At 42.8% G+C, this 144,179-nt stretch overlaps 4 protein-coding genes and 1 long non-coding RNA gene across 8 annotated transcripts; 2 read left to right on the top strand and 3 right to left on the bottom strand.

Annotated features, from left to right (window-relative positions):
* The first annotated feature begins 40,725 nt into the window (after positions 1-40,725).
* Positions 40,726-77,032, top strand: NLRP3 (NLR family pyrin domain containing 3). 3 transcript variants are annotated; one of them, XM_054560798.2, is made up of 11 exons: positions 40,726-40,765; positions 42,562-42,799; positions 43,271-43,591; positions 47,739-47,858; positions 48,356-50,108; positions 54,365-54,535; positions 59,821-59,991; positions 61,704-61,874; positions 70,359-70,529; positions 71,018-71,188; positions 74,894-77,032. In XM_054560798.2, the coding sequence occupies exons 3-11, from the start codon at positions 43,309-43,311 to the stop codon at positions 74,991-74,993; spliced, it is 3,111 nt and encodes a 1,036-aa protein (XP_054416773.1). In that variant the 5' UTR covers positions 40,726-40,765; positions 42,562-42,799; positions 43,271-43,308; the 3' UTR covers positions 74,994-77,032. The 3 variants fall into 3 exon arrangements, with proteins under 3 accessions (XP_054416773.1, XP_024110122.1, XP_054416772.1); XM_024254354.3 differs by having other exon boundaries at positions 40,728-40,765; positions 42,738-42,799; XM_054560797.2 differs by having other exon boundaries at positions 40,745-40,765; positions 42,738-43,591.
* On the bottom strand, positions 74,311-74,742 carry LOC103889157 (NADH dehydrogenase [ubiquinone] 1 alpha subcomplex subunit 3-like). Its single transcript, XM_054560799.1, has one exon. The coding sequence runs from the start codon at positions 74,687-74,689 to the stop codon at positions 74,450-74,452; it is 240 nt and encodes a 79-aa protein (XP_054416774.1). The 5' UTR covers positions 74,690-74,742; the 3' UTR covers positions 74,311-74,449.
* Positions 77,033-77,089: 57 nt separating the features above from the next.
* On the bottom strand, positions 77,090-79,524 carry LOC112132564 (olfactory receptor 2B11). The gene has a single exon (XM_063724240.1). It carries the CDS (start codon positions 78,469-78,471, stop codon positions 77,509-77,511), a length of 963 nt encoding a protein of 320 aa, XP_063580310.1. The 5' UTR covers positions 78,472-79,524; the 3' UTR covers positions 77,090-77,508.
* An 8,276-nt stretch (positions 79,525-87,800) lies between these two features.
* On the bottom strand, positions 87,801-134,502 carry LOC129060750 (uncharacterized). 2 transcript variants are annotated; one of them, XR_008527634.2, is made up of 5 exons: positions 134,156-134,502; positions 132,836-133,091; positions 93,409-93,635; positions 91,890-91,945; positions 87,801-89,114 (listed from the first exon to the last, which is right to left on the bottom strand). It is a non-coding gene; the product is annotated as an uncharacterized LOC129060750 (long non-coding RNA). The 2 variants fall into 2 exon arrangements; XR_008527636.2 differs by lacking the exon at positions 87,801-89,114 and adding an exon at positions 90,603-90,822 and having other exon boundaries at positions 134,156-134,500.
* Positions 115,130-120,705, top strand: LOC100450958 (putative olfactory receptor 2W6). Its single transcript, XM_009235547.3, has 2 exons — positions 115,130-115,426; positions 119,419-120,705. Exon 2 carries the CDS (start codon positions 119,429-119,431, stop codon positions 120,329-120,331), a length of 903 nt encoding a protein of 300 aa, XP_009233822.3. The 5' UTR covers positions 115,130-115,426; positions 119,419-119,428; the 3' UTR covers positions 120,332-120,705.
* Positions 134,503-144,179: the final 9,677 nt, after the last annotated feature.

Genomic DNA, 144,179 nt, shown 5'->3' with positions numbered 1-144,179 from the left:
TTCTGAGGCTTCCCCAGAAGCTAAGCAGATGCCAGCGGTATGCCTCCTGTACAGCCTGCAGGACCATGAGCCAATTATACCTCTTTTCTTTATAAATTAGCCAGTCTCAGGTATTTCTTTAGAGCAAGGCAAGAACAGTCTAATACATGAGTCTTGTTAGCCAAGGGCATGGTTTATCTCGGCCTTTGTTCAAGCTTTCTTTGGTGACTCTCAATACTTAAAACATTTCTTCATATAGATCTTGCACATTTCTTGTTAAGTAAATGTCTAGGTGGCATTTCATATTTTTGTTCAATTTCATAAAAGCAGTTTTCCTCCTTTTAACCTTTAACTTTTTTTAGTTTTAAAATTTTATTTTTATTTTTTGACAAATTTTAACTATATACACATATAATTATGGGGTACACAGTGATGTTACTATATATATACAGTGTGGAATTATTGAATCAAGCTAATTACTATATTCATCACCTTAAATACTTATCATTTATCCTTCTTGTCTAACTGCAACTTTTTTTGAGTTAGAGGGTGGGGTCTTGCTTTGTTGCCATGCCTAGAGTGCAATGGTGGGTGCAATCATAGCTAGCGAACTGCAGCCCCAAACCCTGGGCTCAAGCAATCTTCCCACCTCAGTCTCTCAAGTAGCTAGGACTACAGGCATATGACACCACACCAGGTCCATTTTTAAAATTTTTTGTAGAGTGAAGTTCTCAATTGTTGCCCAGGCTCAAGTGATCCTCCTGCCTCCGTCCCCCACAGTGCTGGGATTACAGGAGTGAGCCACTGCACCTGGCCCAGCCACAATTTTTACTTCTCCTAATTTATTTATTTATTTATGTTTTATTTCTTTGAGATGGAGTTTCTCTCTTGTTGTCCAGGCTGGAGTGCAATGGCATGATCTTGGCTCACTGCAACCTCCATCTCTTGGGTTCAAGCGATTCTCCTGCCTCAGCCTCCTGAGTAGCTGGGATTACAGACGTGTGTCACCACACCTGGCTAATTTTTGTATTTTTAGTAGAGACGGGGTTTCACTATATTGGCTAGGGTAGTTTCGAACTCCTGACCTCGTGATCCTCCTGCCTCAGCCTCCCAAAGTGCTGGAATTACAGGCGTGAGCCACCACGCCTGGCCCTGGACAGAAGATTTAACACTTGTAAAATTTTCATTTGCCAGTTTCTTAATTGGATTACTGGCTTCAGGGGGAAGCCCTTGGAGGAACAGGGCCAGGAAAGCTTGCATATCTAGGGCCAAATAAGCAGCAAATAAGCAGCTGAAGGCAAAGACAGATCCCCAGAATTAAGGGTGCCATTTTATACTGGGTTCTCCATCCCCAAAAGGAGGGAAATACTACAGGAGAAGACAGTGCAGTGCTGCTACCCTGCGTTTCATTGCAAGGCAAACCAAAGCCAATCAGCCCATTTTGTAATTAGACCATTCCCTATAAGAGTCTTATCTCTCAGTGGGGCTGGGGGTGTTTCCACATTCTTCAGGTGGCCAAGAGCATGCTTCTCTAATCCAAGTGTGCGAACAATCAAGTATTCTTCCGTAACTACTATTAGCCATCCACTAAAGTATATTTCCTACCTAGTTATTAGACACCAAGCGTTTTTAAATAAAGGGAAGTAATTTCTGATACGCCTAAAACTCAAAACCATTAGATAACGCAATGCAAAACAGAACAGAGCCTTTGATTTTGAGAGGGATTTATCTGCTTTTAATTGCTAGGGTTCTACGTGGAAAACAGAGCTTTTTTTTTTTTTTTTTTTTTTCCAAAATGGGGTTTGTGGTGCTTCCTGTTTTTCCCAAGAAGTCCCAGGCTACCAGATGTCATCTCAGGGCCTCTCATGTGTGCATTAAGATTGGCAAGACAAAAAAAATGGAGGAAAATAATTCAGTCAGCTGAGAAGAAAAAAAAACTTTTTCCAGGAAAAACAAGATCCAAGAAGAGAAAAACATAAAGGGCTTTTAAATATATTTATAGCACCAGGCACGGGGCTCACACCTGTAATCCCAGCACTTTGGGAGGCCAAGGCGGGCGAATCACGAGGCCAGGAGTTCGAGACCAGCCTCCTCAACATGTTGAAATCCTGTCTCTACTAAAAATACAAAAATTAGCCAGGAGTGGTGGCGCACGCCTGTAATCGCAGCTACTCAGGAGGCTGACGCAGGGTAATCTGCTTGAGCCTGGGAGGCAGAGGTTGCAGTGAGCTTAAATCTCGCCGTTGCACTCCAGCCTGGGTGACAGAGTGAGACTCCATCTCAACAATAAAATAAATAAATAAATAAACTTCTAGCTTGTTTATCCACTTTTAATTAAGCTGACTTTTAACTATGGTGCTTTTTTAAAAAAAATTCTTTAAAATTTTTTATTACGCAACTTTAGCCATGCCAAGTGGCCAATATTTTTGGCTTTTGAATTCCATAGGTAACTTTCCATATGAAATTAATAAGTTTCAATTAAGGATATAACTTAACCATGGAAACGTAAGTGTCTGAAAGAGACGGTAAGCAGTTTCTTTTTTTTTTTTTTTTTTTTTTTTTTTTTTTACAAGATTTAGAATTTCCCCTAGGGTATTTTAGAGAAATAAAAATTTAAGACAGGAAATCAGAAGCTATCCATGGTGGGGGGAAACCTCAATAAATGGCAAAGTTACATAAGTAAAAAACCAGAAGGGACTCATTCCAGAAGCCGAGAATAGAACCCAGGCTCAGGCCGGGCACGGTGGCTCACGCCTGTAATCCCAGCACCTTGGGAGGCCGAGGTGGGTGAATCACCTGAGGTTGGGAGTTCGAGACCAGCCTGACCAACATGGAGAAACCCCCGTCTCTACTAAAAATATAAAAAAATTAGCCGGGCGTGGTGACGCATGCCTGTAATCTCAGCTACTCAGGTGGCTGAGGCAGGAGAGTTGCTTGAACCCAGGAGGCGGAGGTTGCGGTAAGCTGACATGATGCCATTGCACTCCAGCCTGGGCAACAAGAGTGAAACTCCGTCTCAAAAAAAAAAAAAAAAAAATTAGAACCCAGGCTGCCATTGTCAAAAGACAAAGCCCTAGCCACTGAGTTACAGCATTGAGCAGTTTCTATTGCTCTTCCCAGAAGGAGCTGAGAGAAGCCAGTTTAAAAGTTGCAAAGGCTTTTAGCTGCTCAAGAAAATGTTTAGGGCTGACTATGACATGAATCCCCAAGTTCCTGTCCTCTAGATGGCAGAAACCAGGAGAAAGTATCCCCACATGGTCACAAGGTTAAGCTCTTAAGGACACAAAACAAGACAGAGAAATTTCATCTGCTATTGGTTTCAAGGACCCGTAGCAGTTTGTAGCTGAACAGCCTGCCAGGCTGGCTTGAAACGTGAGCTTGAAAGTGGGTCCTAAACCCACATTCTATCCTGTGATACTCCTTTCTCCATTACAGAACACAGAAAGACAAATTCTTAGCACAAAGTACACCAGATTTGCTACCATCTAAGACTAATTTCACAAGTCCTTTTTCTATTAATCAAACCCTTGCAGAGAGACATATAGTGACGTTTACTGTTTACCCAGACAGAGAAAGAGAGAGAGAGAGGGAGACCAGAAACTTGGCTGGTAAGAATTTCTTACCCTTTTTGCCAGCAAGTATACTAGGCTTCCTGGCTCCCTTTCTCTGCAGCTTCCAGAACAGAGTGGTTTCTAATGACCCTGCTCACTGCAGCATGGCTGTGGGAATCAAGCCACTTTACAAGAGAAAATCACCCTTTCCTGAGCTTTATGGAACCATAGACAAGATTCTTAATTTGCAAGATGCTGCCCAGCTGGCTGCATGGGGAATCAAATTAACAGTTTCCATCCCAGCAAAACACACATAACAAAACACACATTAGTCACCTCGTTCATCACCCAATATCAGCCTGGCGAAGCTCAAAAACTTTTTCTCGTTGGTCCCTGTTGTCTTTGATCCACTCCAGGTGGGGAGGGATGACCTTAGAATGGTAATTCACAATAGGGTCTCTCGGCAAGGCGAAGAGCAGATAGTCACCCCAAGATAAGCCTGTTGAGCCTTCTCTAGGGCTCATCAAATGTGACCAGACAAATAAGGAGGGTTCTCAGTTAGGCCTGCTGGACTTCCATCAGCAACCTCTTCTGAGATCCCCTCCACATATACAAACACACACAAAGATGAGAGGACACAGGCCTTCCCAATTAGATCCCTAACCAAGACCTCCAGGGGTATCCCTTCCAAACTATCCTTCTATTCTCCTTCTGAGAAACCTCCTCGAAATCTTCCTAATTGAGGAGAAGTCTCCCAAACCAGAAGTCTTCCTACTAGTTAGAAGGAGCCAACCAAGACTCCCCAGGAGCTGAAAAGACACCCTGCAATGGGGCTACAGACACAGACATCCCATGGTGGAGCTACAAATAGACATCCCACCATAGGGCTACAGAACCAGTCAGGAGAAGGAAGGAGGCATTGGCAGTGCATAGGATACCAACCAATCTGGATTAGACAACCTGCAATGGGGTTACAGACAGACACCCCACCATGGGGCTACAGACAGACACCCCGTGATAGGGCTACAGTTAAGGGATGTCTCCCCATGACTATTTCTCCACTGCAATTAAATCCATGCACATTGGGTCAGCAGTGCCCCGCCAGCGGTGAGAGTATCAGGGTCAGTCTCCAGTCCAAAAGAACTAGGCAGCTGCTTGGGCAGGCTTCTGGATCTATTGCTGGAGGGGGGCCACTGAACCATGGGCAGGTAGCCACAAGGGCAATCCCGGACGAGCCACCAAATTTGTAACTGTCCAAGGGGTTCACCTTGCCCACTGCCTAGATAGAGTAGATTTATTAAAACGGGGATTGCAGTAGAGAAAGAGTAATTCACGTAGAGCCAGCTGTGTGGGAGACCAGAGTTTTATTATTACTCAAATAAGTCTCCCTGAGCATTCAGGGAGCAGAGTTTTTAAGGATAACTTGGTCGGTGGGGGGAAGCCAGTGAGCCAGGAGTGCTGATTGGTCAGAGGTAAAATCTTAGGGAGTCAGAGTTGTTTTCTTGAATTCAGTCAGTTCCTGAGTGGGGGCCACAAGATCAGATGAGCCAGTTTTTTTATCTGGGTGGTGCCATCAAGTGCAGGGTCTGCAAAATATCTCAAGCATTGATTTTGGAAGCAGTTTAGGGAGTGTCAGGATTCTGTAGCCTCCAGCTGCATGACTCCTAAACCATAATTTCTGATATTCTGGCTAATGTTAGTCCTACAATGTCAATTTATTCCCCAGGCAAGAAGGAAAAGGGCTGTTTGGAAAAGGGTTGTTACCATCTTTGTTTAAACTATAAACTATACACTAAGTTTTCCCCAAAGTTAGTTCAGCCTACATCCAGGAATGAACAAGGACCCCTTGGAGATTAGAAGCAAGATAAAGTCAATTAAGTTAAATCTCGTTCACTGTCTCAGTCATAATTTTGCAAATGTGATTTCATGTGTCCACTTGGGGCTTTGACTGGAAATTACTGTTGTTATTTTTTTTGCTGCTCATGACAACATTTGAATGAGTCTTTTATAATTCTAGTTCAATTTCTCTGAAGAGAAAAGTAACCATTGTTTTGAAGTGACTCATGCACTTCTCTTTTTAGTCTGACAGTCCTGACAGAATATGTTAGCTATTCTCCAGATTTTTTTTTAAAGTCCTAAAAAAAATTTGATTTTTGGGGGGTTACCTTTTACATATTGGTTTTCAAAATTAATATAATTTTTAATTGACAAATTGTAATTGTATACATGTATGGGATACATGATTTCAATACAGGTAAGAGACAGCATAATGTAGAATACTGCCATAAGATAGGAAGGCAGCAGACGGAGCCAAGTGTGTTGGCATGTACCTGTAATTGAAGCTACTCAGGAGGCTGAGGCAGCAGGATTTCTTGAGCCCAGGTATTTGAGTCTAGCCTGCACAATGTAGCAAGACCCATCTAAAAAAAAATTAAAAAAGAAAGATGGAAAAAAAAAACCAAACCCAGGGATTCTCCACAATTAGTATATAAAAATAAAAAGTAGGCCAGGCGTGATGGCCCACACCTGTAATCCCAGCACTTTGGGAGGCTGAGGCGGGTGGATCATTTGAGGTCAGGAGTTCGAGACCAGCCTAGCTAACATGGTGAAACCCTGTCTCTACTAAAAATACAAAAATTAGCCAGGTGTGGTGGTGCACACCTGTAATCCCAGCTACTCGGGAGGCTGAGGCACGAGAATTGCTTGAACCTGGGAGGTGGAGGTTGCAGTGAGCCGAGATGGCACCACTGTACTCCAGCCTGGTGACAGAGCAAGACTCCATCTCAAGACAAATAAACAAGTAAATAAAAATAAGTAAGAAATAAAATAAGAAATAAAGGTAGCAGATGGAGATTTAGGAGACAAGGACTCCAGACATGCTCTTGCTTATTCTATACCTATAGTTCTCAGTGTGTGGTCGGGGGATCCCCATGGAACTCCTGAGATCTTTCAGGGGATCTGCAAGGTCGAAACTATTCATAATCATACTGTGACACTGTTTTCACTCTCACAAGTGTAGACTAGAATTTTCTTTTTCCCTTCTTCCCTTCTTCTCTTTTTTTTTGACAGGGTCTCACTTCACTCCCCAGACTGAAGTTCCATGGCATGATCATGGCTCTCTGCAGCCTCAACTTCCAGCCTCAAGCAACCCTCCCATCTCAGCCTCGTGAGTTGCTGGAACCACAGGTGTGCATCAGCACGCCCAACTAATTTTTAAGTTTTTGTAGAAACAGGGTCTCTTTATGTTGCTGAGGCTGGTTTCGAACTCCTGAGCTCAAGTGATCTTCCCACTGCAGCCCTCCAAAGTGCTGGGACTACAGGCGTGAGCCACTGTGCCCGGCTTAGACTGGAATTTTCAACAGGCTAATGCTCTGTGATATTGCAATAGACTAAAGATGCAGAAGTATTAGAGACTCCAGCTGCTTTCTGCTGAGTCAGATGTGCAAACTGTAAGTCAGTGCTACTCTTCTCAGACTTTTAACAGTTTTTCTGTTTTGGCTTCTGATACAGTAAATATCAACAGATATAATCCCCACACAAAAGCCCCCTGGAGTCCTCATTTTCAAGAGTGTAATGGGGCCTTGAACCAAATCATTTGAGAACTCCTGCCCTAGAAGTAAGAGTGTTTTAAACCCACAGCAAGCCGGCCTCTCTGGGTCTCAGTGTATCCTTTCCTAAAGGAAGGATATGAGATAAGATGATTTCTAGTATCTCCAGATCTGGACAGGTGAAGATGGCCTAACTTGGCTGGTGGGTTTATAAGCGAGTCTGACTTGTGAGGGTGAAGGGAGGGGAGGGCCCCCCATACAGCTAATTGCTCCACAGCGTTGCGCTCTGGGTCTCAAGGAGAGGGATTCCTGCTTCCTTGTTTTGCTCAGTTTGGTGCTTCTGTGTTCTGCTATAAGCAACAGAGAACTTGGCCAAATTAAAATGTTGCTGGGGAGTGAGTGGTAGGTAGGAAAAATTAGGATTGTGTGCTATATTTTGCGGGGTTCTTCAGAGAAACAGAATCCATAGGATACATATAGTATATGAGATTGATTATGGGAATCAGCTCACATGATTCTGGAAACTGAGAAACTCCACCACCTGCTCTCCGCAGGCTAGAGAGCCAGGAAAGCCAGTCGGGGAATTGAGTCTGAGCTTGTAGGCTGGAGAAGTGTAACTGCCCAATGGGCTCACCTTGCCCAGTGCCTAGACAGCCGATTTAGCAAGATAGAGGAATTGTGATGGAGAAAGTGTAATTCACGCAGAGCCAGCTGTGCAGGGGAATGGAGTTTCGTTGTTACTCAAATCAGTCTCCCCGAACATTTGGGCAGCAGAGTTTTTAAGGACAGCTTGGTGGGTGTGAGGAAGCCAGTGAGCCAGGAGTGCTGATTGGTCAGAGATTAAATCAAAGGGAATTGAAGCTGTCCTCTTGCACTGAGTCAGTTCCTGGGTGGGGGCCACAAGATCAGGTGAGCCAGTTAATCAATCTGCATGATGCCAGCTGATCCATTAAGTGTAGGGTCTACAAAATATCTCAAGCCACTGATCTTAGGAGCAGTTTAGGGAGGGTCAGACTCTTGTAGCCTCCAGCTGCATGTCTCTTAAACTATAATTTCTAATCTTGTGGCTAATGTTAATCCTACAAAGACAACCTAGTCCCCAGGCAAGAAGGAGGTCTGCTTTGGGAACGGGCTTTGTTTTAAACTATGGTCTTTGTTTTAAACTATAGGCCGGGCACAGTGGCTCACGCCTGTAATCCCAGCACTTTGGGAGGTCGAGGTGGGTGGATCACGACGTCAGGAGATCAAGAACATCCTGGCTAACACGGTGAAACCCCATCTCTACTAAAAATACAAAAAATTAGCTGGGTGTGCTGGTGGGCACCTGTAGTCCCAGCTACTTGGAAGGCTGAGGCAGGAGAATGGTGTGAACCCGCGAGGTGGAGCTTGCAGGGAGCCGAGATCGCGCCACTGCACTCCAGCCTGGGCAACAGAGTTAGACTCTGTCTCAAAAAAAAAAAAAAGGTAAACTATAAACTAAGTTTCTCCCAGTTAGTTCAGCTTATGCCCAGGAATGAACAAGGGCAGCTTGGAGGTTAGAAGCAAGAAGGAGTCAGTGAAGTTAGATCTCTTTCACTGTTTCAGTCATTAATTTTGCTAAGGTGGTTTCAGAAGCAGGAGCACTGATGTCCGAGGACAGGAGAAGGTGAATGTCCCAGCTCCAAGAGAATTTGCCTTTCCTCCACTTTTCTGTTCGGCTCCTCAACAGATGGAAAGATGCCTGCCCGCGTGGGTGAGGGCGGATCTTCCTTACTTAGTCTGATACAAACGCTAACCTTTTCCAGACTCACCCTTACAGACACACCTAATAATAATGTTTTACCACTTCTCTTGACATCTCTTCCCAGTCAAGTTGACACATAAGATTAACTGTCACAGTTGCTCTATCCAAGTAAAGGGTTTTGCCAGGGCCCTTGACCTCAAGAGACAGAAGAACCTGAGAGCACACTGGGAGGCCATGTCACAACCCTGTGAAAGGGTGGGGAAGAACTCCCTGGATTTCTAGAAGTTCAGAGCTGGATGGGCCCATGAGGAGTCTTTGGTCCAACTTCCCAACAAAACAGTCTCGTTCTCCTAGCCTCCCAGGCAGGATTGCTGGGCCTTAATGTCAGGGAAGCTGATGAGCAGGAGTGTGGGAGCAAAGCCTTTCCTTCTTCCCTTCCTGGTCACAATGAGGAAAGGGAGTTCCTCCTGCTGACCTATAGAATCTCGATTTCAAGACTGACTGATTCTATAACCAAACGAGAAAACGAGAATTCTTATGTAAGTTCAGAGTAACAACTGTATGCAAGACTCACTCTCACCTGTGTCCGCCTCGACCCATTCTTCCCCACCTCCTGTGTTTCAGTGCGTAACAAACTGCCATGGACTGGGTGGCTTATAAACAACAGGATTTTTTTTTGTTTTTTGAGACAGGGTCTGATTCTGACACCCAGGTTGGACTGTAATATGATTGATCATAGCTCACCACAACCTCAAACTCCTGGGCTCAAGTAGTCCTCCTGCCTCAGCCTCCCAAGGAGCTGGGACTCCAAGCACATGCCACCATACCCAGCTAACTTTTAATTTTTTGTAGAGATGAGGTCTCTCTATTTTGCCAGGCTGGTCTCAAACTTCTGGCCTCAAGTGATCCTCCTGCCTTGGCCTCCCAAAGAGTTGGGATTACGGGAGTGAGGTACTACACCTGGCCCAACAGAAATCTATTTCTCACAGCTCTGAAGGCTGGGAACTCCAAGATCAAGACACTGGCAGGTCTGGTGTCTGGGCTGGTCTGGTGTCTGGGCTGGTCTGGTGTCTGGTGAGGACCCGTTTTCTGTGCTACTGATGGCCATATATGTTCCTTAGCTATAATCTCACATGGTGGAAGGGACAAGGGATTGCTCTGTGGCCCCTTTTATAAGGGCACTAATTCTCCCTTCAGGGAGCTCCACTCACATGACCTAATCACCTCTCCAAAGCCTCATCTCTTAATACCCTCATGTGGGGGGTTAAGATTTCAACATATGAATTTGGCAGAGACACGGACATTCCATTTATACCAGCACCTCTTTATATTAGGTTTCATGCAAGCAAGCCCCGTCTTTCCCCAATATCCCACCTTTCGCTTCTGTCCTGGAAACTTCGGTGACGCCAATCATGCACTCTTCTTTACAGCAATTAGCTTTCTCCATTCACTGGTGCTCCTCCGCAGTCCTCCGCTCTTCCTCCTTCCTCTTCTCAACCTGGGGAGGGCGGAGGGATGATTGTCACTAACACCCAGGACCAGCAGAGGGCAGAAGAGAGTAGCAGGAGCCTCCAGTGGAGCAAAATGAGGGACTCCCCTCTCAGTTAAGCAGGTGAGCCAAGGCCAGGCCTCTGGGCTACATATACAGTCTCAGAGGGGAGAGACAGAGGTCAGGTCTAAGGTGCGGGGATGCCCCAGCTCAAGATGTGCTGTAGCAGCAGCTGGAGTCGGGCTCTTGAAAAGAGTCGTGCTCAGAGTGTGGTTAGGAAAAACATTGCAACAGCAGTTTCAGGCTACTTCCGTTTTCTTTCTTTTTTCTTTTTTATTTTTAGAAGCTCAGCATGTTAAAAAAAAAAAAAAAAGAAATGACAAAGCAGAGTTATGAAACTCTGGTGTGTTTTAAATGTTTACATCGAATACACTTCCTTTTACAGAAAACTCAAGATTCCAGTACACTGAGCAATGATATGCTTATTTCTGTGAGCACAAAAAAGACAGTGATGAAAATATTTGACTAATAAAAAATTTGGAAGTTTGGGTTTTTTTTTTTTGCAAAATGATTTCACTCTGGGACTTTTGATGTTATACCATCAGAAGCTTGAGTGACAGCCATTGTTTTATTATTGTTATTATTTGAATTGTGGGTCTCGTTCTGTTACCCAGCCTGGAGGGTAGTGGCACAATTATAGCTTACTGCAGCCTCGAACTCCTGGGCTCAAGAGATCCTTCTGTCTCAGCCTCCTGAGTAGCTGGGACTACAGGTGCACACTACCATGCTTGGCTAAGTTTTTAAACATGTTTTTGTAGAGATACGGTCTTGCTATGTGTGGTGTGGCCAGCCTAATCTCAAACTCCTGGCCTCAAACAATCCTCCCTTCTCAGCCTCCCACAAGCACTAGAATTACAAGCATTAGCCACCACACCCAGCCACAGTCATCATTAAAGGAAAAAATACTCTGTCCAGGTGCATTGGTTCACACCTGTAATTCTAGCACTTTGGGAGGCCAAGGCGGGTATATCACTTGAGCCAAGGAGTTCAAGACCAGCCTGAGGCAACATGGCAAAACCCTGTCTCTACAAAAAGTACAAATATTAGCCAGGTGGGTTGTGATGTGCACCTGTAGTCCCAGCAGCCTGGGAGGTTGAGGTTGGAAGATCGCTTGAACCTGGAGAGGTCGAGGCTGTGAACCATAATCAATCACCACTGCATTCCAGCCTGGGTGGCAGAGTGAGACCCTTTTCAAAAAAATATTCCGATGCTTTTTGAAATGGTAACAGAGGCTTTATTTAGCACGATTCCAGCAGGGGTATTGTAATAGAGGAGAGAGAATGGACTCAACCCTGAATGCAACAAGGGCACGTTGGGATTTATGGCTAGGGAGCAGGGTGGGAGTCAGTGGACAGAGATTACTAAGAGGAGATAGTAAAGGTGAAAAAGATTGTTAGACTTTAATCAGACTCCTGAACCTGGCCTAACAGAACTTTAGTCAGACTCCTGAACCTTCTCCTAGACCCATCTGTGCTTTCCTTATAAAATCCGGCTTTAACAAGAATCCTGCTAAGTCAGTTTAACAAGAATATCCTCATCCTTAGTATCTGACCATCCTCAATGGCGGATCGGGTTCCTTATTTTTCATTATTCCCCAGGCAATGTTCAATCACCCTGGACTGCCTTCAGCAGGAGTATGTTAGGCCAATTCAGCCAGAACCACCTTACCCCTGATATTTCCTCTTCGTAATTTTTAATCTACTGACCCTCACCCTTCTTTTTGGTTATAAATACCCCCTCTTCCTTGTTGTATTTGGAGTCCGACCCAACCTCTCTCCCACTGCTAGATCCCACTGCCATGTTACCTACACCTATCACAAGGGTCCAGAACAAAGTCAGCCCTCCCATCCTTTAATAAGTACCATTGAATAATTTTTCCTTAACAAGGGTAGGGATATTCTTGCTAAAGTGATCTAACAAGATTCTTGCTGAAGACAGGCCAGGGTGATCAGATATCACCTGGGGGATTGTGAGGGATGAGCAACCCAATCAGATATGAGAATAGTCAGATATCAATGTGGGGAATGACTTAGCAGGATTCTTGCTAAAACTGGGCTAGGCAGGTTGATGAGAGGATGGGGGCCAAGGACAAGGCTTGGTTGAGGAGAAGATTCCGAGGAGTCTGACTGAAGTTTGGTAGAGGAGGGAATCTTTATCACAGTTCACTGTAACATTAAAGTCTGGACTTTTTTTTTTCTTTTTAACATTCTATCACACTTGGAAATATCTTGCAATAATATTGTACTTTGAACAAAATAGTTACAGGACTATGAAAGAGAATCTTAGACATGCTACACTGTAGGCAGCATGGCCTGGACATGGACCTGTGCTTACAGCTGTATGGTAGAAAGAACCTGTGTGAAGGTGAGTTTAAGTATCGGAGTGTGAGAGGCCTTCTGAGGACACAAAGCTTCTCTGTGCCTCACCCACAAGGGTGTCTTGGTGAATGACTTTGAGACTGAGTGAGCATTCATCTAGTCTGAGACTTCTTATCTACTGCATTTTTTTTTTTTTTTTTTGGAGAAACAGAGGTCCCACTATGTCGCCCTGGCTGGTCTTGAACTCTTGGCTTCAAGTTATCCTCCTGCCTCAGCCTCTCAAAGTGCTGGGATTACAGGCATGAGTCACCACGGCCTGGTCTGTCTACTACATGTTAAAGGAGCAGATGCTTCCTTTTTTTTTTTGAGACAGGGTCTCACACTGTTACCCAGGCTGGAGTACAGTGGCACAATCATGGCTCACTGTAACCTTGAACTCCTGGGCTCAAGAGATCCTTCTGCCTCAGCCTCCTGTGTATCTTGGGACTACAAATCCATGCCACCATGCCCAGCTAATTTGTTTTTTAAATATATATATATATTTTTGTAGAGACAGACTCTTCTTATGTTGCCCAGACTGGTCTCAAACTCCTGGCCTCAAGTGATCTTCCTGCCTCAGCCTCCCAGGGTGTTGGGATTACAGGTACGAGCCACCATGCCTGGCCTACATGTCTACTTTTGATCCTGGGAATAGGCGAGCATCTTCCCTTCCCTCCCTCTCTTTTATGATTGTTCCCTGTACATCCACCTCCAGCTCCAGGACTCTCTCTACCTCTCATCAAGGCTAACCAGAAGCAAGATGATGGAAGCCAAGAGAGCTCCTCTGCATGCTCCACTGTCTAAGCTCTGCTCTGCATCTGCCATGATTCTTCTTCCAAACACAAAACACCATCCTTCTTTTTGACTACATCTGTCCTCAGAGATGGTGCTGATGGATCCATTTATAATTTATGTGAGTTTAAACCTTTGCAATTTTTACATGGAATAAAAGGACTCATTTTTCTGGAAAGAAAATGCTGAACAAGAGCTGAGAACTTGGGGCAATCTAAGGCAGGGGTTCCTCCCTAATACCCCTACTGTCAGAAGCCAGCTGGTTGGCCATAGATCACTTCACCTAACACCCAGTGCCCAGTCACATTTGCCCCCAAACTGTACAACTCAAGCTTAACTTTCACATATTTTAAGATAGTGTCAGCCCCCTTTGCAATATGTAGATGATAACTTTTTTGTTTGTCATTTACCATTTCAAAAAAATTAAAGCACATTGAATATCACATTGAATATCTTACTTAAAGCATATTGAATATCTAGCTTGCTTTCTTCTCAGGTTACTAATAAGAATTGCATTTATTAATGCTTAATCACATATTAAGCTTTCCATTTGGGAGTTTTGCTCTTTTGCTCTTTAAATGGTGTCTCAGTCCATTTGGGCTGCCATAACAAGGTCCATAGACTGGGTAGCTTATCAACAATGGAAATTTATTTGTCACAGTTCTGGAGGCTGGAAAGCCAAGATCAGAGCACCAGCATGGTCAGGCTCTGGTGAGGGCTGTCTTCCAAGTTGCAGACTGCCAACTTTTTGTTGTATCCTCGTATGGCAGAAAGAGGCAAGAGAGCTCTCTGGCCTCTTCCTATAAGGACACTAATACCATTCAAGAAGGCTCCATTCTTGTGAGCTAATTACTTCCCAAAGTTCTCACCTCCTAATACCATCACGCTGGGGATTTCAACACATGGATTTTAGTGGGGCACAGTCAGTCCACTATAAATGGATATTACCAATATTTCCATTTGCCTTCTTGCATGGCCTGCATGAGGTCAGTGTTTTTTCTCCTCTAATGATACTAAGCTGCAGTTGGGCCCATAATGGTGAAAAGACTCGATGAAGGCCATCTCGTCCGTTCAGGCTACTGTAATGAAATACCATGAACTGAGGGGGCCAATAAACAATAGAAATGGATTTCCCACAGTTGTGGAGGCTGGAAGTTCAAGATCAAGGCACCAATAGACTCAGTGCCTGGTGAGAACCCATTTCCTGATTCATAGATGGTGTTTTCTTGCTGTGTTTCTATCCCCTAATGGAAGGGGCAAGGCAGCTCTTGGAGGTCTCTTTTATAGGCACTAATGCCATTTATGAGGGCTGCACACTTATGACCCAATCACCTTCCAAAGTTCCCACCTCCAAATATCATCACCTTGGTGACTAGATTTTTAACATGAATTTAGAGGAGACACAAATATTTAGACCACAGCAGGGGTCTGTCAGCTTCACAATAGTCATGGTTCTGGCTTTCAATTCACACATATTATGGGGTCATAAAATATGTATCACCACATAAATAAATTCCCTAATCTTAAATGATTATCATATGTAATATTATATGATGTGTTATTTGAAATAATGAAGCAAAAAGAAGACGCAATAACTTAAATGCGAAAATACAGAAATTTAGGAAAAAGAAAAGTCTGATCTATTGTTTTACTACACAACTAGAATTGTCCCCACTTCGGGGAACTTGCTTCTAGCTTTTTGAAAGCTTATATGTCAGCCAGGTGCTGTGGCTCATGCCTGTAATTCCAGCACTTTGGCAGGCCGAGGCCTGAAGATTGTTGAGCCCAGGAGTTCAAGACCAGCCCGGGCAACGTATGGAGACCTCATCTCCATTTTATTTCATTTTATTTATTTATTTATTTTTTTGAGATGGAGTCTTGCTCTGTCGCCAGGCTGGAGTGCAGTGGCGCGATCTCAGCTCACTGCAACCTCTGCCTCCTGGGTTCAAGCCATTCTCCTGCCTCAGCCTCCTGAGTGCTGGGACTACGTGTGTGTGCTACCACGCCCGGCTAATTTTTGTATTTTTTAGTAGAGGCGGGGTTTCACCATGTTGGCCAGGCTGGTCTCGAACTCCTGACCTGTGATCCGCCTGCCTCGGCCTCCCAAAGCGCTGGGATCACAGGCGTGAGCCACCACACCCAGCCAATAATTCTTTCTTTTAAGTGTTCCTACTATTTATTGTTTTTAATTATTAAAAATCTTATTTTTATTTGTACATGCACAGGGCCTACAAATTAAAATGCTATAAATGGAACACAATGAAAAACAATTTTTTTAAAAAAATTCAGATCTCTAGTTTCCCAATTTCTCAGTTCCTCTCTCCAGAGGCAAACACTGTTACCCAAATTCTTATAAATCTTTCCAGAAAGATGACTATGTTACTAAATACCCCTTTCCTTGTATTTGCACAAATAAAAGCACCTAAAAACTGAATTTTGGACACACAGACATATGCTCAATTTTTTTTAATATGTAAAACGAGATAACTTTTTCTCATGCTTTTTCAAAACCAAGTATTTTTTGGTTCTATCAAAATTGATTTATACACTCTCCTAAAAACCCATGTGACGGAAAGTACCAGCGCATGAAATAAGGAGGCTAATCAAGATATAAATGAACATATTGCTCTGTACTTTGAGACAGTCTAGAGCCTGGCGCAGTGGCTCATGCCTATAATCCCAGCACTTTGAGGGGCCCAGGCGAGATGATTGCTAGATCCCAGGAGTTTGAGACCAGGGCAACATAGTGAAACCTCATCTCTACAAAAAAATTAGCTGGGTGTGGTGGTGTGTGCCTGTAGTACCAGCTACTCAGGAGGCTGAGATGGGAGAATTGCTTGAGCCCGGGAGGTCGAGGTTGCAGCGAGCTGTGATCATGCCGCTACGCTCCAGCTTGGGCGACTGAGTGAGACCCTGCCTCAAAAAAAAGAAAGAAAGAAAGAGAGAGAGGGAGGGAGAGAGGCAGGGAGGGAGGGAAGCAGGGAAGGAAGGGAGGAAAGAAAGAAAGAAAGAAAAAGAAAGAAAGAAAAAAAGAAAGAAAAAAAGAAAGAAAGAAGGAAAGAAGGAAAGAAGGAAGGAAGGAAGGAGAAAGAAAGAAAGAAAGAAAGAAAGAAAGAGTCTTGTAATGTCCTTAGTAATGTAGTTGATAGAGATGCTGGCACGAGTTCTCATCTTGTCACAAATAGGTTAAAAAGCAGTTCCCAGACTGGCCCTTGCCTGGGAAACACACCAGATAGCAGATTGTCCCAGTTTTGAGATATCACAAACAGTATTTCAGTGAACATCTTTGTATACATACATATTTTCTGTATTTATTACAAATATATCTGTAGTATAAATTCTTAGACATAGAAATACTAGTTCAGTGGATATATTTATTAACAATACTGATGGCTCTTGGTCAAATGCAGAAAATAGTCATGGCAGCATACATTACATTCTAAATGTACAATGCTGCAAAATTTCCTCATCTTGCCAACATTGTGTTTTACCAAATCTCTCTTATTTATTTATTTATTTATTTTGAGATGGAGTCTCGCTCTGTCGCCCAGGCTGGAGTGCAGTGGCGCGATCTCGGCTCACTGCAAGCTCTGCCTCTTGGGTTCACGCCATTCTCCTGCCTCAGCCTCCCGAGTAGCTGGGACTACAGGTGCCCGCCACCACGCCCAGCTAATTTTTTTTTGTATTTTTAGTAGAGACGGGGTTTCACCGTGTTAGCCAGGATGGTCTTGATCTCCTGACCTCACGATCCGCCTGCCTCGGGCTCCCAAAGTGCTGGGATTACAGGCGTGAACCACTGCACCTGGCCCCAAATCTCTTAATCTTTATTTTTTGAAATGGTAATAGATGATTATTATTTTTTGGAGATGGGGCCTCACTGTGTTGCCCGGGCTGGCCTTGAACTGCCGGGTTCCAGTGATCCTCCTGCTTTAACCTCCTGAGTAGCTGAGATGACAGGCAGTCCCCACCATGCCTGGCTGATTTCTTGTTTTAATTTCTATGTATTTAATTATCAGTATATTAAGCATATTTTAAAGACATTTTATAAGTCCTTTGTGTATTTTTCTTTTCTGTGAACTGCAGGTTTACACTTTTTTTTTCTTTTTTGTGGAGAAAGGGGTCTCACTATATTGCCCAGGCAGGTCTCGAATTCCTGGGCTTAAGCTATTCCTTTGCCTCTGCCTCCCTAAGAGCTGGAATTCCAGGCTTAAGCCACCGCAGTCGGCGAACTGCGTGTTTTAGTCATTTGCCCATTTTGCTTTCTAACAGAATATTAATCTTTATTGAGTTGATCTGTAAAAATCCTTTTAGACATATATAACTGGCCATTGAGTTGATCTGTACGAACCTTTTAGGTATATAAAATTGGCCATTGAACTGATCTGTAAAAACCTTTTAGATATATAAAACTGGTCATTGAACCGATCTGTAAAAACCTTTTAGATATATAAAACTGTCCTGTTGCTGCTAATACCATGCTTCCAATTGGACTTTTTATTGCCTTGAAAAATGCCTAATTTTACGTAGGTACCAGTATCTTATGGATTCTGCATTTCATATCTTAATTTAATAGGCATTTACCAATCTGATATTATGAATATAATCCTCCATTGCTTACTTCCACTATCAGTATACAGTTTATTCTTAACAGTGTAGAGGTTAAGGGCATCGACAGCCCCAAACACACACACAGAGGTGAAAATCTACATATAAATTCTGACTCCCCCAAAACTTTACTAATACCCTATGGTTGACAGGAAGACTTACCAATGACACAAGCAGCTGATTAACACATATTTTGAATGTCGTACATATTATATACTATACTCTTACAATAAAGTAAGCTAGAGACTAGAAAATGTTATTAAGAAAATCATAAGGAAGATAAAATACATTTATTATGCATTAAATGGAAGTAGGTTGATCATCATAAAGGTCTTTATTCTCATCATCTTCACATTGAGTAAGCTGAGCAAGAGGAGGAGAGGTTGGTCTTGCTGTCTCAGGAATGGCAGAGGCAGAAGAAAATCCACATATAAGTGCACCTGCACAGTTCAAATCCGTGTTGTTCAAGGGTCCACCGTAGGTACTAAAATGTTCACTCTATATGACAACGAATTTTATGGAGTGGAAGAAATTACTCTACCTGTAATGTGTGCAGAGGGAGATGAGATTAAGATACTACCTGTAGTGTGTGCAGAGGGAGATGAGATTAAGATACCACCTGTAGTGTGTGCAGAGGGAGATGAGATTAAGATACCACCTGTAGTGTGTGCAGAGGGAGATGAGATTAAGATACTACCTGTAGTATGTGCAGAGGGAGATGAGATTAAGATACTACCTATAGAGTGTGCAGAGGGAGATGAGATTAAGATACTACCTGTTGTATGTGCAGAGGGAGATGAGATTAAGATACTACCTGTAGTGTGTGCAGAAGGAGATGAAATTAAGAAGCCAGCGTAGGTACAAAAGGGATTAGAAGTCAACCTGCCTGGCTTTGCCTGGTGGCTCACACCTGTAAGCCCAGCACTTTGGGATGCCAAAATGGGTGAATCTCTTGAGTCCAGGAGTTTAAGACCAGATTGGGCAACATGGTGAAACCGTCTCTACAAAACAAACAAAGAAACAAACAAAGAAACAACAACAAAAAAAAAACCACACAAAAAATTAGCCAGGTGTGGTGGTGCACGCTTGTAGTCTCAGCTACTCTGGAGGCTGGGGTGGGAGGATCACTTAAGTCTGGGAGGTCAAGGCTCCAGTGAGCTGTGATTACACCACTGCACTCCAACCTGGGTAACAGCAAGACTCAAAAAAAAAAAAAAAAAAGTCGACCTGCCTGACCATAGGACATCAGCAGCCAGAAGCCAATTGCTGAAGAAGGTTAGTAGCTTCCTCTCCAGAGAACCTGGGTGTATCCAGAGAAAATACCTCCTTATCCTGACATTTGGAGCATCCCCAATAAAATGGATAGTTTCATGCCCAGCTCTGAAAGAGAAGCTCCCCACTTCGGGTTGTAAGCTTCATCTATGTTCTCAGAGCTTTAATCTGTTATTTTAGTGCCTCACTGTTAAATTAATAGGTAAGGATCTAGAGATATTTAAGGAAAACGTGCAAGAGACGAGAAAATAAAGGTGAGAAAACATAATGCAATGCACAAATGAATCCAAAAGAAAAAAGCTAACAATATACTTAAAGAGACAGATAAGCAACAGCAGGATTCTATAAAGTAAGAGTAGTCTGAAAACTAGAACTCTTGGAAGTTGAAATTATGAACCAAAATTAATAAGAAAATAGTGCAGCTGGAAATTAAAGTAAATAGAATCTATCAGAAGATAGATCCAAATGATGAACAGACAAAAAAGCCTGGGTGGATCAAGGCAGGGAGATTTTTTATTTTATTTTATTATTATTTTTTGAGACGGAGTCTCGCTCTGTTGCCCAGGCTGGAGTGCAGTGGCGCGATCTCGACTCACTGCAACCTCCACCTCCCAGGTTCACGCCATTCTCCTGCCTCAGCCTCCTGAGTAGCTGGGACTACAGGCGCCCGCCACCACACCCAGCTAATTTTTTTTGTATTTTTAGTAGAGACGGGGTTTCACCGTGTTGGCCAGGATGGTCTTGATCTCCTGACCTCGTGATCCGCCCGCCTCAGCCTCCCAAAGTGCTGGGATTACAGGTGTCTCCGGCCAAGGCAGGGAGATTTTTAAAAGTCAGTTATTAGGATTTAAAAAAAGAGAGGGAGGAGAAAACAGAGGAGAGGAAATTATCAAAGAAATCATGCGAAAGACTTTCTTAGAACTGGTGATATTTGATCTCAGATTGAAATGCCTCCTTAAGTGTCAGTACATAAAAGACACACATGGCTCTGAAATTCTAGAACCAAGGAAGAAATGACCATGTAAGCATCCAGAGAAGAGAAGAAAACTAACACAGAAAAAAAATCACCAAAAACAACAAGAATAGGAATGGCATTGTGTTTCTCAAAAGTGACATTAGATGAAAGAAGAAAAAGGAGCAACGCTTTCAAAATTTTAAGAAAAAAGTATTGTTGTCAGGCATGGTGGCTCACACCTGTAATCCCAGCACTTTGGGAGGCCGAGGCGGGAGGATCTCTTGAGCCCAGGCATTTGAGGCCAGCCTGGGAAATATAGGGAGACCTCATCTCTACAAAAAAAAAAGAAAAAAAGAAAAAAAAGAAGTATGTCGACCTAAATTTTTCAACCTAGATAAACTATTATCAAGTGTGAGAACAAAGCATCAACACTGTCCAGCCTGAAGGGCTCAGAACATTTGCCTGATGATGCCTTTTTCAGGAAGCTCGTGGAAGATGTGCTCCAGCAAGACAAGAGAGCAAATGAAGGAGAAAGGTACAGAGTCCAGGAAATCTTGGCTCCAACTAAGGCGAGGGGCAAGGAGAAGCTTCAGAAGAGTGACCTCTAGAGGAACCAGTGCAGAATGTGTGGGGGGATTGAGTGCCCTGAGGGTGGTCTGGCACTCAATCCCCCCACACATTCTATGAGACCCTCATAGAATTGATGGCTTGATAGACTGTGTCATGGTGTATCCAGACATAACAAGAAAATGCGGCCGGGAGCGGTGGCTCACGCCTGTAATCCCAGCACTTTGGGAGGCCGAGGCAGGCGGATCACGAGGTCAGGAGATCAAGACCATCCTGGCTAACATGGTGAAACCCCGTCTCTACTAAAAATACAAAAAATAGCCGGGCGTGGTGGCGGGCGCCTGTAGTCCCAGCTACTCAGGAGGCTGAGGCAGGAGAATGGCGTGAACCTGGGAGGTGGAGGTTGCAGTGAGCCGAGATTGCGCCACTGCACTCCAGCCTGGGCGATAAGCGAGACTCCGTCTCAAAAAAAAAAAAAAAAAAAAAAAAAGAAAAGAAAAGAAAATGCAGACAATTATGACAAAGAAGGATTTATTAACTCATGAAAAAAGACAGTGGAAGAAAAAAATCTTAGTTCAATACTTGGCTTTGCAGTGAAGAACATTAACAATGATAAATTTGTAAACATTGAATGATTTAATGTAAAATAGTAATTACGTTGGGGAAATGGGTGGAAGGGAGTTGAAGGGTAGGTGTAAAATAACTGCATTTGCAATGGTCTTATCAGTCAGTAAATGATGTCTAAAATGGAAAAATCAAGAAATAGCAGTATAAGCCAATTTAAGTGTAAAGGGATAAGCAGCAACCCCTCCCACTGCTGCCAAAAGTGCTAAAAGCAGGTGCTTCTGAGCGTGGGATGGGGTGGAGAGGGCAAGTGTTCGTTTAGGATTTTCAGTTGGCTGCATATGACAAAAAAGCACACAGTACAGTGACTTATGCAAGACTATTGTTGTGCGCTATCAAGAGAAAGGGCATCAGCTCATGAGGTCACCGCAGTTCCAGACTCTTGCTGTTCTTGCGCAGTCGTTGATAGTGTGTGGCTTTTGTCCTCATAGGTTCAAGATGGCTTTTGTACCCCCAGGTTCTGCAGTAGATGAGGAAGGACAAAGTCTAAAAGGTACATTCCAAGGAAGTCTTCCTCTTTTATAGGACCTTTTAAAATTAATAGTTTTATTGATATGAGTCACTCTTCATTTCCTCCCAAATCCCCAGTCCTAGGTAAGCATTAACGTCCTTTCTTCTCTATAGATTTGTCTTTCATGGACATTTAATATAAATGGGACCATACAGTATGTGGTCTTTTGCAAGCACCTTCTTTCATGTCATATGTGTTTAAGGCTCATCCATGTAATTGGATATATCAGTAATTGTTTATTTTTTATTGCCAAGTAATATGCCACTGTATGGATATGCCACACAATGAATATGCCACATTTTATGTATCCCTTTGGATGTTTGGATTGTTTCCACTTTTTTGCTTTTATGAATAATGCTGATATTAGCATCCATGCGGAAGTTCCTGGCATGGAAGCTCCACCCAGGGGCTGGGGCAAAAGGCCCTTGGGGTTTGAATATCCTCAGCTTGCCATGCTTAGGGCAAAGCCAGGAATTTACCCTCTGTAACTCAGAGTTGGAGGGGATGAGGAATACTGGCAGCTTCTGATGAGATTGAGAGGTGAAGGTAGAGGGGCCCCAACTTCTTGGCCACACTCACCCAGAGTGGAGCTTCTGTCATGCTGAGAAGAGTGGGCGGGGTCAGGTTCAAGGGTAAGATTCTCACAGTTCTTACAGAGGAATTTCGTAGACTTTACGGAATAATGATTTCTTCATTTGTTGCCTGCCCTTTCGACAATTTTCAGGTAAATTGAATTGTTGTTATTTTTACAATTATCATGAGTTAGGATTTTTTTTGGTCTTGGAATGGATACACTGAGCTCCTCACACTGCCATTCTGGAAGTGGAACTCTGTCAGAGGTTCCTTAAAAAAGCGACTCAATGGCTTCTGCCAGTATCTCTCTGGCCAGCTTTTTGACAGATGGCCACTCCTGTCTGCAAAGAAGGCTTGGATATGAGCAGTTTAATTAGCCACATAAGCACCCCAAGTAGGGAGAGTGGAAAATGGAGTTTAACTAGCATATTGCCCACAGAAAGGCTGAGTGCTTAGTGGTTTTTAAAAATCATGTGCATCCATTAGTTTGATAAAAGTTAATTGTAAAATGTGAAAAAAAATCAGTGCCCACCAACATCATTTTTCAATATCTTCTCCTTTGATTACATAATTGGCTTAAGGTTATACTCTAATGGGGTTGTTTTTTATTTTTCTTTTCCAAAAAGTAGTCATGTGAATGGTATTTTAAAAGTTCTTATCTGTTTTAAAAATAGCTTTATCACGACCTTTGGCTTGAATGAATGTTGACTGCATGTTTAAGTCAAACTTTGCTTTAAGATTTCAAGCAGGCCTGGTGCAGTGGCTCACACTTGTAATCCCAGCGCTTTGGGAGATCAAGGCAGGTGGATCACTTGAGCCCAGGAGTTCAAAACCAGCCTGGCCACCATGGGGAAACCCCATCTCTACTAAAAATACAGAAAATAGCCAGGCATGGTGGTGCACACCTGTAGTCTCAGCTACTTGGGAGGCTGAGGCAGGAGAATTGCTTGAGCCAGGGTGGAGGTTGCAGTGAACCGAGATCATGCCATTGTACTCCAGCCTGGGCAACAGAGTGAGACTCTGTCTCAAAAAACAAACCAAAAAAAACATTTCTATCAAATGATGTTAAGTAGAAATCCGTAGGTGGCTTGATTGTTCTCATTTATAGATGCCTTGATTTGCCGATTTTTGCCCACGGAATTATTTCTCAGTCTTTGAAATATATTCCCAAATGTTGCACATCCTGAATCAGTTCTTGAAACACATTGTGACTTTTAATTTATTTTTAATTTTATTTAAATTAAAAAAATCTATTTAGTGGGTACAAGTGCAGGTTTCTGAAAAGCATGTGTTGTGTAGTGGGGAAGTCAGTGTTCTTAGTGCACCTGTCACCCAATAGTGAACCTCGTACCCAACAGGTAATTCTTCAACCTCCACCTCCCCACCCTTCCACCTTTTGTGTCTCAATATCTATTCCTCCACTCTGTGTGTCCTTGTGTACACATGGTTTAGCCTCCACTTATACGTGGGAACACGCAGTATTTGACTGTCTAAGTTATTTCAGTCAGGATAATACCCATCAGTGCCATCCATGTTGCTGCAAAAGACATGATTTCATTCTTTTTTATGACATTATGCCATTTTATTTGGTAGATTGAAGCATACCTTAATTTAAGGAAGGGTTTTTGTCTTCTGCTTTGTTTGTTTGCTTGTTTTTTGAGACAGGGTCTCACTCTTGTTGCCCAGGGTGCAGTGGAGGTTGCTCACTGCAGCCTTGAGCTCCTGAACTCAAAGATCCTCCTGCCTCAAGCTCCCGAGTAGCTGGGACTATAGGCATGTGCCACCACACTTGGCTAAATGTAATTTTTTGTAGAGATGGGGTCTCACTATGTTACCCAGGCTAGTGTTGAACTCCTGGGCTCAAGTGATCCATCTGCCTTGGCTTCTCGAAATGTTGGGATTACAGGTGTGAGCCACTGTGTCTGGCTGGAGAGTTTTTTTCAAGTTCTTGACATTTATTCTCTTGCATTTATTCTTGTCTTTTTTGTTTGTTTGTTTTTTGAGACTGAGTCTCGCTCTGTCACCCAGGCTGGAGTCCAATGGCGCGATTTTGGCTCACTGCAAGCTCCGCCTCCTGTGTTCAAGTGCTTCTCCTGCCTCAAGCCTCCTGAGTAGCTGGGACCACATGCACATTCCACCATGCCTTGCTAACTTTTGTATTTTCAGTAGAGATGGGGGTTTTGCCATGTTGGCCAGGCCATGTTTGCCATGATTCCACTCCTGGCCTGAACTGTTCTGCCCGCCTTGGCCTCCTAAAGTGCTAGGATTACAGGCATCAGCCACCGCGCCCGGCCTATTCTTGTCTTTGACTTATACATCTTTCATTTGGCTTTAAAATGCTCTTAAACATTTTGTCCTTTGCTGTCTCTTTTGCTCTGTTTCTCAATCATGTTCTCCACCACACTGAATGATGACGGAGTGGAGTCTGTTTTTCCTTTGTGCTGCTTTTATTGTGATCTTCATTTCTGGAGACTCTCTCCCTTTCTTTTTATCTGAGTTTGTCGGTCCATCATTTCACCTCCTTTGCATCATGTTGCCCTTGTTGTCCAATGCTTATGTTTCTTTTTCAGACCCTTACATGTGATAGACAAGACATTCTGTAAATTCTTTCATCTCACAGAGAACTAGTTCTTCCCAATTGTATTAGTTTTCTATGTCTGCCATAAGAAATTTCTACAAACTTACTGTCTGAAAAACCACAAAAATTATGATCTTACAGTTCTGCAGTTCTCAAGTAAAATATGGGCCTCACTGGGCTAAAATCATGGCACTGCCAAGGCTGTGTTACTCTCTGGGTTTCAGGGGAGATTCTGTTCCCTTGTGTTTCTTGCTTCCAGAGGCTTCCCTTATTCCTTAGCTTGTGGCCCTTTTCATCTGAGTCCTTCACACGTCACATCCCTCTGATCCTCCTTTTACCTTCCTCTTTCCCTTGTAAAGACCCTTATATTCGGGTCCATAGATAAGGCTCAACTGGATGGTCCGGGATACTCTCCCTACCTTCAGGTCAGCTGATTAACAAACTTAATTTCATCTGCTGCCTTAACTCTCCTTAGCTGTGTGTCTTCATCTGTTTTATGTGGCTATCACAGAATGGCACAGCCAGGGTTATTTATAATGAACAGAAATGTATTTGGCTCATCACTCTGGAGGCCTGGGAGACTGAGTGCACAGTGATCACAGTGCAGGCATCTGGTGAGTGGCTTCATGCTGTGTCATCCCATGACAGAAGGCAGAAGGGGCAGAGAGGGCAAGAGTAAGAGCAAGAGAGGCTGAACTTGCTTGTTTTTGTTTTGGTTGTTGTTGTTTTAAGAGACAGGGTCTCTCTCTGTCATCCAGGCTGGAGTGCCGTGGCACAATCACAGATCACTGTAGCCTGGAACTCCCAGGCTCAAGTGATCCTCCCACTTCAGTCTCCCACATAGCTGGGATGATAGGTGTGCACCAGGCTGGTCTCGAACTCCTGGCCTTAAATGACCAGCTAATTTTCAAATTTTTTGTAGAGAGGAAGGCTCACTACATTGCCCAGGCTGGTCATGAACTCCTGGCCTCAAGTGATCCTCCTGCCTCAGCCTCCCAAAGTGGTAGGATTAGAGGCATGAGCCACTGCTTTTATAACAAAACTATTCTTGTAATAACGAACCGATTCCCTGGATAATGACATTAATTCATTAAGAAGTGCAGTGTCCTCGTGAACTAATCACCTCTTATGAGGCCCTTACCTTCCAACACCATTGCCTTGGTGATGAGGCTTCCAGCACATGACTTTGTGGGGGGCGCATTCAAACCAGAGCACCATGTCACATCATGAGAATGCCACGTCACATCATGAGAGTGGCACGTCACTTCATGGAGTGCCACACCACGTCATGAGAGCACCACGCCACGTCATGAGAGCGCCACACCACGTCATGAGAATGCCATGCCACGTCATGAGAGCACCACGCCACGTCATGAGAACACCACACCATGTCATGAGGGCACCACGCCACGTCATGAGAGCGCCGCATCACATCAAGTACTTACGGTTTACAGGGGTTAGGCTATGGGCATCTTTGGGAGCCGTTATTGTGCCTGCTTTGTGGTATACCGTCGTCTCTCAGTGTTCTCCATTATCTTTCTGTCTGCCATATGCCTCTCCTCTTTTTGTTTTCTCCTCTGACATTATCTTTAATAGTTTTCGTGATGGTTCTTTTAAAAAAATTGGTCACTGTTCTTGAAATAATGGAATTTTTCCTGGAGTAGCGCTGTTTTGGACAGTAGTTGGGAGAAGGCCTAGCAAATATCCCCAAGGAGTCTGTGGATATCATTCAGGGGAGATCTGTGAGTTTGGATAGGAAGAATATTCTGTTCTTTATTTTCTCTAATGAATGTGAGTGACACAGCCCATTAGCATCAGTAGGTCCTATACATTTTTCACATTAGAAATTAGATACTTTCATATTGTTATAGATTTGCTGAAATGTCAGTTACTGTCACCACTACTTTCAAATTATGCCAGTTATTAGGCCCACTGCTAGATATGATTAATTGGTGCATAAATATTACCAGCTGTAAAAATGTTTTACTATTCCGTTTGTCATCTCTGTGTTTTATTTCATGCACTTGAAGTCCTTGTTCTGATAAAGGATGTATCCACGTCATCAGTCATCAGACTGACAGCGAGTTTCGGGCACTGGAACAGTGCGAAGCCCAGGCCTGGGGACATGCTGGCAGGGCAGGCAGCGTGAGTCCTGCCTTCCTGCTCTCATCCTGTGCTCTCTGCTCCTCTTTGTGGGGTGTAGTCCTCTTCACACTAACAGGAAGTCTCCTTGACTCACACCAAAACCTACATGTCACAGATTTGGGGTGATTTAACTTGCACTTTTCAGCGACTGGTGTCAGCATGGCTGAGGCTGGTCTCGACCTGCAGTTTCTGTCACAGTGGGAATAGACAACCACTTGCTCTGGCAGATGCTTGTCCGTGTTTCTTCCCCACTTCCTGCTGTCACTCACAGTGTCCAAAGAGGTTTCAGGGTTTGCCCATGGACTTGACCTTGTGGTTCCAAAGAGAGCGGGGGTCAGGGTTGACGATTCCACTAGTTTGTGCTTCAGCCCTGGAAAAACCTTGATTCTCTTTGCCACCCCCAAGGTCTACAGAGGGTCTCCCTCATCCTGTCCCTCCTCTTCCCAGTCCCAGGTGCCAAGCACCTGGGGGTCAGTCCCCGACTAAGTGGTGGCTTCATAGAAGTGGAGATTCCTTTTCTGTTTCTCTTTCTTGTTGTTCTTAGTTGATTTTAGAAATGACACGGGGGCTAGAGCTTTCCCCCGCCCTCCTTATCAGGAACTCATTTTAGCTTTCTCTGTAACTTTCTAACAAATTGCTGATGTTATTTGCAACAAACAGATGATGCATAATTGTGTGAAGCAGAAACTTCTCCCAACTCAGTCACCTCTTTTCGGGATGACCTTGGAGGCAAAAGTGGTATGTATTTTCCATTCTTTTCTCTGTGCTTATAAATATATTTCAAGAATTCAGTCCATTTATTATTTATATTGGTATATCTGGTAAAGCAAAATACAGTTTCTTACTTTTAATAATCATATTGTTGCACAACCAATCTCCAGAATTCTTTCATCTTGCAAAAGTGAAACTCTGTACTCATGAAACACTCATTCCCCATTCCTCTCTCCCCAATACCTCCCCTCTGTTTTTTTTGTCCCTGGTTCTATTTTTTGTTTCTGTGAATTTGGTTACTGTAGAAACCTCCTATACGTGGAATCGTACAGTGTGTGTCCCTTGGTGACTGGCCTGTTGCACTCAGCAAATAAACCTCCTATACATAGAATCATACAGTATGTGTCCCTTGGTGACTGGCCTGTTGCACTCAGCAAATGTCCTCAAGGTTTGTCCATGTTGCAGTGTGTGTCAGAATTTCCTTTCTCTTTAAACTAGACTATTCCGTGGTGTGTGTATAGCCCTTGTTGTTTTTCCGTTCATCTGTTGAGGGAGGCTGGGGTTGTCTCTACCTTTTGGCTCTTGGGCATAGCCATCTGTTATGGTCAAGGGGCACTAAAATAACGGTTTTTTTTTGTTTTTTTTCCTGCAGATAACTGACTGCTCTCAAATGTCCCTTATCTCTGATGAAGGAACATGATTGTTTATTTTTTGATTATTTATTTATTTTTTCATTTTTTAATTGTATTTATTGATCATTCTTGGGTGTTTCTCAGAGAGGGGGATGTGGCAGGGTCATTGGATAATAGTGGAGAGAAGGTCAGCAGATAAACACGTGAACAAAGGTCTCTGGTTTTCCTAGGCAGAGGTCCCTGCAGCCTTCCGCAGTGTTTGTATCCCTGGGTACTTGAGATTAGGGAGTGGTGATGACTCTTAAAGAGCATGCTGCCTTCAAGCATCTGTTTAACAAAGCACATCTTGCACTGCCCTTAATCGGTTTAACCCTGAGTTGACACAGCACATGTTTCAGAGAGCACGGGGTTGGGGGTAAGGTTATAGATTAACAGCATCCCAAGGCAGAAGAATTTTTTGTTAGTACAGAACAAAATGGAGTCTCCTATGTCTACTTCTTTCTACGCAGACACAGTAACAATCTGATCTCTCTTTCTTTTCCCCACACTTCCCCCTTTTCTTTTTGACAAAACCGCCATCGTCATCATGGCCCGTTCTCAATGGTCGCTGTCTCTTCGGAGCTGTTGGGTACACCTCCCAGACGGGGTGGCCAGGCAGAGGCGCTCCCCACCTCCCAGACAATGGGCGGCCGGGCAGAGACGCTCCTCACCTCCCAGACGGGTTGGCGGCCGGGCAAAGGCTGTAATCTTAGCACTTTGGGAGGCCAAGGCAGGCGGCTGGGAGGTGGAGGTCGTAGCGAGCCGAGATCACGCCACTGCACTCCAGCCTGCAATCCCAGGCACTCGGCTGAGGCAGGAGAATAACAGGAGCCCAAGGCAGGGAGCAGAGATCACGGCAGTACAGTCCAGCCTCGGCAACAGAGGGAGAAGAAAAAGAAAGAAAGGAAGGAAGGAAGGTGATTATTTATTTGTTTAAAGATTGTTTATATTTTGATTATTTATTTGTTTAAAGATAAGGTTGACCCATCAAAAAGTGGGCAAAGGATATGAACAGACACTTCTCAAAAGAAGACATTTATGCAGCCAAAAGACACATGAAAAAATGCTCACCATCACTGGCCATCAGAGAAATGCAAATCAAAACCACAATGAGATACCATCTCACACCAGTTAGAATGGCAATCATTAAAAAGTCAGGAAACAACAGGTGCTGGAGAGGATGTGGAGAAATAGGAACACTTTTACACTGTTGGCAGGACTGTAAACTAGTTCAACCATTGTGGAAGTCAGTGTGGCGATTCCTTAGGGACCTAGAACTAGACATACCATTTGACCCAGGAATCCCATTACTGGGTATATACCCAAAGGACTATAAATCATGCTGCTATAAAGACACATGCACACGTATGTTTATTGCGGCACTATTCATGATAGCAAAGACTTGGAACCAACCCAAATGTCCAAGAATGATAGACTGGATTAAGAAAATGTGGCACATATACACCATGGAATACTATGCAGCCATAAAAAATGATGAGTTCATGTCCTTTGTAGGGACATGGATGAAATTGGAAATCATCATTCTCAGGAAACTATCGCAAGGACGAAAAACCAAACACCGCATGGTCTCACTCATAGATGGGAACTGAACAATGAGAACACATGGACACAGGAAGGGGAACATCACACTCTGGGGACTGTTGTGGGGTAGGGGGAGCGGGGAGGGATAGCATTAGGAGATATATCTAATGCTAAATGACGAGTTAATGGGTGCAGCACACCAGCATGGCACATGTATACATATGTAACTAACCTGCACATTGTGCACATGTACCCTAAAACTTCAAGTATAATAAAAAAAAATAAAAAAAAATAAAGATAAGGTTGAAAGTCAGGTGCTGTGAATTCCAATTCCTAGAGTTTCCAGTGGGCAATATAAATGAGAAGTGTGGACGGAAAGTAGGAGGTAGTAGAGAGTGGTGGGGACTGTGGAAAACTTGAGTCCATGCTCAGTGCGGCAGCCTGCACAAGTTGCTGGTGCCACGTTTGTTGAAGGGATGGTGGTTGACTTAGTTCTAGAATTCTAAGTTTTAAACAGAAACCTGAAATCTGACTACTTTATGTAAAAGCCCTGATTTTACATGTTGGCAACAAACTTAGAAATGTAAGTATACTGTGAGACTGAGATTTTGTGTCTACATCTCACAATAAAGATGAATCAACTAAAAATGTATTCAAAAGAAGACAATATTTTTTAAAAGCACCCAAAATTGTGAAAAAGAAAAAAAAATGTAGGTGGGATTGAATTTATTCCCTCATATATGAAACTGTTTATATTTCAGCAATAAAATAAAATATAAGTGACTCAGTCACTGGTTTTTAGTCAAGCCATGTACGGCTCACAAAAATCATAGTATTGGCTGGGTGAGGTAGCTCATGCCTGTAATCCCAGCACTTTGGGAGGCCAAGGTGGGTGGATCACCTGAGGTCAGGAGTTGGAGATCAGCCTGACCAATATGGTGAAACCCCATCTCTACTAAAAATACAAAAATTAGCCGGGCATGGTGGCGGGTGCCTGTAGTCCCAGCTACTCAGGAGGCTGAGGCAGGAGAATTGCTTGAACACGGGAGGCGGAGATTACAGTGAGCCGAGATTGCGCCACTGCACTCCGGCATGGGCAATAGAGTGGACTCCGTCTCAAGTAAACAAACAAACAAACAAATGAACAAAAAACAAAATCATACTATCTATTACTTTTGTAATGCAGAATACTTATCTGTTTTCCTTCTCTTTGTGAGTTTGCAATAAAGTCTTCTCAATTTGCTTTAACTTGGCATGTGTCTTTCAGAAATATTGGAGAGCATTGCGGGGCATTCCTTAAAGGTAGATGAGGCAAAGAACCAAGACAAGGGGCTCTGACTCTAACACTGTTGGTGGGTTCTAGAGATCAGATTATGAACACAGGAAAAGGAGAAGATAAATGGGATGAAGAAGCCAATTCCAAGCATATTACATAGCATGCTTATATGAAGGACTTGGCTTTCATAAAGTAAGAACTGAGAGCTTTTTTCTTGATGGCCATCCACTTTTTAGTCTGTGTCTCAGAAAGTGTAGAGGTCCAGGAATTGGGGGCCCCTGGGACTCTTGGGTCATAGACACATTAGGAAAACCCATCTCAGCTGGGGAAGCTGACTCAGTGCCGGCACTCCAGGCCCCAGAGAAGCAGTCACCCCTGGAAAGAGGGAAGAGCAGCAGTAGCAACAGAAGGTCGCTTCTCCTCCCAAGAACTCACAAAGTCTCAGTAATATTATGACTGTACTTTCTGAAACCCAGTTTGTCTTTGTTCATAAGTTTTCCCTTCCTGCTAGTCACATTTTTTCTGGTGAGAGAAAGTGAAATTGCCATTTTTAACATCAGCCAGTCACTTTCAGTTTGAAATGCAGTCTCTTTCTTGGTAACCTCAGATAATTTGGCACTCCCTACCTCCTATCTCTTCTGTTCTCTCTGGTAGGGGAGGATGTCTGGCTTCTGGGCTGATCTCTGCCTTTGCTGAGCACCCCTGAGATCAACCCACTTGGGCTTGTGTCTTAGTCCGTTTGCACTAACAAAACACCTGAGACTGGGTAATTTCTAAGGAACAGAAATTTATTTCTTAGAGCTCTGGAGGCCGTGAGGTCCAGGATCAAGGCGCTGGCCTTGGTGCCCGGTGAGAAGTGCTCTCTGCTTCCAAGATGGTGCCTTGTTGCCAAGTCCTCACATGGCCCATGGCAGATAGGCAAGAGAGAGCACCCCCTTGAACCTGGAGCCCTTTTACAAGGGTGTGAATCCCATTCATGAAGGCAAAGCCCTCATGACTCAATTACCCCACAAACACCGCACCCCTGAATACTGTTGTTTTGGGGGATTAAGTTCTTTTTAAATTTTTATTTATTTATGTATTTTTATTTATTTATTTATTTGGAGACAGAATTTGGCTCTGTCACCCAGGCTGGAGTGCAGTAACACAGTCTCAGTTCACTGCAAGACTTGACTTCCGGGGTTCAGAAGATCCTCCCACCTCAGCCTCCCCAGTAGCTGGGGACCACAGGTGCCCACCACCACACCTGGCTAATTGTTGTATTTTTTGTAGAGACAGGGTTTCACCATATTGCCCAGGCTGGTCTTGAACTCCTGGGCTCAAGAGATCCTCCTGCCTCGGCCTCCCAAAGTCATGGGATTACAGGTGCCCAGCTTGGGATTAATTTCTAACATGAATTTTGGAGGGACGCCATTATTCAAGCCATAGCAGCTTGGGTACTAGCCTCCTTCTCCGCTGCGTCTGGCACCACATCCTCACCCCAGCGTCAGGCCTCCTCGGATTCCCAGTCATCCCAAAAACTTCTGTTTCTTTCTTGGGTCTGAGCCATACAGCGTTTTGTGAGTATGTCCTGGCCTGCTCACCTGGCACCTGGGTGCCAGTTCCTTGTTTTAGAAGCGAGGTTTCTTTCTCGGGGAGGCATACACTTTCTCTGGGCCACATCGGGACCGCAAGGTGTGTTGTCCTCTGCTAGACCTAGTAGCTTCTGTGCCTAATGGTTGCTGGTCTGAGCACCTGTGGGATCTGCTGTACTCCTGTTAAAATACTATGCTGCCTCACAGGGCAGAGCACATGCCTAGCCTTAGGCAATTTATGCCCTGACTTTAGGAAGAATTGGCACCTATTGGGGAAGGAGGACATTTTAAAAAGAGAGCATTGCTACATGGAGAACTGGTGTGATGACAGCGGTTGAAGAGGCCAGAGAGACCCACTGTCAGTAGCATCTTATTCTGAGGCCACTAAAATCATACCAACTTGATATCTGCTCTAGGAAACACCTCCTTTTCTCTTTGTTTATTTATTTATTTATTTAATTTTATTTTTTTTGAGATGGAGTCTCGCTCTGTCGCCCAGGCTGGAGTGCAGTGGCATGATCTTGGCTCACTGCAAGCTGCGCCCCCCCAAGTTCAAGCAATTCTCCTGCCTCAGCCTCCCAAGTAGCTGGGACTATAGGCATGCGCCACCACGCCTGGCTAATTGTTGTATTTTTAGTAGAGACGGGGTTTCACCATCTTGGCCAGGCTGGTCTCTAACTCCTGACCTCAGGTGATCCACCCGCCTCTGCTTCCCAAAGTGCTGGGCTTACAGGCGTCAGCCACCACGCCCGGCCTCCTTTTCTCTTTTTTTAATCACAAAGTTATGTATGCTTGTTGGAAAAAAAGGCAATCAATACAGAAACGAATAAGGTCTAGAAAATATAAGTCCTCTCTGTTTTCCTATTTCCTGTGTCGAGTTTCAAATATAGATCTTCCTGATTTGTCTACACATGTACTAGTCAGTGCAAATATGTGTTTTATCTTTTCTCTTTTTATTATATTTATTTAAGGTGCACAACATGATGTTTTGGTACCCATATACATAGTGAAATGATTACTGCAGTCAGGCAAATTAACATATTCATCGCCTCACTGTTTTGTGTTTTTTTTTTGAGCATAGTAAGAACACCTAAAATCTCTCTTAGCAAATTTGTAATATACAATCCTATGAACTATGGTCCTCATGCTGCACATTGCATCTCTAGTCTTATTCATCCCTCCCATTTCCTCCTTCTGGTCGCTACCATTCTACTTTGTTTCTATGTATTTGACCTTTTAAAGATTGCACATGTAAGACTGATCATGCAGTATTTGTTTTTCTGTGCCTGGCTTATTTCACTTAGTATAGTGTCCTGCAGGTTCATCATGTGATATATTTAAAAAATCTCTCCCTCTCTATGTATAGACTTAGCCCAACTTGCCTGATATCTGATAGAATACTATTGTGCCCTTGCAGGTGACAGAGCTGTCAGACCAGGGCTGACAAGCAGAATCCCCTTTGCAGTAGCAACTCCTCACATGTGCTTACTAAGCCCTTATAAAATGCTACTGTGTGGGGCAGTGTGGTTTTGAGCAAATGAAAAGCAGCTCCCGCCTCTGCAGCCTAAGAGAATGTCTCCTTCAGGCAAGCAATGTGTCTTCTTGTTGCTCACTGAGAAGGATAACCACCTCCTCCCCCAGGCTGACAGTGGAGTGATCAGCACATCATTGGACAGAGAAAGGAGTGGTGAGCAGTGGGAGCTGAGCTGACGGTTATATGCAGGGTTAGCGCTGCACTGCAGTATTATTACTGCTCTGTTTTTTTCTCACTATGTTGCCTGGCCTGGACTCAAACTCCTGGGTTCAAACAATCCTCCTGCCTCAGCTTACTGCTCTGTTCTGGACTTTCCAGTGGAATCTTGACTTTCAGTGTTTTAGGTTTTGTTCCCTCACCTATACTTTCTTCTTCTTCTTCTTCTTCTTCTTTTTTTTTTTTTTTTTTGAGACAGGGTCTCGCTCTGTCACCGAGGCTGTAGTACAGTGGTGCATTCATAGCTCACTACAGCCTTGAACTCCTGGGCTTAAGCGATTCTCCTGTCTCAGCCTCCCAAGTAGCTGAGACTATAGACACACAACACCACACCTGGCTAATTTTGTTTGTATTTTCTCTTTTGTAGAGATGGAGGTCTCACTGTCTTTCCCAGGCTGGTCTTGAACTTCAGGGCTCAAGCAACACTCCCACCTTGGCCTCCCAAAATGATGGGATTACACGCATGAGCCACTGTGCCCAGCCCCACACGTATACTTCCATGTCTTGTGTCTGGATTTTGGGGTTCAGAAAGCTCATATGATATTTCCTCAACCTACTTCTACCCATGAAAACAGGGCTTTTCCCAGTCTCCCTACAGCTGACCCAGCCCTGTTTCTTTTCCCCTTACCCTCTGGATCTTACACAAGCTATTAATTGCTCAGTGTGTGTTTACATTTTTGCTTGTTTGTTTCCTCTGCTGTATTCAACTTGAAATCATTCATGCAATTTTAGTTTGGAATTCAGGGCTGTGAGTTCCAGTCCACTTAAGTGAGCTTTGGGTATTTAATGGAAGCAATTATTTTTCTTAAATGTACAAGAGTAAATTATTATTATTTATGTTTTTTTTGCATGAATGATGTATGGAAAATCACCGCGTTTTACTTTTGTGAGCTGACTTATTTATTTGTGTTGATTTTGATATTCCCAAATCTGAAACAAAATTTTTTCAGAATGCATAATAACACAGAGTATGGTGGTCTTTCACTGACAAGTTTTTATATATGATTAGAGTATCTTTTCAAGATTCTTAATCTGCATTTTTTTAGTGTAGAGTCTCACTCTGTCAGCCAGGCTGGAGTGCAGTGGCACAATCCTAGCTCACTGCAGCCTCAGTTTCCTGGGCTCAAGAGATCCTCCCACCTCGGCATCCTGAGTAGCTGGTACTACAGGCATGCACCACGACATCCATCTATTTTTTTATTTTTTGTGGAAATGGGGTCTCACTGTGTTGCCCAGGCTGCTCTTGGCCTCCTGGCTTCAAGTGATCCTCCTGCCTCAGGCCTCCCGACGCATTGGGATTACAGGTGTGAGCCACTGAAACTGGCCTGACCTACAATTTGAATCCTACTGTACACTTTACATTTTGCTGTCAGGATTATTTTATTGATTTTTTCCTCTCTACAGTAATGTATTGTAGATCAGGTATTATTTTATTTGAGCCTCACAGGAAAGCTGAAGTGAGGGTCGCAGGCAAGGAGTCGGAACACCGGAGCGGTCGCAGCATTCAGTGGAGAGTAAAGCAGCGAAGGCTGGAAACCTCATCTGCTTCCCATGAGCTTCCCACTGCCCCAAGTGACTGATGTCCTTACATAACTGCAGCCAGTTCACCAGCTGCATGACTGACAGTGGCATAATTGACAATTGCCAAAAACTGGAAACAGCCCAAATGTCCTTTGCCTAGGGAATAGAAAACCAAATTGTGGCCTATCCATCCCATGAAATACTTAACCGCAGTAAAAAGGAATGAGCTACTGATCTGAATCGCACATGCATCATATGAAGTGAGCGGACTCGCTCACCAAAGGCTGCACACTGTTTATGTGATGCTCTGGAAAAGGCAATGCTTTAGCAGGTGGAAGAAGCAGGGCTGCGGGTGGGGACAGAGGCTGACTATGTGGCAGCCCAGTGGGTGGGGACAGAGGCTGCACAGGGAACGTGTGCAGCTGATGCAGGTGCTCTGTGTCTTGGTTGTGGTGGTGGGTAGGTAGCTACACGCTTGTGAGCACTCACAGGCCTGTGCATGAAAAAGGTGCGAATATTTATTTTATTGTACATATTTAATGTGTATAACATGGCAGTTTGATATACATAGTGAAATGATTGCTGCAGTCAAGCAAATTAACATGAGTTAACATAGCCACCATCTCACATAATAATCTTTATTGTGTGTGGTAAAAACATCTAAAATCTCTCTTAGCAAATTTCAGGTTTATAATATTTTTAACTATCGTTCCCACACTGTTTGTTAGATCTCTCGGCTTATTTATCCTGCATAACCGAAATTTTGTACCCTTTGACCATCATTTTATTTCCTTTACCCCTGGTAACTCTCTGTTTCTATATATTCAACTATTTTTTTTTGAGACAGGGTCTCAGTCTGTCACTTAGGCTGGAGTGCAGTGGTGTGATCTCAGCTCACTGCAGCCTCAACCTCCCAGACTCAAGCAATCCTCCCACTTCAGCCTCCCAGCCTCCCAAGTACCTGGGGCGACAGGTGCACACCACTGCACCCGGCTTCCTTCCCTCCCTCCCTCCCTCTGTCCCTCCCTCCTTTCTTTTCTTTTCTTTTCTTTCATTTTTTTTGGTAGAGATGAAGCCTCACTATGTTGCCCAGGCTGGTCTCAAGCTCTTGGGCTCAAGTGATCCACTCACCTCAGCCTCCCAAAGTGCTGGGATTACAGGGGTGAGGCACCACTCCTGGCCTAACTTTTTTTTTTTTTTTTTAAGATTCCACATATAAGTGAGATCATGCAGTGTTTGTCTTCTGCGTCTGGCTTATTATGCTTTGTGTAATGTCCACCGGGTTCATCTATGTTGTGGCAAATGGCAGAGTCTCAATTTTTAATACTAACTAATATTGTATTGTGTATATATGCCCCAAACTCTTTATTTATTCATCTGTCAATAGACACTTGGGTTGTTTGCCTACCTGGACCATGGTGAATAATGCTGATATGAACATGAGTACACAGATGGCTTTGTGAGGTGGTGATTTTATTTCCTTTGGATATACATTCAGAAGAAGGATTGCTGGGTCATATGGTAGTTCTATTTTTAATTTCTTTAGGAACCTCCATATTGTTTTCTGCAGTGGCTGCACCAATCTGCATTCCCAGCAGCAATGTGCAAGGGTTCCCTGTTCTTCACGCCCTAGCCAATGTTTGTCTCTTGTTGTTTTGCTAATAGCCATCCTAACAGGTTTGAGGTGGTACCTCATTGTGGGTTTGGTTTGCATATCCCTGATGATTAGTGATGTTGAGCACTTTTTCGTATACATGTTGACCATTTTTGTTTTCTTTTTTAGAGAAATGTCTATTCAGTTCCTTTCTTCATTTTTAAAATCAGATTATTTGTTTTATGCTTTGACTTGTGTGAATTCCTTACATATTTTGGATATTAACTACTTATCTGATATATGGCTTAAAAATATTTTCTTCCAATTTTTTGGCTGCCTTTTCACTCTGTTGATTGTTTCTTTTGCTATACGGGAGCTTTTTAGTTTGATGTAGTCCCACTTATTTATCTTCACTTTTGTTCCTTTGCTTTTGTTGAGGCATTAAAAATATCCATGCCAAGGCTAATATCAAGAAGTTTTCTCCTCTGTTTTCTATTTTTTATATTTAGTTTTTTATTTGTTTAGAGATTGGGTCTCATTCTGTTACCCAGGCTGGAATGCAGTAGTGTCATTACAGCTCACTATAACCTCAAATTCCTGGGCTCAAGTGATCTTCTTGCCTCGGCCTCCTGAGTAGCTGGGCTACAGGTGCACACCACCATGCCTGGCTAATTTTTTTTTTTTTCATTTTGTAGAGACAAAGTCTCACTATGTTGCCCAGGCTGATTGTGAACTTCTGGCCTCAAGTGATCCTCCTGCCTCTGCCTCCCAGAGGGCTGGGATTACAGGCATGAGCCACCATGCCTGGCTTCTTCTCTATTTTCTTCTAGGAGTTTTACAGTTTTAGATCTTATGTTTAGATCTTTAATCCATTTTGAGTTGGTTTTTGTGTGTGTCAAGTTTTATTCTTTTGCGTGTAGAAATCCAGTTTTACCAAAAGCTTAATTTTTCAAAATCTTATGTTTTTCTTGATTTTTTTCTTGTTTTTTTTTTTTTCACACTTCTATAGCCAATATCTTTATTGAAGAGATTGTCCTTTCCCCATTGTGTCTTCCTGGTGACCTTGTCAAAGAATTAGTTGAGTTTATTTCTGCATATACTTGAGTTTATTTAGTTCCATTGGTCTATGGGTCTGTTTTTATAAAGGCATGAATTTTTACTGCATATGAATTATACCTAAATTAACTTGACTAAACAAACAAAAACAAAAAGATCCCAGGTTCAGCCGATGAGCTCCTTTTTTTTTTTTTTGAAATGGAGTCTTGCTCTTGTCACCCAGGCTGGAGTGCAGTGGCACAATCTCAGCTCACTGCAGCCTCCACCTCCCAGGTTCAAGTGATTCTCCTGCCTCAGCTTCCTGAGTAGCTGGGATTACAGGTGCCCGCCACCATGCCCAGCTATTTTTTTTGTATTTTTAGTAGAGACGGGGTTTCGTCATGTTGGCCATGCTGGTCTCAAACTCCTGACCTCGTGATCTGCCTGCCCTGGCCTCTCAAAGTGCTGGGATTACAAGCATGAGCCACTGCACCCAGCCTGAGCTCCTTTCTTTTGGAGCATATTTGGTCTGCTTTCTCTCTAGCTTCAGCACCTGAAGTTTTTGCTGCTCCTGCCTCGGTCCCAGCCCCGAAGGACACATTTCACCTGGTTCATGGAACTCAGGTCTGCTGCCATGCCCCTAAGCAGGACTAGATGCCTCTCTCATCTTGTAGAGCATTCCCTCTGCAATTCTGTAGAAAGGTGGTGGTCATCGGAACCAACTGCTTATTTTAGCTTCTCTGTGCCAGGCTCTATTTTAAAGGCCTCACGTTTAGCCATTCACTCAGTGTTTTCTGACAGCCTTCTAGGATAGGTACCATTATTTGGGTTGATGTAGTGCTTGGTCAAATGCGATATAATGAAGGGATCAAGGAGGGAGCAATTCCAAGCAAAGCCACTTGTTCATCCATCCTGAGTCTAGGAGATTTGGAAGATCTAAAGAAGTAGCAGGCAATTATTGTCACCATTTTATAGATATGAGGCACAGAGAGACCCAGTCATTTGCTGACATCCCTCCACTGAACTGGGTGCTCGTCCTTTTCACTCACCCAGAGGCTGAGCGAATGCCTCTCACCCACCAAGCTCTGTTGAACTTGTGGCTTTGCCAGGCTGTGGTCCTGTGGCTGTCTCATGAGCAGCAGAGTAGATCTGTGTGTGTCTCTCCTCAAGCTACTCAAGGTGAGGCTTTGTGTGCATGCCTGGCACATACCAGCCGTTCCATAAGTGTTAGTGGAACAGGTGAGTCAATAAGTCAGGGAGTAAAATTTGTGCTTTAAAAGTAGAACATGTCGGAGAGAACCTGTACTGCCTTCCAGCCATCTTGCTATGAGAGGACAGGGCATGGGCTCTGGAGTTTGAAGGCTGGGTCAGGTCATGCTCTGGATTCTGTACTCACTCGCATGGCATGTCCTTAGTTTCACTTCCCTCGCTGTCAGTGGAGTCGTTGCAGCGGGCAGTGTCAGAGGCAACATCCATTTAGCACTGCCAATTTGACCCCCAGCCCCGTCTTATACTGGCCTCCCACCCTGCTTCTGTGGGGTGCCTCAGAGGAGAGCAAGGTGAACCCCAGTATGGAACCCAGACACGGTTTTGACAACACTGTTGATCCCATTTGGAAAATCCAGCTGTGTGATTAACCATTAGTCTCTCTGCCTCTGCTCTGATGTAAGTGGAGACCACATCCTTCCTGCCCCTTCTGGGGCCGTGACTGCTATAAATTCATTGCATTTCCTCTCTAGCTGTTCCTGAGGCTGGCATCTGGGTAAGTCCAGCTCCACAGGGCAGGGTGGGCAACAGGACCAGGAGAGCAGTGGGGAAGGTTGTGTTCAGAGGGCAGAACTTGTCCTGGTTAATGCCCTAGGAATTTCTTCTGCTAGTCTCCAAGTTTGTGCTTCAACCACATTTCTGGAATGTTCTTTTATCATTATTTGGGCTCTATGTGTGCAAGTGCATGTGTGTGTATGTGGTGGGGGGAAGAGGGGAGGACAGGGGCAGCAACCATAGTTTACACCCACGACTTTAGCAGATTTGCCCAGTATCCCTCCCAGGGGAGAAGATGGATGGGATACATAGAAGGAAACGAACCTCCTTAAAAACCAAAGGGCAGAAGATTATTGTGCTGGTGTTAGGGTGGAAGGAGCACAGAAGAAAGGCAGAATCCTGATGCAGATGGAAGGACTGATGGGGCAGGAGCTGGGAGGGTATGCGGAGCTAATAGGACTGTCTGGAGAGCAGTCACCTCAGGATGCACAGGGCTGGGTTTGCGGGGCTCAGGAGGTGAGGAGTAGATAGGCAGGAATGGAGATGGGATGGGAAAGATGAGTGAGTCTGAGGCATCTTGACATTGAACTGCAGTCACAGAAATTCCAATTTGGAGAGCTCCACTGTTTTCCAGGCTCTCTCCTTCCCTTGAGTGTTATTTATGGCTTTAGGTTGAGGTGCTTTGCCAAATACAGTATAATCAAGGGATCAAGGAGGGAACAATTCCAAACAAAGCCAACTTGTTCGTCCATCCAGACTCTAGGAGATATGGAAGATCTAAAGATGCAGCAGGTGATTGCTAGTTTTTGTGGAACTCAAAGTCTAGTTGGGAAGACTATGTTGGTGAATGCTGCAGTGATATACCTGTGATAAATGCTGGGGAAGTGTGTCTTTTAGTCATCTATTTTGTTGTCTTTGTCTTTGTCTGACTGAAACAAGTGATGGAAGACATGGTCTCATATCTCTGGTCAAAATCCTGGCTCTGTTCTTTCCTGGTTCTAAACCCCTCGGCAGGCTTCTTAGTCCCCTAAGACTCAGTTTATGCATCTATAAAATGGGGCTAGGAATAGGTGCACCTCATAGAGCTCTGTGCATGTTAGATGGGGAAAAACATCAGTGAGTGCCTAGCCTGTGGAAAGCTCTAAATTAATGTGAATTATAATGATAACAATTGCAAATTTTGCAAGGAGACATTAAAGGATGTATGTTTTTATTTATTTTATTTTATTCTATTTTATTTTTTGAGATGGAGTTTTGCTCTTATTGCCCAGGCTGGTGTGCAGTGGCGTGATCTTGGCTTATCGCAACTTCTGCCTCCCGGGTTCAAGCGATTCTCCTGCCTCAGCCTCCCGAGTAACTGGGATTACAGGTGCCTGGTACTACACCCGGCTAATTTTTGTATTTTTAGTAGAGACGGGGTTTCTCCATGTTGTTTGGTCAGGCTGGTCTCCAACTCCTGACCTCAGGTGATCCGCCCACCTCGGCCTCCTGGAGTGCTGGGATTACAGGGATGTATGTTTTTCTTATTCTCCATTACGCACTCCCAGCTTCATTTCCCTTCAGTCCACTGGTTGATAGAAGTGCAGTCAAAGACTGTCCCCTCCTCCGCAAGCTTTTGTATTCTCTCTCCTCTCTCCCTAGCCACGTCCTGCTCTGTTATCAACACACTTACTCACCTCCTGGCCTTCTCCTTCTATTGTCTGTCATCCCTCTTCCCTCACGAACACAGAAGCAAAGAGCCAGAGCCTTCAGTCTGGAGGAACTGAAAACATTCTCTTCTGCTTTCTCATTTTGTAGATGAGGAAACTGAAGTTGAGGAATAGTGAAGAGTTTGTCCAACGTCATAGCCCCGTAATCAACGGGACAAAAATTTTCTTGCTGATGTGTCAAGATGGCATCATGAAGTGGTTGTTCACTGTAGACTGTAATACAATCCTGTTTATGGACTTGTTTACATATTTTTCCCTCCATAGGGAAACCTTTCTTCCATGGTTCAGGACACACTCCTGGATCGAGCCAACAGGAGAACTTTCTGGTAAGCATTTGGCAAACTTTTTTTTTTTTTTTTTGAGGTGGAGTCTCGCTGTGTCGCCTAGGCTGGAGTGCAGTGGCGTGATTTTGGCCCACTGCAACCTCCACCTCCCGGGTTCAATCAATTCTCCTACCTCAACTTCCTGAGTAGCTGGGATTACAGGCGCCCACCACCACACCCAGCTCATTTTTGTATTTTTAGTAGAGACACAGTTTTGCCATGTTGGCCAGGCTGGTTTTGAATTCCTCAGCTCAGGTGATCTGCCTGCCTTGGCCTCTCAAAGTGCAGGGATTACAGGTGTGAGCCACCGTGCCCGGCCTTGGCTAACTTTTCAGAATTAAAGATTATGACTGGTTACAGTCATGTGACATTTTTTTCTTTCTGTTTGCCGAGTTTTTGATAATTTATATCTCTCAAAGTGGAGACTTTAAAAAAGACTCATCCGTATGCTGTGTTCGCTGCCTGGTATCTTAGTGTGGACCGAAGCCTACGGACCCTGAAAACAGCTGCAGATGAAGATGGCAAGCACCCGCTGCAAGCTGGCCAGGTACCTGGAGGACCTGGAGGATGTGGACTTGAAGAAATTTAAGATGCACTTAGAGGACTATCCTCCTCAGAAGGGCTGCATCCCCCTCCCAAGGGGTCAGACAGAGAAGGCAGACCATGTGGATCTAGCCACGCTAATGATTGACTTCAATGGGGAGGAGAAGGCGTGGGCCATGGCCGTGTGGATCTTCGCTGCGATCAATAGGAGAGACCTTTATGAGAAAGCAAAAAGAGATGAGCCGAAGTGGGGTGAGTGGAAGGAAGACTTTTAAAAAAAATTGTGGCGAAATGCACATAATATACAATTTTCCATCTTAATATATATATATATTTTTTTGAGACGGAGTTGCTCTTGTTGCCCAGGCTGGAGTGCAATGGTGAGATCTCGGCTCACTGCAACCTCCACCTCCCGGGTTCAAGCGTTTCTCCTGCCTCAGCCTCCCAAGTAGCTGGGATTACAGGCATTGTGCCTCCACGCCCGGCTAATTTTGTATTTTTAGTAGAGATGGGGTTTCTCCATGTTGGTCAGGTTGGTCTCAAACTCCCGACCTCAGGTGATCCACCCGTCTCGGCCTCGCAAAGTGCTGGGATTCCAGGTGTGAGTCACCGCGCCCGGCCATAATCATTTTTAAATGTACAGTTCAGTACTGTTAGGTACACTCACATTGTGCAACCAATCTCCACAACTGTTTTCATCTTGCAAAACTGAAACTCCTCACCTGTTGAACAATAACTCCCCATTGCCTCATTCTCCCAGCCCCGGTAACCACCATTCTATTTGCGATCTCTGTGAATCTTACTACTCTGGGCACCTCATATAAGTGGAAACATACAGCATTTTTTCCTTTATGAGTAGTTTATTTCACTCAGCATAATGTCCTCAGGGTTCAGCTATGTTGTAGCATGTGTCAGAATTCCCTTCCTTTAAAAAAGACTGTATAAATACTCCATGGTACCGTATACCAAATTTTGTTTAGTTATCTGTTGGTGAACACCTGGATTACTTCTACCTTTTTGTTATGGTTAATGCTGTTATGAGTGTTGGTGCACAAATATCTCTTCAAGACCCTGCTTTAATTCTTTGGGGTATATACTCACAAGTGAAATTTCTGAATCATATTGTAATTCTGTTAAATATTTTGAAGAACTGCTCTACTGTTCCAGATACCATCTGTACCATTTCCCACCAACAGCACACAAGGGTTCCAATTTCTCCATATCCTCAGAACACGTTATTTTTATTTATTTTTTCTTTTTTATAGTAACCATTCTAATGAGTATGAGGTGGTATCTCACCATAGTTTTGATTTCCGTTTCCCTAATGATAAGTGATGCTGAGCACCTTTTCACGTGCTTGTTGGCCATTTATAGAGCCTCTTCAGAGAAAGTTCTGTTCAAATTCTTTTCTCATTTTCAGACCAGGTTTGGCTTTTGTTGTTGCCTTGTAGGAGTTCTTTATATATTCTAGATATTAACCCCATATCAGATATATGATTTACAAATATTTTCTCCCATTCTGTGGGTTGTCTTTTCATTCGGTTAACTGTGTCCTTTGATGCACAGAAGTTAGTATGATTTTTTTTTTTTTAAATCATTTCTTGGCCGGGCATGGTGGCTCATGCCTGTAATTCCAGCACTTTGTGAGGCTGAGGTGGGTGGATCACCCGAGGTCAGGAGTTCAACACCAGCCTGGCCAACATGGCAAAACCCCATCTCTACTGAAAATACAAAAAAAATTAACCGGGTGTGGTGGTGGGCGCCTGTAATCCCAGCTACTCAGGAGGCTGAGGTAGGAGAATCGCTTGAACCCAGGGAGTGGAGGTTGCAGTGAGCTGAGATTGCACCACTGCACTCCAGCCTGGGCTAAAGAGCAAGACTCTGTTTAAAAAAAAAAAAAAATTTCTTGTATTGTCTTGGTTTCTTCCTCTTTTCCCCTCTCACGGTAGTGCTATGAGAAGGTGGAGGCAAACTGTTTATTTTCTCTAACTCCTTTAAAAAGCTGAGGCAGATTGTACCGACCCCCTGGGCACCTGCAATGATTAGTCCCTCTTTATCTGAATCTCAGCAGTGCCTGCACCCACCTCCAGTTCTCCATCCAGCTTCTCAGATGTTTTGTCCAGTGTCTGCTGTGTGGTCAGCAGGCTCGGGCCTCTGCTTCCTATGGCCCAGAGGGCAGCCTCTCTCCTTGAAGAACCATGGAGTTTGTGGCAGAAGCCTTTCCTTTCACCACCACTTTGGGAATTGGAATGTAAAAGAAATTCTCTTAATCCCCATGCACACATTGGGGATAAGGTTCTTTCTTTTGTCTTGTGTTCTAGGCAAAGGTAGGGCTCAGAGAAGGGCAGAGTATTGCAGGATGATGATGTAGAGCTGGTGGTGATGGGAAGGAGGAGTACAAATGAGTCAGTGGATAGGGAAACACATGTTAAGGCAGGGCAGCAGTGTGCATGTAATGACACTGGGGAAACAGACAGCAGTGTGCAGCCAGGGGAGGTCAGAAACCAATTGCTGCAATGGCTCTCACCCGTAGTCCCAGCTACTCAGGAGGCTAAGGCAGGAGGATCCCTTGAGCCCAGGAATTCAAAACCAGCCTGAGCAACATGGTGAGACCTCATCTCTAAATAAATAAATAAAGCAATTATCATTGCGTCAGTACTTACATACTCACATACCCAAATTAAAGTGTCATAATCACGACTGTAGAAGTACTTTGCTAAGCAGTTTTTATGGCACATTCAAGAACCCCATGAAGTAGCTTCTGGTATTATCCCTCCTGCAAGTGAATGAAGTGAGCCTGGAAGAGATTCTAACTGGCCCATGGCTTATTTCCAGCCATAACCAGAGCTGGGGTAAAAAGCAGGGCATGTCTCTGAGTCTCTGGTCAAAGCCTGGCTCTTAACCACTCTACCATCTTTGCTTCCATATCTGGATTTTGAGGCAGAAAAGTTATAACTAGGGTTAGAAGTTTGTTTGTTTGTTTCCTGGGGTGGGGTGAGGTTTTAGGTAATAGACTTTGGCTAATTTACTGTGATAGCTCCTACCTGAGCCTCAGTTACTCAGGTGGCTGAAGTGGGTGCATCACTTGAGCTCAGGAGTTCCAGGCTGGAGTGAGCTATGACCATGCCATTGCCCTCCAGCTTTGGGAACAAAGCAAGACTCTGTCTCTTAAAAAAAAAGATTTAAGATTTTGGTTTTGGCTTAGATTTTTTGGATTTTGTTTTGTGGTATGGTTACCAAGTAGACAGCTGTCAGAGCTCTTTTATGGGCTGGGCGCAGTGGCTTATGCCTGTAATCCCAGCACTTCAGGAGGCCAAGATGGGAGGATTGCTTGAGCCCAGGAGTTTGAGACCAGCCTGGGTAACATAGTGAGAACCTGTCTCTACAAAAAATGCAAAAATTAGTTGGGTGTGGTGGCACGTGTCAATAGTCCCAGCTGTTCTGGAGGCTGTGGTGGGAGGATCACTTGAGCCCAGGAGGTTGAGGCTGCAGGGAGCCGTGATTGTGTCACTGCACTCCAGCCTGGGCAATAGAGTGAGGCCCTGTCTCAAAAAAAAAAAAAATCATTTATGTTACTCGTAGATTCCTGCCCACCTGAAGTTATCTGTCTTATATATTTCCCCTAGTGACTAACTCTTGTTTTACCTAACCTGAATTTCTCCTACAGAACGCCTTCTTAAGATATGTTATCTAGTGACTGTTTGGATTTGTGATTCTCAACACAGATGCATGTTGGAATCACCTGGGAGCTTTTAGTATGTGATGGTTCTTGGGTCTCACCTCAGAGGGACTGAAAAAGAACCTCTGGACGTGGAGTCCTGAAGTCCATATTTTTAAAGCTTCCTGGGTGATTTTAAAGTCAGCCAGGATTCCCAACCACCAGATTAGGCATGAAACAGACTGGTCATTCTCACTCTTGAAGAACCGGACATCTAGACTCGACAATAGAAGATGTGTGTGAAATGGATTGCAGGGAACTGCAGTCAGGGAAGGGTGACCTTTCTTAGCCCACAGCCGTGTTGGGGATATAGGAGAGCTTGGAGATGTCCTCACAATCAGGCTGCCAGGGGCAGGCAAAAGCAAATGAGGGTAAAAGAAACTTAGCCTGCTTCGCATGTTTGCTGATTGATTTCCAGACCTAAGGAAGAGATTCTGAGACTGGGGACAGTGGGAACACATGCTTGGCAGGTGGACAGCAGAAGTTGTTTTGAAACTAGGAGTGCAGAAATGCTCCCAACTAGACTTTTGACTGGATACCTGTCCTCCGCAACTCAGAGCCATGTTTTGATTTGGGGGATGTTTGGGGTCTCTTCTCTCATGCCAAATATTAGGCCAGGTTTCAATTGCATCCTCTGTGATAATAGTTCTGGGTTTTGACGCCTTTTTTTTCCCCTTTTAGGTTCAGATAATGCACGTGTCTCTAATCCCACTGTGATATGCCGGGAAGACAGCACTGAAGAGGAGTGGATGGGTTTACTGGAGTACCTTTCGAGAATCTCTATTTGTAAAATGAAGAAGGGTAAGCAACTGGGGTGGTGCTTCTAGTTGAGTTTTAAGACCTGGTTCAGGAGGCTCTGTGAAGCTGAGCAGCTGGGTAACTTGGCCATACTATAGGTTCCTGCTCTTTGGGATGCAAAGGCCTGTCTCAGGAAATCCATTGTCAGTTGAAGAAACAGATTCATGTTTGTGTGGCTTTTGCAGTCCCAGAGCCAGCGGGGGTGATTAAGCATTTCAAGTTTGATAAGGCATGGGATGCAGATTACTTAAAGGAATAAGATTGATTCAAAGGATCTTTGGGCTGGTGGCTACACATACAGACAGGCCTTCTGCTCAACTGTGTATCTTAAAAACTTGACACCAGAGATTCTCGGCACCTTTCCTACCCAGTGGAGAGGAGCTGCACCTTCCATTTCTCCATTTCGGTTACCACTCACTTCCGACGACAGGCCCCTGTTGAGAGCGCATCTCAGGTGGATGTGTGTGGGCTTTCCCCCTAACTTCCTGTCTTTGCCGTAGATTACCGTAAGAAGTACAGAAAGTACGTGAGAAGCAGATTCCAGTGCATCGAAGACAGGAATGCCCGTCTGGGTGAGAGTGTGAGCCTCAACAAACGCTACACAAGACTGCGCCTCATCAAGGAGCACCGGAGCCAGCAGGAGAGGGAGCAGGAGCTTCTGGCCATTGGCAAGACCAAGATGTGTGAGAGCCCCGTGAGTCCCATTAAGATGGAGTTGCTGTTTGACCCCGATGATGAGCACTCTGAGCCTGTGCACACCGTGGTGTTCCAGGGAGCGGCAGGGATTGGGAAAACAATCCTGGCCAGGAAGATTATGTTGGACTGGGCGTCGGGGACACTCTACCAAGACAGGTTTGACTATCTGTTCTATATCCACTGTCGGGAGGTGAGCCTTGTGACACAGAGGAGCCTGGGGGACCTGATCATGAGCTGCTGCCCCGACCCAAACCCACCCATCCACAAGATCGTGAGAAAACCCTCCAGAATCCTCTTCCTCATGGACGGCTTCGATGAGCTGCAAGGTGCCTTTGATGAGCACATAGGACCGCTCTGCACTGACTGGCAGAAGGCCGAGCGGGGAGACATTCTCCTGAGCAGCCTCATCAGAAAGAAGCTGCTTCCCGAGGCCTCTCTGCTCATCACCACAAGACCTGTGGCCCTGGAGAAACTGCAGCACTTGCTGGACCATCCTCGGCATGTGGAGATCCTGGGTTTCTCTGAGGCCAAAAGGAAAGAGTACTTCTTCAAGTACTTCTCTGATGAGGCCCAAGCCAAGGCAGCCTTCAGTCTGATTCAGGAGAATGAGGTCCTCTTCACCATGTGCTTCATCCCCCTGGTCTGCTGGATCGTGTGCACTGGACTGAAACAGCAGATGGAGAGTGGCAAGAGCCTTGCCCAGACATCCAAGACCACCACCGCGGTGTACGTCTTCTTCCTTTCCAGTTTGTTGCAGCCCCGGGGAGGGAGCCAGGAGCACCGCCTCTGCGCCCACCTGTGGGGGCTCTGCTCTTTGGCTGCAGATGGAATCTGGAACCAGAAAATCCTGTTTGAGGAGTCTGACCTCAGGAATCATGGGCTGCAGAAGGCGGATGTGTCTGCTTTCCTGAGGATGAACCTGTTCCAAAAGGAAGTGGACTGCGAGAAGTTCTACAGCTTCATCCACATGACTTTCCAGGAGTTCTTTGCCGCCATGTACTACCTGCTGGAAGAGGAAAAGGAAGGAAGGACGAACGTTCCAGGGAGTCTTTTGAAGCTTCCCAGCCGAGATGTGACAGTCCTTTTGGAAAACTATGGCAAATTCGAAAAGGGGTATTTGATTTTTGTTGTACGTTTCCTCTTTGGCCTGGTAAATCAGGAGAGGACCTCCTACTTGGAGAAGAAATTAAGTTGCAAGATCTCTCAGCAAATCAGGCTGGAGCTGCTGAAATGGATTGAAGTGAAAGCTAAAGCTAAGAAGCTGCAGATACAGCCCAGCCAGCTGGAATTGTTCTACTGTTTGTATGAGATGCAGGAGGAGGACTTCGTGCAAAGGGCCATGGACTATTTCCCCAAGATTGAGATCAATCTCTCCACCAGAATGGACCACGTAGTTTCTTCCTTTTGCATTGAGAACTGTCATCGGGTGGAGTCACTGTCCCTGGGGTTTCTCCATAACATGCCCAAGGAGGAAGAGGAGGAGGAAAAGGAAGGCCGACACCTTGATATGGTGCAGTGTGTCCTCCCAGGCTCCTCTCATGCTGCCTGTTCTCATGGGTAAGGAAACTCGGCTTCCAGGTGCTTCCTCCTGCTTCCTCGCCAGCTTCTTCTTGGCGCTTGCCTTCTCTCATCTCTTTTCAACTATCTTCCGAATACAGTTGCCACAGCTACATCATAATGCCACCACCATCTGTTTTAGACCCCTCCATGAACAAAGATTGACGTGTGGTAGGTGGATAAATGGGATGAGGAAAAAAAACAATAAAACAAGGAACAAATGTTTGGGGAATGCCAGTTTAGCACAAGGTATTAAGTAGGATGTAGGATTGCCTACAAATATTTGTCAACTGAAATTGCTTGTAAGCTACTTGGAGCACTAGTGCCTAAGAGTCAGTCAATGTCTGTGGGGCAGAACAATGCAAGAGAGTCTGTGTCCCAGGAGCGAGGGGACAGAGGACCTCAGAGCTGGAGGGATGTTTCTTAGAAACGTGCAATCTAAGCCTCCTTTAAGGAATAGCGGAAGCTGGGTGCATAGAGAAGAAATTAAAGGAATTCTGGCACTGAAGACTGGTATGAGCCAGTCATGAAAGCAGTCTGAGAAAAAGTGTGTGCAGGTGACAGTGGAGAGAAACACAGTTTCCTTGGAAAAAAACATGACAAAGGTAAATCAAGGGAAATAGAGCAGAAACGTGGAGACCCTCCTTCTAGGCTCTCATGTTGCTCTGCACTGGGCATTGCCAAAACCCCCTGTTTTCGGGTCTGTTCACACACTTGCTGGGTGGTTGGAAGCTAGTGGCCAAGTCTGTGCAATGACATGGTTGAGTCACCTGACTTTTGAGTCCCTTCTGGGTTTATCGTTCAGTGCCTCCTACAGAAGGACCACCCACAGTGGTTGTAGGAAGATGGCCACCCTGTGATGTGTGAGTTTAATCTGGATAGAAGACACTTGACATGGGGCAAAATTAAGGGAAACAGGAGGCTCGGCCCTTCCACGGGCAACAATGAGTTTCAGCTTTCTCGATCCCTTGACATTACCACGACCAGGACCACCTTACTAGTCATGGTTTGGCCATGAAGGACTGACTGCCCACAGGGCCGCAGTGATGGTGAAGACCCAGGTCCTGGTCACAGGGACTTGAGGTCTGGCTGTGGGACAGTCCGGAAACAAGTGCAGATGTCGGGAAGCGGGTTCACGGGCTCTGACAAGGAGACTTGCAGAGTATCCAAAGCACAAGGGGACGAACCTGTTGACCAGCGGGGTGCAGATGTCCCCGCTCAGCGAGCTTCCGGAGGATGGACAGTGAGAGAGTGAGAGAAGGCAAGGGGCAGCCCGGCTGGGGGTTTACAGTGTTGAGAGAGAGGGCAGGCGTGGGAAAGCAGGGTACGGTTTCTACAGCAGCAAACAGTTCCAAGTGACTGGGAAAAAGACAGTTGTCTTCATTCAACAGGCTGCCATAACAAAACACTACGGGGTGGCTTATAAGCCAAAGGAAAGTTCACCTTACAGTTCTGGAGGCTGGGAAGTCCATGATCCAGGCTCTGGCAGATCTGCTGTTTGGTGAGGGCCTGTTCCCTGGTCGATGGTGCCTTCTCACTGTGTCCTCACATGGTGAAGGGGCAAGGCAGCTCTCTGAGGTCCCTTTCCTAAGGGCAGCAGTCCCACTCCTGAGGGCTCCAGCCTCATAACTTAATCACACCTCAAAGGCCCCATCTCCTGATACGTCATGTTGAGGGTTAGGATTTCAGCATATGGATTTTGGGGCACACAAACATTCAGACCATAGAAATGGGAGAAGCAGCGTAAGACAGAGAGAAAAGTAGGCGGAGCTACTCATTAAGAGTGAGGTGGAAGGTGGAGAGGGTAGGGAGACCCTTGTGAAGATCACACACCTGTGAGGAAGGCTTGCACACTCTCACTGAAGCCCCGGTACGGGGCTCAGCACCCATCCCTCTAGATGGCACCTGCCTTCCTCTGAGGACAGACTCTCACTGAAGCCCCGGTACGGGGCTCAGCACCCATCCCTCTAGATGGCACCTGCCTTCCTCTGAGGACAGACTCTCACTGAAGCCCCGGTACGGGGCTCAGCACCCATCCCTCTAGATGGCACCTGCCTTCCTCTGAGGACAGACTCTCACTGAAGCCCCGGTATGGGGCTCAGCACCCATCCCTCTAGATGGCACCTGCCTTCCTCTGAGGACAGACTCTCACTGAAGCCCCGGTACGGGGCTTAGCACCCATCCCTCTAGATGGCACCTGCCTTCCTCTGAGGACAGACTCTCACTGAAGCCCCGGTACGGGGCTTAGCACCCATCCCTCTAGATGGCACCTGCCTTCCTCTGAGGACAGACTCTCACTGGAGCCCCGGTACGGGGCTCAGCACCCATCCCTCTAGATGGCACCTGCCTTCCTCTGAGGACAGACTCTCACTGGAGCCCCGGTACGGGGCTCAGCACCCATCCCTCTAGATGGCACCTGCCTTCCTCTGAGGACAGACTCTCACTGAAGCCCCGGTACGGGGCTCAGCACCCATCCTTCTAGATGGCACCTGCCTTCCTCTGAGGACAGACTCTGACTGGAGCCCTGGTAGGAGGCTCAGTACCTGTCTTTCTAGATGGCACCTGCCTTCCTCTGAGGACAGACTCTCACTGAAGCCCTGGTACGGGGCTCAGCACCCATCCCTCTAGATGGCACCTGCCTTCCTCTGAGGACAGACTCTCACTGAAGCCCCGGTAGGGGGCTCAGCACCCATCCCTCTAGATGGCACCTGCCTTCCTCTGAGGACAGACTCTGACTGGAGCCCTGGTAGGAGGCTCAGCACCCATCCCTCTAGATGGCAGCTGCCTTCCTCTGAGGACAGACTCTGACTGGAGCCCTGGTAGGGGGCTCAGCACCCATCCCTCTAGATGGCACCTGCCTTCCTCTGAAGACAGACTCTGACTGGACCCCTGGTAGGGGGCTCAGCACCCATTTCTCTAGATGGCACCTGCCTTCCTCTGAGGACAGACTCTGACTGGAGCCCCAGTAGGGGGCTCAGCACCCATCTTTCTAGATGGCAGCTGCTTTCCTCTGATGGCAGGAGCTTGCTTCGTATGTTCCAGTCCTTTCTGAGAACCAGAAGCCTGAGCATCTGTTAGAAATGCAGGATTGTGGACCCAATCTTAGACCTAGGGAGCTAGACTTTGCATTTGAATGAGAGCTACAGGTGATTCAAAGGTGACTGCATGTGTGGGTGCAGTGGCTCTTGCCTGTAATCCTAGGTTTTTGGGAGGCCAAGATGGGGGTATTGCTTGAAGCCAGGAATTCAAGTCCTTCCTGAGCAGCAAAGTGAGAGCACCTCTCTACAGAAAAACAAAAGCAAAAACGTGACTGCATGTTGGAGTCATCTGAACATTTAAAAAAGATCCATATAGCTGGACACAGTGACTCGTGTCTGTAACCTCAGCTACTTGGGAGGCTCAGGCAAGAGGATTGCTTGAGCCCAGGAGTTTGAGGCTGCAGTGAGCTATGATCATGGCACTGCATTCCAACTTGGGTTACACCTAAAAAAAGTTTCAAAAATTCATCTGGTTCTACCTCAGAGATTCTGATTTTATTTCTATGGATGTGGCCTGGGCTTGCGATTTTTTTTTTTTTTTTTTTGAGATGAAGTCTCGCTCTGTTGCCCAGGCTGGAGTGCAGTGGCACGGTCTTGGCTCACTGCAACTTCCACCTCCCAGGTTCAAGTGATTCTCCTGCCTCAACCTCCCTAATAGCTGGGATTATAGGCACCTGCCACCACACCCAATTGATTTTTGTATTTTTAGTAGAGACAGGGTTTCACCATGTTGGCCAGGCTGGTCTTGAACTCCTGACCTCAGGTGATCAACCTGCCTCGGCCTCCCAAAGTGCTAGGATTACAGGTGTGAGCCACCGTGCCCAGCCTGGCCTGAGGATTTTTGTGAGCACTCCTGATGCTATTGTGTAGCCAGGAGTGAGGACTGCCCTCTGATCACCCAGCACAGAATGTTCAGGGCCATGTTGGGACAGTGAACTGGTAAGGGCTAGAGGAGGACACTGGGGAGCGGGCTCTAGGGTGCCACAGTCAGCCACAGTCACAGGCTCATGCTTTCCGTCTGAGAGGAGGCAGAACTGGTTTTACCAAGGCTCATCCAGCCCTCTTCATTTCTCTGGGAACAATTTTTGTTTTGTGACCCATCTCTTAATCCCCGGAAGGCATTTCTCTGAACTGGTGCCAGGCACCCCGGCTCCCAGCTCCAGTTAGTTATTATTCGAGGCTGATTTCTTTTCTCTCTGTCTTCCTTCTAATTCCTAGATTGGTGAACAGCCATCTCACTTCCAGTTTTTGCCGGGGCCTCTTTTCAGTTCTCAGCACCAGCCAGAGTCTAACTGAATTGGACCTCAGTGACAATTCTCTGGGGGACCCAGGGATGAGAGTGTTGTGTGAAACGCTCCAGCATCCTGGCTGTAACATTCGGAGATTGTGGTGAGTCCCCGTTCATGCGATCTGTGTGAGTGAAAGTTCATATGAGAGAGAGAGAGAGAGAGAGGGAGAGAGAGAAACAGACTGGAGAAAGATCTTCAGGACCAGATTGCTGGTGTGGTTTCTTTCTTTTCTTTTTCTTTTTTTCTTTTTTTGAGGCAGAGTTTTGCTCTTATTGCCCAGGCTGGAGTGCAATGCCGTGACCTCGGCTCACTGCAATCTCCGTCTCCTGGGTTCAAGTGATTCTCCTGCCTCAGCCTCCTGAGTAGCTGGGATTACAGGCACCCACCACCATACCCAGCTAATTTTTTGTATTTTTAGTAGAGATGGGGTTTCATCATGTTGTCCAGGCTAGTCTTGAAGTCCTGACTTCAGGTGATCCGCCCGCCTCGGCCTCCCAAAATGCTGGGATTATAGGTGTGAGCCACCGCACCTGGCCGGTGGTGTGGTTTCTGCTGTAACAAAGTGCCACAGACTGAATGGCTTCAACAACAAAAATTTATTTTCTTGCAGTTCTGAGGCTGAAAGTCTAAGATCAAGGTGTCAGCAGGGTTGGTTTCTTCTGAGGCCGCCCTCCTTGGTTTGTAGATGCCCCCTTCTCCCTGTGTACTGACGTCATATTCCCTTGGGGGGAAGAGTGGCCTAGTCTCTTCTTCTTACAGAGACAGCAGTCTTGATGGATTAGGCACAGTCACGCATGACTACACAAGACCTAATGTTAACCTAGTCACTCCTTTAAAGACCCCATTTCCCAAAACAGCCACATTATGAGATCTTGAGGATTAGGGCTTCAACATGTAAATTTTTGGGGGGCACAGTTCAGCCCAGAACAAGTGAGAAGGTAGAATGGATTGGAGGCCAGCTGGGGAAGTTTTGTGTGGGGAAGAATGAACGAGGAACTGAAAAAAATGTCATTTCTTGAAAAGACCATGATGCTCCATATATTCCATTTCCTCATGGGCCATGTTCATAGATGAGAATTGGAGAATTTGCCATTTACAACAATGGCAACCTCAGCTAAAAACTATGAAAATACTTTTTTTTTTTTCTTTGAGACAGGACCTCTCTCTGTCACCCAGGCTGGAGTGGGGTGGTGTGATCACAGCTTACTGCAGCCTCGACCTCCCAGGCTCAAGCAATCCTCTCACCTCAGCTCCCCTGAGTAGCTGGGACTACAGGCATGCGCCACCATGCTGGCTAATTTTTGTATTTTTTTTGTAGAGATGTGGTCTCATCACGTTGCCCAGCCTGGTCAGAATGCTTTGTATGGGTTGAAATGTCGCAGGGAATCTCCTGTGACTTTATTAATAATGTGCTTGCTCACACCTGTAGTCCCAGCTACTCGGGAGGCTGAGGCAGGAGAATCGTGTGTACCCGGGAGGCGGAGATGGCAGTGAGCCGAGATAGTGCCATTGCACTCCAGCCTGGGTGACAGAGTGAGATTCCATTTCAAAATAATAATAATAATAATATGCTTGCTTTCTCCCACACCATGAATCAGATTCACACGTCCCACCGCGCTGGTGCCTGGGCCATCTCACTAGCTCTGTTTCATTCCCTGCTCTGTGGACGCATGCAGGCGTCTGCATTTTTGAGGAGCCGCACAGCAAGTGTTAAAGTTCGCAACTCTAGGACATTTTGCTACCTCCCTCTCCGGCTCAACACACCCACCTTGTCACCAGTCTTATCAATTTTTCCTCCTACCTGAGCTGTTTTCCACTTTTCCTCGTCCTCACCCCACCAGCCCAGGTCCAGCAACCATCACCACTTGCCTGGACACGCAGTGACCTCCTAGACCATCAGCTCCCCGGGGATAGGGTTTGCGTTTGTTTGTCTTGCCGTCATCTTTGCCACGCCTGGATAGACATCTTAGTACCTATCGGTGGTCAAAAGCACGCACTGAATGAATGTTGGCTCTTTGGTCTCCCTGTGTCTGCCTTTCTCCCTCACCCGACCATTCTCCGCACAAAAGTAAGATGGTCTTCAGAAAATTCTGATTTGATTGTGCTGTTCCGTGGCTTAAATGCTTTCTCTCTGCTCTGCTCTTTATTTTTTACTTTACGTATTTATTTTTGTAGATGTAGGGGGCGCAAGTGCAGCTTTGTTCCGTGGATATATTACTGCACAGTGGTAGTGTCTGGGCTTTTACTGTAACTACCCTTTTTTTTTTTGAGATGGAGTCTTGCCCTGTTGCCCAGGCTGGAGTACAGTGGAGCGATCTCGGCTCACTGCAACATCCACCTCCTGGGTTCAAGCGATTCTTCAAGTAGTTGGGATTACAGGCATGGGCCACCACGCCCAGCTAATTTTTGTATTTTTAGTAGGGACAAGGATTCACCGTATTGGCTAGGCTCGTCTCAAACTCCTGACCTCGTGATCCACCCGCCTTGGCCTCCCAAAGTGCTGGGATTACAGGCGTGAGCCACTGCGCCCGGCCTTAGTGTAACTGTTACCCAAATAGTGAACATTGTACCCAATAAATAATTTTCCAGCCCTCACCTGGCTCCCACCCTCCACCCTTCTGAGGCTCCAGTGTCTATCATTCCATGCTCTACGGATGTTACCCTTTAGCTCCCACTTGTAAGTGAGAACATGTGGTATTTGACTCTGTTTCTGAGTTGTTTCACTGAAGATAATGGCCTCCGGTTCCATCCATGTGGCTTCAAAGATGTGACTTCATCCTTTCCTGTGGCTGAGCAGTGTTCCCTTATGTATATGGATCACACTCTCTTTATCTTTGCTCTTTTGATAAATTTCAAATCGTAGTACCATGGAGACTGGTTGTTTGGGACACTTAACCTTATTTCTCCAACTTCATGCCCAAATTCTCTCTCCACTGCTATTGCCCCTGTATGATTCTGGAGAGGCAGACACAAACAGGGAAGGGTAGGGGACAATGAGATGTTTCGCAGATAAGTAGAGATCCATTTGTCCATTTGCTTGAAGTTGGTGTAAGGATAGGGACAGAAAGGAAGGTGGTCTAACAGGCTCCAGGACCTATGAACTATTGCCCTGGAAAGAAGCTAGAATGTTGTTCTTGCCCCCATGACAGGGATAAGTTATAGTTTTTGTTGCTGGTGTTGGTGGTGATGGTGGTAGTGATGTGTGTGTGTTTGTGTGCATGTGTGTGACGGCGAAACAAATCAAGAATCAGAGCTGCAGCAGGATGTGGAATCCCAGCACTTTGAGAGGCTGAGGTGGGCAGATCACTTGAGCCCAGGAGTTCAAAACCAGCCTGAGCAAGCTGGTGAGACCTTGTCTTTACAAAATAATAATAATAATAAAATATAAATAAAATAAAATAGCTAAGCATGGTAGCACATGCCTGTATTTGCAGCCACTTGGGAGGCTGAGGCAGGTGGATCCCTTGAGCCCGGGAGTTCGAGGTGGCAGTGAGCTATGATCTCATCATTGCACTCCAGCCTATGCAACAAAGTGAGACCCTGTCTCTAAAAAAAAAAAAAAAAAAAAGAGAAAAAGAATCAGAGTTGCTTTTCCTTTCAATATACATGGAGAGCTGGGATGAAATCATCGAACACAATGGGGTGACAATGTTGGTAAAGACAAGAAATAGCTGAGTGCAGCACTGGTGAGGGCAGTGCCAACTGCGGGCATATCAATGGCTAGGAACACGAGGGAAGGAGGTGGGGTGTACAGGCCCACACTGCCCACTTCACTTACAAACCAGGAGCGCACCATTCACATGGCTGGGGGGTGATCTCAATGCACCCGGCACTGTTTACGGCCAGAAGTTCACTGACGGGTGCTCCCTCTGCTGTGACTGGGGAGCCTTGGGGCTGACCTCCCAATGTGCCTTGTGCTGTACTCTGAAGCTCTCTGGTCAGGTGTGTCCTGATGCTTTCTCTATTCCGGAGCTCTCTGGTCAGGTGTGTCCTGATGCTTTCTCTATTCCGGAGCTCTCTGGTCAGATGTGTCCTGATGCTTTCTCTATTCCGGAGCTCTCTGGTCAGATGTGTTCTGATGCCTTCTGTATTCTGGAGCTCTCTGGTCAGATGTGTTCTGATGCTTCCTGTATTCTGGAGCTCTCTGGTCAGATGTGTTCTGATGCTTTCTCTATTCTGGAGCTCTCTGATCAGGTGTGTTCTGATGCTTTCTCTATTCCGGAGCTCTCTGGTCAGGTGTGTTCTGATGCCTTCTCTATTCCGGAGCTCTCTTGTCAGGTGTGTTCTGATGCTTTCTCTATTCCGGAGCTCTCTGGTCAGGTGTGTGCTGATGCTTCCTGTATTCTGGAGCTGTCTGGTCAGGTGTGTTCTGATGCTTTCTCTATTCTGGAGCTCTCTGATCAGGTGTGTTCTGATGCCTTCTGTATTCTGGAGCTCTCTGGTCAGATGTGTTCTGATGCTTCCTGTATTCTGGAGCTCTCTGGTCAGATGTGTTCTGATGCTTTCTCTATTCTGGAGCTCTCTGATCAGGTATGTTCTGATGCTTTCTCTATTCCGGAGCTCTCTGGTCAGATGTGTTCTGATGCTTCCTGTATTCCGGAGCTCTCTGGTCAGGTGTGTTCTGATGCCTTCTCTATTCCGGACCTCTCTGGTCAGATGTGTTCTGATGCCTTCTGTATTCTGGAGCTCTCTGGTCAGATGTGTTCTGATGCTTCCTGTATTCCAGAGCTCTCTGGTCAGGTGTGTTCTGATGCTTTCTCTATTCCGGAGCTCTCTGGTCAGATGTGTTCTGATGCTTTCTGTATTCCGGAGCTCTCTGGTCAGATGTGTTCTGATGCTTTCTGTATTCCGGAGCTCTCTGGTCAGGTGTGTTCTGATGCTTTCTCTATTCTGGAGCTCTCTGATCAGATGTGTTCTGATGCTTTCTGTATTCCGGAGCTCTCTGGTCAGATGTGTTCTGATGCTTTCTGTATTCCGGAGCTCTCTGGTCAGATGTGTTCTGATGCTTTCTCTATTCCGGAGCTCTCTGGTCAGGTGTGTTCTGATGCTTTCTGTATTCCGGAGCTCTCTGATCAAATGAGCTCTCTGGTCAGGTGTGTTCTGATGCTTTCTGTATTCCGGAGCTCTCTGATCAAATGTGTTCTGGTGCTTTCTGTATTCCGGAGCTCTCTGGTCAGGTGTGTTCTGATCCTTTCTGTATTCCAGAGCTCTCTGATCAGATGTGTTCTGACGCTTTCTGTATTCCGGAGCTCTCCGATCAGATGTGTTCTGATGCTTTCTGTATTCCTGAGCTCTCTGGTCATGTGTGTTCTGATGCTTTCTGTATTCCGGAGCTCTCTGATCAAATGTGTTTTGATGCTTTCTGCCTCTGTTCTTGGCATGAAGGTTGGGGCGCTGCGGCCTCTCGCATGAGTGCTGCTTCGACATCTCCTTGGTCCTCAGCAGCAACCAGAAGCTGGTGGAGCTGGACCTGAGCGACAATGCCCTTGGGGACTTCGGGATCAGACTTCTGTGTGTGGGACTGAAGCACCTGTTGTGCAATCTGAAGAAGCTCTGGTGAGTTGAGCCCGTTCCCCTGAGGAAGCTCTGCCAGTGAGGCATGCTGTGAACTCTGGCTTCAGTGAGGCCCGGTGGGCTGGGGTTTCAGTGAGAATGGCCTTGGCGGCTCAGGTGACTGCGTGTGCTTGTCTCTGGGTGTCTAGCATTTCGGTCAGTTAGTGTTTGTTGTGGGGAAAGCCACACACTCAACCCTGACAAGGAGCATAAATAATAACAAAAAGAAGATGTCTGCCTTTAGGGTGCCTACTGCCTAGCTGAGAAAAAGAAAAAACAAAGCAGTGTAATGCATTGCTTTAGAGGAGTTTTAGAACTTCATGACAAGCCCTGGGTCCTCATATTGTATAAGAAAAATGGTGCTAAAGCAATGCAGACCCTCGAAGTTGTATGCAGCCCTTCCCTGAATGCTTCTGGGAGACTTGCATTTTGAAGGAGAGAAAAAAACACTTAAGAATGGAAGGGCCAATTCTCATCCATTAGGATGGCTATTATCAAACAAAAGCAAGAAAACTAGAAAACAACAAGTATTGGCATGGATGCGGAGAAATGGAAGCCATTGTGTGTTGCTGGTGGGAATGTAAATGACGCAGCCACTATGGAAAACAGCATGGCAATTCCTAAAAAATAAATATAGAATTACTATTGGAGCCAGCGTTTCCACTCCTGGGTATATCCACAAAAGAGTTCAAAGCAGGAACTCAGCTGGGAGCGGTGGCTCACACCTGTAATCCCAGCATTTTGGGAGGCTGAGGCAGGTGGATCACTTGAGGTCAGGAGTTCAAGACTAGCCTGGCCATCACAGTAAAACCTTGTCTCTACCCAAAATACAAAAATTAGCCAGGCATGGTGGCGCATGCTGTAATCCCAGTTACTCAGGGTGGAGGCAAGAGAATCGTTTGAACCTGGGAGGCGGAGGTTGCAGTGAGTCAAGATCCCGTCACTGCACTCCCACCTGGGTGACAGAGGAAGAGTTAAAAAAAAAAAAAAAAAAAAGAAGGCACGAACTCAAACATATTATTTGTACACCCATGTCCATAGCAACACTATTAGCAATAGACAAAATGTGGAAATAACCAAACGTCCTTCAACGGATGAAGGGTGTTGAAAAGTGCTATATATGTGCATTTAGCTTTAAAAGGAATTCTAGTACACACTACAACATGGGTGAGCCTTGGGGACGTTATGCTAAGTAAGATAAGCTAGACTCGAAAGGGCAAATACTCTGTGATTGTCCTTATAGGAGGTGCCTAGAATAGTCAGATTCATAGACACAGAAAGAAAGGTGGTTGCAGGCAATGGGAGAGCGGGGAATGGGAAGACGTTGTTTAATGGTTATGGAGTTTCAGTTCTGCAAGATGAAAGGAGTTCTGGAGACAGTGGTAGTGATGGTTGCACAACAATGTGAATGTGCTTAAGGCCATTAATTGTGCACTTAAACATGGTTAAAATGGTAAATTTTATTTTACATGTATTTTACCACAATAAAGCTGAATGTAGGGAGCTGGGAAGATGTAGTATTGGTGCGAGCTTGGAGAATGCTTACTTGTTATTCCACCAAATGGAAAAGGAAATCAGAAGTGTACTTAGAGCTTGTGTCCACTCCCTTTCCATGTGTAAACTGGAGTAGAGGCAGTGACAGGTACGGGTGCCTCCTTGTCCATGGTGGAGCGTGGGTGAGAGACATGACTGACACTCTGCCATCTTTATGGAAGGTTGGTCAGCTGCTGCCTCACATCAGCATGTTGTCAGGATCTTGCATCAGTATTGAGCACCAGCCATTCCCTGACCAGACTCTACATGGGGGAAAATGCCCTGGGAGACTCAGGAGTCACAATTTTATGTGAAAAAGCCAAGAATCCACGATGTAACCTGCAGAAACTGGGGTAAGTCTTCATGGGTGTCTTAGCAGAAAAGTAACTTCTTTTCAGAGGTGAATTATTTGGAAAATGTGGATGGGGGTTACTTTGGTCAGGCGAGCTGAAGGTAGAATAAGGAGGTAAAAACATCAGAAATGGTTTGAAGGACTGGATGCATATAATGTATACTACTGCTAATAAGATAATTTGTGCTAATTTATGATTATAGAACTAGAGTTTCTTAGTGTTGGAAGAAACCTTAGAGATGGTGCAGCCCAATTGCCTGTTGAGGGAAAAACTTGCTTCCAAGACACTCACATGAATAGTCACCCATTTTATGCGTGCATGCTTGCAAGCATGCAAGTTATCGCACAGCGTGTGCAGCCTCTACACTAGGAAAGAGCTCTTACCCTGCAGCCTCTACACTAGGAGAGAGCTCTTACACTGCTGCCTCTACACTAGGAGAGGGCTCTTACCCTGCAGCCTCTACACTAGGAGAGGGCTCTTACCCTGCAGCTTCTACACTAGGAGAGAGCTCTTACCTTGCAGCCTCTATACTAGGAGAGAGCTCTTACCCTGCCGCATCTACACTAGGAGAGAGCTCTTACACTGCCACCTCTACACTAGGAGAGGGCTCTTACCCTGCAGCCTCTACACTAGGAGAGAGCTCTTACCCTGCAGCCTCTACACTAGGAGAGAGCTCTTACCCTGCAGCCTCTACACCAGGAGAGAGCTCTTACACTGCCGCCTCTACACCAGGAGAGGGCTCTTACCCTGCAGCCTCTACACCAGGAGAGGGCTCTTACCCTGCAGCCTCTACACCAGGAGAGGGCTCTTACCCTGCAGCCTCTACACCAGGAGAGGGCTCTTACCCTGCAGCCTCTACACCAGGAGAGGGCTCTTACCCTGCAGCCTCTACACCAGGAGAGGGCTCTTACCCTGCAGCCTCTACACCAGGAGAGGGCTCTTACCCTGCAGCCTCTACACCAGGAGAGGGCTCTTACCCTGCAGCCTCTACACCAGGAGAGGGCTCTTACCCTGCAGCCTCTACACCAGGAGAGGGCTCTTACCCTGCAGCCTCTACACCAGGAGAGGGCTCTTACCCTGCAGCCTCTACACCAGGAGAGGGCTCTTACCCTGCAGCCTCTACGCTAGGAGGGGGCTCTTACCCTGCAGCCTCTACACTAGGAGAGGGCTCTTACACTGCAGCCTCTACGCTAGGAGGGGCTCTTACACTGTAGCCTCTATATCCTCAACAGTGTCATGGCTCAGCACCTTCACCTATGTAGCCATGCTCTCCCAGGTACACAGGCTGGTTTGTTAGTGTCTGTCTTTGAAATGTGGTGTACAGACCTGATGATGCATGGTGGATGTTTTACCTCCTGTTGCAGAGAACTATGGTTTCACTGGTGGAACCTCTGATTTCCTTGTTTTTTGGCAGTCATATAAGCCTTTTGGTTCATGTTGGAATTCTGCAGTAAACAGTAGTAGAGAATACCCACTAATAATCATGCACTTTCCCTGTACCACTTTCCTGTATCGCTTTCCCTGTATCACCTGCTCTTTCATATTCTTACATGGATTTTCTCAGTTGGCTCCAGAAAGATGCTATAGGGTGCGGTATCTGTGTCTCCAATTTAAAGAGGAGAAAATAAAATTCAGGGAGCCTCGTACCCTTGTCCAAGGACACTCAGAGAGAAGGTAGTGGAACTCAGTGTAGACAAACATCTGTGACCCCCCAAGCCACTGCCTTAATTCCCAGTGCATTACCTTAAGAGATGTTGCTAATGGGCTCTCTACAGGGCTTCTTCATCTGGCTCTCAGCCTAAGGGTGGGACCTCCAATTTAGCTTTGCTAAACCTCATCTTACCTATCTTTTGACCCATTGACTAGGCAGTTTTGGATCTTCATTCTGTCAATAATATCTACAAATACAATAAGCAATTGTATAGGTCTTCATTCATTCACATTATTAATATATATACCAGCCAGATCAGCATTCAAGACAAAATATAGCAGGAAAGGTCTTCCAAGAGGAGTAATCCATTAATACATAATTAACAACCAATATCTGTTCACAAAGCTCTGTTACTTCCTTGGACCTCTCCCATCAGCCAGTCCTCAGATGTGACCATATCTCTTTCTGTGAAGTCTTCCTGCAGTGCCTTCATTTCCTTGCCATAGGGTATTACCCTTCCTTAGCAAATTGCCTTAGAATATTACTCTTCCTTGGCAATTTGACTTCTGCTTGTCTAGGTTTGTTCAACAGACATGATTTGGTCCCTTTATTTTGCAGGCCCTCTGGGGGCTTTGTGGTGGGCACTGACAGTAGCAGTGAGTAAAACAGACCAAAATCCTGTTTTCACAACCATTCTTTTAGGGAAATGATAACAGATAATAGACAAGCTAAACAATATTATACCATGTGTATAAGAGCTATAAGAAAAACTGGAGTGACAGCGAGGGGTGCTTCTCTGCTCAGATTTGGCGAGTGCCTCTCTGAGCGGGTGACATTGGAGCAGGTGCTAAGTGAAGTGTGGGATGGGCTGTGAAGGAGCCAGAAGAGCCCTCCAGGCAAAGCAGATGGAACCAAAGAGGCCCAGGCACAGGTGCTCAGGTGACTCTCAGTGATCCTGGTTCCAAATTCCAAATGACAAGCCAATTACAAATGTGCCTGATGCATCTGTAATACACTCTATGTAGTTACTATTGTCAATACCTAACCTGGTAGAACTGCTGTAATAAAGTGTCACAAACAGAGCGGCCTAAACAGCAAGAGTTTATTGCCTCTCAGTTCCAGAGGCCAGAGTCTGAGACTGAGGCATCAGCAGGCTGGGTCCTTACAGGTCATACAGGTCCTTCCCAGTCCTTACTTTAGTTGACATCTGCTGCCTTTAATTCATTTCTCTCTTCCTCTTTGGAAGCCTTCTTCTCTCTTATTTTTAGGTCATTGCTTAGTCTTTCCTGCTAATGTTATAGCTTCCCCCTCCCTGGATCCTGCATTGGCTTCTCTTCCTGTGGTCTGGGGATTTCACAACTGATTTAGTTGTTGTTTTTTTTTTTGAGATGGACTCTTACTCTGTCACCCAGGCTAAAATGCAGTGGTGCAATCTTGGCTCACTGCAACCTCCGCCTCCCGGGTTCCAACAATTCTCCCGCCTCAGCCTTCTGAGTAGCTGGGACTACAGGTGTGCACTGCCATGCCTGGCTAATTTTTGTAGTTTTAGTAGATAAGGGGTTTCACCATGTTTGCCAGGCTGGTCTCGAATTTCTGACCTCAGGTGATCTGCCTGCCTTGGCCTCCCAAAGTGCTGGGATTACATGCGTGAGCCACACACCCTGCCTAGTTTACCTTTTTTTTTGTTGTTGTTACTAAATGTTTCTAAACTCCCTGAGAATTCTCATATACCTCTCAATTTCAACAACAGTAGGTCTCAAGCCCAGATATCATTCACAAACTTTTTATTAGAAAAGTAACACATGCTTGGTGTAAACATATCATAGTACAGACAAAGTGGTAAGTGAAAGCTCCTTCTCAGCCCTCTTCTGAGAGAGCCATTTACAATAGTCTGATGAACAACCATCCAGACTTTTTTTTAATACAATAGATTGTTATATAATCCATTCATCTGTCCATCCATCCATCCATCCATCCATCCATCCATCCATCATCCATCCCTCTATTGTCCATCCGTCAATCCATCCATCCATCCAAGGGAGTATCAGAGCTTCGTGAACATATATTGGTTGCTAATTTTGGACAAATGGATTTCCTGTATATGCTGATCTGGGTGGTATTTATATCAGTAATGTGAATGAAGACCTATGTGATTTTCATGTTGCATTTGTAATACATTGTTACGTAGTGTTTTAAATGCCTAGTCTGTTAGAGCTGCTGTAATAAAGTATCACAAACAGAGCAGCTTAAACAACAGAAATTTATTGTCCCTCAGTTCTGGAGGCCAGAAGTGTGAGATTAAGATGCTAGCAGGCTGGGTCCTTCTGAGGGCTGTGGGGAATCTGTTCATGCTTCTCTTTGGCTTCTGGTGGAATGTCATCTTGCTGAACATATTTTGCCATTCCTTGGCCTGTAGATGCCTTTCCCACACCATTGCCTTTATCTCTATGTGGTGTCTTCCCTGTGTCTGTGTGCGTCTTTCTCCATGTCCCAAGTTTCCCTGTGAAAGAACACAACTCATGTTAGATTCATAACGACCTGATCTTAACTAATTACATTTTCAGTAACCGTATCACCAAATAAGGTCACAATCTGAAGTACTTGGGCCTAGGACTTCCACATATAAAGTCTTAGAGGAAACAATTCAATCCATAACACCCTATCTATTGAAACTAGAACCATAATATAAATATTTTTCTGTGATATCCTTTTTTCATTTATCATGGATAAATTTCCATGCTGATTTGTGTAGATCTATCGATTGGGGCATAATATCCCATAGTGTGCTTTACCATAATTTATTTCATCAAATCATGCATTTTGGGATAACTGTTCTTTTCCACTATTACAAACAACTCTGCAAAAAGCACATTTGTATATATAGTTTTATGCATGTGTATTTGCTTTGAGATAGATATCTATAAGTGGCATTAATCGGTCAAAACTTTTATGCATTTTATATGTTAGGTATAGCCACACATGTGGCTGTGTGTTAGGTATAGCCTATGTGTTAGGTATAGCCACATTTTTTTCTCTTGAACTTTAGGTCCTCATCTCTGGCTGCATATTGTGTACTGCCTGTCTCAATACTGCTCAAGGGTCACACATGCTGAGCATTTGCAACATTGGTTTAATTATCATACCCCACCTTCCACCCCCGTTCTCTGACCTGCTCCTGCCCTCTTCTTCCTGCCTCATTGAATAGTGGGGCTTTCCAGGAGGCTGCCGAGTGAGTAAACAGGGGACGGTCCTAAATGCTCTGCTTTCGGTTCCCTCTACCACTCATCACTACACCAGAGGGAACTTTTTAAAATGCAAATTTGAAAATATTGACCCTTTGTTCAAAAACCTTCAAAAGTTCTTCTCTGTAGTCAGAGTGACATCTTAGCTTGGCACACAAGGCTGTCCCTGATACTGCCCTCTCTCCTGCCATACCTTGCACCACATTTTGAGTCATATTGGATGAGTTTTATTTTGCTGTTTTAGAGATGGGGACTTGCTATGTTGCTCAGGCTGAATTTGAATTCCTGGGTTCATCTACAGCCATACTACCCACAGTGCCTGATCTCATCTGAACTCCTGGGGTCAAGCAATCCTCCTGTCTCAGCCGCCCAAGTAGCTGGGACTATAGGTGGACATCACTGTGCCCAGCTATGAATTAGTTTTGAAACATCTTGGTGGTTCTTTTAATCTTCCTTATTCTTGCTACTCTTTTCCTTTTGCCTGGAAGGTTACCCCCACTTTCCCACTTTCTACTATCCATCTAAGAAGCTCCTACTTATTTTTTAATTACTGTGATCCTCATTTTGTCCATTTAAAAGCAGGGATAAAAATAACATTCCCATCTTGAGGTTGTGATCATTCAATGAGATAATGCTATTTAAAGTCATCATCCATGTCAAGCACACAATAAATACTCAAAAAATGTTTGATCTTCTTCTTCAGATTCCTTCCTTCCTTCCTTCTTCCTCCTCCTCTTTGTTTCTTTTCCCTTTCTTTCTTTCTTTCTTTTCTTTCTCTCTCTTTCTTTCTCCCTTCCCTTCTTCTCCCCTCCCCTCCTTTCCCTTTCCCCTTTCCCATTTCCTTTCCTTTCCTTTATTTTCCTTTCTTTTCTTTTCTTTTTTTAAGACAGGGTTTTGTTCTGTGGCTCAGCCTGGAGTGCAGTGGTAGGATCATAGCTCACTGTAGCCTTGAACTCTCCTGGGCTCAAGCAATCTTCCTGCCTCAGCCTTCTGACTAGCTAGGACTACAGGTGTGTACCACCATGCCTGGGTAATGTTTAAAATTTTTTTGTAGAGACAGGGTCTTGCTATGTTGCCCAGGCTGGTCTCAAACTCCTGGCCTCAAGTGGTCCTCCCACCTTGGCCTCCCAAAGCACTGGGATTCAGTTTTCATTATGAGACATTTCTGTGACATAGGCAGGTAGTTAATAAATAAAAATCCCCAACCAATTAACTTAATACAGTACATGGCAAGATATCTGTGCTTGGTAAATGTAGAGCTCAGTTAGGTGGATTGGTTGAAATCAAGATGTTATGTCAATCACATTCCTCTAATCCAAGGATTGGTTCGTGGGACATGGTTGTTTGATTCTTTAAACATTTTATTATGTGTTCAGTGTAACTATTGCTTAATAGTTACCGCATTTTCACAATTTGGATATGATGTTTTCTTAACAAAACTACACCGTCTGTTGCAACTTCTGCTACTACTACTACTGTGTAGTGCTCCCCAAACATCTGTTGAATAATCCATTCTACTCCTTTTTGGAAATAGTGGTAAAGCCTGCATAACTTTAATTACATAATTTTAAAAATATTTTCTCTTTTCCTCTTTGAAGACCATCCCCATTCTACTAGAATGTCCCTGGCCTTTGCCAGGAATCCTACTAATCGCTTCTGCACGTTCATTAACAACAACCCTCTGATAGAATTCTTACCGGGGACAAGAGCTTAGTAGAAGCCACTCAAAACTTGCTTTGTTTTTGTCTGTCTCTCTTGGGCTTCATTTCCCTATTAGTCTTACTTACTGTGTCTTTTCAATTTGACTCTTCCTTAATTGGGAAGATAGAAACCAGTGGGTAGATAATCACTTTTTCCTGCTCGTCATTTGTTCATGCTTTACTGTCTGAATAAACTTTTTCTGTATTTCTATTTTTCCTGCCTCATAGACACCAAAGAGCTTAAAAAATATGCCATTACCAAGGACTCTGGCAGGAAGGAGGCAGTCACCTGAGCTATTCCTGGCTTCATGGAATAGAAGCATCTGTGCTCCTAGGAATTACACCACCAGTGATTTTAGAGCTCTTATGCTCTTCCTGGGTGATAGAATGGGCTTGATTTGACTCAAGAATAGTACATCAAAACTCTTAATTCCATTGAGATTGATGCATTTTTTGGGTTTTATGCTCTAAGAGGCCTTTTGCTGTGCAGAAGGAAGAGAGAGGTGGACAGAAAGGGCCGTGGGGAGAAGATGAGACTAAAAGGTGGAAAGTCCAGGTCTGGATCCCTCCCCACCACACACCTGCTCTGTGGCCTTGAGAGAAACATGTAATTTTTATAAGCCTTAGATTTCTAATTTGTAAAATGTATGTAATAGTTTTAGCTGCACTCCTTCCTTGCCAGGTTGATATACTAATCAAATAAGACTGGTCTCTGGGTCAGGCACAGTGGCTCATGCCTGTAATCCCAGCACTTTGGGAGGCCAAGGTGGGTGGATTGTCTGAGCCCAGGAGTTTTAAGACTGCAGTGAGCTGTGCACTCGGCCTGGGTGACAGAGCAAGAGCCTGGCTTTTTCTATTTATTTATTTGTTTTTGAGACAGAGTCTCACTTTGTTGCCCAGGCTGAAGGGCAGTGGCGTGATCTCGGCTCACTGCAACCTCTGCCTCCCGGGTTCAAGCAATTCTCCTGCCTCAGCCTCCCGAGTAGCTGGGATTACAGGTGCCCACCATCGCCCTGACTAATTTTTATATTTTTAGTAGGGATGGGTTTTCACCATGTTGGCCAGGCTGGTCTTGAACGCCTGACCTCGTGATCTACCCTCCCAAAGTGCTGGGATTACAGGCATAAGCCACTGCACCTGGCCTTATTTATTTATTTATTTAGGCAGGGTCTCACTCTGTCACCCAGGCTAGAGTGTGGCAGCGCAATCATGGCTCACTGCAGCCTCGACTTCCTGGACTCAAGTGATCCTCCCACCTCTCCAATGTGGGTGAGGGCTGCAGCGAGAAAGATGTGAAAGGGGCATTTGGGGGCGCAGGAAGGTGGGAGGCGGCAATTGCTAAGGGCCCTGCGGTATTCCTGTCACAGCCCTAGCTACAGCTTAGAAGGTCACAATGGACTTTCACCTGTTGTCTTTGATATTTAAATCAGCACCGACTTCCCATGAGGAGGATTTTTTTTTCCTGTCTCTCTTAAAAAAAAAGACCCCTGCAGTGTAGGTGTCTGCAGTGTTATGGGGATTATTAGTTGAGGATAACCACTGGGATGTCTTTCTGGAAGAAGTGGTGCTGAGGAGCACTCCTGGCCAGAGGAAAGCTGTGTGAGGAGGAGGAGGAGTATGGGGTAACTGGCTCAGTTTGCCTTGGCTCTTTCTGTCAGACTGATACAGCAAAGCATCTGCTGAGACATCATTTGTGTCTCCTGTGACAGCCAGAGACAGCAGGTCTTGCTCTCCCCAGATCATATCCCAGATGCTGGCTCCTGCTCTCTGAGCTGAAGGCTGCAGCTGAAGGCTACAGCTGCTGAGAGAGGACAAGGCACTGAGTCGAAGCAGCTGCACAGTGTTGGGGAAGAGCTGGGTACTGAGGACTCTTCTCCCTGTTCTTCTACAGGTTGGTGAATTCTGGCCTTACGTCAGTCTGTTGTTCAGCTTTGTCCTCGGTACTCAGCACTAATCAGAATCTCACGCACCTTTACCTGCGAGGCAACACTCTCGGAGACAAGGGGATCAAGCTACTCTGTGAGGGACTCTTGCACCCTGACTGCAAGCTTCAGGTGTTGGAGTAAGTCCTTTGGCTTATTACAGCGATGAGAACACATGGTGGCCAAGGGTGGAGGGACGTTTAGGCAGAGTGGCCACAAGATAATCTGTATCTTAGAAGTGAGGTGTCTTCTTAGTGTTTGCCTTGTTACAGGATCATGGGACTGGGAGGAGTCCTTCTAGATGATATAAAGGTAGGAATTTGAGTCCTTACCATCACAGTTTTCTGTACCACAAAACAAGGAGGGCAGTATGACACTTACATTTTATGGAAATGTAGGGAAAGGCACAGAATTTGGTAAATCAATGAACAAATCACTGTTACTAATTTGAAAAAGAGAGAGAAGAATAATTACTGGCATACAAGGCTACTTCAAGCTAGTTAGTCCTGTGCTCCTGGGCTTTTTTTTTTTTTTTCACCTGAAACAAGACAGGCTAAGATGCTAAGATCTTGGGGAGCTGGGGGGATGGTTAAGGGGACATTTTCTTTAAATCACCCCCCTTTTGCAGATTAGACAACTGCAACCTCACGTCACACTGCTGCTGGGATCTTTCCACGCTTCTGACCTCCAGCCAAAGCCTGCGAAAGCTGAGCCTGGGCAACAATGACCTGGGTGACCTGGGGGTCATGATGTTCTGTGAAGTGCTGAAACAGCAGAGCTGCCTCCTGCAGAACCTGGGGTGAGTGTGCTCTGCAGAGATGCCCGTGGTGGGACTCTGAGTTCTCAGGAAACGTTGACTGTTATCAAAATCCAGGATGGCTCTGGCTTCATTTGCAGCCACTCAAGATTAGGTTGGGCCTGGGTCAGTTGTGGTGGATTTTTAAAAATAGAGAATATGGGGTTAAACTACACATTCCACTTCATTGAGATGATTAGAATCACCAAGGCTAAGCTGGATTTCACCCATATTCCCCAAAGAAACACAAGCCCTCATGCGATCATGGCCAAGGAGGATTCTGTTCTACACAAGGAACCGAACTTCGTAGAACTCGTCTATGGGTCATCCAAATTGGAAGGGTCTTTACATAGTGGGGATCTTGTTGTTTTGTTTCTGAGGATTTCTTTTTTTTTTTTTTCTTGAGACAGAGTCTCGCTTTGTCGCCCAGGCTGGAGTGCAGTGGCGCATCTTGGCTCACTGTAAGCTCTGCCTCCCGGGTTCACCCCATTCTCCTGCCTCAGCCTCCCGAGTAGCTGGGACCACAGGCGCCTGCCACCACACCCGGCTAATTTTTTGTATTTCTAGTAGAGACGGGGTTTCACTGTGTTAGCCAGGATGGTCTCCATCTCATGACCTCGTGATCTGCCCGCCTCGGACTTCCCAAGTGATGGGATTACAGGTGTGAGCCTCCATGCCCGGCGGTTTCTGAGGATTTCTAAATGGGAAAAGAGTGCTCCAGGAACAGCAAGATGGGAAATTACATGAAATTCAACAGTGTGTCAGGACATTGCTGGCCCACCTCTGTGATACCACTGAGGTAGTCGTCTCCTCTTTAGCAAGAGCTTCCTGGCGAGTCCCACGGTTCTGTCAGCCGTGATGATCGCACTTTTCCCTGAAGACGTTTTCACTGCTTGGCTTTAAGGCCAACATGCTCTCCTGGGTTTTCTCCTATTTCATTAGCTCCTTCTACTCAGTCTCCTTTCTGGCCTTTTCTTCATCATCCTGACCCTTATGTGTTGAATCCTCAGAGCTTAGTCGCTGGGCTAATTTTTCTTCCCTACACTTTCTCCCTCATTTAAATTATCTGGTCTTCTGGCTTCATGATATGTGTGCTGTGGCCTCCAGATTATATGTCCATAAATTCTGTGTCTCCGTGCTTGGCTGATCTTTCTTCTTGAAGGTTTAATAAACCTCTCAAACATCACATCTAGATCCACACCCATGCTATTCTCTTCTACCAGAAACCTGATTCTTCCCCATTTCAGTCAATGGTCACTTCCTCCAAGTTGCTTGGGCCAAAACATGTCTGGTTCTGTCTGTCTGTGGTTTTTCCTTATAACCACGTCCAATGTGTCAGCACACCCTGTGAGCTCTGCCTTGCCAGCTTGGCCACTCCCTGACCACTTCAGCTCCACGGCGTCTTCCGTGGCTCAAGCCACCATCACCTGGTGTCTGGATTGTCATGGTGGCATTCTGACAGGTCACCCTGCATCTGTTATTCTGATTTTAGCAGACAAGGGATTCAGCTAAAACGTAACTCGCATCATATCACTCTTGCCAACATCGTCTTCTTATCACTTTCATAATCAGAGCAAGAAACTCATGATGGCTTCCATGCCCTGCATAATCCAGCCTCTCCTGCTTCTGAAGATTCTGCTTCTCCCAACCCTTGCTTATTCTGCCCCAGTACAGTGACCTCCTTGCTGTTTTGCAAGAACACTGTCATCTCTGGATTTTTGCACTTGCTTTTCTTCTGGCCTAGAACTCTCTCCCCTTCAATATCCCAGGCATTATTCTCTGTACCTTCCTAAATTCTCTGCTTAAAGGTCTTCTCTGTGAGGCTATCTTTGACTATTCTACTGAAAATAGAAGCGCTTTTTTCTTCTCTTCTCATTCTCCTCTGCAGTGTAGACATCTTATGTGCTATGTCATTTTCTTGTTTATTTATTATCTATCTCTGTTCCCAAAATACAAATTCCTTTAGTCCAGGGACTTCTGTCCATATTAATGATCTCAAGGCTGAGAACCTGTTGGAATGCAGGTTTGAATAAATACAAGTTTGAATCAGCCTTGCATCCTTGTGCCAACATAATGGAGCACGTTTGCTGCAGGACAAGCCAACGTTCCCAGAGCTAAGAGAGATGGGGGAACAAACGAAGGATTGGTCAGGTCAAAGCTGGGGACACTGCTACATGTAGCATCACTGACCTAGCCTTGAGGGACATTCCAGACCCAGGCTGAGGGACAGGCTCAAAATAGATTGAAGAATCCATGAATGCAATCAACCCATTTTCTCAGGCTGCGATAACAAGCTGCTCTAGACTGTGTGACTCAAACACAGATTTATTATCTCACAATACTGGAGGCTAGAAAGTCCAAAATCAAGTCTCTGATGAATTTGGTTTCTGGTGAGAGTCCTCTTCCTGACTTGCAGATGGCTACCTTCTTGCTATGTGATTGCATGGAGGGAGGGGAGGCAAGGGAGAGAAGACAAGGGAGAAAGAACAAACTCTCTGATATCTCTCCTGTAAGGGCACTCACCCCATCCTGAGGGCCCCACCCTCACAACTTCATCTAACTCTAACTACCTCTCAAGGGCCTCACCTTTAAGTACCGTCACGTTAGGGGTTCGGGCTTCATCATGGGAATTGTTAAGGAAGACAAACATTCAGTATATAACACCACCAAATTGAGATGGTTAGAAATGGTGCAGGACAAATGGGTGGATTTATTAGTTAAGTTGCAAGGGAAACTTTATTAAAGAGGAGGAAGAACTTACATCGAAGATGTGAGAGGCATCCTGGGCAAATGCAACGTGTAGAATTCATCAGGTTAGTGACTAAATGAACATAAGGTAAAAAAATTTACAAGACAGTTGAGGAAGTGTAAATGCTGACTGGACATACAGTGATACTAAGAAATTATTGTTAAACAATTTTGGTGTGATAGTGATATTGTAATTATATTTTAGTGTCACAAAGTGAATTATTGATAGATGCATTAAATGCAGTATTTAAAGTAATCCATGGGTGGGAGGAGTGGGTGGGCAAAAGAAGAAACAAGTTGACATGACCTGTTTAATTGTCGAACTTGGGTAATGGACACGGGGGTTCATTATACTATTTTCTATACTTTTATGTATGCTTACAATTTTCTCAACTAGATAGTTAAAAATATAACAGGAACCACATTGGGAACTTAGAGCTTTTTTTCTTTTTTTTCACATTTTATTGGGAGCCGTGGGAGGGGCCTCCTCTGTCATTGGAGGTGCTCACAGTTTCTTCAGCCACTCCAGGCTGGGGCCCTGGGGGTCTGGGGGTGGCTGGGCACGTCAGGCGTGTTCCCATCATCGCGGACGGGCACTGGATAGTTGTAGGGCGTGGCCTCGTTGATCGTGGAGTAGTTGGTGTAGGGGCTGAACGGGGGCAGAATTACAGCGAGGCTCCCGATGACTAAGGACACGACGAGCACTGGCTCCTTGGCCCAGACATTCTTGAAGAAGGCGCCGAGTCTCGCGGCCATCTTGGTCTCGGCGGCGGCGGCGACAGCGGCGAGGACGCGGAGCACTCTGGGAGTTGTGGTCCCTCTTTTTTTTTTTTTTTTTTTTTTTTTACATTTTAGAAGTGTGTGGAGTTTAGGGAAATGAAGAGATGAGACTTTTAAGGTTAACGATTCTGAAAGAGTTATCTGAAGAGTGCAACCCAGGCTTTCTATTTGCTTTTACAGGTTGTCTGAAATGTATTTCAATTATGAGACAAAAAGTGCGTTAGAAACACTTCAAGAAGAAAAGCCTGAGCTGACCATCATCTTTGAGCCTTCTTGGTAGGGGTGGAAACAGGGCTGCCAGACGCCAGTGTTCTCCGGTCCCTCCAGCTGGGGGCCCTCAGGTGGAGTGAGCTGCGATCCATCCAGGCCAGGATGATCCTTCCGGTGGAGTGTCGGAGAAGAGAGCTTGCCGACGATGCCTTCGTGTACAGAGCTTGGGCATCTCCTTTACGCCCGGGTGAGGAAGACACCAGGACAATGACAGCATCAGATGTTGTTCTCATCACAGCGCCTCATTAGAGGATGTTCCTCTTGGTGATCTCACGTAATTAGCTCATTCAATAAAGCACTTTCTTTGTCTTTATTTTTCTCTTCTCACTGTCTTTCTTTTTCCTATCTTTTTTCTTCTTTGTTCTGTTTACTTTTGCTCATATCATCATTCCTGCTATCTTTCTATTAACTGACCATAACACAGAACTAGTTGACTATATATTGTTGAAATTTTATGGCAGCTATTTATTTATTTAAAATTTTTGTAATAGTTTTGTTTTCTAATAAGAATAACCCATGCTTTTTGTAGCTAGTTGAAAAATCGGGAATATGTAAAACTTTTTTGTATTTATTTAATTAAATTGTTTCCTTTTCTTAATTTTAAAAAAGAGTACCTAGAAATTTTTCAAATTATTTCTCTAAACCAGTAAAGATAAATTAAATTGTTTGGTGCATTTTAAAAGTCACTTTGGCAAATGATTTCATTGTAGATAATTTTAAAAAAATTACCTCACTCTAACTGTAATGAGTGGAATTTCATCTTTGATAGGATAGGAGATTGAAAATCGTGGAGGGAAAGGTTTGAGAGTATCAGATCCTGCACTCCTAACTAGAAGTATTATGTAGAAGATGCATCTTGCTTTCAGTTGATAACAGCTTATTTTGGATTTATCCCATCCGAGGAACAGTTCATCTATTATACTTCACAGAGCATTAAGTTATAAGGAAATATTTACTAATTGCTTCTCTACACATGGACAACTCTTAAACCGCATGGAATTGCTCAGGATAGAAATACTATTTCTTCTATACAATTAGCCATCAAAGTAGCCACACTTTGCTACTCAAAGTGTAGTCTATGAACTGTCGATATAAGGAGCTTGCATAAGAATGTAAAACAATCACATTATTAAACATGCCTTTTAGATGAGCTGACACTTAAAAAACCCTTAAGACTATGTGTATAAGGGAAACAGTATGAGATTTACATTCTGTTGCAAACTCTGTCTTGTTAGCACTTCTGAGAAGCACCAACTGGAGATTGGGTTTCTGCATCTTGGTGAACTATCACCAACTGCCTTCCTGCTACAAACACTTTGATACCCTGTATAAATAATGTAATCAGAAACACATAGCTGGGCTTGAAAGAGAGAAAGAGAACCTTTGGGCATTAGGACGTTAAAACTGGCCAGGTTGCTGAGAATGCCATTATTTCATTCCTTTTTATGGCTGAATAGTATTTTTCCATGGTATATATCTCACATTTTCTTTTTCTTTTTTTTTGAGATGGAGTCTTGCTCTGTTGCCCAGTCTGGAGTGCAGTGGCGCCATCTCAGCTCACTGCAACCTCCGCCTCCCAGGTTCAAGCAATTCTCTGCCTCAGCCTCCTGAGTAGCTGGGATTACAGGCATGTGCCACCATGCCCAGCTAATTTTTGTATTTTTAGTAGAGACGGGGTTTCACCATCTTGGCCAGGCTAGTCTTGAACTCCTGACCTCGTGATTCACCCGCCTTGGCCTCCCAAAGTGCTGGGATTACAGGCATGAGCCACTGTGCCTGGCTGGTTCCATATTTTTCCAGTTGCAAATTGTGCGGCTATAAACACGCATGAGCAAGTATCTTTTTCGTATAATGACTTATTTTCCTCTGGGTAGATGACCCGTAGTGGGATTGCTGGATCAAATGGTAGATCTACTTTTAGTTGTTTAAGGAATCTCCACACTGTTTTCCGTAGTGGTTGTACTAGTGTTTGTACTAGTTTACATTTCATGGAAAAACTTTCTGTAGAAGAAAATGTGAACTACAGACAAAAAAAAAAAAAAATCAAAATCACAGGAAAGAGATAGCAATCTACTTCATTCCTGGAATTGAAAAAGTCGTGTAAAATTTGTGGAGATTTAAGTATATGGAGAAAAACATATTCATTATAAGTAAAATAAGATTGTATTTCAGCTTCATCTTGTGTATACTTAGGAGTAATAGAAAAGAGACAAATGGGGAGAGAATAAAAGAAATATAGGAAGAGGAAAAGAGAAAAGAATCAGGAAATTGGAAGTTAAGTAATTCCACACATACTTATTGAAGTCTATTTAAACAATGCTTAAAAACATATGGCCTCTTAGAATTACACTTTTAAAATGAACTTTGTCGCTGTGGGATTTGGGGCATCATGACAGGAAGTGAGATGTTTGAAGACAGGGTTTTTGAGCTCTCTGGGTATTAACTCCTTAAGTGAAAGATGCTCTGAGTGCACAATAGACTTGTGCAGTGTTCTTTGATTGATGGAGATGCTACATCTCATGTCCTCATCGACCACAGAGCCTCCAGATCCTGGCCAGGAGTCTCCTCAGAGCCCCCTTCATATCTTTATTTCTCAGGGTGTAGATGAAGGGATTGAGAGTGGGGGTGATTATGGAATAGAAGAGAGAAATAAATTTGCCCTGCTCTTGGGAGTAGCTGGAAGGGGGCTGCAGGTACATGTAAATGGCAGGCAGGTAGAAGAGGCAGAGGGAGACAATCATCAGGTGGGAGGAACACATCCCAAAGGACTTGTGTCGTCCCTTGGAGGACTGGATCCTGAGCACTGCTTGGGCAATAAAGCCATAGGAGAGAAGGATGAGAGCCAGGGGCACCAACATGAAGAAGGCCACCAGCACAGCCAGCGTGGCGTCATTCACAGCGGTGTCAGCACACGACAGCTTGATCATGGCTGGCACCTCACAGAAAAAGTTGTTCAGCACCTGCTGCCCGCAGAATGGCAATTGCACTGTCAGGACCACCTGCACGAAGGAGTTGCCGAAGTCACTGAGCCAGGCCAGAGCCACAAGCTGCTGACAGAGAGCATGGTGCATGAGAACGGTGTAGTGCAGGGGCTTGCAGATGGCCACGTAGTGGTCCAGGGCCGTGGCGGCCAGGATGATGCACTCCGTGCAACCCAGCCAGTGGAAGACTGCATACTGCACAGTGCAGCCTCCATAGCTGATGGTCTTCTGGGAACTGCCCATGTTGACCAGCATCTGAGGGACCGTCATAGAAGTGTAGCAGAGGTCTAGGAAGGACAGGTGACTGAGGAAGACGTACATGGGGCTGTGGAGTTGGGGATCCAGCCGGGATGCCAGGATGATGGCCACGTTCCCCAACATGGCCAGCACATAGGACAGCAGGAGGACCACAAAGAGAGGGAGTGCCAGCCATGGCCTGTCAGACACACCCAGAAGGATGAAGGCTTTAGGGGGGTCCCCTGAGAAGCTCTGGTTGTCACTTTTCATGTGGCAGCATTTTCTGGCACCTGTGGCAAATTGAGAAAACTGGAATGAATAATACCTGAGAAGAGGAATTGCTCACTTTCCTTCCTCTTGCATCCACTCTTCCTTCCCCAGGTGATAGCCTGTTTGATTCTCCTTACTGAGATGCTGGGATGTGGAAGGGTCAGAACCAGGAGCCCCAGCAGCAGCGTCTGTGTCTTTGCTTTCCTTTCTGCTCAGTGGCCTCAACTAAGCCATTTAATATTCTTGAACTTCTGCATCTGTAAAATGGGGAGAAATACCTGCTTCAATTGCCAAGACTTGGGGATGATAGAGACATTAAGTATGTGAGAAGAATACCTCACAAATGACAATTGTGTTCCAGGTAGAGCGAAGCCTGCCACAGCTCCCATCACAGTCAGAATGTTTGATTTCTCTCTACATCCACATTGACAGGGAATCGTCCACCTCTTTAGGCTTTCCCATTTTGGGAGGTAGTGGTAGGAGGGAAGTGGGCGGTGACATGAAGTAAGCAGAAGGGCTTTGTGAGCAGCTGGGGGCTGTATTGATAGGACCACCCTCTGTCACCGGCTCACGCTTGCATCTGGCTCCCCAGTTTATGCTGATCTCTGCTGTCATGACCGCACACGCACAGGCAGCCCTGTCACTCACACTGGAGGTAAAAGCAGCACGATTCTAGGTCCTGTGAGTCTCTGGAGTGGAAAAGCCAAGTCATATGTTACTTCAGCCCCTGAATAGGTCATGGCAGTTAATGAGACTCCAGAGCATGGAATTTTTAGCACAGGGAGAAAGCTCTTGATTGGCATGAGAAACGTAGCCCCTGGAATTGTCTACGGAAAGATCAGACTGCCGTCTAGGGCTAGGTTTTATCTGATGGCTTGAGTGACATTCCAATTTCCTGCACAATTTCTTTGCCGAGCAGCTGTCACCTCTCAGTGATAGAAAACAGCCAATTTGATTTCTGAAACCATTGCTGTTAGGAAGCAACTGGGTTGCCACCTGCTGATTCGTGGGTCCTTTCGACTGCACCATTGGCTTCTCACCTCCTACACTCGCTCAAGCATTGCACACCTTCTAGTTCCTGATGGGGATGATATGCTCCATGATAGGACTGAAAAATATTATTAATAAACAATAATTAATTAATCATTCATAATAAATCCTGTAAGCAGATAATTTATGAAGGATTTTTATTCTTGATTTGGTATCTTATGCATAGACTGTAAAACTAACAGAGATCTGTTCAGCTTAGATATTGCAACAGGTGTTCCCCGCTGCCCCAGTTGATATTCTGAAGAACTCTACTGTTACTGGAAAACAACTCAAACTCCAGGGTTTCGATGGAGGAATAAGTTCAAATTTTCCCTCCTGCTTCTCTAGTTTCAAAACTACACACGGTTTGTTAGAAGGTTCCCAATATTCTTGTGAAACACTCAATTATCATACCTCCTCCCAGGTTCTATCAACAATACTTATGGAATAAACTTCACAGAATGTGATCTTATCTCTAACGAGCTCAAGATGCCAGTCAAAACAGTGAGCTGTGGCCGAGCAAAGTCAAGCTAGCACATTTTCAAGTCTAATTATTAAGAAGTAAAGGAATTATGACATTTCTTTTTCTGAGATTTCTGATTCCAGAGTTTCTTTTCAGAGCCTAAACTGGGAGAAAAGGGAGAAGTTGTAGGGATAGTGAAGAAAGAAATGAGAGAATGAAGGAAGCAAGAAAGATAGAGGGGTAAATGTATGCGGCAATTTATAATAAAGACAAATTATTTACCACTCACTACGAGCCAGGTATGGTAATAATAACTTGGTGTTGCTTTAATATCTCAGCAAAGTCTGTGTTTTCACCCCTAATTCACTGAGCAACTCGGGAGAATAGCTGGTCTACCTTAGTTACACGGCAGCAAATGGTAAAGCCAGGACTGAAAGCCAAACTCCTGCTCTTCACTGCTATTCTCTCCAGAACTTTGCTTTAAAAAAAGAGCAGCTGGTGACATGGGGAGCAGCAAGGGCAGTTGCATAAACGACTGAGACAAAAGAAGTTCCTGGGAAGGGGAGGTGAGGGAGAGGAAGGTCACAGGACAGAAAGGAGCAGGGATTAGAGAGGAGAGGTTTTCTTGTAATTATAGTCCACTGTACATGTGCACACTTACATAGACACGTGCACACACATGCATGCGCGTGCACACACACACACACTCACACGCACACACACACACACACGGTTTCTCAACGGCAAAGCTGGATACTGCCCAGGCCTGCCCCTCATGCCCTGGATCTGATGTCCTTCTGTTCAGGTGTTTCCACACGGAGCTTTCGTAGGTGTCTGGCCTCTGCACTCCCTGACCTTCTTTCATCTTCCCACTACCGAAGTACAGGTGCCCCCCCAAGGCACAGCCTTGCTTCCCTGGATGGACACAGTCATTCCCACAAACGTCACCGTCGCATTCAAATGGAATCCCTCCAGGCTGTATCTACAGTTGTCAGTTCCTCACTCACCTCTAACCCCCTTTTTGACATTGTGAACTGAGGCATCCCAAATTTCACCTGGCAGCCATCCCCCCAGACTCAAACCAGCTCCTTCATCTTAATTCTGGCTGACTTCCCTTCAGTCACCGTGATGCCAAGTACTGAGGTTCTTTCTATTCATGTTCTACTCCTCATTCACTCTAGTTCAACACCGAAGTTAAATAATTCAACACCCACACAATGCTGTGATCCCACCACAATGTTGCATCGTTGCAGGCACGCACTGTCTGTATCCTCACCACTGCCATCCTGGGCAGAAACACCCACCAGGACCCCTCTTGGAACTTGCTACCTGCCTCTCTGCAGAAACGCCCACCAGGACCCCTCTTGGAACTTGCTACCTGCCTCTCTGCAGGCAGCTTCAACCCCTCACTCACCCTCACACAAAGTCATCTTTCTGAGACTCAGGCCTTAAGGCAAAAGATATCTTTAGGTGTTTCAATTACCAAAAATGTAAGAACCCATCACTCAAGAGTTACCTGCTGATTGTATCATGTTCACAGTGAACTCCTGCAGTTTCTTCTGGGACCCCTCACATCCCTCTGCTGTGGCAGCCACCACACGGTATTTTAACAGCAGCACTTAGGCCATGGCTGTTGACAGGCTAGGGTGTGAACATGCAGGCTGTGAGACACCCTTAGATATATATCATTCCCTGTAGGATATATAATCCTTATGGTTAATATTTATATCTCTATATCTATATCATCTACCTCTTATCCCTGACATTTGCTGCTGAAATCTCTGCTGAAGCTTGACGGAACACATTGTTACCTACTCCACCACACAAGATGGAAAATCAAATTTACAGCAGTGTGTGGAATTCCTAGAAAGCAGCTTATGAGATGGGCAAACAGAAACTGGGTCATAAGATTTTATTGGTTATTAGTCCAAAGGGTCTCTTTCTTCAGTCTAGAATGCAGCCTCCCATCACACAACCGGGATAGCCTGGTCCAGGCCCTGTTCAGCCGCGGAGGCCATCATTGGGATTACACTCAAGAGAGTCTTGGGGACAAGGCTTAATGATAGCAATATTTTCCTGAACTGATAGTAACAGCGACTGTTTCATCACAAAAAGAGAAAGAGCCCCTTTCTCCTTATTTAAGAGCCCCTTTCTCCTTATTTGTTTGCATTTGCAGTCCTGGTTCAATGGCATGCTTTTTCTTAGACAGGAGTCTGACAAGTACAGTTGAGACGTTAGCTGGCACAGGGGCTTGAGAGCACACAAGCCCAGCCTCATCTCCACCTCTTCATCTTTCTCAGTGTCACTCAGCAGCCTCTGCAATGTAGTTAGCGTCCCTGTGCATGCATGGTCCTTTCTTGTCCTGTGCCGGGACTGGGGAAGTGCACATCCTCCTGCTGGGAATAGCAGGAATGTCTTGGGGATCTTACCTCCTTCCCTTTCCTTCATGTCCCGCCTCTGGTTTCAGGACAGCCCGGTTTCTTTCCTTTAACTGCCCTCACTAATTTAACACTACTCATCATCTTCTGTAGCTCCCACAGTACAAGGGGGTTTGAGGACCATGAATATGTCTATTGCCACAGTGGACCTGAGGTCTAATTTTTCATAACACTTTAATTTGAAAGATTAAACAAATTCCTAGCATTGAGAGGAGAAGGGAAGTAAGTCCGCACTGAATGAGCACCCACCAGCTCCCTGTTTGTGCACCAGGCACCGCATATGTGCCGTCCCATATCCCATTTCAATAACTCTGGAAAACTGAGAGGTTCAGAAAGATTAAGAAATTCATCTCGTTGAGGGACTGGGGTACGAGTCCACGGGGTAAGCTATTTAAACACCCAATGCTGGTTCACACAGAGGGGAAGTTACTTCCTCATAAGCCTCTGGATGTCATAATCTGTCACTCTCAAAAGTAACAAACAGTTCCCCTTTAAAAAACTTTATTTTATATTTACTTAAAATAAATAGAGATGGGGTCTTGCTATTGCCCAGACTAGTCTCAAACTCCTAGGCTCAAGTGATCCTCCCACCTTGGCCTCCCAAAGTGCTAGGATTACGGGCGTGAGCACCTCACTCAGCCCAGTTTCCCTTTTACATGCACGACCTTGTTAAACACCCTGTAAACCTCAAAAATATTAAAGACCTCACCTAATGGAAAAATTGTAAATTTGCTGTATCGTTTGGTAATCATTTCCAATATGTTAATTTTTTACTTTTTAGGGAGATTGTAATTTCTTTTTTTCTTCTTAATTATACTTTAAGTTCTGGGATACATGTGCAGAACATGGAGGTTTGTTACACAGGTATACACGTGCCATGGTTGTTTGCTGCATCCATCAACTCGTCATCTACCTTAGGTATTTCTCATAATGCTCTCCCTCCCCTAGCCCCCACTCCCCTATGGGCCCGGGTGTGTGATGTTCCCTTCCCTGTGTCCATGTGTTCTCATTGTTCAACTCCCACTTATGAGTGAGAACATGAACATGTCTTACACATTATGTCATTCACAGCATGAGGAATGCAATTAATTCACAAAAATGATTATTGATTTTATTAGCAAATCTAAAAGCCTCATCCCTCAAAGGGCTCCTTATTCCGGAGGTAGGTAGAGTTCTCAGCCTCGTCAGTTATTCCTTCTAGTGCTGGGGAGGAAGGGAAGAGGAGGAGAAGGAGCTGGCACTCAGCAGTGATGGGCCTATGGGAGGGAGGATACGGCCCTCAGTGCGTGGCTCAGGCAGGGTCAGCCCCTCTGCACATGCCTCCCCTACCACCACCACCCTTCATTGCCTTTTTATGTGGTCTGACTTTTTCAGATTTTTCAACCCGAAGCTTGCTTTCTCGGGGACTGATACTATTCAGCTTTGCATTCTTTTTTTCTCTCTTTCCATGGCCCTGCTCAGCTCAATACTGCTCTTGTGACTGTGATTCAGCAGCCTCAAAAATAGGGGGAAGCGGAGGAAAGGGACTCAGGGTCCCCACACACTGTGTGCAACGTCCCCTGTGCAGATGAGTGTCAGACAGCATGCCTACCTACAGGCAGAGCATCCTGTTCTGCTCCTGGCTCTCTTTTCTAGATAAAACTACACAACACAATTTTACACTTGCTGCTTAATGCGTGGCCATTGTTCATTGACCCATCCATCCGCCACCTCATGTGCCCTTAGCCTCCAGCATAGGCCAGTGTTAATACTGCCGCATCCTGCACCTCCACTGCACTGTACAGATTTTAGTTTGACTAGAGTTGAGGATGAATCACTTACCTCCAGGGTTCCTGGCTCCTACAGAAGACTTGGTTTAGGACTGAAGGCTATATTGCAGCCTGTGTTGGCCTTAGTCGCGGAGGGACATTTAAGGATGGACTTACTAGAAATGCTCTTCGTATTCCAGGAAGACACAGCACATTTCCTCTGATGGGCTGCTGGGACCTTGCCGTTTACTGGAACCCAACCCTCTGAGCAAGTCTGAGAGATTATTCTCAGTCTAGAAGGAGTCTGCTGTCCGTTGCAACAGGCTTGCCGGGGAGACTCAGGGTTTTCTGGACTCTCCTTTGGCAGTGCGTGAGGTCCGTGGATCTGCCCTAACCTTGGTCCCCCAGAGTGCCTATAGACGCCTTGACATGGTGGAGGTTACTTCCTAGGATAAAGCTTTCAGGCAACACACCGTCCCCGTGTCACACTCCCTGTTCATTTCAAAATTATCCCTCAGATTTAACTAACCTCATCCTCTCCACTGTTTTCTGTAAGGGCCCTGCTCATTCTCCCCAGACGCTGAGAGTAAAAACTTGCTCGCCTCTGGCTGTGAAATTATCCCTGATGTTTTATTTAATTAGTGTCTAAGGGGTGAGCTGATAATTGAGGTGGTGTGACAGCTTGGAGTTCTTGCAATTAATGGCAAATCCCAGAAGACCAGAAGACCAGAGAAAATGGATCAATAATGGGGAATGAGAACTCTGTGTGTGTGTGTGTGTGTGTGTGTGTGTGTTGAACTCTTCAGGGCTGGTGCGTGGTGAGGTGATTACTGTAACATCAGAGTGGGGTAGTAACTAGAGTGTGTGATTCAAGTAAAGCATGAGACCTGAACTGGCTTCAACACCAGGCTCGGTCACTCATGCCATGTGTCTTTGAGCAGGTTACTTAACCTATCTGTGCCTCACTTGTGTTTTCTTAAAAATACAAGAAACGTTAGTATTGTTTTGCATAGTCTGTTACAAGGGTGGAATGACTTGGTTCTTGTAAAGCACTGAGAACAATGAGTGGCACAGAGGAATACATGTTGAGGGTTTTTTGTTGTTGCTGTTGTTGTTGATATATTGTCTCAGCACCCTATTATATTTTTCACGTGGAGGGGATAAAAAAGTCTTTCGTAAGAGAGCCCACAAGAAGTAGTGCACATTTTATTTTATTTATTCTTTTATTTTCTTGTTTGTATAAATTTAAGGGCTACTGGTGCAATTTTGTTACACGGATATATTGTGCAGTGGTGAAATCTGGGCATTTAGCGTAACTATCACCCGAGTAACATACATTTTACCCCACGTAATTTCTCCTCCCTCACCCCCTGACACGCTCCTACCCTCCCTCGTCTCCAGGATCTCTTACTCCATCCTCTGCATCCCTCTGGACACATCATTTAGCTCCCACTTGTAACTGAGAACATGTGGTATTTGACTTTCTGTTCCTCAGTTGTTTGGCTTAAGATAGTGGCCTCCAGTTCCATCCACATTGCAACAAAGATATGACTTCATTTTTTTATGGCCAAATAGAATTCTTGTAGTGCAAATTTTAATTCATGAGCTATAATTCATGTGATTAAATGCTGCTACGGGAACCACTGTGAATAGCAGCACCTTGGTGCAGTTACTCTCCCTCTTTAGGTTTTGACTCGATCATCTTTTTTCTCTAGCTTCAGATGTCTAAGTGGACACAGGGTGAGTCATGGCCGTGAGTTAGGGCTCTATTTTTACCTTCTGGGGATGGAGAGAGGAGAGAGAATGTGTCCCAGAGGAAGATGGGGCGACTGTGCTTTGGTGATGAAGTGGGAGCTCTCCCTGATTCTAAGCATGTTCTGTTGTACTCTCTCCCATGGAGAGCCAGATGAGGCACTAGGGACATCTTAGACACTTCTTTTTGTTTTTTTGAGACGGAGTTTCACTCTTGTCTCCCAGGCTGGAGTGCAGTGGTGCGATCTCGGTTCACTGCAACCTCTGCCTCCTGGGTTCAAGCGATTCTCCTGCCTCAGCCTCCCGAGTCTATGGGATTACAGGTGCCCACCACCACACCTGGCTAATTTCTTGTGTTTTTAGTAGAGATGGGGTTTCACTATGTTGGCCAGGCTGGTCTCGAACTCTTGGCCTCAGGTGATCCGCCTGCCTTGGCCTCCCAAAGTGCTGGGATTACAGGCGTGAGCCACCATGCCCAGCCTTAGACACTGTTTTGTTATCCAGCTGGGATAACTGTCTTGTTATCCAGCTGGGATAATTTCCAGAGGTGGAGAAGCTTCCATATCTGTGCTGTTGGAGGAAGAAAGGTGGAATAAACAGTTTTGTGCTGAGAAAACCCAGATGCAATTGTAGTTGGAAACTCTCACGACTGAGACTGACACTGGGTCCCACTGGAATTGTGCTAATTCTCATCTTGATCATCTTTCTTCAAATATCTGTTCTCCCACTCTTATTGTTGGCACCCCGTTTTACTCCATGCAGCAAGGTACTCTGTGATGTGATGATATTTTCCAGGCTTTCTAACAGATAGGGGAAGCTAATGAGATAAAATTACTGGGAAAGCTTGGAAAAATATTAGCCAATCCTCCATTCTCTATTTTTGTGCATGGAACATAGTCCTGATGGCTAGTGCCCTAGCAGTCATATTTGATCTTAAAGCAATCTTAAAGAAGAAAGTCACATATTAAGAATGGTGGAACAGCCTAGGCATGGTGGCTCACACCTGTAATCCCAGCACTTTGGGAGGCTGAGGTGGGCAGATCACCTAAGGTTGGGAGTTTGAGACCAGGCTGACCAACATGGAGAAACCATGTGTCTACTAAAAATACAAAAAATTAGCCAGGCGTGGTGGCGCATGCCTGTAACCCCAGCTACTTGGGAGGCTGAGGCAGGAGAATCACTTGAATCCAGGAGGTGGAGGTTGCAGTGAGCCGAAATTACGCCATTGCACTCCAGGCTGGGCAACAAGAGTGAAACGCCATCAAAAAAAAAAAAAAAAAAAGAAAAGAACAGTGGAACATTGAGAAGGAGCCAGGCTACTTGAATTTGATTGTCAAAGAGGTGCCGTGAACTGTTGACCTCCAGTTTCTTTGACATAAAATAATAAGCTTCCATCTTATTCACAGCACTGATCTGAGTTTTATGTCTTAGGAAACTGAACTCAATTCTGGCAGTGATTTCAGGAAGATTTTCTGAGATTTCTTTTGTAATATTATTGTGTTATAAGATATAATAAAGCATAGATATTAGTAATTCCAACCTCTAGAAGAATGTGACCTAAAGCAGTCTGTATTGACATCAATGTCACAGATTAACAATTGAAAAACAAACAAATGGATAAATTTAATGATCAAATAGATGATGATAAATACTTAATGCAGCTATAGTCAGTGGACATTGAAGATGAAGGCAGTCAGGAGTCAAAAAATGTTTTATATTTCCAGGCATTCTAGAATGAGAAAAGAGAAGACTTGTTCTGCTTGGTATGAACTGGGGGGTCCCCTGTGGAGAAGGCGGGAGTGATATGAATTGCCGGTATTTCTAGAATTACATGTTATTTCAGCTGTGGTTAGGATTTGAGTAAAGAAAAGAAAGAATTACACCGATATCCACAAGGAATATATTTAGGCTGATATTTATTTAACATGAGTCCAATAGATGGAAGTGGTGAAAAATGGGCGTTTGCAGCCAAATGAACTGGATTCAAATCCCAGGCCTCACGTATTAAGCTTGGGACCTTAAATGAGTTACATAAGTCTTCTGAGGCCCGGTTTCCTTACCAGTACAATAGAAATCATAATTTCTGACCACTGGATTGATATAAGAATAATTGAAATAATATATGCAAATATATTGGTACAGTTACTGGTGCAAAACTCAGTAAGTGGCAGTCCACACTTTCCTTCTTGCTTTCTTTCCTTCCATTCACCCATCGACAAATATTTAAGAATTTCTTTTTTTTTTTTGAAATGGAGTCTTGCTCTGTTTCCCAGGCTGGAGTGCAGTGGTATGATCTTGGCTCACTGTAACTTCCGCCTCCCAGGTTCAAGCGATTCTCCTGCCTCAGCCTCCTGAGTAGCTAGGATTACAGGCGCCTGCCACCACGCCCAGCTAATTTCTGTACTTTTAGTAGAGATGGGGTTTCACCATGTTGGTCAGGCTGGACTTGAACCCCTGACCTTATGATCCGCCCTCCTTGGCCTCCCAAAGTGCTGGGATTACAGGTGTGAGCCACCGTGCCTGGCCAAGAAATTCTTATGATGTGCCATGTGCTGTGACTAATGGTGAGATGTAGTGTAAATGGAATTATTTGTGCCCTCAAGGAAACTTTGGAGTGATAGAAGTGTTTTACTAATTGTTTGGAATGGTAGTTGCATGACTGCTTACACTTAGCAAAACCCATCAAACTGAGTATTAAAATGAATAAATTTTATTATATGCAAATTATACCTGAATAAAGCTCTAAGAAAGTATTTGGGCCCATGCGGAGCTACCAGAATGGTGTAGAAAAAGAGACAGTAAGCAAATCGTTGCATAACTATGAAGTATAGCTGTGAGAAAGATTAAGAAGGAAAAGAAAGGACAACAAAGAATGCTTTGAAAAGGACCTATTCCTGGCTGGGAGAGGTGGCGGGCAAAGAACAGTTCCTTCTGGATGGGACGTTCAACCTGATCATCATTATCCTCATCAAGTTTAATGACTTCCGAGATGTGCACTGGTGAATACTAATCAGGATGAAACACCGTCACACGTCTGAGCTGTATCTGTGCTAAACCCATGAAGATGTTAGAACTGACCCACCTGCAGTAATAGAGTTTTGTTGCCTTGCTGTATCCTCGGCCTGCTCTGATAGATGGCAATGTCCATAGTATCCATGCCACATAATTTACTGATTGATATAATAGTGTCTTCACTAGATTTATCGGCAAGACCTTTGTTCAGAAATAAATACAGAAGATCAGACCAGAATTAAGTATCATCTATGATTTTGCCTCTTTGGCATCTATTCTAATCAATTAAAATGAAAAATAACCAAGGCGTCTTTCGAAGATCACACAATTTGATTTTTGATTCAATAAAAGTCACATGAGTAATAAAGTCGTCAGATGTTGTAACTAGTTTCAGGCTATGTAATGGCAGTTACTCTGTGTGCAAATCAGTGCTTATGACTACATTTCTGCAAGGTATTGTAAATACAAACATGTGGTTAGCTACAAATGAAAGGAAAATGAAGGACTTCTTCAGTAGGAAAGCATTGCAAAAATCAGATTTAATGTATAAGGACTACATTTGCAGATTAACCAGACAGGAAAAACCATGTTGGAAAAAAATAAAGTCTTATAATGTAAGATCTGGGAATTAAGAAATATTAAGTAAAGTCAAATTTTAAAAACTCAATATTTTTTTTAAAAAGGAAAAGAAAATGAGAATAGGAAGATTGGTAAAGAAGGAACTAGAAAGATTAAATAGTACCCTTTGTGAGAGATGTAGTGCGACAGATAACTTACCACAACAAATTTTAATTTGTATTTATGAAACATTATACTTTAAAAAGCATTTCAAGGTTATGTGAGAGTATGGCTCTGAATTATAAACTTCAGTAACTCTTCGTATTTACTGACAGATTATAACTAGTGAGATTTTTCCAAAATAATTAATTTATAATTACTTCCAAATAGTTTCTATAATTATTAAATAAATCTGACAGAGTCCAGGTCTAATACATGATGTAGAAAGACAGTAAAATGCTTTATGTGAGTCTAGAAGAAAATGAAAATAACAATCTTCTTACTAGCTTTAGGATGCATTATCACTGTACCACAGTTTGTCACTTTTCCTACTTAAAATTGAGTTAAATAAGGTATTAAGTTAAAATAAAAAATTCTAGTTCGACAAATGGGTGGGAAGAGCTTTACATAAAAAGCTTTATTCTTTTTTAAAAATAAATTTTGTTGTGTATACTTAAGGCATACCACACGATACTATGAGATGCATATAGAGGTAGTAAAATGGTTATTATGATGAAACAATTACCATAGCCATCACCTCATAGTTATCTGTGCCAGCTGATGGCAAAAGGAGAAAAGCAACTATAATCTACTCAGCAAAAATTCTGAATACAATACACTGTTATTAACTCTAGTCCTTAAATTATGCTGTACATTAGATCTTTCAACTTGTTCATTCTGCATATGTGCTACTTTGTATCCTTTCATCTACCTTTCTCCATTACCTGAACCCCAACCACTGTTTTATTCTCTCGATCTGTATATTTGACCTTTTTTTCAGATTCCACATATAAGTGAGATCATGCAATATTTTTAGTTTTGTGTCTGGCTTATTTCACTTAGAATAATATCCTCCAGGTCTATTCAAATTATGGATAAATGGCAGCATTTCCTTCTTTTTCTTTTTTTTGGAGGGTGGTGAATACAGAGGAATTTATTGTTGATGAAAGTGGCATTCAGTGGGAAGGGGAGCTGGAAAGGGGATGGAGTGGGAAAGTGGTCATCCCCTGGAGTCGGGCTTTCCCCAGCCAGGCTCTTCTCTGAAGTCCCACTGTCAAGCTATCCCTCTGAAGTCAAGCTGCTTCTCTGACATCTGGCTGCTTCTTCTCTTCTCTTCTTTTCTGCCATTCACCTGCCAGTGGAACCTGGGGTTTTCATGGGTACAGAATGGGGGGCAGAGCGAGCCAGGGGGGTTTTGGAAAAGGCAACATTTGAGCAGAAAAATGGGGATGTTCTCACTTTGGGCTATGGTTCTAGGCTTGAGGGTGGGGCTTTGCCAGGGACCCCACCCTTTTCTGCCTAGAATTTCTCTGCCTCCTGTCCCTATCAAAACCATAGTGAAAGAGAGCATATTAGTGGTTAATATGAAGCCAGAAGTGTGGAGAGAGGCATTTCCTTCTTTTTAAGGCAGTGAGATGCTTATATCTATCTAGCTATGTAGCTGGCCAGCTCACAGTCTGTCTATTCATTCATAGACAGATGCCTAGGTTGTCTTCATTCCTTGGCTATTGTGAATAATGCTGCAATGAGCATGGGAGAGCAGAAATCTTTATGAGGTGGTGACTTCATTTTCTTTAGGTATACACCCACAAGAGGGATTGCTGGATCATATAGGAGTTTTGTTTTTAACTTCTCCAAACTGTGGTCCATAATGGCTGCACCAATCCACATTCCCACCCATGGTGTTCAGGCACCCCCCCTTTCCACATCCTCATCAACACTTCTTATCTCTTGACTTTTTGATAATAGCAATCCTAACAGATATGAAGTATTATCTCACAGTAGTTTTGATTTGCATTTCCCTGATGACTAGTGACATTGAGCAACTTTTCATATACCTATTGGTCATCTATATGTCTTCTTTGGTAAAGTATCTATTCAGGCCTTTTACCCATTTTTCATTGAGTTATATATTCTCTTAGTTTTGAGTTGTAAGAGTTCTTTATAAATGTTTAGTGTTTACCCCTTATCAGATATTTTTTCCCAATCCATAGGTTACCTTTTCATCTTGTTAATTGTATCCATTGCTGTGCAGAATCTTTGTCGTTTGAAGCTTTATTACTATTATACCTTGTTTTATGGTGTTTATGAACTAGGGCTTTGCAGAAATGGAAGAAGTGGTAAACCAGTGAAAAATGCTGCCCAAGTGTCAAAAGTCCTTTGAGAAAAATCGGGGGCTCTCTAGATTTCTAGACTTACCTTTCTCTCTCTTTGCTCAAGAACTGTTTCTCCGGAACACTCTGTTCTCCTCAGCCCTGAAAACAAACATATACTAGTGTTCTTCAATAGAGTTCTCCATGCTTATAGAATTATATACATATGTGCAAATAAAATATGTGCTCCTTTATATGACAAATTATATCATATAATATAAATGTAAATTATAAGCATAAAAGTTTAACTTTTCTCTATTTCTCATCTCTCTACAGTATTTACTTTAGAATTAGCATCCAGACTTTAGAAGGACATCACAGGGATGCATATTTAACACAGTGATTTATTCAAAAAGAAATTCAGTGGATTTTCAGATAAAAAGTAAATTTTATAATTAAATTATATGTTACAAATCAAGGGCCAATAGTAGCTGTGAATACATATTTCCTGTTTCACAAAAGAGCTATTTCTTGTGCTGAAAAGCTAGTCAAAGGTGAACATACTAATATATAAGTTTGGACCTTATTATTAATTCTTTGCCAATTAAGAATGAGGTTTACTTTTTTTGAGAAAGAGATTTCTTCCAGGATCCTCAGTACCAGGGTTTATTGAGAAGTATGCTATTGCACAGCAAGGTGTCTATAGTTAAGAATAACATATTGCATATTTCTGGTCAGGTGTGGTGGCTCACACCTGTAATCCCAGCACTTTGGGAGGCTGAGGCAGGTGGATCGCTGGAGCTCAGGAGTTTGACACTAGCCTGGGCAACATGGTGAGACCTCCCCCACAACTCCCATCTCTATTTAAGAGAGAGAGAAAAAAGAATAATATATTGCATGTTTCCAAAAAAAAAGCTAAAAGAGGGGATTTTAAATCTCAAGAAATAATAAATCTTTGCTGTGATGGATATGCTAATTGAATCATTCCACAATGTATACACATATATCAAAATATCGCATTGTAATTCATAAATATGTACAGTTATTTGTCATTTAAAAATAAAATGGAACTTTAAAAATGTTACAGTATTTAGCTTAAAAATAAGTGATATAAATTATATGCTACATTATGTATTAAATCAATCATGAATATGATATATTAATTATATATAATGTATATTATATTATGCATTATATATTATATGGCATATATTAGTATGCAAAGAAATGGGTAATATCATGTAATTTTCGCGTACCTTGCTTTATTACTGTGAGAAATAGAGGGAAATCCCTTTACGTGGGCTAAGATCATACTAATCTTTTTTTTTTTTTTTTTTCGGAGTCCCCCTCTGTTGCTCAGGCTGGAGTGCAGTGGCACGATCTCGGCTCACTGCAAGCTCCGCTCCCCGGGTTCAGGTGATTCTCCTGCCTCAGCCTCTGGAGTAGCTGGGATTACAGGCTACCGCAACCATGCCCAGCTAATTTTTGTATTTTTAGTAGAGACAGGGTTTTACCATGTTGGCCAGGCTGGTGGTCTTGAACTCCTGACCTCGTGACCCACCCACCTCGGCCTCCCAAAGTGCTGGGATTATGGGCGTGAACCACCGCGCCCGGGCTGTACTCACCTTTTATAGTGGCGGGACTCTTTCCTCCCCAAGCTATACAGTGGTGAAATCCTAGTGAATTTTCTTGACATGGCAGTGATTTCAGTGTGAAATGAGCTGCCATTTCACATCTTCATGGTTTACCGGTTTTACTCAGGGCTCTTTGGTTACTCTGCAATTTCAATTATCTGATTCTGTTGAAATCCCGTGTGTTGCTGCCTCTGCAGCCTCTTCTTCCTCATTCTGCCCTGGGGAATATGTCAGATATTCAGGGCACACAGTACTGGCAAGACTTGCTTAGTAAGAACCTATTTCCATTCCCCCCGCACCCGGCCAAGTTTTAAGATCAGAAACGAGTTGGCTACTATCCTCTGTCATCTTTCATCCTAAAGTAAAATAATTTCTGAAATTCCCAAATGCTGCAGGAAAAGTATTACAAGGAAACCGAAAAATCACGTTTGAGAGATACTATAGATGCTTTGCTTCAACTTTCGCGGGTTACTTCTCCTTCCCCACTCCCTCTTCACAATCACTTTTCTTCCACTTCACAGTAAAAAAGTGTTCCTTTAACCTTTCCTGAAGGTAACTAAGAAGCATTGCTCTATGGTCTTCTCTCCTTATACTTTTCCTTCTCTCTTCTGCATTTCATCTTCCCTTCCTTTCCTTCTCTTTTGTTTTTCTTTGTGTCCCTCCCCATTCTTTCCAAAATTGTGCTATTTCTTATTTGTAGGCTGGGGATATTTAAGATGTATAATTTTATTTCCATTCAAAATTTCTACCACTTAGAGGAGATTTCCTCTTGAATGACCTATCAATATCTCAAGAAGTAAGGAATTTCTTTTTTTTTTTGAGATGGAGTCTTGCTCTGTCACCCAGGCTGGAAGTGCAGTGGTGCAATCTTGGCTCACTGCAGCCTCTGCCTCCTAGGTTTAAATGATTCTCCTGCCTCAGCCTCCTGAGTAGCTGGGATTACAGGCACGCATCACCACGCCTGGCTAATTTTTGTATTTTTAGTAGAGATGGGGTTTCACCATGTTGGTCAGGCTGGTTTCGAACTCCTGACCTTGTGATCTGCCAGTCTCGGCCTCCCAAAGTGCTGGGATTACAGGCGTGAGCCACCGCACTCGGCTGTGAAATTTCTTTAATTCCTAAACTTCTGTGGAGACTAAATGTATTGTGGACCTTAATTAGCACGATTTCCTAAAGAAGTAATTTTTAAGTTCTATGTTTAGAAGCAAAGTGTGCATGAAAAAAGAACGCCTGCTGCCAGACATTTTATAACAATAATCTGTGCCACTACTTCACAGCAGCACTACCATTGTCATTATTGTGTGGTACTCCCCATGGTACCCTGGCTTTCCACCCATCCTCAGCCCACCACCACTTAATTGTGAAGACAGCTCATTTCCCCTGACTCATTTACTGTGCTTGGGGAAATCACCTTTGTTCCACCCTCCAAAGTTATGAAATTATCTCCCAACTAGGCCAGAGAGGCAGTTACTGTTGTGGTATAGTTTTAAAATGCTGAGTACCACACTGATCAGATACATTTCCATTATTAGTGTGCTCATATTTCTCATCTCATTTTATATTGCAAAATTTTACCAGGATGGGTCATGATGAGGAGTTGTCACATAATAACTCATAACAACTGAAGTATCAGTTTTATGGGTGTTTATCAAACTAATGTCTTTTAGAAAGACTCATGGCCTTTTTTTGTTTTTTTGAAATAGGATGAGTAAGATTGATTGTAAGAGAGAGAGATTCTGAGACAGATGGGCAGATTTTCTTTCTAGATTTCAAAATCAGAGTGATTGTCATTAGTTACAACTTGAAATAATCTTTTAATTGCAGTTTTAGGCTCAGTACTCCTACACAAGCTTGAGACTTCAATATTTTGAAGAATGTGAAAACTAGCAAAAGCCACTACATATTTCTTGTCCCAGTTCTTCATTCTTCTAGCCACAGGTTTTATTTGGATATAACAAATTTGCATTTTTGCCCTTATACTGTTAGGTCACACAGTTATGTGTGGATGCCAACCCCATTAAAAAAATGTAGAATCCACTCAGTTTTTATATACCTGCAGTATTAATTACAACAAGATTGATGAGACTATTACGAAGTTGTAAGCATTTTCAACTATGAAAAACATCATGTATAACTTTTAATGAGCAATTTTTCTCAGTGCTCTAACAAATACACCTTCACATTGCTAACACTCAGAGTCTAGTTTTAGGAAATATATATGAAATCCTCTGTATTGCATCAAAAAATATTCATAATTTATCATGTAGAGATTACTATAAGATATGAAATTAGAATAAATAGCTGAACAATTCAATAGTTTGATGTAGCCATTCTCTAAATATACCTTTTTTCTTTCTAAACAAAAGGAAATCATTCACCAAATCCTCTTCCTACTCGAAGGCTTTTGTGTTGACAGTTTTCTCAAGATTTGCCATTAAATGCGATTCAACTTTGTGGATATGGTTCCAAATAGAATTTTAACTGAGATGTATAATAATTTTATTCCATATAATTTCACCACCCTTTGGCTTTTAAATTATGTTTAAATAATATATATAAACACATATATATGCTTAAATATATATGTTTATATATTATTGTAACATAATTATATATTTAAACATATATATGTATATCTAAAAACTGGCTGATTAAGTAAATATAACCTTGACTTTGGGAATTTCCTTACATCTTAAACTTCTGTGGAGAATAAATGTATTGTGGACCTTAATTAGCACAATTTCCTGAAGAATTAACTTTTAAGTTCCATGCTTAGAAGCAAAGCTTGCATGAACAAAGAACATCTGTTCCTAGACATTTTATAACAATGCTCAGTGTCACTACTTGACAGCAGTACTACTATTGTCCTTATTGTATGGTACTCCCCATGGTACTCCGGCTTTCCACCCAGAAGTCAGTCTGACACAACTAGCAGGTTGATTTTATCTTCACACTCCATTGTCATCTACTATGGACTGAATTGTGGCTCCCAAAATTCATATGCTGAAGCGCTAACCCCCAGTGTGACTGCATCTGGAGACAGGATCTTTGGTAGGTAATTAATGTTGAATGAGAAAATGAAGGTGGCACCCTAATTCAATAGGACTGTGGCCTTATTAGAAGAGGAAGTGCTCTCTCTCACTTGCTCACACGCTCTGTGTTTCTGTCTCCCTCTCTCTCTTTCATATTCTTTCTCTCTCCCCACCACGTGAGGACACAGAGAAAAGGCAGTCTTTTGCAAGCCAGGAAGAGAGTCCTCACCAGAAACCAAATCCTGACAGAAACTTCATCCTGGACTTTTCGGCCTCCAGAACTGTGAGAAAATAAATGTCTATTTTTTACACCTTGGTGGTAATTTGTTACGGCAGCCCAACCAGGCGAATGCATCACCTTCATTATATTGTCTCTCTCTACCTCATTCATTCTTCTATCCTTTTCATTTCATTAAAAAACAAATCATTATGTAACATAAAGTCTGGATACACAGCAAATGTTTTCATTTGTTCCACATTTTGAAGAACTTTTAATCTCACCCATGGGAACATATGAACTAGTTTCAGAAAACAAACAGCATGAATTTGGAAACATAATTTCTTAAGGCTGAAAAAACTAAAACTATGAGTTAAGTTTTTAGAAAATGCTACAAAAATTATCATTTTTTTACTGGGGAAATAAAAACACACACGGAAGAAGTAGAATAATTGCTAACTATAATCTTATTTAGAAAAGTGAGTTCGGGCTGGGCGTGGTGGCTCATGCCTGTAATCCCAGCACTTTGGGAGGCCGAGGCGGGCGGATCAGGAGGTCAGGAGAAGGAGACCATCCTGGCTAACCCAGTGAAACCCGCCTCTACTAAAAAATACAAAAAAATTAGCCAGGCATGCTGGTGGGCACCTGTAGTCCCAGCTACTTGGGAGGCTGAGGCAGGAGAATGGCGTGAACCCGGGAAACAGAGCTTGCAGTGAGCCGAGATCGCGCCACTGCACTCCAGCCTGGGTGACAGAGCGAGACTCCGTCTCAAAAAAACAAAAACAAAAAACAAAAAACAAAAAAAAGAAAAATGAGTTCTACAAGAGCATTTCAGCACTATATTGTCAAGCAATTAGGAACAAGCACCTTGCATTGAACATGTGTTTAATTCTTTAGATTCATAGATATTACAGCACAATATCTTCAATTAACTTGTAAATGTTTATAGTCATGGAAAATTCCTATCAGAAAAAGTATCAGCCGGGTGCAATGGCTCACGCTTGTAATCCCAGCACTTTGGGAGGCTGAAGTGGGCGGATCACAAGAGGTCAGGAGTTCGAGACCAAACTGGCCAACATGGTGAAACCCCATCTCTACTAAAAATACAAAAACAAATAAACAAACAAACAAAACTAGCTGGGCGTGGTGGTGGGTGAAAGCAGAATCCTGGAATTAAACACTGACTAAGTTTGTGATAAACTCTGGGGAGACCTAGAGGAGAAACTAAATACATAATCTTGTAATTTTATAAGCATTTTGAGAAAGTGTGAGCAGTAATAGCAAATGTAGGTAACTCCAAACAAACATGAAAAACAGCATGATTTGCAGGATGTGGCTTTGGATGTTGTGGGCACCATGGACATGGTTGGGGCATCTGGTTTAGGGGGATGAGCACAGTGTTTGTATCCAGAGTATATATCTCTGGATCTGTGTCACAGACACACTACATACTTAGGGCAAGAAGTATCAGCACTTTGAGCCTCAGCCTTCTTGCTCAAAAATGCAAGAAATAACATTCACCTCCTAGGATTTGGAGACGATTGAATGCTTTAATATATGGGAATAGAAGGCATGCTGAAACTGATTATTTCTTCATTCTAAAAATGATTATTTTTTGTAAATAATAAACAGAAAACAAGCAAAACCATATCAGCATGCAAGAATCAGTGTGGGAAAAGCAGAAATTATGTTGCCATGTTCCAAATACTACCACCTACATTTTAACAGTTGTTGAGCCCTGTGCAATTTAGTTAGCTTCCAGCTGAGCCTCTATTTTCCCACTTCTAGAACAAGAATTATCACAGTTTATACATTATTTGCACTTTAACTTGGTGCTAAATAAATGGGAAATATACATAGTCGGTGTAGAGGAAACTGAAGCACAGAGAGATTAGGAAGTTTGCAAGAGAAAGCAGAGCTCCACCATGACACAGCTGGAGACGACACTCAGGCCAGAAGTCAGGGAGAAGCTCCCCCACGACACAGCTGGAGACAACACTCAGGCCAGAAGCCAGGACAGAGCTCCACCATGACACAGCTGGAGATGACACTCGGGCCAGAAGCCAGGGCGGAGCTCCACCATGACACAGCTGGAGATGACACTCGGGCCAGAAGCCAGGGCGGAGCTCCACCATGACATAGCTGGAGATGACACTCGGGCCAGAAGCCAGGGCGGAGCTCCACCATGACACAGCTGGAGATGACACTCGGGCCAGAAGCCAGGGCGGAGCTCCACCATGACACAGCTGGAGATGACACTCAGGCCAGAAGCCAGGGCGGAGCTCCACCATGACACAGCTGGAGATGACACTCGGGCCAGAAGCCAGGGCGGAGCTCCACCATGACGCAGCTGGAGATGACACTCAGGCCACAGGCCAGGCCCTTTCACTCCACTGCCTCATAAAAGAGATGCAAATCCATGATGACGCAAAGCTGGCAGGGACCACTCATGCACATCACCCCAACAATCAAGAAGCTGATTCTGAGTAAAAAAGATAAAACTTAAATAGGATGTTGCTTTAAAATTCAATTGCTCCATTACAGGATAGGGGAAAGCTGGTTGGGAAATTGCACGTGCAATACAATTCTGACAATCTCTCTCTCTCTCTCTCTCTTTTTCTGCATTCAGTTTAGAAGATTCTATGAAAAGTTTTCTTTGATTACACATTTTAAATAAATAAAGCAATAGAGAAATTATGAGAAAACCTAATGAATTGTTTTCAATAGTAAAAATACCATTCATATAAAAATCTAGTAAAGCTATGCATTCTATACCGTTAAACCACCTCTGGTTTTTTTTGTTGTTGTTTGCTTGTTTTTTGTTTGTTTACGTAACTTATTTTTTCCTTTCTTTTTATTTTTCAACTTTTATTTTAGGTTCACGGGAGGTAACCTTTTCAAATTGGATTTTAAATTGACACACTGGAGTGTTTGGGAAGGGAGTCTGGAGACTTGCTATAGAACGCTCTCTTTGAAGGATTTATTAGGATTTTCTCTGTGCAACACCATTGAAAGTAATTTGCTTTTGGCTGGGCCACCAACTTTTGGGAATAGCGCAAAAAGAAGAGCACTTCGTGAAATTCAAGAGCGAGGTAAACGGACGCCTGTTGCCATCCCCTTGTTGCCATCATGTTAGAATTCTCACCTATCACTGACATATCCTGTTTCCACAGACACCTAGTCTAATCCATTCTTCATGCTTACCTGCTTGAATAACCTTCAGAAATTGCAATCCTCATTTTATCATTCAATTATCTTAAAGCCCATACGGACCCTCCAAAGAGCAATATGTGATACCCGGAGCCATCTCTGACTTGTCCTCTATGTCACCCCATGCCTCCTCCTCACCAACCTCATTCTCTTCACCACTTGTTCCAACGTTTAAAAAGCACATGCTAGTTTTAGATAGAGAGGAGGAAGAGGCTTTGAGATCTACTGCACAGCAGAATGACTATAGTAAATAATAGTGTATCACGTATTTCAAAATGACTGAGGGTACATTTCAAATGTCGCACCATAAAAAATCATAGGTAGATGAGGTGATGGATATCTTATTAGCCTGACTTAATCATGCCACATTGTATAAATGTATCAAAACATCACATAATTATACCCCATAAATGTATATAATTATGATTTCTTAAACCAAACTAATAGTAATAATAAATTTTAAAAAAAATGAAAGAATGACCAAAAAAAAGGGGGGGTGGGGAGAAGCACACGCTCAAGGCTGGTTTCTTTGCACGTGCTTGTTTCTCTGTCTTTCTCTCACATTAACTGGCTAGAGTCCTACTTATCCTTTAATACTTGGATCAGTCTCATTTCCTTCTATGAAAGCTTCTGTGATGTCCCTGTCTTTGTTTCCGAATTCTGCTTTGCTTTCTTGCGTCATCACAGTCCCCTGCTGGTCCCGTTTTCTGCCATGGGAACATTTTACTCATTTGTTCTATGTTTAAATTCTCCTTGCCTCCTCAGGACCTAGTTTTGGTCTGTAGAAGCTATTTACTAAATGCATAAGTAAATAGATGGATTCCGGGGTTACTGATCAAAATATTGGCTTCTGTAATTCTATTGTCAACTATTGTCCCAAATAAATGCTCATGCTGGCCTGTTCTTGTCTACCTTTTTACAGCTCATTTACAGTCATTGCTGCCTCAATTCATTTGCAAATACATTATTTCACCTGCCATACAAACTTCTTCGCATTTTTTTCCCCCAATTCTAGTCAACACTCTAGACTTGGTTCAAATTTGACTTTTTCTTTAGCCATTTGTCTTTACTACTGTGTAATACAGGATGGCAGAAATTTTTTATTCTATTGCTTGATTTTTAAATATAATACCTGGTACAATGCTTCATGCCTATTAGAGGCTCAATATGGGCTTGGATAATTATCATTCTTTGTCTCTTTGGCTGTTGGCTTTTCCTATGCCACTGAGTTTTTTTTTTTTTTTTGAGATGGAGTCTCACACTGTCACCCAGGCTGGAGTGCAGTGGCGCGATCTCGGCTCACTGCCAGATCCACCTCCCAGGTTCATGCCATTCTCCTGCCTCAGCCTCCAGAGTAGCTGGGACTACAGGTGCCCGCCACCACGCCCAGCTAATTTTTTGTATTTTGAGTAGAGACGGGGTTTCTCCGTCTCAGCCAGGATGGTCTCGATCTCCTGACCTCCTGATCCACCTGCCTCTACCTCCCAAAGTGCTGAGATTACAGGCCTGAGCCACCATGCCCGGCCAGCCAGTGACTTTTAAAAAATATATACACTCAGTCTTAATCTGTTCCAGGACCTGAAAACTACTGTGGTGATTCTGGAAAGGGGGTCATAATTAGGTCTGAGAGGACTGTCTCCTTAATGCTTTTATTTGGGGTCCCACGTTTTTACCTCCCATTACCTAGAGTAGTCCATGCTCTTTGGGTAGGTGAGAGAATCTCCTTCATCATTCTGGGAATTCAGTAGAACAGAAATGAGTGTTAATTCCTGTGCTCAAACCCAACCTAAACCTAAGTGGCCCTTCCACTCATTTTACCTTGAGGTTGAAGAAGGAAGAGAGGTGAGGAGCCAGCAGTAGGAATGTTCAGACCTAGGTCAGGAGATGCCGATTCTCTTCAGGGGGTCTGGAATTTAATGGCCAGATGGGCGGGACTAACCCAAATTCAGCCAAGAGAGAAAAAACTTGCTGACATTGGAGGGGACCTCCTGAGGTTTATTCTTTTGATTCCTCTGAGACCTGAGCTACTACATGTAGATAATAGTTCAGGGGCTTAGTAGGTGAAAAGGAGCATTCTAGAGGGATTTCTGCTCCTTCTGATTTATTGTCTTTAAAATAATCTTTGTCTTAGGGAATATACCTGAGTGAGCTGAAGCCAAGACCCTGAAACAATAAAATTGTTGTACAACAGGATTAAAATAGACTCTTTGGCCACATCATGTTTTCATAGGCTTCCTATTAAAGAATGTGCAGAGGGACAGAATGATATCCATCACAGGGGAATTTTTGTTCAAAATTTTATAGTTAATTACATGTGAAGCAATAACCTAAAAAGAATAAAATATCTAGGAATATAGTTAACCAAAGAAGTGAAAGAGCTCTACAATGAGAATTACAAAACACCTCTCAAAGAAATCAGAGAAGACATAAACAAATGGAACAACATTCCATGCTCATTGGTAGGAAGAATTAAAACTGCTAAAATGACCACACTGTCCAAAGTAAGTTATAGATTTAATGCTAATCTTATCAAGCCACCAATGACATTCTTCATCGAATTAGAAGAAACTATTTTAAAATTCATATGAAATCAAAAAAGAACTTAAATAGTAAAGGCAATCCTAAGCAAAAAGTACAAAGCCATAGGCATCACAACTATATTGTAAGGCTACAATCATCAAAACAGCATGGTACTGGTTCAAAAACAGATACAAGAAACCAAAGGAACAAAATAGAGAGCCCAGAAATAACATTGCAAACCTACAACCATCTGATCTTTGACAATGCTGACAAAAACAAGCAATGGGGAAACGATTCCCTATTCAAAAATGGTGCTGGGATAACTGGCTAGCCATATGCAGAAGATTGAAACCAGACCCCTTCCTTACACCATATACAAAAATCAACTCAAGATGGATTAAAGATTTAAATGTAAAACCTAAAACTACAAAATCCCTGGAAGATAACCCAGAAAATACCATTCTGGACATAAACCCTGGCAAAAATTTCATGGCAAAGATGCCAAAAGACACCAAACAATTATTGCTCTTTTCGCAATAAGAGCAAAATTGACAAATGAGATCTAATTAAACATAAGAGCTTCTGCATAGCAAAAGACTCTACCAACAGAGTAAACAGACAGCCTACAGAATGCGAGAAAATATTTGCAAACTATGTATATGACAAAAGGTCTAATACACAGAATCCATAAGGACCTTAAACAAAGTTACAAGCCAAAAAAAAAAAAAACCCAAAAAACAAAAAACAACCCCATTAAAAAGTGGGTAAAAGACATGAACAGACACTTTTCAAAAGAAGACATACATGTGACCATTGAGTGTATGAAAAAGTGCTCAACATACATGGGGCACAGTGGCTCACATGTATAATCCTAGCACTTTGGAAGGCTGAGGAGGGAGGATCACTTGAGCCCAAAAGTTCAAGACCAGCCTGGGCAACACAGTGATGTAGCAGGACAAGCTGTGGACAAAACCTCTCAGACACCGAGTTGTAGAAGGAAGGGCTTTATTCAGCTGGGAGCATTGGCAAGCTACTGTCTTAAAATCTGAGCTCCCTGAGTGCACAATTTCTGTCCCTTTTAAGGGCTCACAACACTAAAGATTTTACATGAAAGGGTCGTAATTGATTTGAGCAAGCAGGGGGTACGTGACAGGGGCTGCATGCACTGGTGGTCAGAGTGAAACAGAACAGAATGGGAGGTTTCACAATGTCCTTCCATACAATGTCTGGGATCTACAGATAACATCATTTGCTAGGTCGGGGTGGAATTTTAACTACTAGGTTTAGGCCAGGCAGGCCCAGGCCTAGTTTCGGGTCTGATTTTGGGTCTGGTGCCTGGCGCCGGGTTGCCTGCCTTTGGTTTCACTTCTTTGTTTTTTTCTTAAAATAGGTACTGAGTATAAAACAATATAAAACAATATGAGAGGGTCTCTCTCTTCCCTCAGTGAGATTCCATCCCTACAAAAAATATAAAAATTATCCAGGCATGGTGGCTACTCAGGAAGTTGAGGTGGGAGGATCACCTGAGCCTGTGGAGGCAGAGGTTGCACTGATCAAACCAGTGCACTCCAGCCTGGGTGACAGAGTGAGACCCTATCTCAAAAAATAATAAAAAAAAAAAGCTCCAAATCAGACAAATGCAAATCAAAACCACAATTAGATACCATCTCACACCAGTCAAAATAGCTATTATTAAAATGTCAAAAAAATAACAGATGCCGGCAAAGTTGTGGAGAAAAGGGAACTCATATACATGACTGGTGGGAATATAAATTAGTTCACCTCTTGTGGAAAGCAGTTTGGTGACTTCTCAAAGAACTCAGAACTACCATCTGACCCAACAACTATTCACAATAGCAAAGACATGGAATCCATTCAAAAGCCCATCATCCATAGACTGGAGTTTTTAAATGTGGTACGTATAGACAATGGAACACTATATAGCCACAAAAAGAATGAGATCATGTCCTTTGCAATAACATGGATGGAGCTGGAGGTCATCATCCTAAGCAAACCAACACAGGAACAGGAAACCAAATACTGCATATTCTCACTTATAAGTGGAAGGTAACTTTGAGTACATGTGGCCACAAAGAAGGGAACAACGATCACCAGGGCCTACCTAAGGGTGAAGGGTAGGAAGAGGGTGAGGATCAAAAAACCTACCTATCAGGCACTACACTTAGTACCTGGATGACAAAATAATCTGTACACCAAACCCCTGTGACATGCAATTTACCTGTATAACAAAGCTGCACATGTACCACTGAACCTAAAAGTTTAAAAAAACCAAAAATACCTATAAATGTTGAGAGAACAAAAAAAGTTCAGAATGATAACATCAGTATTATACCATTTATGTAAAGTTTTAAAGTGTGCAAAAATACTATATTATTTTTGAATACATGAATTAAAATGAATTTGAATACATGTTTGAAAATGATAAACATAAAATTTATTTTACCTCTGTGGAAAGAGGGAAATAATATGTTCTCAGGATCTTTGAATATACCTATGTTTTATTTCATAAAAGATCTGGAACACGTAATGCAGATGTTAAAATTTCATAAAGCTGAGTGGTGGTTAGTCTATCCATTATTATCTTATTTTGTCTATGTATCTATAAATCCAAAATATTTTATAAGTTTAAAAAATCTACCAACATAATGTCAAATAATCAGTTTTACTGACATTTTATTGAATTGACTGAAATAAGCAGGCTTTTTGAAAAAAATTACATGTGAAGCAGTATACTTTAAACATTAAACACATCACTTCAGTAGAAAATTGAGAAGTTCTTTGGATGGATAGATATTTATTTTCTTGCCATGGGGGCAACTTTATGGTATCTTTGTGAAATACCGTATTTCACAGGACAGTTTTTCTTGAACCGTACTTTTTCTACAACGAAAACCATTGTTTTGTTCCAGTCTTCCAGTGTTAACTATTATCACCACCATTCAGAGAACTTCAGAGAGGATGAAACTGCTTAGTTTTACTTTATGAACAAGTTATTGGCTGCAACGACTTTTCCCCACCATGGGGGAGCTGATGATGAGCTTATGCACTGCCAGCTTGGAGAGACAACTGTCACAAATACATGTTTTTTATTTGTATAAATGTAAGGGGTACAAATGCGGTTTTGTTACATGGATATATCGCACAGTGGTAAAGTCTAGGTGTTGGCTGTAACCATCATGCAAATAGTGTACATTGTACCCATTAAGTAATTTCTCATCCCTTATCCCTGTTTCACCCTTCTGAGGCTTCACTGTCTATTATTTTATTTATTTATTTATTTATTTATTGAGACGGATTTTCACTCCTGTCCCCCAGACTGGAGTGCAGTGGCCTGATCCTGGCTCACCGCAACCTCTGCATTCTGGGTTCAAGCGATTCTCCTGCCTCAGCCTCCCGATGAGACTACAGGCGCTCACCACCACGCCTGGCTAATTTTTGTATTTTTAGTGAAGATGGGGTTTCATCATGTTGACCAGGCTGGTCTTGAACTCCTGACCTCGTGATCAGCCCACAAGGCCTTCCAAAGTGCTGGGATTACAGGCGTGAGCCACCGTGCCCGGCCATTCACTGTCTATTATTTCACACTCTTCCTCCATGTGTACACATTATTTAGCTCCACTTACAAGTGAGAACATGTGGTATTTGACTTTCTGATTCTGAGTTATTTCACTCCCACATCTAAAAACTCTCCACCAATCTCATTTTATACTCACCTGATTTGATTCACAAAAGAGGCCGTTCCGTTCCTCGGCCTGCAGGTCTCTACCACCTTTTTGGCATTTTGTGGTTCAAGTCGAGATGGTTGGTTGTAGAGATTGCAGAAGACTTACATTTTATATATAGAGGAGCCTGGGTTCCTATGGCAGTATCAATTATGACAACTTTAAGCAAGAAAAGGTGGGAAAAATAGCAGAGGTTACAAAGAGGTTGCTTGAGGGAGACAAAAGGAAAGAAAGCTGTTAATAAAATGTCATTTTGACAATGAAGTCAGAATCCTTGCAACAAAAGAATAATGTATTTACTTTTTTCTTTTCTTTTCTCTTTTTTTTATTTGAAGACAGAGTCTCCCTCTGTTGCCCAGGCTGGAGCGCAGTGGAATGATCTCAGCTCACTGCAGCCCCTGCCTCCCAGACTCATGCCATTCTCCTTCCGCAGCCTCCTCCCGAGTAGCTGGGATTCCAGGCATGCACCACCGTACTGGGCTACTTTTTGTACTTTTATTAGTGACGAGTTTCACTATGTTGGCCAGGCTGGTCTCAAACTCCTGGCCTCAAGTGATCCGACTGCCTTGAGCATGAGAACAGAGGTTGAGCCACAGCAGGGTGCAGCTGCTCCAGTTTAGACGGAGCTCAGCAGCGGCTCCCGCTCCCAGGTGGATGCAGCACTGTGGACTTTGGATCGCTCCGTCCGATAGTGTTAGCGGCAGCAAAGATGGCGGTGGTGCTCCGTGGTGAAGGGTGCATGTGTGCGGGCAGAAACGAGGACTGCTGAGGTCCTCCTGCCTCACTTTTTCCCTTTGGAGGGAGATTGCTGCCAAGGAGATCCCTCTTGGCCCTGAGCTGTGCTGGGCTGGGGAACAGGTTAACACAGGTCCAATGCTTCCAGCGCTTTCTATACGGCCATCCTCAGTTTTCCTGCTTCAGTGGGCTGCTGAATCTTGCTATTTGTACCCTGGAGCTCTCCCAGAGTTATTTTTATCTGGGAGTAGTTAAATCATTGTTCTTGTTGGGGAGCAAGGGCTGGGACCACGTAATCTGTTTTCTTACTGAAGACTTCCCTTTTTCTCCCAATCTCTTCTTATAAGAACACCAGTCATATTGGTGAATTTTAGGGTTTAGAGCCCTCCCTAATAGCCTCATTGTGACTTAATTTCTTCTTTAAAGACCCTATCTTCAAATATAGTCACATTCTCTGTTCCTGGAGGTTAGGATTTCAATATAAAAAATTGAGGGAGACACAATTCAACCCATTAGAAGGTGCATTTTTACATGTTTTTATGTAAGAACTCTTGTATCTTAGGGATGTTGATGCTGCAATGTTTGCTTATAGAATAGATATCTTTCTTATGGTGACACTATGGATTTATTTTTCTGCCTTTAAAGCACTGACACATTTAAGTTTTGTTGTAGTTTTAAGTGTAAAATGATAGGTTTGTTTTATTTCATGTGACTTGCCATTTTAAAAACATCATTTATTGAATTAATGTATTCTCCATCCTCATTTTATGCTAATCTCCCCACATATATTAGTTCTAGTTTTATATTCTCAATGATTTGTAATATTTTTTGGCAACTCAACATTATTTTAGTTTCCGTAAATTTATGCTGATATTTGAAAGGAAGGGTTTTTGTTTTTTTTAAGAGATTGCTAATACCAGTAGGAACGGATGATGGATATGAAATAGCAACAAGAAGGAATGTCCCATACAAGGGAGTCCTAGGCATGTGAGAGGAGGGAGGCCCATGGCACATAGCGTGGACTTCGACAGGAGGAGAGCCCCTCTTTCCACTGAGACAGGGCAAAGGAGCATAGCAACCGAGGCTGCAGAGAGCCTGCAGAGTTGGAATGGGAATGGAGAAATTCTCTGTCTTATGAATTCTGTTTTCTCTAATCAAGTATGAGGCTGGCTGTTTTACTGAGAAGTGATTGCTCCCTAAGTTGTATGTAAATGAGTTCCTCTAGATACTGCTATGCATCGACTCTATATTAATAAACTCTATATTAATATAAGTGAATATTTTGGTATGCACAATGGGCAATTAGAGTAAATCAATATTCCCTATGGCTTTCCACCTAATTATCTCAGGGAGTTCTGTTTGTTCATTCATTCAGCCATTCTCTTTCCATCTCTCCATCCATCTACCATCTACCATCTACTACCTATCTCCTATCTATCCATCATCTATCTATCTATTATCTATCAATCATCTATGTATCATCATCGTCATCTGTCAACTATTTATCTGCAACTCTACTCTAGGCAAGGATGATATAATGGAAAAGGTGATGGGTGAGGTGCCTGTTCTCACTTAGTTTATATCCTGGGTTGGGGAGACTTGTAACTAGTAAGCAAACAAGTAGGTTCAAAAGATAATTTCATACAATGGGAGGAGTTATGAGAAAAACAAGAGTATAGTATAAATGAATTATAATCTCTTACACTATTTTGAGACTCAAAATTTTTCCAATATTTTATTAGCAGAACTTGTTCAATCTGGTTCCTGTGTCCAGATGATGGACCTGTTATTCTTCCTTCATCACCTCTTGCTCCAGGCCTGAATCCACAACTGTTTCTCCCAAGAACTTCTTTTTATTGGAGAAGGGATTTAGCAACTAAATAATGGGTGTTGGGAATGCTCAGTGCTACTGCAGTGTTACCGTTTTTAGGTGTTCTCAGCTGAGAGCTAGGAAATATGCATGTATGAACACACACACACACACACACACACACACACACTTCTATATCTATATAAATCTCCATGTGTATTTTTTTTTTTGAGACGAAGTCTCGCTCTTGTACCCCAGGCTGGAGTGCAATGGCGTGATCTCAGCTCACTGCAACCTCCACCTCCTGGGTTCAAGCGATTCTCCTGCCTCAGCCTCCCAAGTAGCTAGGATTATAGGCGCCTGCCACCATGTCCAGCTAATTTTTGTATTTTTAGTACAGACGGGGTTTCAGCATGTTGGCCAGGCTGGTCTCAAACTTCTGACCCCAGGTGATCCGCCCGCCTTGGCCTCCCAAAATGCTGGGATTACAGGTGTGCACCACCACGCCCAGCCCTCTGTATTTTAAAATAATGAATATATACTGATATTTCCAATTACAATTCAATACCATAGGATGTATTGTAGTCTTCCTCTTTCCTTATATGGAATCTCCCTTTCCAATAGTGAAAAACTAGGCCTCCAGTAACCTCAATATATTTACCTATTTTCTCAATCTGTCAGTATATAACTTATCTTTGGCAACCTGTGCCATGTCTTTGGCACTGGTCATGTTGGCTGAGACCCTCCAGATGCTCCCTCATGTTCTGTTCTTGGAAACACACTGGCTGAGCCCCTAGCTATCCCCCAGCCCTAACCCTGGCAGGCATACCAAGTGAGGACCCAGTAAGCTGGGAGCCATATTTTTAAGAGACAATATGAAGCTAGAAAAGATGTAGAATAATTTGTGAAACAAAACACCAAAAGCAGTATTTATAAAGGAAACCATCAGTAAATAGGACTGCATTAAAATTAAGTACTGTATCAAAAGACAAGAGTAAGAGCAGGGAAAAGCAAGCCCATGATTTGAAAAAAAAGATATTTGTATTACACATAACTGATAAAGGTTTCATAGCCAAGATACATGAAAAATTTGTTTAAATACATAGGAAAAAAGGTAAGAATCCAATAGAAAAACACGCTACTTAAAAAGACATTTTTTAAAATAGGCTATCTAAATAGTCAATGAATTTATGAGAAGATTCCCAACTTATTATTAGTCAGTGAATTGCAAATGAAAACACATAGAAGGATTACTAACATGCCTGAGGCCTGAAATTTAAAACTTGACAATACCACATGATGGAGAAATGGAGCCAAGAACGCCATTCACTATTAGTGGGAGTATAATTGTTACCACATTTTAGAAAACTATTGGGCATTTTTTTTTCATTAAATGTGAACATGTGCATTTCCTAAGGTCATGATTTTACTTCTGGACAGACATTTAACAGGTATGAGTGCCTGTCTGCACAAAAAAACACCTACAATAATGCTCACAGCAGTCTTATTTGTATCAGCCCGAAACAGAAAATGATCCAATATCTGTCCACAGTAAAATGAACAAATAAGGTTGGATGTATTCATATCATGGATATTATCCACAATGAAATGAATAAGAGCAGCATTGAACAGAATAATCCAGAAATAAAAATATACCTGCCATTTGATTTCACTTATGTAAATTTCAACAGAAAAGAAAACTAATCTATAGTGTTATTGAGCAGATAGGGTTTGAGTAGGATGACCGAGAAAGGTTATGAGAGGACTTTGGGTGTTGTTTTCTTTTTTTTTAACCTGAATGGTGGTTAGATGGTTGTGCTCACTTTTTGATCTAAGCACATTTCTCTATGCATGATATACTGTAATGAAAATGTTAAAATAAATGCCTTCAAACACATACTAGCTCTGTTTCTTTACCCATTTTCTTCTGGAATACCTAAAATAGTGAATGAAAAAAGAATGGAGGAGCGGTTGGCAGATAGGCTTAGGAGAACATAGGAGGAGTGATATTACAAAGGCAAGAACATATAAAATATAATATGATAATCAGTCACTCCACAAAATCAGTGTTAATGATCTTCTTAAGAGTCAGAAAGGGAGGCCAAGCATGGTGGTGCACAACTGTAAGAACAGACAAGAACAGCACTTCGGGAGGCTGAGGTGGGTGGATCACCTGAGGTCAGGAGTTAGAGACCAGCCTGGCCAACATAGCGAAAACCCATCTCTACTAAAAATACAAAAAGTTAGCTGGGCGTGGTGGCACATGCCTGCAATCACAGCTAACTCAGGAGACTGAGGCAGGAGAATTGCTTGAACTTGGGAGGTGGAGGTTGCAGTGAGCTGAGATTGTGCCGCTGCACTCCAGCCTGGGCAACAGAGCAAAACTTCGTCTCAAAAAAAAAAAAAAAAAAGTGACAAAAGGGCTGGGCATGGTGGCTCATGCCTGTAATCCCAGAAGTTTGGGAGGCCGAGGCAGGAGGATTGCTTGAGCCCAGGAGTCCGAGACCAACCTGGGCAACATGGCGAGACCCTCTCTCTTAAAAAAAAGAGTCACAAAAGAAAACGATGTTCCAGTTTTGTTCCCAGGTACCACGGCTGATGACCTCTTCAAACTGGCTTTAAGACCAGGTTCTTTCCACTGACCACTGTACAGGAGAATCCACAGCTTAGCCCGTATCTGTCCCCTTTCATATTCTCAAGATTTTCTCAGACTTCACCACACAAGAATTTAGCTGTAATTTATAGCTATTAGCTATGGAATTCTCACTATGTGTGAACACTGTCAAATATTTTATATGCAGTTGTTTGTCATTTCATCATTACAACAATCCTTTAAATTAAGTTATATTGTGTTTCCACTTTATGGATAAAAAAACGGAAGCTTATGGAGGTTAGATAATTTGTCAAAATTATAAAGTTATTAAGATGCAAAATTTGGATTGAAGCCGAAGTTTGTTTCCAAGCCCTTTACACCAAAACAAACACAAATTATTGGACAATTTAGCTAAAGTGCTTCAGCATCTCCTGTCTCTGGCGATGTGGTGTCCTGTGGTTCCTGTTAGCTTACAATCACCCTCCCTCCCAACTAAGCAGGTTCTCCAGGAACAGGTATGAGGTGATGCAGGTGAGTTGCTTCAAAATCTTCCTTTCTTCAGGAACATCTCAAGATAAGAATATAGGTAGAAGAATTCATAGCTCAGTCTATTAAATGATATCATTAACATGCCCATTGAGACTTCTACAGGGGTTTTTGATTTTACAGTTGGCAATAAAATACACCTAATTCCTCATACAAAACCGCACAGAAATCCCATATGGAGAATAAAATTGTGCAACACCTGTCTAATGGTTCCATCTTAAACATTTCTTCATGTCATAGTACCACAAGAATATTACTGAAACATTACAGTCTACCTAAAGAGAACTTTTTTGAGTGTGAGGAGATGTGGGCCTATGTCAGTGGTTCTCAAACTTGCTGTGCCTGGGCGCCACTTAGAGGGTCCATGAAAACACAAATTGCTGGACCCCATCCCAGAGTGTCTGATTCAGCTGCTTTCGAGTGGGGTCCCAGAACATGAAACTCTAAGAAATTTTCAGGCAATGCTCATGGGGCTGGTCCTCAGACCACACTTTGAGACTTGCTGGCCTGGAGATTATAGGTAACTTGCCCATGTTTTGTGGCTACTGAGAGAGTTGGGGCCCAACCTCAGGGCCAGGTGTCAGCTAGCTCTCTAACTGCCTTTTCATCCGCCTCATTATTGCTGTTAATTACTGTTCAAGGACCAAACTATTTCTAGGACTTCTGGTAGGTTCTAAACATGTATATGGGATTTTGATCCTAAGGATTTTGTGTTACACAATGGGAATTTTTAATATTTCCTTTTCAAGCTCTCCCACAGATACCCAAACTCAAGCAAATGGGCACAGATGCAAATGCATGTATTCAAATACCGAGCCGCAGACCTCACACGAATTAGGAAAAGTCACTAATGATTACAATACTGCACTCATCCCTCAGTATCTACGGGGGATTGGTCCCAGGACTCCCTGCGATACCAAAGTCCGTGAATGCTCAAGTCCCTTATATAAAATGGTGTCGTCTTGTATATAATCTATGCACATCCTCACACAAAATTTAAATTATCTCTACATTACTTATAATACTTGATATAATGCCTCTCCACCACTTCATTTGTGTGGATTCAATGTAGCACTTGATGCACAGCAAATTCAAGTTTTGCTTTTGGAACTTGGTGGAATTTTTTTCCTGAATATTTTCCATTCAAGGTTGATTGAATCCACAGATGTGGAACCCATGGATAGGAGGGCTGACTTTATATTAAAATTGTTGATGCCGAATTTGAGTTATTTTCTGTGAATCTCAACCTGTTTATAAGCAGACACAAAGAAATGCACATACAAAGAGTTGTAGATACTTCCAGAAAAAAAGCTACGCAAACACATACACACAAATTCATGGTTAAAACACAAATGCCAGAGAGATGAAGAAGTTTAGCAATATTTGTTATCTGAGTAAAAATATGGCTTCATTATCATCATGCTTTAGTAAATTAAGTCAACTGGTCATGGTTCATTAATAAGAGACCTCCAATTATTTCCTTTTCCATTTATTTTTAATTTGTATTCATTAATGAAAGTGTTAAAGGAAATTTCAAAAGAAAATATATTCTCATTAATCTTGTTTGAACACTAACGATACTTTAGGTATGTATCTACAAGTTCAAATGATAATAAATTCATAGCTTACTATAATTGAAAACAAGCATGTATTACAAAAAAAATCCTACTGTGAAAAGTAGTTTCTTTACTTGGGAATAAATTTCACATGTATTTTTAAAAAATCATGAAAATAAGAGGGAATGTAAACACCACCACTTTTAGGGTGCTAAATTGTGTATTAAAAAGCTTCACGTAAGTCTTGAAGTAAGAAAAGATAATTCATATCCCTTTTCTGCCACAGATTGCCCTGTGAACCAAATGGACTTCATTCACTCCTCCAGGAAAGGGAAATACTGAATCAAGGAACACACTGTAAACATCAATACTATAGAAGGTGTTGTGTTAAACTCCAAATGCAAAAATTCTCTTTCATTTTAGCTAGAAATATCTGTTTTCAAAGTTCTAGAAATGACAGAATCCCATGCAGTAAAAACACAATTTTATTATTTAAAAAAAAAAACAAACTTAAAATGTTAACTTGGAGCCTGAAAAACCATAGTTTGAAACTCTTTACTAATTATCCTCCACCTCAATGGTATCAGTTCCATTTCATTTAATGTAATGGGAAGGGTAAGAGATAAGATGATTGGTGAGAGCTGGTTCCAGTTTGGGCAGCCAGTGGCTACTAGTTATTTGACCTTGAGTAAGTCAGTCACCACAGTGTGGTTGGAAATTAATTTTTTCGTATGTAAAATTAGAAACTAAGGTTTTTTTTCAAACTGTATGCAAGTTTTTTTTAATCAATAAAGGTTAACAGCTGATATTCAAGAAAATTGGAGATATTCTATTTTCTGCTACTTCTTAAGAGATTCCTATTTTGACTTACTACACCAATGCCAGTTTAAAATGCTAAATAAAACCTTCCAAACACATGATTTTTGGCAGCTGTATGGAAGGCTGACGTTGCCATCTAGTGTTGCTGTTTGAGAGGTCTCCTGTAGGAGGTGAGATGAGAGAGCCTTGGCTACTGGGAAGACACATGCACAGTGAACGCGGGGAGAGGTAGGACACAGTAACCTACACAGGACTTTCCTGGCTGAACACCAGCCTCCTGATGTAGCCCCATCCCAGTAGCAGGTAAAGATATATTGAGTGGAATGGAGGGAAGAATTGAAGTTTCCCGTGGCCTCTTAATGTGGCAATAACAGACCCAAGAGTTTCCTATATCAGTGTCCCCCTTACCTCATTCTTTCTTATATTGGAGGGTGTACATTCTTTGGGGATGCTTGTCTCCCCACATTTTCATGATTTTAATTTTGTGAGTCCAGGACCAAATGAAGAAATAGATCTACTTCTGTTTTGACATAGAACCCAGAAATTAATTCTCTTTTCAAGAATACCTGAGCCCCACATTTGGGAACTTTCTGTATTGCCTCCCTGGTGAGTTTTGTGTTTGTGTGTGTTGTGGGGGGCGGGGGGTGGGTGGCCAGGCCAATCTCTAGATGACACCAGTCCCTGAAGTCTTAGCTCTGTAAACAAGCTGATGTCACTTTTCCTCATGCTCCTAGATGATTCCAAATCCCCAAGGTGACATGGCATTAAAGTTGTCCTCCTATCCACTTAGTATGAACCAATAAAATGACATTGTCTATATTCTCAAAGCTCTTAGAACTAAGTGTGCTTTCCTTTATCCCTGGGGGTGGTCTGCCATCTCCTTGACCCTAGACTACCTGTATATATGGACATGAGATAAAACATGTTGACCTGAAATGTGGCACTATGCCACACCACTCACTTAGCTTGTCATTCCTGCCCACAGTTCATCATTTCTCTTCCAAGCTCTGCTACTTAAAGGCTTATTAACACTTAAATGGGACAGACATTACTTTTGTGCTCAATCTCCTTTCAGGGTTTTCACTGCAATTTCTTCTGGAAGATCCAGAAACTAAAAGGGACCAGAATTAGCTGCCTTATCCATGAGAAAACTCCTGGTTGGTCTCTGGAATTGAAGTAAGGAGGGTTGACAGAATCATAGGTCTTCTACTTTCTGGGAAGAACAAGGGTGAGATTTTAATACAAGCTTTGTTGTAGCAATGAGATTTACATCTGTATCTTCAGTCCTCTGTATGCAGATATAGAGTTATCTTTGTAATAGTTTTGATTAGAGTTTATATCTGTTAGAATACCAGTAACGGGTTTCTCAATGCCAACTCGCAATTTGGAACTCCATTTTGGAAAAGAGACATTGTATCCAACTCGGAAACAATCAAATGCACCAAATTCTAACAAAGCGAATCTAAAGTAGATTAGGAGTGATTAGGTGATTATCCATTATCCTTTTGTCCATTGCTAGCTGAGCCAATCCTAGGGCCTCTTCTGAGCCTACATGCACACACAATAAACCAATCTTTTCAGTCTCTTGATAAAATGATAGCTGATTTGAACAGAAAACCGTGTAATTCTGTTTTGGCACAAATCAAGCATTGCAAATCTCTGGCGATTTTGAGTGATCACAAGCTTCTCTCTGGAAACAGCTCATGATGATGGATTTTATTGTTAGGATTGTAATGTGTAGGTTAATGGGAGTGCTGTAATGAGTGATCGAATTTAAACAACTACAGCTTTAAGTGGGTGAGAAATAGATAGGAACAGGGAGGAAGGCAGAATGAATGGAAACTTGGGTTAATGTGCGGGGCTGGCACTATAAACTCTGCTCTGATACGAAGCTGTAGTGCAAGCATTGGCTATTCTTTCTTCTTCTCTGTTATTGAGGTTGGTCATCTCTAACATGGAGATTCTAATGCCTGGCCTGTCCACCTTGCAGGGCTGCTGTGACGATGGTCTGAAACTAGAGTGTGAAAGCTCTGTAAAAGTCTAATGTATACTAATATGAAAGGGTTGTGATTGTTTATGTTGTGCTCTATACCTAAGCCAGGCAAAAATAGCTCTACTGCTTGGCATTGTTAAACACTGTTCAGTAAGCACAGAGAACCATTTGGTGGATTCTCCTCTATATGGGTTGGTACACTTTTGGGCATAACCTTCAGCCAGAGAATTAACCTAATTCAGATCTTGGGGTCGCAGTTTTCAAAATTAGTAAGCATTTATAGTATTATGTGTCAACTAAACTATTAAAGGTATTTGGGCATTTCTAAGAGCTGTATTCCTTGCAATTTCATGGTTCTGAACTAAAGATAAGAGCTAAGAAACGTGAGAAGACAGGATGCATTAATTTATAGTTGAATACCTGTTAGGTGAAACAGAGAAGAGCCTCTGCAAATTTGTCATAAGGGTGAGCAGTGGGACATTTTGGATTGAAAGAATAAAGTATTGTGAAAAAAAGTAGTTTTGAACAGATGACTACAAGGTAAACTTGCAGTTTTGGCTAAGGAGTCAGACCCAAAGTGATAAACTTTGCTGTGATCACCCAAAGTGATCACAACTTTATCACCCAAAGTGATAAAGTTGCTGAGCAATTTGTGTAGCTTGTCATTGCCACTCTTGGGGTCTCCTGAACCTGGGAGAAAACTTATGATAGGTCTGAGGATACAGAAGTACAAGTTGTTCATAATAACCAACACCTGTAAAATGTGTGTCTGTGAAAGTCTCCTTTGTGAGTACTCACAAAGCTTCTGAAAGTCTCCCATTCTTTGATACTTGGCTGCCTACTTCTGATAGACCCTGCCCCCTTTTACCCTTTCATAGGGCTTTGCAGAGGGTCCGATGCCTGGACCAATGGATGGGAACTACAGAATTCCCAATTGCAGCTCCAACAGGATACAGCTCATAGCATGTCAGTTGTCAGGATGGACAGGTGGTGACAGCGGCTGCATAGACACGTCCTTCAATGTGTTTCTGTGCCCTCATTCCCACAGCTTCCTTATTGTGTGTTGCCCAGATGCTGTTTGCTATTATCATAGCAGATACAAGCCTGGGTGGACATTGGCTGTATAAGGCAGAGTCCCCATCAAAGCCCTTGGCTTAGACTGTGGAAATCATCAATAGCTGAAAGTGCTCAGGGTATATACTCAGTGTCACCAGTTACATAGACATGTGAGGTCTGAGTGGGGACTTAGAGAAGATCTGCCTCTTTCCCATGTTGCACAAGGAAAAGCCAAGTTAGAGAGAGATGAACTGAATAGCAGGCCATAAATTTGCAGACCTGTGTTTTACAGAGGCAGAATTAAACCTATCATCTCAGTCCTTTCTTGTAGGGTTAAAAATCACTGTGTTTCATCTTAATAAAATTACATGCCATTAAGGAGTTGCTTGGTACGTACATTCATGGCTTCCTTAAGCATCATCCATAAATGTGGTCCTTCATGACTTTGTATATACTACCTCCTCTTTGTGAAACGTATTTAGCTCAATCTGCCATATGTCAAATTCTTTTTTTTTTTTCTTCTTCTTCTTCTTCTTCTTCTTATTATACTTTAGGCTCTATGGTACATGTGCGCAACATGCAGGTAAGTTACATATGTATACATGTGCCATGCTGGTGCGCTGCACCCACCTACTCGTCATCTAGCATTAGGTATATCTCCCAATGCTATCCCTCCCCCCTCCCCCCACCCCACAACAGTCCCCAAAGTGTGATGTTCCCCTTCCTGTGTCCATGTGTTCTCATTGTTCAATTCCCACCTATGAGTGAGAATATGCGGTGTTTGGTTTTTTGTCCTTGCGATAGTTTACTGAGAATGATGATTTCCAATTTCATCCATGTCCCTACAAAGGACATGAACTCATCATTTTTTATGGCTGCATAGTATTCCATGGTGTATATGTGTCACATTTTCTTAATCCAGTCTATCATTGTTGGACATTTGGGTTGGTTCCAAGTCTTTGCTATTGTGAATAATGCTGCAATAAACATACGTGTGCATGTGTCTTTATAGCAGCATGATTTATAGTCCTTTGGGTATATACCCAGTAACGGGATGGCTGGGTCAAATGGAATTTCTAGTTCTAGATCCCTGAGGAATCGCCACACTGACTTCCACAATGGTTGAACTAGTTTACAGTCCCACCAACAGTGTAAAAGTGTTCCTATTTCTCCACATCCTCTCCAGCACCTGTTGTTTCCTGACTTTTTAATGATTGCCATTCTAACTGGTGTGAGATGGTATCTCATTGTGGTTTTGATTTGCATTTCTCTGATGGCCAGTGATGGTGAGCATTTTTTCATGTGTTTTTTGGCTGCATAAATGTCTTCTTTTGAGAAGTGTCTGTTCATGTCCTTCGCCCACTTTTTGATGGGGTTGTTTGTTTTTTTCTTGTAAATTTGTTGGAGTTCTTTGTAGATTCTGGATATTAGCCTTTGTCAGATGAGTAGGTTGCGAAAATTTTCTCCCATTTTGTAGGTTGCCTGTTCACTCTGATGGTAGTTTCTTTTGCTGTGCAGAAGCTCTTGAGTTTAATTAGATCCCATTTGTCAATTTTGGCTTTTGTTGCCATTGCTTTTGGTGTTTTAGACATGAAGTCCTTGCCCATGCCTATGTCCTGAATGGTAATGCCTAGGTTTTCTTCTAGGGTTTTTATGGTTTTAGGTCTAACATTTAAGTCTTTAATCCATCTTGAATTGATTTTTGTATAAGGTGTAAGGAAGGGATCCAGTTTCAGCTTTCTACATATGGCTAGCCAGTTTTCCCAGCACCATTTATTATTTGGAACAACCAAAAACAACTCTCAGACTCAGCAGTCTCCCTTAATACAAACTGTTCTACACAGGCCCCCCGATCACTTGGGAGTGATCTGCATAATACTCAGCCTTTTAACACATCTTCTTTTAGAGAACTTTCTCTTTCTCCCTTCTTTGTCATTATTCATACACATTATTCACCAAGGAGGGAAGCTCCAGAGTCAATTCATCCCGTCTTCCTGGGGCATCAGGCACACGACTTTGCATGTAACAGGTTTCAATAAGTCTATTCTAAAAAAGCAAAGAAAGGGCAAATGGCTCTCTTAACTTCACAGACCTGTAAATGGAAATTGGAGAGTGCCAGATCATCTGCATGTGCCCCCTTATCTAATTCTTTCGTTGTTTCTCTGTAATAGCTGGTGGATTATGGGAAAGGACAATGCCAGTTACCTACAGGCATTCATCCTGGTGGGCTTTTCTGATCGGCCTGGACTGGAGAAAATTCTCTTTGCTGTTATCTTGATCTTCTACATGCTGACCCTGGTGGGCAACACTGCCATCATCCTCTTGCTGGTCATGGATGTCAGGCTCCACACACCCATGTGCTTCTTTCTTGGGAACCTGTCTTTCTTAGATCTCTGCTTTACAACAAGCATTGCCCCTCAGCTGCTGTGGAACCTGTGGGGTCCAGAGAAGACCATCACCTACCACGGCTGTGTGGCCCAACTCTACATCTACATGATGCTGGGCTCCACTGAGTGCGTCCTCCTGGTTGTCATGTCCTATGAGCGCTATGTGGCCGTCTGCCGGTCCCTGCACTACATGGCAGTCATACGCCCACATCTCTGCCTGCAGCTGGTGACTGTGGCCTGGTGCTGTGGCTTCCTAAACTCCTTCATCATGTGTCCTCAGACGATGCAGCTCTCCCGGTGTGGACGTCGCAGGGTGGACCACTTCCTGTGTGAGATGCCTGCTCTTATTGCCATGTCCTGTGAGGAAACCATGCTGGTGGAAGCGTTCACCTTTGCCCTGGGGGTGGCTCTCCTCCTGGTGCCGCTCTCCCTCATCCTCATCTCCTATGGCGTGACTGCAGCCGCGGTGCTGAGGATGAAGTCAGTAGCAGGGCGAAAGAAAGCCTTCCACACCTGCTCTTCTCACTTCACAGTGGTCTCTCTCTTCTACGGAACTATCATCTACGTGTACCTGAAGCCGGCCAACAGCTACTCCCAAGATCAGGGGAAGTTCCTGACTCTCTTCTACACCATCGTCACTCCCAGCATCAACCCCCTCATCTACACTTTGAGGAACAAGGATGTGAAGGGGCCATGAAGAAACTTCTGGGGTGGGAGAAAGGGGCTGGGGAGCCTCAGTGAGGGGAACACTCTAGTAATGTAGACAGTTTGCTGGAGTTACTCTCTTAGATGTGTCTGTGGCCGTGTGGAGAACTAATATTCAAGGAGTAGAGTGAACCGGGTGGGAAAATGCTCTCGAGTTTGACCCCGTCCTCTGCCCTCTGGATGTGAAGTGGTTTCCTTCTGTTTGAAGTTGCCTGCTTCAGGAGATCTCTGCTGTATCTTGCACTTTCCTTGTCTTTTTGATTTATCCACAACTGCTGGGGACTTACAAAACTAATTCAATCACACAAAGGCACTGGGCAGTCTGCAGATTATGTCATGGATGTCAAATAAAAATTGAGACAACATAAGTGGCCTTTTCTTCAAGCCCTTTTATTTGCTTCTGTGGCAGTTTTTCAAAGAGAGAGGGGTCAACATCAGTAAAGTTATAGTGCCCTGTCCTGGATACAGGTTGGTTCTGTATGAGTGGGGAATGTCTTTTGAGTTGCTTTTTGAAAAAGAAGAATTTGCTCAGAGTTATTTGCATCTTCTCCTTCACCTTTTCGCATAGCCAAAGTACCTACAAAAGGGCTGACTGTAGTCAGGAATGCAAGCCTTTGGGAAGAACAGAGCAAATGATACACATCCAGATAGAATGGATTTGTTCTCCTTAGCAGATTACTTTAAACAGCTGTAAATATTCTACTTCAAAGAGAGCTGTCCTATATTCAAATTAATTACCACCCCCAACCTCCACAAATAACTCTGATGACCAATCTTATAAAATCAGTGCATATTGGAATTGGACATTACTAAAAGCAGTGTTTCCAAAACTTGATCGTGCATCAGAACGCTTAAGGCACAAATTTCCAAGAACTCTCCAACTTTCCTGAATCAACAACGCCAGGTGTGGGTCTAGGCATCTCTGTCTTTAAAAAGCTCCCTAGGTGTTACTGATGATAGATTTTGAAATCATTGTTTTAGAGATAATAAAAATCCAGCTCCTCACATTACCCAGGGCTCTTTCTGTAGCATTCTGAATCATGGCTGCCTTCACTGGGTATGAATGATCCTGTGCACCAGGCATGGGAAAGACAGTATCATCCATATCTGGATTTGGAACTGATTTATCTTCTTACCAGTTAGCTTTCGAAGCCTAGCCTTTTTCACCTATATTATGGAGGTCATACTCTTCACCTTAGAGGGTTGTAGTAGAGATTAAGCAAGACGAAGTGTGTTAAATATGAGGTGGGTGGTCTCTCAGTAATACTTTTTTTTCATGTACCACAGGCATTGGGCAATCTATTCTTTTGTAAGTCTTATGCAATTGTTATTTAGATCTTGTTTTTAGTAAAATTCTGCTTCAGTATTTTTCCATTTATTATCTGCAAGATGCAAAATGTTCTCTTCCAGGTGTAGAAAACACCCTTTGCTTGCTTCTTTCAGATTAGGTAGATAGGATCCCTCACAAACTCTCAGAGGACTTTGCTGCCTACTTTTGCACGCTAATAGAAATGTGGGTTGGGGGGTGAGGTGGTAATTCAGGGTAAGTGTGCAGATTTCACATTATTTGTAGATAATACCAGTTCAGGCTTTTTGAGTTATGGGGCCGAGTGTGTCCATAGACTATCACAGAGGCTAAATCTATGAGATAACAAAAATACCCAGATAGAAATGGAAAAAAATTTCAAAGTTGTTTAACCAGGTGTTTTGGAACTATTGCATAAAATATTTCAAAACCCATTGCTCCTGTCATCTTCCTGTATAATAAAGATGATCATAGGACATGTGAAAAATAGATATTCTTTACCCTATTTGCAAATAGTGTGACTAAAACACAGGGAGGCTAAGGGAGTTGCTTAAATTACAAGGCAAGTGAATACCTAAGATGGCATTCATTGTCAAATATTTCCCAGGGAGTTTTTCATTCCATTAACTGCTGCTTACACATTTAGGTCCTATGTGGTTAAATTTGGACTTTTGGACTGTTTAGCATCCAAATGCTATTTTTTATTGATAAAAAATTTAAGTTTTTCTTTTAAAATCTTTTCTTTTAAAGTTTTTCTTTTAAAATCATCCAAAGGCATAATCCTAGAGATAAAAGATTAAAAAAATTTGTCTGTTAATCCAAATACCAGTCCTTTTCTTTACTCCAATTCTCCTGGTTGAGTTTTTGTGGCACAAAAACTGCCAGGAAAGCACCCCCATATATGTAATGAGTATATTTTCAGCTGATGTGGAGGAGGCTACTGGCCACAGCTGTGAACATCATTTCCCACGTGGTTTTTTTCTTTATATTAATGCTATTTCTGTGATAAATTTTTCAACGGATCAAGTTAAGGAGTATTCATTAAATGCATATAATACCCTGGAAATTCTAAGGAAATCAAAGAAATTGACATGGCTATAGGGGCCTGTCCACTCACAGTTCCTAGGGTACACTACCACTCGGATCCCTGTCATTTGTCCTAGCATTGACACTGCAACAGTGGATGTTTTCATCCAATAACACCTTTTTCTTCGATACAGTTAGTGATGAGTTGGAGTTTCAGGGTATGGGGAGAGGAATCAATCAACCCATCTACAAATTGACCATTGACTTGTGTGCTTTAGTTTTGTCAACTTTAAAATAATCAGATTCAGAAAATATGATTAAATGTGGAGTTTATTTGAGGGAAAAGCTTGATAATTAGCCACCTGAATAACACAGACTCCAAAGAAATGGAGTCAGTACTCCAAAGTGGAAAAGTTAAAGTTTACTGATTTAGGCAGAAGCAGAGAAGTTTAGCAGAGTTACAGTAGTTTTCATATAAGGTCAGTAAATACATTATAGTGATTTGATTAGGTACAGCTGGCTACATGCCAAGGAAAATTGTTTAACATGAACATTCCACAAGAAGGAGTAATGGTCTCAAGGAGTCTTATCTCTGGTACGATTTAGTCTTTCCTAATCATTTACAGGAAAAAGCAGAAGTTGCAGCTGTATGCTACATGACTCAGTCCACGTAGTCATATTCCTCTTAAGGCTCAAAATAATTTAAATTTCCAACAGCTGAAATCTGAATTACTTATTTCACAGTTTGATAAACTTGGTTAATCTGATTTCTCTATAGGGACTTAAGAAACTAACTCAAAGGTACTCCCCCCAAATTCTCATCAACTGGAAAGAAAATAGAATAAAATACTACTATAATAAAATTGGACAAAGTAATGATATAACAAAGAGTAAGGTAGAGATGGAATAGTAAGAAAATATTTGACCAGAGAATTGAACTAGAACATAAAATTGTGAAATTTTGATGCTCTTTAAAAAGTATTTGGGAAGTACAGAAAGACAATAATGGTACATGAAAAAAAGTATTTCTGTCTGAAAAAAAGTTTGTGTATGGAAGGCAGGTAGAGTAAGATTGATTGTAAATGATGGTAAATCTGGCTGGATGCGGTGGCTCATGCCTGTAATCCCAGCACTTTGGGAAGCTGATCGCTTGAGGTCAGAAGTTTGAGACCAGGCTGACCAACATGGTGAAACCCCATTTCTATTAAAAATACAAAAATCAGCCGGTCATGGTGGTGGGCACCTGTAATCCCAGCTACTTGGGAGGCTGAGGCAGGGAGAATCCCCTGAACTGGGTAGGCAAAGGGTGGGTTCCTTCCTTCCTTCCTTTTTTTCTTCTTCTGTCAGCAAGTATACTATGCTAGGACAATGGAGATACATATATGAAAGACTTAAAGAGAAAATGCAACCTGATGCTCACAATGTGCCATGGAATGAATGAGATGCGTACTTGATCACTGAAGTTTGGGTGTTTCTATAGGAGATGAAGTCTGTTTTGAGTCTTAAAGAGTGAATAAGTTAGAAAGGAAAAGAATGGGAAGGAAACGCTATATGTAAAAAATAAAAAGACTGCTAGTCAAAGAGGAGACGAAAGGTATTTTGAGTTCAGTAGTCTGACATGTTTGTTTGTAGGGTTCTTATGGGGAATTGCCATGGGTAAATAATGGAGGCATAGGCAAGAACAAGGTTGTTGAGCACACTCTTCTAACCAAATACCAAGTTGAGGAACTTGGATTTTATTTTTCCTAACATGGAGAGAAAATGAATGCATTTAGGAAAGAGCGTGGCATAAGCAGGGTGTATTTTAGGCAGATCATTTGCTGCAATGTAAAATATATCTCAGAAAAGGGAAGAAGAAAAGCATTTTAATTAACTCAAGAGAGAAGTTGTAACAATTTAATTAAGAAAACTAGAGTGTGAGTGAAGAATGGGAATTGGATTTTGGAGATGTTAGGGAATAGAATTTTCAGGATTTAGGATTTGACTGGAAGTGAGAAATGAGTAAGAGAGAATAAACACGACTTAATCTCTGGTATGTGATTAGCTTTTCTGGATGTAGAAAGAGCAGGTTGGGGGGTGGCTGAAGACTTTAATTTTACATGAGTTGATAATTAACACAGTTTTCTCCCATATTAGAAGGAAGCATCTCAAGAATCAGTATTTTAAGACTAAGGGACCAAATCCTGTGAAAATAATGATCACAGATTCATCATGTCCTCTGAGCCATCCTGGCACAGAAGGACTTATTAAGCTTTTGCTAACACACTCCAAGCTCTGGAACTGAGCCATTAAAAACTGTGCTGTTCTTATGTGTGTGTTGGGCCTCTGAGGTGAAGGTTTCTTGGGGATTGTCTCTGTCGACCCTAATGGAATGAGCTCTGAGGCCTGGGTGGATGATGACAACCCCAGTGAGGGACGTGTCTAACAAGTCAATGTGTCTGGAATCTCACTGCCCTGGGCAAAGGCAGAGATAGTTTGATCCATTGGGTCTTTCCTGATCTGCCTGACTTAATTCTGTCTCTGAGCAGTGCATCTATAATGGATCAAACCATATAATTCCTTAAAAGTCCAACAGCTGGTGAATTAAGTCAGTAAATGGTCCAGTTTAGATTGACTTTATTTTTATTACCCAGGTTATTTGACTGAGCTGATCCACTCTTTTACTTTTGTCATTGTAGATATAATTACACTAACAATCAAAGCACTGTTTCTTCCGTCCCACCCAGTGAGAACATACGGTGTTTACCTTTCTGTGCCTGATGTATTTCACTTAATATAATGCCCTCTGATTTTATCTGTGTTGCCACAAATGACAGGATTTCGAATCTATATCAGTGAGGAATTTTGTTTGTAGTTTCGCTTTTGTTCTATGTATTATTATTATTATTTTTTCACACAGAGTTTCGCTCTTGTTGCCCAGGCTGGAGTGCAATGGCACGATCTCAGCTCACTGCAACCTTTGACTTTGGGTTCAAGCGATTCTCCAGTCTCAGCCTCCCAAGTAGCTGGTAGGTGACTGAGAAATGCTTCAAAATTAGCCAAAACTTAAAATTAAGTTAAAGTTTACCTTCAAGATTCAAACTGAATGAGTCACTCTGTATTGCTGGTAATAAAAAATAAGTTTTTAATGGTATAAAAGCAAACCCTAGAGAAGGTTTTTTCCCCAGTTGACATCTAAATTAAAAGCTGTAAAACATTTGTATGGCCTTATGCAGTTTTTACTTTAGAATTCCAACTTTTTCTAGTTAAAATTTTTCTAAACAGATTCCTGTGTATTTGAAAGACAAATTATTTTTTAATTGAAATGCTTAAGCAGTTTTTAAGAAGTTAAAAGTTGTTGTGCTTATTCTTTAAATATTATTTAATATAACTACATTTTAAGAGTTTGATTTAATGTTGTTCCTCTGAACTTTGTTTAAGAAGCAGAAAGCATTACATGAGATTCTTGACATATGCTTTCAAGGAATCTCTTTAAAAAATGTTAAAGGTAGAACTATTTAACATAAAACTGAATTTTTAATTGTTTGCATAATTTGAAAAATTATGTCTCGCAGCTTTTTAAATGCCCAACTATGATGCATATTTTCCCTTAGTAATATGAGGATAATAATTGTAGTTACCATGGGCTAACTATATGCTGCACGACATGCTAAATTCTTTATGTATATTTATCTTCTAATCTTTAGAATTGTCTAATAAGTTTGGCAGTTTTATTGTCTTTATTTTTATAACCATTATTCTTGATTCATTATATAGTCATTTTTTCTGTTCTTGATTCTTTATGTATGTTTATGTTTGTTCATATGCTTTTATTTCTAATAATGTAACAAACATTTAGAAATTAGAAACTGAGATTTAAAAGTGGAATAAATTGTCCATGGGACACCCAGCTATAAGACGCAGAGTCAGGGTTAAAACTGGCATCTGATTCTAAAACCTGTGATGCTAACTACCGTCACTGCAGAAAAACTTCCTTCTTTGTTCTACATGAATTGACTTATCTGTTGATTTCTCCTCTCAGTCTTATTTTTTTCTTATACTCATTACTATTTGACATGTGTGTGTAGATTTTTTTTATAGAGATGAGGTCTTGCTTTGATAATCATACATGTATATTTTTAATTTACTATCTGTCTCTCTTGCTTTTTTGTTCACTGTTCTCCTAAAACAATTGCAGGCATTTGTATGTGGTTTGTAGATATTGGTTGATACTTAAATGAATGAATGTAATTAGTGTATTCTGTACACCATCAGTGCATATATTATTAAAGATGTGATAGATTTCGTGTTTTCATCTCTTTATATTGTTATTCCTATATTGCAGCAGTCCCCAATCTTTTTGGTACCAGGGACTGGTTTCGTGGAAGACAGCTTTTCCATGGACTGGGCAGGGGGACGGTTTCAGGATGATTCAAGTACATTACATTTATTGCATACTTTATTTGTTATTATTGCATTGTAATACATAATGAAATATAAAACTCACCATAATGTAGAATTAGTGGGAGCCCTGAGCTTGTTTTCCTGCAACTAGACAGTCCCACCAGAGAGTGATGGGATACAGTGACACCTGAAATGTGGTGCTTATGTCGTCCAGTCTACTCCATAATCTTGGTTGCTGTCACTGCAAAAAACCACCCTTCACAAAGACAGGATGTTGGAAATGGAAGCAGGTGTTTCAGTGATACTATTGACAAGAAAATGTCAGTGCTCCTGTGGAGAACAGCAATGGTTTTGCTGTCCTTAAATTTTACATAACATTTGCTATTATTGGTCCTTCTCTGTGTTCTTATTTTTTTCTGATATTTCTCCTCTCTTCTTCCTCCTCTTAAATGGTACCTCTAATCCTGTTTTTTTATTCTAATTTTTTTTAATGCTTTTCAATGCCTGCAGGTCTTTACTGAATACCTCTATAATCATTTAACTTCAATTCTATTTCAATAGCTAAGCTGCCCATCTGGTATTTCCATTTTATTATACTTATCACAAACTTGATAAATCTGAAATTTGGTGCAATAGATAATTTTCTTGTGGTAGTTTAAAAATATGTTCAATAATTATTTGAAACTCTTCAAAAAGTATGAGGGATCTTCAAAAAGTTCATGGGAAATGCATATTATGAAGAAACTATGCATAGATTTCAGAAATATTTTGCACCTAAATAAACTTGTACTAACTTGTTATAATATGTCTGAACAAGATCTAATTTGAGGAATTATAATAAGAAAACTAAGACACCAATTTGAAAAGAGGTCCTATTAAAGCAACACGAATTCTGCTAAAATTAATGCAAGAACAAACATAAAATTTATGGCAATTTTGGGTGATAGAATAGTAAAATCACTGGTTCTTTATGACAAGTTTATGAGGACAATGCCCTCCAACATTTGCAAGTTTACAAATGAATAACTCATTTGAAGAAGGGATGATAAGATTGAAGATAAAGCCTGCAGTGGCAGACAATTCACAGTTCACCAGAAAAAAAAAAATAATCTTGTTCATGTCCTGCTTTAGGAATAACAATAGCATAAACAACAGCCAACACCATAGCCATCTCAACTGGTTAAATTTACACAATTTTGAAAAATTTTCCACTCAATAGTTTCAAAAACTCTTGTTCCCAGGTGAACTGCAGACAAGAGCAGAGCTTTCAATTGCTATTTTACATAAGTGGAATCAAGATCCTGAAGCATTTCTTCAAATAATTGTAAGAGAAGGTCAAACACAGCTGTTCCAGTGAAATCCCCAAGACTTTCTAGAGGGCCCAAAACAAAAAAACCCCAATAACACATGCTATTATGAGAGTATTTTGAGAAAGTTAGCCAAAGTTTTAAAAGAAAAACTTCCAGGAAATTTCACCAGAGAATTCTTCTCCACCATAACAATATTCCTCCTCATTCCTCTCATCAAAAAAAGACAATTTTGCCAGAGTTTCAATAGAAAATTATTAGGCATCCACCTTTTAGCCCTGATTTTGCTCCCGCTAACTTCTTCTTCTTTTCTGATTTAAAAAAAACTTGAAAGGACACCCATTTTTCTTCAGTTAATAATGTAAAAAAGACTGTCTTGACATGGTTAAATTCCCAGGACCTTAGTTTTTTTGTAGGGATAGACTAAAGGCCAGTATTATTGCTTATAAATGTGTCTTGAACTTGATGAAGCTTATGTTGAGAAATAAAGTTTCTATATTTTATTTTTGTGTTTTACTTTCATTTTTTCACAAACTTATTGAAGTCCTTTCATAGACCCTAATTCTCTTCTTCTTGAAGGTATGTGCAGCTTAATCATCCTTTCTTGTGAATAGAAAGTGACAGAGGTGACCATGTGTGACTTCTGAGTCTAGGTCATCAAAGATTTTGCCGCTTATGCTTTCCTTTTTCCTAAGCCACTCACGCTGGAAGAAACCAACAACTATTTGGTAAGAACAGTCAAGCAGCGCTACAAAAACATCCATGTGGAGAGAACCTGAGGCCTTCAATTACAAACCCCGCCAACTTGCGGGCCGTGAATGTGAGCAAACTTGAAAGTGGTCAAGCCTTTGAATGACAGCCCCAGTTGAAATCTGACTGTAACCACATGAGCTATCCTGAGGCACAACCACCATGATAAATTGTTCTTGAATTCCTCATTTACAGAAACTCAATTAGGTAATACATACTGTGAGTTTATGCCACAAACTTTTGGGGTTTTATGTTATGAAACAATAGATAGCAATTTCACTCTTTCAACATCCATTTTACTTTTGATACAATCATGCATTTTTAATAATGGGGATATATCTTGAGAAACGCACCATTGTGTAATATCATTGTTGTGTGAACATCATAGGATGTACTTACACAAACCTAGGTGGTAGAGCCTATCACACACCTAGACTATATGGTATAGCCTATTGCTCCTAAACTACAAACCTGTGCAGCATGTTGCTGTGCCGAATACTGTAGGCAACTGTAACACAATGGTCAGCATTTGTGTATATAAACATAGAAAAGGTACAGTAAAAATATGGTATAAAAGATTAAAAAATGGTACACTTGAGTAGAGCACTTACCTCAGGTGGTCTGCTAATTTTCATGGTCACATGAAGACTCCAGTGAGATATATTTTACCATAGGTGACAGCCTTGACTATGTGCACTACCCATGAAGGTCCCCTTTGCCTTGCTTTTCCTGACTTGTCAAGTGCATGATGATGTGGTAAACCAGCACAAGAATTGAACTCTGTTCTCTTTCTATTGAGTTCTGCAGCTATTTATTCTGAGTTTGGTACCAAGATTTTGTAGACCCCATTTCTTTGACATTCTTGGTAGCATCAGGCCATCTTCATCCCACTGTGCTATCCTTGTGTTACTGTTATGTTTTATGATGCCTAAAGTTATTTTATAGAAGAATAATCTGAGGGTAGACCATAGGCATAGAACCTTTGAGCCTATTGTTTGAACCAGCCTCACAGATAGGACAGGTAGTGGTTTTCCCTGGATCAGCATCAATTTGGATAAACATTGCTGTCAGTTACTATGAAACTGGTTACATTTTCTTTTCATTTTTTTTTGTCTTAAAAAAACATCTTTAATCCATAGAGCATGTTTTCTCTGGTTTTATACCCACTAGGGTCATAGGTTTTTTTCTGCTTTAAGATATGGCCAACCATTGCATTAGGGCTGAGATATTAGGTGCACAGGATTACACACAAACTGTACTCTAAATACTCTTCATTTTAGGATAAAACTATTGGTACGTATATACTTTTATTACAATTCTTACGCTTATTTCTCTGAATAGCATTACTTCATCAAGGATTATTTGAACCTTTAATGGCCACATTAATGAATGTTGACCACAGAAACATTGTTCCTTTGAGTGGCACTTTAGAAAAACAAAGATTCCTTGGGTCCAATGGGCAGTATTTTTAGTTGTTAGGCAGAGGACTCCACATGAAATCCTGAATTAAACATTGCTCCACTAAAATATTCTGAGGCTAAAGATGAAAATTTTTACAATCAGAAGCAACAAAAACTAGACACATTTTTTAGTAAATCCTTCCCCTCCTTGTCCTTCGGTTGCCTCCTGGCATGCAGCTCTCCCTCCTGTCCCTTATGATTCTGTTCTCTCTTCTTCTGCCCCACCATTGACTTTTCCTTCTTGCTCTTTGTTCTGAAATTATTTTCCCAACTGTCATAAATTCTCAAATTGTTTGTTCCATCTAAAGATCCACCCTTACCATGAGCCAGATATGTAAGCAACTGCAGAATTTAAATCTAGTGCATGAGTTCAGAGTCGTACATGAACTAAGAAGTTATAATGAACAATTTTTAAAACTAAACCAGAAAATCAAATATTCATCAAATAATTTAGAATTCTTTAGGGCACATATGGCCCAGGGTTACTTGACATATCAACTTGTACACCTGTTAATTTGAACATCAGATACTAAATCCTGCATGATAAAATGTGATTTGGTCTGACCTGGTAGGAAACTTGTAGAATTCCTCTTTCCAAAATAAGTATCAGGGTCAAAAATCATTCATAAAAACAATAAAATTATTAAACTATAGAAGAATTTGGAGATAGACTATAAAATTTATTGTCACAACTCAGAGTTAAATAAAACAGGTTTTCATTAAAATCAAATTATGTAAAAGTTATAAAACTCAAAATCTTAAAAACAGGGATAATTATATAAAAGAAGACATTTATGCAGCCAAAAAACACATGAAAAAATGCTCACCATCACTGGCCATCAGAGAAATGCAAATCAAAACCACAATGAGATACCATCTCACACCAGTTAGAATGGCAATCATTAAAAAGTCAGGAAACAACGGGTGCTGGAGAGGATGTGGAGAAATAGGAACACTTTTACACTGTTGATGGGACTGTAAACTAGTTCAACCATTGTGGAAGTCAGTGTGGCGATTCCTCAGGGATCTAGAACTAGAAATACCATTTGACCCGGCCATCCCATTACTGGGTATATACCCAAAGGACTATAAATCATGCTGCTATAAAGACACATGCACATGTATGTTTATTGCGGCACTATTCACAACAGCCCAAATGTCCAACAATGATAGACTGGATTAAGAAAATGTGGCACATATACACCATGGAATACTATGCAGCCATAAAAAATGATGAGTTCATGTCCTTTGTAGGGACATGGATGAAACTGGAAATCATCATTCTCAGTAAACTATCGCAAGAACAAAAAACCAAACACCGCATGTTCTTACTCATAGATGGGAATTGAACAATGAGAACACATGGACACAGGAAGGGGAACATCACACTCTGGGGACGGTTGTGGGGTGGGGGGAGGGGGGAGGGATAGCTTTAGGAGATATACCTAATGCTAAATGACGAGTTAATGGGTGCAGCACACCAGCATGGCACATGTATACATATGTAACTAACCTGCACATTGTGCACATGTACCCTAAAACTTAAAGTATAATAATAATAAAATTAAAAATAAATAAATAAATAAAAGCTATTATATATACTCAACAGGAAACCAGAAATTTTAATTATTTTGCCATTTGTTTTACTACCAACTCTGATTATTGTGTTTCTTAAAAGAAACAAATATATCATTATCAGGTGATCAGAAGCAGACGAGGAGGTTAGACATTCCCTCATTTATTCACTCAGCAACCCTGCCACAGAACTAAACCTATGCCAAGTGCCTGGTGGGCCCAGCGTGTGGTGCTGAGAAATAATTGAATGGCCCTTTCCCGCATTCAAGGAGCCCACAGTCTGAGGATATATGGACAAAAACACTAAAGCAAGTACATGTAAAAGAAGAGTAAATGCTATAATAAAAATAAAGTAAGATGTTGAGGGAGGGCAGGGGAGCCATGGCATTCGAGGGACCCAAATGCCTCACTGAGGTGACATTTATGCCATGACCAGGATGACAACAGAAGGCCAGCCCTGCACAAGTCTGGGAACAGTATTTCAGGGAGATGCCACTCCTGGTGCAGAGACATGCAGGCAGAGGTGACTTTGGCAGAGGATGTGAGAAAGAGGAGGTTGGGGCTAGAGGGAGCCTGGGGGAGAGAAGAGGAGAGGGAAGGATGACTCTGGGGCCTGAAGAAGATAGTGATCTGCTTCTCTCTGACAATATTGTCCCCAAATTTAGCAACTTTAAACAACAAATGCTTACTATCTCACGATTTATGTAGACCAGAATCTGGACACCGCTTTGCTGGCTGCCTCCACATGGGGCTCCATGAGGCTGGGGCTGTGTTCTCAGCTGAAGCTGGGCTGTGGGAGGATTGGCTTTCAAGCACACTCATGTGGGTATCGGTCAGGTTCAGTGTAGACTGAGAGCCTGAGTGTCTCCTGGGGCCTGGGCACTCTCTCATTCTCTGTTGTGTAGGCCTCCGCATAAGGCAGCTCATAACACTGGAGCTTGCTTTCTGAATTTGAGGAATATAGTAGAAAGACAGGGAGATAAATACATACTGACAGAGAAAGAGAAAGACATAGAGAATGAGGAGAAAACACTGGACAGAGTAAGTAGAAGAGATGAGAGAAATAGAGAGATTGAGGGAGGAAATACAGAAGAAAGTGACTAGGAGAAAATCACAGCTTTTTTGATAATAACATAATGAGAACTGCAATAGACTGAACATTTCCCCACCAAAAATTGTGTATGTTGAAATCCTAGCCCCCAGTGTAACAGTACTAGGAAGTGGAAGATAATCAGGTTCTGAAGGTGAAACCCTCATGAACGGGATTACTGGCTCTATAAAAGAAACCCCAGAGAGCTCCTTCCTCCACTATCTGTCAGGTAAAAATACAATGTAAAGTCCACAGTCTGCAACTCAGAAAGAGAGTTCTCACCAGAGCCCAACCATACTAGCGTCCTGATCTTCAACTTCTGTCCTCCAGAACTGTGAGAAAGAACACTCTTTTGTGGATAAGTGGCTCAGTCTATCTTTGCTATAACAGCCTGACCTAAGACAGAAGTGTTATCCCATCATTTCCATTGCATTCTGTTGGTCAAAAGTGTCATTAACTCCTTAGTGTTGTCAGCCTTTCTGTAAGCTGCCCAGCACATAGGCCAAAATGAAGGACATGGGTCTGATTCTGAATATAACAAGAAGGCACTGAAAGGAGTAATGTCAGAGGATGACACTATCTGAATTCCATTTCATCTCAAACTCTTACTGGTGCAGAATGAAAAATGAGGCTGAGAGGGGAAGCGACTTTCCAATATCACACGGCTGGACACAGGCCTGTTTGAGGTGTATTCTATGCTACCTCCCATTCCTTCTTATATTTCTTTTATCTCTAAGTGTGTGCATTATCTACATGGGATGCTATACCATGAGTTTTACAAGTTTTATCTCATACACACCTGATGAGTTCCCTAGGAAGGAGATGCTGGCATGTTACCCAATGTACATGTTGAAAGGCCCCCAAACCCAGAGTAACTTTTCTAGTGTGACAGAACTAGTAAGAAAAAGTAGGTTCTTACCCAGATCTGTGACCTCACACCTGAGGCCCTGGCTGTATTCAGGTCTTTCCAGGGAACTGAAGAGGGCTGTGTTTGCATAATTGTGCACAGGTAAAGAGTTGACATGCAGGGATAGTGAGCCCAGCAGGGCCTTGGGGTAGGTCTTATGGAAGCAAGGAGCCCAGAGAATGAAACTTTGAAAAAGTGATCTTACTTCCTTGGTGACAGACCCCAACAGAACTCAGAATTCTGGTAACCAAGCACTCACATCCTAGAGACAGCCTTGTATCCAGGTGGGAAATGCTTGGTGGGAAACGCTTAAGAGGGCACAGTGTGCTCCTGCTGGATCCCAACTCTCTTAGGCTCTTGCTTCAGGAAGGCCTAAAGTAAAAATCTTTTCGGAGATGCTGATATTGGCTTATTCCTCACCCCAGATGTCTCTGGAGATTTTGCAGGGGTCACCCAGAGGTAACATACATTAAGTCTAGGGCAGGCTCCTCCAGCCTAGGTCTCACCAGTGCTTTCATTGTCCTTTGCCTTAGAATGTAAGGAAAAATCGGGAATTTAAAATAGCAAAAATTGACCAAAACTACATTTTTGTGAGATTTCCTAAGGTTCTGTGTTGTTGTTGTTTTGTTTGTTTTAGACAGGACCTCACTCTGCCACTCAGGCTGGAGTTCAGTGGCACAATCACAGCTCACTGCAGCCTAGATCTGCTGAGATCAAGCAATTCTCTCACCTCTGCCTCCGAAGTAGCTGAGGGACTACAGGTGCACACCACCACACCTGGCTAATATATATATTTTTATTTTTGGCAGAGATGAGGTCTCATTATATTGCCCAGGCTTGTCTTGAACTCCCGAACTCAAGCAATCCTCAATTTTTGATACATAGCTTTGCTAGGTGTAGGATTCTTAGTTGACAGTTTTTTTTCTGTGAACACCGGCTAAAGAAAGTTTAAAAAGAAGAAATAGAGAAACTTCAAGTAAGGCAATTAAATGAACAAATTAAGAGCTAAGAAACAACAAAGATGGGGTATTGAGGTTGTAGTTATGGCAGCTAATGACAGAATGGATCCAGTCAGAGAGTTCAGGCAGAATTGTATTTGCAGAGAGTAGAAGTCTGAGGGTGAAGGTGTCCTAAATGAAGCCAATTTGGAAGACTTGACTTTATTATAGAACCAAAGACAACGCATGGGAACACACCATGCCAAACCCAAACAGGCTAAGCTGGTGCTCTGTGCAAAAGTATATAGGTTTATGGGAAGAAAAGCTACCATTATAACATGAAGTGTTTTTTTTTTTTTTAATTAAAAGAATCACAAATGTGGCAGTTATAATCAGGGTTAAGGTTAAAGTTAAAGTTTTATTTCAAGTTTGGTTGGTGGATGTCACAAAGCAAAAAGTTTGTTGCCAAGAAGTGGGTGCTCTAGTTTGTGAAATAAAACATCCCAATAACAGAAACAGTAGAGGAGAAAAAGGGATGGGATGGCAAACACAAGTTCCTGGAAATTTATATTAAAATAAGGTTTATAAAGAAGGACAGTGTGCATCTCAGTCATCAGTGCTGCCTGCAACGGAGGTATTTATTTCTGCCCAAGATAAATACACCAGGCCTACTATGTGGGAAGTGAAAAGGAGCCTACATTATGCTTCCCACGCCAGATGCCTTGACTTGGGGTTCTGTTCCCAGGGAAAAAGAGCACATCTTTGAAGTAGTTTTGGAGCAGGAGGTATCTTCCAAATTCCAACGAAGTATCTTATATTTCTAGGTGACCCTGAGACCACTGGAGAAGAAATAAATGAAGGCCATGAAACTTCCTTGAACTAATGGGACTCCATGAGAAAATCTGACATTATGTTCTCTTCTCTTGGAATAGAAATATTGTTTGACTTCTGTTTTGTTGACAAGAAACGAGGCCAGACCATCCACCTGAGCAAGGCTACCTGGGACAATGACCTCACACATGGAAAACATTGGAGCCCATCTGCTTCCAATCTGCTGTTTTCCAAAAATTAGGGAAATTGTTTTCCCTTTGATACCCTCTGTTTCTAACAATTCCAATGCCAACGCTGTCCTGCTTCTACAAGAGACAATGACAAATATGAGCCTGAAGGAAGATGAGCTGATGGCATTCCCAGCTTATTACCACTCCTTGGGGGCCTTATCTTACATACATGGATTCAATTCGTAGACTCAGCTGGGTGAGCATCTATTATTCAGCTGTGTTAGAAGTGACTGCTTAAGACTTAGGTGTGTGGTGAAATGAGGCAGGATTTTCTCCTCGTAATTACCATCTTACTAGTACTGAGTCATAGCTAAAATCAGGAAATTATTCAAGAAGAAATAGGAATGTAATGTTATGAGGACATAAATTTACAGATTTGTGGAAAGGCCTTCACAATTTTGTGGCATTTTCTTTGAGCTGGAATTATAGTTGACATTTCATTATAATATATTAGCTATACCAGACTTTATGCATTTACGTAAAATTTTATTTGCTTTTATTATACTGTAAGTTCTGGGATACACATGCAGAAAGTGCAGGTTTGTTACATATGTATATATGTGCCATGGTGGTTTGCTGCACCTATTAACCCATCATCTACATTAGGTATTTCTCCTAATGCTATCCCTCTCCTAGCACCCCACTCCCTGAAGGTCCCCGGTGTGTGATGTTCCCCTCCTTGTGTCCATGTGTTCTCAATGTTCACTTATGAGTGAGAACATGTGGTGTTTGGTTTTCTGTTCTTGTGTTAGTTTGCTGATAATGATGGTTTCCAGCTTCATCTATGTCCCTGCAAAGGACATGAACTCATCCTTTTTAATTGATGCATAGTATTCCATGGTGTATATGTGCCACATTTTCTTTATCCAGTCTATCATTGATGGGCATTTGGGTTGGTTCCAAGTCTTTGCTATTGTGAACACTGCTGCAATAAACATACGTGTGCATGTGTCTTTATAGTAGCATGATTTATCATCCTTTGGGTATATATCCAGTAATGGGATTGCTGGGTCAAACGGTATTTCTGGTTCTAGATCCTTGAGGAATTGCCACACTGTCTTCCACAATGGTTGAACTAATTTACACTCCCACCAACAGTGTAAAAGCATTCCTATTTCTCCACATCCTCTCCAGCATCTGTTGTTTCCTGACTTTTTAATGATTGCCATTCTAACTGGCATGAGATGGTATCTCATTGTGGTTTTGATTTGCATTTCTCTAATGACCAGTGATGATGAGCTTTTTTTCACATGTTTGATGGCCACATAAATGTCTTCTTTTAAGAAGTGTCTATTTATATCCTTTGCCTACTTTTTGATGGGTTTCTGTTTTTTTCTTGTAAATTTGTTTAAGTTCTTTGTAGATTCTGGATATTAGACCTTTGTCAGATGGATTGCAAAAATTTTCTCCCATTCTGTAGGTTGCCTGTTCACTCTGATGATAGTTTCTTCTGCTGTGCAGAAACTCTTAAGTTTAATTAGATCCCATTTGTCAATTTTGGCTTTTTTTGGCCATTGCTTTTGGTGTTTTAGTCATGAAGTCTTTGCCCATGCCTATGTCCTGAATGGTATTGCCTGGATCTTCTTCTAAGGTTTTTATGGTTTTAGGTCTTATGTTTTAAGTCTTTAATCCATCTTGAATTAATTTTTGTTTAAAGTGTAAGGAAGATGTCCCATTTCAGTTTTCCGCATATGGCTAGCCACTTTTTCCAACACCATTTATTAAAGAAGGAATTCTTTCCCCATTTCTTGTTTTTGTCAGGTTTGTCAAAGAACAGATGGTGGTATGTGTAAGGTCTAATTTCTGATTCTGTTCCATTGGTCTATGTGTCTGTTTTGGTACTGGTATCATGCTATTTTGGTTACTGTAACCTTATAATATAGTTTGAAGTTGGGTAGTGTGATACCTCCAGCTTTGTTCTTTTTGCTTAGAAATGTCTTGGCTATTTGGGCTCTTTTTTTGTTTCCATCTGAATTTTAAAATAGTTTCTTCTAATTCTGTGAAGAATGTCAGTTGTAGTTTAATGGGAATAGCATTGAATTCTTTCATAAATTACTTTGGGCAGTATGGCTATCTTCACGAATTAATTCTTCCTATCCATGAGCATGGGATGTTTCTCCATTTGTTTGTGTCCTTTCTGATTTCTCTGAGCAGTGGTTTGTAGTTCTCCTTGAAGAGGTCCTTCACATCTCTTGTAAGTTGTATTCCTACGTATTTTATTCTCTTTGTAGCAATTGTGAATGGGAGTTCACTCATGATTTGGCTGTTTGTCTATTATTGGTGTATAGAAATGCTTGTGAGTTTTGCCAATTGATTTTATAACCTGAGACTTTGCTAAGTTGCTTATCAGCTTAAGGAGATTTTGGGCTGAGACGATGGGGTTTTCTAAATATAATCATGTCATCTGCAAACAGAGACAATTTGACTTCCTCTCTTCCTATATGAATATGCTTTATTTCTTTCTCTTGCCTGATTATCCTGGCCAGAACTTCCAATACTATGTTGAATAGGAGTGGTGAGAGAGGGCATCCTTGTCTTGTGCTGGTTTTCAAAGAAAATGCTTCCAGCTTTTGCCCATTCAGTATGATAGTGGCTGTGGGACTGTCATAAATAGCTCTTACTATTTTGAGATGCATTCCATCAGTACTTAGTTTATTGAGAATTTTTTGCATAAAGTGGTGTTGAATTTTACTGAAGGCCTTTTCTGCATCTATTGAGATAATCATGTGGTTTTTGTCACTGGTTTTGTTTATGTGATTGATTATGTTTATTGATTTGTGTATGTTGAACCAGCCTTGCATCTCAGGGATGAAGCTAACTTGATATTAGTGGATAAGCTTTTTGATGTGCTGCTGGATTTGGTTTGCCAGTATTTTATTGAGGATTTTTGCTTTGATGTTCATCAGGGATATTGGCCTGAAATTTTCTTTTTTTGTTGTGTCTCTGTGAGGTTATGGTATCAGGATGATGCTGGCCTCATAAAATGAGTTAGGGAGGAGTCCCTTTTTTTCTACTGTTTGGAATAGTTTCAGAAGGAATGGTAGCAGCTCCTCTTTGTACCTCTGGCAGAATTCAGCTGTGAATCCATCTGGTCCTGGGCTTTTTTTGGTTGACAGGCCATTAATTACTGCCTCAATTTCAGAGCTTGTTATTGGTCTATTCAGGGATTCAACTTCTTCCTGGTTTAGTCTTGGGAAGATGTATGTGTCCAGGAATTTAACCATTTCTTCTAGATTTTCTAGTTTATTTGCATAGAGGTGTTTATACTATTCTCTGATGGTAGTTTGTGGGATTTCTGTGGGATCAATGGTGATACCTCCTTTATCATTTTTTATTGTGTCTGTTTGATTCTTCTCTCTTTCCTTCTTTATTAGTCTGGCTTGTGGTCTGTCTGTTTTGTAAATCTTTTCAAAAACCAGCTCCTGGATTCATTGATTTTTTGAAGGATTTTTCGTGTCTCTATCTCCTTTAGTTCTGCTCTGATCTTAGTTATTTCTTGTCTTCTGCTAGCTTTTGAATTTGTTTGCTGTTGCTTCTCTAGTTGTTTTAATTGTGATGTTAGGGTGTCGATTTTAGATGTTTCCTGCTTTCTCCTGTGGGCATTTAGTGCTATAAATTTCCCTCTAAATACTATTTTAGTTGTGTCCCAGAGATTCTGGTACATTGTCTTTGTTCTCCTTGGTTTCAAAGAACTTACTACTTCTGCCCTAATTTCATTATTTACCCAGTAGTCATTCAGGAGCAGGTTGTTCAGTTTTCATGTAGTTTTGTGGCTTTGAGTGAGTTTCTTAATCCTGAGTTCTAATTTGATTGCACTGTGGTCTGAGAGACTGTTTGTTATGATTTCTGTTCTTTTGCATTTGCTGAGGAGTGTTTTACTTCCAATTATGTGGTCAATTTTAGAATAAGTGCAATGTGGTCCTGAGAAAAATGTATATTCTGTTGATCTGGGGTGGAGAGTTCTGTAGATGTCTATCAGGTCCGCTTGGTCCAGAGCTGAGTTCAAGTCCTGAATATCCTTGTTAATTTTCTGTCTCATTGATCTAATATTGACGGTGAGGTGTTAAAGTCTCCCCAGTTTATTGTGTGGGAGTCTAAGTCTCTTATTATTGTGTGGGAGTCTAAGTCTCTTTGTAGGTCTCTAAGAACTTGCTTTATGAATCTGGGCACTCCTATACTAGGTGCATATATATTTAGGATACTTAGCTCTCCTTGTTGCATTGATCCTTTTACCATTATGTAATGCCCTTCTTTGTCTTTTTTGATCTTTGTTGGTTTAAAGTCTGTTTTATCAGAGACCAGGATTGCAACCTCTGCCTTTTTTTGCTTTCCATTTGCTTGGTAAATCTTCCTCCATCCCTTTATTTTGAGCATATGTGTGTCTTTGCACGTGAGATAGGTCTCCTGAATACAGCACACAGATGGGTCTTGACTCTTTATTCAACTTGCCAGTCTGTGTCTTTTAATTGGGGCACTCAGCTCATTCATATTTAAGGTTAATATTGTTATGTGTGAATTTGATCCTGTCATTACGATGCTAGCTGGTTATTTTGCCAGCTACTAGTTGAGCAGTTTCTTTATAGTGTCAATGGACTTTACAATTTGATATGCTTTTGCAGAGGCTGGTACTGGTTTTTCCTTTCCATGCTTCAGGAGCTCTTATAAGGCAGCTCTGGTGGTGACAAAATCTCTCAGCATTTGCTTGTCTGGAAAGGATTTTATTTCTCCTTCGCTTATGAAGCTTTGTTTGGCCGGATATGAAATTCTGGGTTGAAAACTCATTTCTTTAAGAATGTTGAATATTGGCCCCCACTCTCTTCTGGCTTGTAGGGTTTCTGCAGAGAGGTCCGCTGTTAGTCTGATGGGCTTCCCTTTGTTGGTAACCCGATTTTTCTCTCTCACTGCCCTTAACATTTTTTCCTCATTTCAACCTTGATGAATGGGATGACTATGTGTCTTGGGGTTGCTCTTCTCGAGGAGTATCTTAACGGTGTTCTCTGTATTTCCTGAATTTGAATGTTGGCCTGCCTTGCTAGGTTGGGGAAATTCTCCTGGATAATATTCTGAAGAGTGTTTTTCAACTTGGTTCCATTCTCCCTGTCACTTTCAGGTATACCAATCAAATGTAGGTTTGGTCTTTTTACGTAGTCCCATATTTCTTGGAGGCTTTGTTCATTCATTTTCATTCTTTTTTTCTATAATCTTTGTCTTCATGCTTTATTTCATTACGCTGATCTTCAATCTCTGATATCCTTTCTTCTGCTTGATCGATTCGGCTATTGATACTTCTGTATGCTTCAAGAAGTTCTCGTGCTGTGTTTTTCAGCTCCATCAGGTCATTTATGTTCTTCTCTAAACTGGTTATTCTAGTTAGCAATTCCTCTAACCTTTTTTCAAGGTTCTTAGCTTCCTTGCATTGGGTTAGAACATGCTCCTTTAGCTCAGAGGAGTTTGTTATTACCCACCTTCTGAAGCCTACTTCTGTCAATTCGTCAAACTCATTCTCTGTTCAGTTTTGTTCGCTTGCTGGTGAGGTGTTGTGATCCTTCGGAGGAGAAGAGGCGTTCTGGTTTGTGGAATATTGAGGCTTTTTGCACTGGTTTTTCCTCATCTTTGTGGATTTACCTACCTTTGGTCTTTGATGTTGGTGACCTTCAGATGGGGTTTCTGTGTGGACATCCTTCTTGTTGATGTTGATGCTATTCCTTTCTGTTTGTTAGTTCTCCTTCTAACAGTCAGGCTCCTCTGTTGCAGATCTGCTGGAGTTTGCTGGAGGTCCGCTTGAGATCCTGTTTGCCTGGTTATCACCAGCAGAGGCTGCAGAACAGCAAAGATTGCTGCCTGTTCATTCCTCTGGAAGCGTTGTCCCAGAGAAGCACCCACCAGATGCAGCTGGGGCTCTCCTGTATGAGGTGTCTGTCAAACCCTGCTGGGAGGTGTCTCCCAGTCAGGAGGCACGGGGGTCAGGGACCCACTTGAGGAGGCAGTCTGTCCCTTAGCAGAGCTTGAGCGCTGTGTTGGGAGATCCATTGCTCTCTTTGGAGCTGGCAGGCAGAAATGTTTAAGTCTGCTGAAGCTGTGCCCATAGCTGCCCCTTCCCCCAGGTGCTCTGTCCCAGGGAGAAGGGAGTTTTATCTATAAGTCCCTGACTGCGGCTGTTGCCTTTCTTTCAGAGATGCCCTGCCCAGAGGGGAGCAATCTAGAGAGGCAGTCTGGCTACAGCAGCTTTGCTGAGCTGTGATGGACTCAGACCAGTTCAAATTTCCTGGTGGCTTTGTTAACACAGTGAGAGGAAAGCCGCCTACTCAAGCCTCAGTAATGGCAGACACCCCTCCCCCCACCAAGCCTGAGTGTCCCAGGTCACCTTCAGACTGCTGTACTGGCAGTGAGAATTTCAAGCCAGTGGATCTTGGCTTGCTGGGTTCCATGGGAGTCAGATCTGCTGAGCTAGACCACTTGGCTTCCTGGCTTCAGCCCCCTTTCCAGGGCAGTGGATAGTTCTGTCTTGCTGGCATTCCAGGTGCCACTGTGGTATGGAAAAAAACTCCTGCAGCTAGCTCGGTGTCTGCCCAAACAGCCATCCAGTTTTGTGCCTGAAACCCAGGGCACTGGTGGCATAGGCACCTGAGGGAATCTCCTGGTCTGCAGGTTGCAGAGATGGTGGGAAAAGCATAGTATCTGGGGCTGCAGTGCACCACCCCTCAGGGCACAGTCTCTTGTGGCTTCCCTTGGCTAGGGGAGGGATTTCCCTGACCCTTTGCGCTTCCTGGGTGAGGCAATGCTCCACCCTCTTTCTGCTCACCCTCCGTGGGCTGCACCCACTTTCTAACCAGTCCCAATGAGATGAGCTGGGTACCTCAGTTGGAAATGCAGAAATCACCAGCCTTCTCCATTGATGTTGGTGGGAGCTGCAGACCAGAACTGTTCCTATTTGGCCATCTTGCCAGCCACATCCCCCTGCCGCCTTTTTTTTTTTTAGATGGAGTCTTGCTCTGTCGCCAGGTTGGAGTGCAGTGGTGTGATCTTGGCTCACTGCAACTTCCACCTCCCAGCTTCAAGCCATTTTCCTGCCTCAGCCTCCCGAGTAGCTGGGACTACAAGTATGCACCACCACGCCCAGCTAATTTTTGTATTTTTAGTAGGGATAGGGTTTCACCATGTTGGCAAGGATGGTCCGGATCTCTTGACCTCGTGATCCGCTCACCTTGGCCTCCCAAAGTGCTGGGATTACAGGCATGAGCCACCACTCCCAGCCTGGATATCTTCTTTTACGAAGTGTCTATTCGTGTCTTTAGCCCACTTTTTTTTCTCTCACACTGATTTGAGTTCTTTGTAGGTTTTAGATATTAGTCCTTTGTTGGATGTATAGATTGTGAAGATTTTCTCCTACTCTGTCAGTTGTCTGTTAACTCTGCTATTTCTTTTGCTGTGCAGAAGCTTTTTAGTTTACTTAAGTGCCATCTATTTGTTTTTGTTCCATTTGCTTTTAGGTTCTTGGTCATGAAGTCTTTGCCTAAGTCAATATCTAGAAGGGGTTTTCCAATGTTATCTTGTAGAATCTTTATGGTTTCAGGTCTTAGATTTAAGTCTTTGATACATCTTGAGTTTATTTTTGTATAAAGTGAGAGAGGAGGATCCAGTTTCATTCTACATGCGGCTTGCCAATTATCCCAGCACTATTTGTTGAACAGGGTGTCGTTTCCCACTTTATGTTTTGTTTGCTTTGTTGAAGATCAATCGACTGTATTTGGCTTTATTTATGGGTTCTCTATTCTGTTCCATTGGTCAATGTCTCTATTTTTTATACCAGCATCATGCTGTTTTGGTGACTATTGCCTTATATTATAGTTTCAAGTTGGGTAACAATGCCTCCAGATTTGTTCTTTTTGCTTAGTCTTGCTTTGGCTATGTGGGCTCTGTTTTGCTTCCATATAAATTTTAGGATTGTTTTTTCTAGTTCTGTGAAGAGTGATGGTGGTATTTTGATGGGAATTGCATTGAACTTGTAGACTGCTTTTGGCAGTATGGTCATTTTCA

Source organism: Pongo abelii, chromosome 1, assembly GCF_028885655.2.
Source record: "Pongo abelii isolate AG06213 chromosome 1, NHGRI_mPonAbe1-v2.0_pri, whole genome shotgun sequence".
Lineage (NCBI taxonomy): Eukaryota > Metazoa > Chordata > Mammalia > Primates > Hominidae > Pongo > Pongo abelii.
The sequence above is the reverse complement of the archived record's forward strand: the minus strand, read 5'-3'. Positions and strand labels throughout refer to the sequence as shown.

Coding starts and splice junctions, on each gene's coding strand:
- NLRP3 (XM_054560798.2), top strand. CDS start 43,309: ATGAAGATGGCAAGCACCCGCTGCAAGCTGGCCAGGTACCTGGAGGAC. Junction 47,859..48,355: donor TATTTGTAAAATGAAGAAGG/GTAAGCAACTGG, acceptor TCTTTGCCGTAG/ATTACCGTAAGAAGTACAGA. Junction 50,109..54,364: donor CATGCTGCCTGTTCTCATGG/GTAAGGAAACTC, acceptor TCTAATTCCTAG/ATTGGTGAACAGCCATCTCA.
- LOC103889157 (XM_054560799.1), bottom strand. CDS start 74,689: ATGGCCGCGAGACTCGGCGCCTTCTTCAAGAATGTCTGGGCCAAGGAG.
- LOC112132564 (XM_063724240.1), bottom strand. CDS start 78,471: ATGAAAAGTGACAACCAGAGCTTCTCAGGGGACCCCCCTAAAGCCTTC.
- LOC100450958 (XM_009235547.3), top strand. CDS start 119,429: ATGGGAAAGGACAATGCCAGTTACCTACAGGCATTCATCCTGGTGGGC.